The sequence below is a fragment of the Lampris incognitus genome, chromosome 9 (assembly GCF_029633865.1).
Source record: "Lampris incognitus isolate fLamInc1 chromosome 9, fLamInc1.hap2, whole genome shotgun sequence".
Classification (NCBI taxonomy): domain Eukaryota; kingdom Metazoa; phylum Chordata; class Actinopteri; order Lampriformes; family Lampridae; genus Lampris; species Lampris incognitus.
The window spans coordinates 4,893,609-5,037,787 of record NC_079219.1 but is presented as its reverse complement, the minus strand read 5'-3'; the positions used below and the strand labels follow the sequence as shown (position 1 = coordinate 5,037,787).

At 46.1% G+C, this 144,179-nt stretch overlaps 2 protein-coding genes across 6 annotated transcripts in view; both read left to right on the top strand.

Annotated features, from left to right (window-relative positions):
* Positions 1-11,002, top strand: part of si:ch211-1i11.3 (mitogen-activated protein kinase kinase kinase 5) — a 45,965-nt gene extending 34,963 nt beyond the window's left edge. For both annotated transcript variants that reach the window (XM_056285917.1, XM_056285916.1), the window contains exons 21-28: positions 1,606-1,771; positions 4,311-4,496; positions 4,703-4,808; positions 6,134-6,380; positions 7,234-7,346; positions 8,941-9,038; positions 9,830-9,906; positions 10,003-11,002. In XM_056285917.1, the coding sequence (XP_056141892.1) occupies positions 1,606-1,771; positions 4,311-4,496; positions 4,703-4,808; positions 6,134-6,380; positions 7,234-7,346; positions 8,941-9,038; positions 9,830-9,906; positions 10,003-10,093 (1,084 nt within the window). In that variant the 3' untranslated portion in view covers positions 10,094-11,002. The remainder of the gene's footprint in view (positions 1-1,605; positions 1,772-4,310; positions 4,497-4,702; positions 4,809-6,133; positions 6,381-7,233; positions 7,347-8,940; positions 9,039-9,829; positions 9,907-10,002) is intronic.
* A 30,364-nt stretch (positions 11,003-41,366) lies between these two features.
* On the top strand, positions 41,367-137,022 carry map7d1a (MAP7 domain containing 1a). Of its 4 annotated transcripts, XM_056286065.1 has the most exons (19): positions 41,367-41,731; positions 74,279-74,479; positions 86,293-86,361; positions 86,958-86,978; positions 93,277-93,440; positions 97,804-97,915; positions 100,045-100,149; positions 103,975-104,097; positions 104,445-104,587; positions 106,454-106,584; positions 110,249-110,493; positions 116,827-117,109; positions 120,878-121,058; positions 123,085-123,189; positions 126,891-126,941; positions 127,031-127,091; positions 130,146-130,185; positions 131,658-131,881; positions 135,905-137,022. In XM_056286065.1, the coding sequence occupies exons 1-19, from the start codon at positions 41,662-41,664 to the stop codon at positions 135,913-135,915; spliced, it is 2,340 nt and encodes a 779-aa protein (XP_056142040.1). In that variant the 5' UTR covers positions 41,367-41,661; the 3' UTR covers positions 135,916-137,022. The 4 variants fall into 4 exon arrangements, with proteins under 4 accessions (XP_056142040.1, XP_056142041.1, XP_056142042.1 ...); XM_056286066.1 differs by lacking the exon at positions 86,958-86,978; XM_056286067.1 differs by lacking the exon at positions 100,045-100,149.
* The last annotated feature ends 7,157 nt before the right edge of the window (positions 137,023-144,179 follow it).

Here is a 144,179-nt window from a genome sequence, read left to right as displayed (position 1 = left end):
TGCACTCATTCCGTTCTACCCCCACTTGATATTTTATGCCAGTAAGATCAGATAAGATACTTTATTGTCATTGTGCGCACACAACGAAATTTCGTTTGGTGACTCTCAGACCAGCAACACTAGACAAGGTTAATGATTAAAAACACGATAAAAACAAGGACAAACAACATTTAGTATAACAAGCGAGGTAGTAAAAATTATGGTGAGACAATGAAAGATACCAGCGGCTTTTAAAGTTCAAACTAGCGCATGAGATTATTGCACGTAGTTGTCCGTATTGCAGCAGCTCTAGTACCAGTGAGTCCTCAGCAGCTATAGGCAGATGTGTGTGCGTGTGTGTGTGTGTGTGTGTGTGTGTGTGTGTGGGGGGGGGGGTGATGGAGGCTACAGCTCTGGGGAAGAAGCTGTTCCTCAGGCCGTTAGTCCGGGTTTTGATGGTGCGGTATATTTTCCCCGATGGCAAGGGAGCAAGCAGACGGTGACCTGGGTGGGTTGTGTCTTTGCTGATGTTGCTGGCTTTCCTCTGTAGGCAGCCAGCATACACAGCACCCAGGTCCAGGAGCAAAGCTCCCACAATCCTCTGTGCTGTCTTTACCACCCGGGCCAAGTCCTTCCTGTTCTCTGCTGTGCAGCTGGCATACCCCACTGTGACACACCGACAGAGGATGCTTTCTATTGTGCTTCTGTTATAGTATGGCGATAATGTGTCTGTTGTACTGATGTGTCAATGTCAATCTACTCTGATTCTCCTATTCACCACGTTTTGATGACCTAAGGTGCACTTACAATTTACACTTACGACGAAATACAGTCGTCATGACTCTCAATTTATCAGTCAGTCTTCCTTCCAACCCTCACCTATGGTCATGAGCTGTGGGTAGTGACCGAAAAGGTGAGATCGCGGATACAAGCAGCTGAAATAAGTTTCCTCGGTAGAGTGGCCGGGCTCAGCCTTAGAGATAGGGTGAGGAGCTCGGACATCCGGGGGGAGCTCGGAGTAGAGCTGCTGCTCCTTCGCATCGGAAGGAGCCAGTTGAGCTGGTTCAGGCATCTGATTAGGATGCCTCCTGGACGCCTTCCTTTGGAGGTTTACTAGGCACGGCCAACTGGGAGGAGACCCCGGGGTAGACCCAGAACTCACTGGAGGGACTACATGTCCAGTCTGGCCTGGGAACACCTTGGGATCCCCCAGGAGGAGCTGGGGAGCGTTGCTGGGGAGAGGGGCGTCTGGAGTGCCCTACTTAGCTTGCTGCCACTGCGACCCGACCCCGGAGAAGTGGCTGAAGATGAACGAATGAATGAATGACATGCACTCTTGATTCCGATATGATTATGGTGTAGCAAATGTACTATTACTACTTCATAAAGTACTACTATGATATAATTACTGTGTAGCAAATGTACTTCTACTACTACTGCTACTTCATATAGTACTACTATGATATGGTATGATTGCTGTCTTGCGCATTGTAATGCCAGCGGCTAAGCCTTAAATTTATCTGCTAATTGATGACTGATTGCTGTAAATGTAAAATAAAACACCTCGTGTGTTGTTTTCCCTCCATACTCATTAAGCTAATGTTTGTCTTTTCCCCTGCGGGTTAGAATCCCAGATTACGCTCAGCTGGACATGAGCAGCCCAGCCACAACGGGGGAGAACATGGGTCTTTTTTTACTGAGGAAGGACAGCGAGAGGAGAGCCACACTGCACCGAGTACTCACCGAGTACATCAACCAAGTGGTATCTAACATACAGGACACTTTGCCACAGGTAGGTAAAGAAGTATCGCAGCCACAGTTCTGGATATGGTATTGAAAGACATCTTGAAGACATTTTGAGGCTTTGTTTATCTATTATGGCGGCACAGTGGTGCAGTGGTTAGCGCGGTCGCCTCACAGCAAGAAGGTCTTGGGTTCGAGCCCCGGGGTAGTCCAACCTTGGGGGTGGGGGTGTCTCGTCCCGGGTCGTCCTCTGTGTGGAGTTTGCATGTTCTCCCCGTGTCTGCGTGGGGTTCCTCCGGGTGCTCCGGTTTCCTGCCACAGTCCAAAGACATGTAGGTCAGGTGACTCGGCCGTACTAAATTGTCCCTAGGTGTGAATCTGTGTGTGGGTGTGTGTGTGTGTGTGTGTGTGTGTGTGTGTGTGTGTGTGTCGGCCCTGTGTGATGGCCTGGCGGCCTGTCCAGGGTGTCTCCCCGCCTGCCACCCAATGACTGCTGGGATAGGCTCCAGCATCCCCGCGACCCTGAGAGCAGGATAAGCAGTTCAGATGATGGATGGATGGATGGATGAATGTTTATCTATTAATGAAGCCATTTAGGACCTCTTCTAACTACATACAAATTATGAACCAACAGCAAACATGTTCTCCATGATGCATTGAACCCCACCCCAGCTTACTCTGTGACCATTCAAACAGGACAAACAGGAGTTATAACCTGTCCCCCTTCCAGTGGTTTTTTTTATCCAAGGCAAAATGCATCATTCACATAAATTCTTAATCCACTCACAGGGGACAAGAATGTTCAGCTTGCAGAAATGCTTGAACCGACCACATGTCTTCATTCTTTATTCATTCAATCATCTTCAGCCACTTTTCCGGGGTCGGGTCACGGTGGCAGCAAGCTAAGTAGGGCACTCCAGACTTCCCTCTCCCCAGCAACACTCCTCCCAAGGTGTTCCCAGGCCAGATTGGACATGTAGTCCCTCTAGCGAGTTCTGGGTCTACCCCGGGGTCTCCTCCCAGTTGGCCGTGCCCGGTAAACCTCCAAAGGAAGGCGCCCAGGAGGCATCCTAATCAGATGCCCGAACCACCTCAACTGGCTCCTTTCGATGCGAAGGAGCAGCGGCTCTACTCCGAGTTCCCTCCGGATGTCGAGCTCCTCAGCCTATCTCTAAGGCTGAGCCCAGACACCCTACGGAGGAAACTCATTTCAGCCACTTGTATCCACGATCTCACCCTTTCGGTCACTACCCAAAGCTCATGACCATAGGTGAGGGTTGGAACGAAGACTGACTGGTAAATTGAGAGCTTTGCCTTCCGGCTCAGCTCCCTCTTCACCACAACGGTCCGGTACAACGTCCACATTACTGCTGATGCTGCACCAATCCACCTGTCAATCTCCTGCTCCATCCTACCCTCACTCATGAACAAGACCCCGAGATTTTGTTTTGCACATTTCATTTCGGAGCTCGTACCTTTTTTTTTTCTCATTTCACTGCACTCGGGACTTGTACCTGTGTGTATGTGACAAATAAAACTCTTGAATCTTGAATCTTGAACTCCTTCACTTGAGGCAACAACTCATCCCCAACCCGTAAGGAGAAATCCACCATTTTCTGGTAGAGAACCATGGCCTCAGACTTGGAGGTGCTGACTCTCTTCATTCTTTATGCTTGTTCATATTTGAGAGGAATGGGACAGTGCTTCACTTTGGTGTCCAGTGGGAAACGCTGTGACAGAACGCTGTGGTCCAGTTTTCTTGTGTACAATGAAAGGTTCCCCCCTGAAATAACTGAACAAAGCTTCTTTCATCTTGTTGATATTCAGATCATGGCAGTGATATGCACAAAAAAAACCCTCAATGTAAATTAACAGAACCTAGAAATGGGCAGAGCTTAACGATAATGTCAGTGGAATGTGCCAGAAGCATTACGGAAATGAGCATTAAGGTCATCTTTGGCAGCCTTGCTGTATATCACAACTTATTTATGAAAACATGTCAATTGAGAAAATTCTGTACATACAGAGGATGTTTAATTACCTTACATGCCCAGATAGTAAAATTGCCGTGGCCCGGACCCGTCCCACACCCGACACTTCATCTGGCCCACATATCGCGTGGAATGATGGCACTTGGGCGGTCCGCTCCTCTGTGCCAGATGTGGGCCAGAACCAAGCCATAGCAATGCCGCATGTGCCACATATTTGCCAAAGGTGGCCCATATTTGTTCTGTGATATTTGGGCCATATTCACCATTTACCACACAGGCCACTTCAGGGTCACATCCAGATCACATGTTGCCCAGAGCACCACATCTTTGCCAGAAAAAGGCCCACATTTGATTTGGCATATTTGGGCCATATTTGCTGTTATACATGTGGGCCACTTCAGGCTCACATCCATTTTGTCAGGGCCAGAAGAAGATCATCAGTGCCACATCACTGCCTGAAGTGGCCCACATCCAGATGCTAGCTGGGTGGTAACTAACCAAGTCCAAAGCCCTTCTTCGACTATACAAAGCAGTGCTTAAGGGTCTGCATTATAGTTTTGGAGTTGTCATGTTGTCCTCTCTCACTTTCTTATAAAGCCAGGTGAAGGAGCGTCGCTGACTACAGATCACATCTCAGAGTTAATCGGCTGCTTGCGAGAGAACATCCGCTCCCCGGACAGAAAGCAGCTGACCAGCAGCCTCCTGGAGCTTCGCGCCACGCTGCTTGCGGCCGTCGTTCCTCTGAATTGCCTGCAGGCGGTGCTGTTCAGCTTCCAGGATGCGGTAAGCAACTCGAGTTTCCTGAAAATCTCATGCTGAAGCTTGGTTCTTTGTCCTGCTGCAAAGTTTTACAAATACAGATGCAAGGATGGAGTCGCCCACATAATAATATACTTTCGTTTTGAAATTTTCTGAAGTACATCTTCCTACACAACTTCCTATACCTCGTCCACTGGTTTCATTTTACGCTCAATGTCATCCATATGTAGGTGAAAAAGGTGTTGAGACAACAGCAAGTGAAACCTCATTGGATGTTCGCCCTGGATAACTTGCTGAGACAAGCAGTACAGGACGCCATAACAGTCCTTCTACCAGGTAGTCTACTACTACTACTACTACTACTACTACTACTACTACTACTACTACTACTACTACTACTTTTGGCTGCTCCTGCTGGGGGGCGCCACAGCAGATCATCCGTTTCCATCTCTTCCTGTCCTCTGCATCTTCCTCTGTCACACCAGCCACCTGCATGTCCTCCCTCACCGCATCCATTAACCTCCTCTTTGGCCTTCCTCTTCTCCTCTTCCCTGGCAGCTCCATATTCAGCATCCTTCTCCCAGTATACCCAGCACCTCTCCTCCACACATGTCCAAACCGTCTCAATCTGGCCTCTCTTGCTTTGTCTCCAAACCGTCCAACCTGAGCTGTCCCTCTAATATACTCGTCCCTAATCCTGTCCTTCTTCATCACTCCCAATGAAAATCTTGGCATCTTCATCTCTGCCACCTCCAGCTCCACCTCCTGTCTTTTCATCAGTGCCACTGTCTCCAGACCATATACAAGATGGCTGGTCTCACTACCATCTTGTAAACCTTCCCTTTAACTCTTGCTGGTACCCTTCTGTCACAACTCACTCCTGACACTCTTCTCCACCCACTCCACCCTGCCTGCTCTCTCTTCTTCGCCTCTCTTCTGCACTCCCCGTTACTTTGGACAGTTGACCCCAAGTATTTAAACTCATCCACCTTCGTCACCTCCACTCCTTGCATCCTCACCATTCCACTGTCCTCCCTCTCATTCACGCATAGGTATTCCGTCTTGCTGCTACTGACTTTCATTCTCTCCAGTGCATACCTCCACCTCTCCAGGCTCTCCTCCACCTGCACCCTACTCTCACAATGGATCACAGTGTCATCCGCAAATTGCAAGCTGATACTGTTTAGTGCAGATGTGACAGTATGCACAATTACTTTTTAGCGGATATGAATAAGGATTTATTGTGAAAGTCACTGTCATTTTGACAAAATCCAGTTTAATGTATGCATGTATTTATACTGCAAAAGTAGGATAAACGTGTGCAACACTTGAATGGCAGCACAATACATTTGCAGTGCAACTCCAATGCAATGCTGCAACATAACAGACTCTCATTTGCAATGAAAGAACGTAGAGTGTAATGCCTTTAACGTGTTAAGGGCGCTAACATCATAAGATATATTTTATGCTAAATGAAATACTGGCCATGACCTCCTGTTTTTCCTTATTTATTCAGGGATATGTTTTTCATGAGTTCAGATTTTTGGATACACAGTGTGGCAAATTTTTCATTTTAGAATTTGTGTTTTTCTGTTTTAGTCTTACATGATCCATGTTTCCTCCATTCTTTCATCTCCCCCACCAACCTGTCTGTCTTTCAGAGCTCAAACTCCAGCTGCAGTCCTCGTTTGAGGTTGAGGACAGTGCTCATGATGGAGAGCAGCCCTGTGAACCTGAGCCTCTTGAAGTTCCCTTCTCTGACCATGCAGGGGCGTCAGAAGACTTGCAACTAACTCCTACAAATGAGAACGTAGTTACAGCCGGCCCTGGCTCCCCTCCTCACCTTCCATCTATCAACAGCGCCCCCCTTAGACAAGAACTGACAGACCTTCGGCTGGAAACTAGAAGGTATCATTTATGTTCAGCTGTCTACAATTCTTTCCTGTCAAATGTGAATTTTCATATAATGCCATGCATCATCAGTATTATTATTATTATTATTATTAGTAGTAGTAGTAGTAATAGTAGTAATAATGGTAGTTGTAGTGGAAATAGTACTAATATTGACCCTGATTCATGAAATTATCATTATTGTTAAGAGTAGTAGTAGTAGAAAAGTAGTAGTTGTGGTATTATTGTTATTATTATGTGTACAGCACTTTTCTATCTTTAACTTTGATTAATTTGAAACAAGCGGCATGGTGACACAGTGGTTAGCGTGGTCACCCCACAGCAAGAAGGTCCTGGGTTTGAGCCCCGGGGTAGTCCAACCTTGGGGGTCGTCCTCTGTGTGGAGTTTGCATGTTCTCCCCGTGTCTGCGTGGGTTTCCTCCGGGGGCTCCGGTTTCCTCCCACAGTCCAAAGACATGTAAGTCAGGTGAATCGGCCGTACTAAATTGGCCCTAGGTGTGAGGAAACCCACGCAGACACGGGGAGAACATGCAAACTCCACACAGAGGATGAACCCGGGACGACCCCCCAAGGTTGGACTACCCTGGGGCTCGAACCCAGGACCTTCTTGCTGTGAGGCAACCACGCTAACCACTGCGCCACCGTGCCGCCCTGCCTGTGAAATTTTGAAAAAAAAACCAGTATATGGATATATACAGTATATGGATATATAGAATTTAAAATAATAACTGCACCATGAGAACCACTAACTTGCTGTACTGTAATGAGTGGATGGTGATCACTGATCCTGAGGGGAGTATGAATTGTGCTGCGTGGTGTGAGGGGATGCTGACAGTTTGTACTGTGTCAGACTGCTGTGCCAGCTGAGCGAGAAGGAGAGAGAATACCAGGAGCTGCTGAGAAACTCTCTCCAGAGAAAACAGCAGCAAATCGACACCCTGAGGAAAGCACCCGTCACCGCAGGTAATGCTTTCACCCCTGGTTCTGCCCCTATGGAGACAGCCTCACTGGCGAAAATGTCGCTTTGTCACGATGCCAGGATTTCTTGCATCCGAGCTACGGGAGCGCCACCGCAAGGTTTACTTTGAATTCTCGCTCCCGTGGACCAGCACTAAATCTTTATTGATGTGTATTTATACTTATCCTCTCGATAATGTTTCCACCCTGCAATTTATGGAGCCATCTGTCGTTCTGCAGTTTCACAACAGCTTAAGTGTTACCCGGATCTGAGTCAAATTAGCTCACCTTCCCATTTATTTCAACACCTTCCCGAGCACAGGATGGGTGGGGTTAGCATCAGTACCATTCACGAAGGGACGGACAAGTTAGTAATCACAGCATTAATCACACATTGAAAACCGGTGACTCTCAGTCATCCTGGACGTGCCGGCACTCATCCGTTCCTCCGGTCTGAGCGCTAACCAGGCCCGACCCTGCTTAGCTCCCGAGATCGGGCGTTATTAGGGTGGTTTGGCCGTAAGCCACTCATCCGTTCCCATGCCATTCTTCATCCTCTCTGTTCTTCTGCTTGCAGCCGGTGGCTTATGGTGCCGAGGTGCAGAACAAAGTGGTACAGAAGCAGCTTCGTACCTGCAGCTATTTCACTGTTGAACGAAAGATAATGTCCCAATGGGCACCCTGCCTGCCGATCCAGGGAGGGCTGCAGACTACCACATGCCTCCTCCAGTACATGGGGAGTCACCAGCCGCTTCTTTTGACAGTGAGGAGTTTCACCAGGGGGACGTAGCGCGTGGGAGGATCACGCTATTCCCCCCAGTTCCCCCTCCCCCCCGAACAGGCGCCCCGACCGACCAGAGGAGGCGCTAGTGCAGCGACCAGGACACACACCCACATCCGGCTTCCCACCCGCAGACAGGGCCAGTTGTGTCTGTAGGGACGCCCGACCAAGCCGGAGGTAGAATTATGTTTTAAAATGAAAGCGGAGTAAATAATCCTAATAATTATACATTTTACTCTGGCACACAGTTGTATTTGGCAAAGCACCTCTTACTTCCAAAATAGGGATTGCCCTCATCTAACAGTACGGTGAAGCTAAGCCCATAGTCTGGTGATCAACCCCGCGGTTTCCAGCAGGTCTGCTCACGAAACACGAGACCAAACCCCTGAGAGGGAGATCCGGGTTTTCAACAGACTGTGATTCACATCACTGTTTGCTAAGAGTTGTCCATTCCAAACACCGCCACACCTCCGCCCCTGGGCTCCACCCCGGGCTCCATCCCGGGTCCGGATTTCTGCCTGACTGGTTTCTGTCAGAGCTGTGTGCCCAAACCTGATCTCTCACTTAGGATAATGATTAGAGCCTGTATGTTGAAACACACTAACTTTGTGTGTGTGTGTGTGTGTGTGTGTGTGTGTGTGTGTGTGTGTGTGTGTGTGTGTGTGTGTGTGTGTGTGTAAGAACTGAAACCAGAACTTATTCCAGTTTTGTTCAGCGTGTTTACACACCTGAATCCTTGTAAAATGTTGCATGTTGAAACCAAGTGGCACCAGAACAGTTTTTCAACCTTGAGATGACAGTAATGTCTCTGCACTGCAGAGGATGGGGTGTTTCCAGACAGGAGCGCTACTCCACAGGCCCAGGCCCTGGCAGACTGGCTCAAGGCTGTCCCCGTAGATCAAGACACTATTGACAAGGTAACGATCTGAAATTACTCTCTGGGAGCACACACCCCATGGCCCTCTTACTTATCTTAAACGTCGTTCTTTTTTTTGGGGGGGTGGGGCCCCCTTTTTTCTCCCCAAGTGTATCCAGCCAATTACCCCACTCTTCCAAACTGTCTCGATCTCTGCTCCACCCCCCTCTGCTGATCCGGGGAGGGCTGCAGACTACCACACGCCTCCTCCCATACATGTGGAGTCACCAGCCGCTTCTTTTCACCTGACAGTGAGGAGTTTCACCAGGGGGACGTAGCGCGTGGGAGGATCACGCTATTCCCCCCAGTTCCCCCCCCCTCTGAACAGGCGCCCTGACCAACCAGAAGAGGCGCTAGTGCAGCGACCGGGACACATACCCACATCCGTCTGTCCAGCTGCACACAGCCAATTGTGTCTGTAGGGACGCCCGACCAAGATGAAGGTAACACGGGGATTCGAACCGCCGATCCCCGTGTTGGCTGGTAACAGAATAGACTGCTGCACTAGCGCCTCCTCTGGTCAGTTGGGTCAGTAGTCTGCAGCCCTCCCCGGATCGGCAGAGGGGGTGGAGCAGCGACCGGGACGGCTCAGAAGAGTGGGGTAATTGGTCGGGTACAACTGGGGAGAAAATGGGGGGGAAAATCCTGCCCCCCCAAAAAAATTGCCGTCCTTACATTTAATAAGATCAGCTGTTTAGATCCCCAGTCACTCTTGTGTCGTTGCGTGGGTGTGTGTCGTTATTACTACCGATGAATTGTGACCTTTCACGCTGACGTTATCCTGCTCCCTAGCTTGTCTCTCATGAGTTCACCTTGGACTGTCTCCTCCACATGGCCTGCAGGGATGACTTGATGTACTGCAGCATAAGGTGATTCAATATGTGTGTAACATCTAGTTCTGCAAAAGTAAAACTGACCCCGGTATCTGCATATAGTACGGTAACTGTCCCCGTCTGACCTTTCAGAGGTGGCATGCTGTGTCGTATCTGGACTGCCATCAAGGCTCAGAGGAAGACGCAACCCAGCATCAACCCTGAAGAGTACACCAACACTTGATGGCTGTGGACATTTACTCTGATTGCCGCTATGCAGAGAATTAACAAGCAGGTTGGAGTTCGGATGCCTCATCGAACACATGAACGTTGTCAGGAAGCTATTTTAAGAGGGACAAGTATTTCCCCCTGTAAATATTTGTAAGCTAAATTAACTAACGCCCCTTTCCCGCTACACGGTACCGACTCGACTCGAGTCGCTTCTGCATCGTTTTCCGTTACCGTAACAGTACCCCCTCAGTGTAGCTGGTCGTCATAGCGACGCCTGGTTTTCAGTTTCAAAGTGCGCTTCGATGTTTACCCGATCCAGTTCTTCTAGAACCTCGACAAAGGCGGCACCAGAAAAGTGGTAACAGTTACCAAAATAATGGAAAACGAAAAAGGGCGAGTGGAGTCGGGTTGAGCCGGTACCATGTGGTGGAAAGGGGGCACAAGAGATATAGGTGCATCAGTTAGAATTTCTGTTGTTTTTAGGGGGTCGATGGCTGATACTTCGTGTTATGGTTAGGTCTCGCCATCGGTGTTTGTATTTTCTCAGGGGTTTGGCATGTGAATGTCGCTACAGCTATGACCTTTTCTTGTCCAAATGATGCTACGTGCACAGTTTTTCTTTGCAAGCGAGGGAGGTGACTACTTCCATTTATCAGTGGCACTGTTTCAGAGTCGATTTTGATCTGACGAGAACTTAGCAGGATCTAAGTTGTAAAAGGGAAGTTCTGGGAGGTTTCTACAATGAACAAAGGATCATTCTTGTACAGTGGCGGCTGGCCAGTACAGGGCGCTGGGGCGCCGCCCCCTTCAAATATACAAGAGATGAAAATCTACTTAAACGTGTTAAATATAGTTTAGTTGTATAATGCAAATAATTATGAAATAAAAGTGTTTTTCAGTCTGTCAGCAGCATTAAATATTGGTTCAAATGGTATTTGGTTGGTTTCTATCTGAATCCATATACTTCCTGGGTGAGGGGCGCCGGCCAAACCATACCTCATGTAAGCCCTCAAACCTGTGGCGAGCAGGTGACCTGAGGCTGCCGTCTGATTGGTTTCTTCAGATTTTCCAGGGGGCGCTGTTCTGTGCTGCCCCAGACACTCCCACTTTTATTGGCAGTGAATTGGTGTTGTTTTAATGTGTTTTGATCTAAAGTGATTGGACAGTTCTCGTGGCTGTCAATCATGTTCACACCCACCACCACGCCTCGTCTCTGCTGTCAATCATCCACCGTCTACCAACCCTGATAAAATCAATAGGCTACATTGTCCCTCTTAATAACTCTGTGACTGTGTGGACTTTAAAGCAGCTGTCAGGTGTGCTGCACCAGGGTACATTGCGCCCCCCTGCAAAATTTATAGCATCATCCACCAGTGTTAACGGTTAAAACACGTTCAGATAACAGGAAAATCAAATCTTTCATGTTGTCTTATCTTTGTATGAGCTCTGCACATGTGCAAACAGCCGTTTATGGGCTTGTTTTTTTGGGGTTTTTTTGGTCCGGGTGAGGGGGTGATGTAATCTGGAAGAAGTGATGCGGTAGCAACTGGTCTTAAAATTCCACACATCCTTTCCCATCTGTTTTCACACTGTTGACATCACCTTGGAGACAATAATTTGGATGTGTGTGTGTGTGTGTGTATCATAAGGTGTAACACACATAAGGGATATGACTTCATTGGGGGAATGCGCTTGACTTCTACTGGGCGTGAATATATCAGTTTTATCAGTAACGTCTGCCTGTACAGATTAACATGGTGGAAAAATATGAAGGGTGTTTGTTTTTTCATTCATTTTGATTTTGTAATCCAGTGTTCCCATTTAAAGTAGACCACATGCATTGTGCAGACCAACAAAGAGAAGCGTTCCCGAGATGTCGCCAGATTTTATGACGTCATTGAAATCCCAAATTTTGCGTTGTGGATTTCAGGTTAACGTTTACTTACCAATTTGAATAAATGGCCTCCACTTTGTTACTTGTTAAAATACAAAGCCCTTAATATTTTGGAAATGGAAAGTTTTAGTTGGATTAGTCACCTCGTGTTTCCCCAGCATGATAACATCAGTGATCGTATGACGTGACGTGTTTCATTTCCAAGTCAACGTGCAGGCACATGTTGGTTTTTGGATAAACTCACCTCCACCTCATAATTAAAGCTGAAATCTGTGATTTCTCCGGTCTGTCCTTCTGTCTGGAAAATCTGTGATTTCCCCGGCCTGTCCTTCTATCTGGCAATTCCGCGATTTCCCCGGTCTGCCTGTCTGTCTGGCAAATCCACGATTTCCCCCGTCTGTCCTGTTTGGCAAATCCACGATTTCCCCCGTCTGTCCTGTTTGGCAAATCCACGATTTCCCCCAGTCTGTCCTTCTGTCTGGCAAATCCGTGATTTCCCCAGTCTGCCCTTCTGTCTGGCAAATCCACAATTTCCCCGGTCTGTCCTTATGTCTGGCAAATCCACGATTTCCCCGGTCTGTCCTTATGTCTGGCAAATCCACGATTTCCCCGGTCTGCCCTTCTGTCTGGCAAATCCACGATTTCCCCCTGTCTGCCCATCTGTCTGGCAAATCCGTGATTTCCCCGGTCTGTCCTTCTGTCTGGCAAATCCGTGATTTCCCCGGTCTGTCTTTCTGTCTGGCAAATCCGTGATTTCCCCGGTCTGTCCTTCTGTCTGGCAAATCCACAATTTCCCCGGTCTGTCCTTCTGTCTGGCAAATCCACAATTTCCCCGGTCTGTCCTTATGTCTGGCAAATCCACGATTTCCCCAGTCTGCCCTTCTGTCTGGCAAATCCACGATTTCCCCCTGTCTGCCCATCTGTCTGGCAAATCCGTGATTTCCCCGGTCTGTCCTTCTGTCTGGCAAATCCGTGATTTCCCCGGTCTGTCTTTCTGTCTGGCAAATCCGTGATTTCCCCGGTCTGTCCTTCTGTCTGGCAAATCCACAATTTCCCCGGTCTGTCCTTCTGTCTGGCAAATCCACAATTTCCCCGGTCTGTCCTTATGTCTGGCAAATCCATGATTTCCCCAGTCTGCCCTTCTGTCTGGCAAATCCACGATTTCCCCGGTCTGTCCTTCTGTCTGGCAAATCCATGATTTCCCCGGTCTGTCCTTATGTCTGGCAAATCCACAATTTCCCCGGTCTGTCCTTATGTCTGGCAAATCCATGATTTCCCCAGTCTGCCCTTATGTCTGGCAAATCCATGATTTCCCCGGTTTGTCCTTATGTCTGGCAAATCCACAATTTCCCCGGTCTGTCCTTATGTCTGGCAAATCCATGATTTCCCCGGTCTGCCCTTCTGTCTGGCAAATCCGCGATTTTCCTGGTCTGCCTGTCTGCCTGGCAAATCCACGATTTCCCCGGTCTGTCCTGTTTGGCAAATCCATGATTTCCCCGGTCTGCCCTTCTGTCATGTCTACCCCGCCCCCCGACCCACTCAGCAGTGGTTGAGTCCAGAACAGCGGGGTGTCCTATCCTTATGGGTGCTGGTGAGGAGGAGGAGGGTGGGTGCTGGCGAGGAGGAGGAGGAGGAGGGTGTGCTCAGTAATCCCTCTAGGTGCAGGGCCTCCCAGAGCGGCGCCCTCAATCCCCCACAGACCCTCTGCCCAAATCCCACCCTGACACCCATTATTCAGCCATAACGGCTTGGCTCCACCTCCACACTAAGCAGTGAGAGGGGGATTTAGACTAGGGGAGGAAGAAGAGAGGGGGAAAAATGGAGGATGAAGAGAAGAATGCCAGACACCGTCATGATGATATGGGTATTGTCCTTGTGTACACTTTGCATTTAAAGCATGAGATTGGTAGTTTATGAATGGTCGTTGTACTTTACAGCAGAAAACCATGTTTTTCAGAGTAACAGACCGAATCAGTTGTTTTTTTTAGTCACATTTCATGTCACAGCAATACTGTAACCTTGATTTCTTTTTCTTTACTCTGTCCATTTTAATCATACCCCAGTCCTAAAATACAAATAAGACAGGAACTCTCATCAGATCGCTTCACGGAGGACCCGGAGTGCTGCGAGCAGGGAACAGATCTGATCAAAGTTAGCAGGAGTTTGCATCCTATTAGGCGGACAATCCTGTTATAATTGCTGCACAAAGCTCATTGGAGTGAGGGACACTTCAGGGTATTGCATTCACTTTACATTCAGCTAGCTGCAGGAAGAGATGAGTGACAGCTGCAGCCTGTGCCATGGCCACGAGGCTTCAGACTCACAGCCATGATGTGATGGCGCAGTCAGTGCCTTTACATGCACAGGGAAGTGGAGCTACGGTCACAGCTCGGTTAGGCCATGTAATTGGACGGCTGCCGTTGTCCCAGTATACAAGATTTCTTGACGGAAGTATGTCCGACCCGGTACGGTAGGTGGCCATATGCCCCCTTTCAGGTGGTTGCTATTGGACCTTCTTCCGGTTAACCTATTGCGTCACATACCACACAAGCGACAAACAAGTTAGCGAGCCATGTACTGTAGGCCACTCGAGTCCTTTAGCTGACACAACATAAAGTTCGTGTCCTCGTCTGTCCAGAAATACGTGGTTCTCGCCCTACCACTCGCCACGTTGATACTGTTGATACTGCGCTGTTCGCCATCCGGGCGAAAGACCTATGGATCATGTGCAGAACACCTAGGCCAGTTCAGGGCCGACTGACCCGTATACATGCCGGAGTAAATCCACCCCCAACCACATCATCCAGGTGTGTTAGTCCGACTAGGAGAAGCTCGATTGGACCAACACGTTTACGTGTATTTTAAAATAAATCCACGTTTTCTGACATCGTGTAAACGTAGTGAGTGATGGACGGGACTAACGTGACAGGAGGGCACCACGCATGCACTCGTATGAGGAAACGTTTGAAAACTTAATCACTCGCCAGAGGAAGGTGTGGCTGCATTGAACAGCCCTGGGTGTGCTTTGATGAAGAGCATGGACACAGAAAGACGACGAGGAAGTAGGGCAGAGGAATAAGGGGGCACGATCGGAGACCACGGGAAAGCCCACCTCCCTTGATGCATTGTGGCTCTGGTGCGTTTGATTCCGTTGATTCGCGCAGGGTTTTATTTTTTAGCAGCAGCCAAAGTAAAGGGAAGCCTGTGATCCACACAGAGGGAGGCCTATTCAGGTTTTGGATTAAGGAGGTGGAGAGGTGGGGTTTAAATGTGTAATCTTACATGGATGAAGGGCAAAAAGGATGAAGTACATTTGTTTTAGAGCCATGAACACAGACGATGGGAGATATGTGGACGATGTGTGGAAGTTGACCGTCCGCTTGTGGGAATAAGGGAGTGATTTTTTTTTGAAAGCATTTATTAAAAAGACATAAAAATCCAAACGGTATTAAATATGAAGTCTTCGCCTGCCGCAGAACATGTTGCGTCATCACAGCACCGCTTTGGGATAAAATCCCCCACGATGTTACTCGTTCCTTTAAAGAATCTAGGATCAAGCCGGACTCTGGCTTTCACCAGTGAGATGAAAACAGGAAGTGCTTCCTGCCCTGTCCTGTCCTGTCCCCCACTCTGTTCTTCCTGCTACTGTAGATGGACAGTTCAGACTTAGTAGTTGCCGCTTGGAGGCGTCAAATTTTTTGTAGCCAACTCCCAAAACGAAGACCGTCTTAGACCACCTCCCACCAAACCGTCTAAAGACATTCTTCAGTGCATTGAAAAGGTTGCATAATAAGGGAATACGAGAGGGGGGGGACGAGAGAAGGAGGGAGAGAGAGAGAGGTGAAACCTTAAAATTCAACAGTAAAGAATAAATGCCTCTGAGCTGCAGGGCAGAAACTCCACCATGCATGAATAAAAGACTGGGGGGGGGGGGGAAACATACGAAAAGCAGGGTATCTCCTGACAGCCATCGCTGTTATTTGTTCACCCTGTCGATACCTTATCCAGATCACCCTGGAGAAGTGTGGGAAACGAGGCCTTACAGTGTTGCTCTCTTCTCCCATTTAAAGAATGGAATCGCCGAGTGTGGTCCAACGGGGAACGGCGTCCCACTTTCCCAAGTCTGAGTCGTGGTGCAGTGCAGATTTAGACTCTAAAGCGTTGTCGTCATTTTGGGGCTCTCCGACCGCATCGAGAGCCATTTCTTTTTCACCTACAGCCAGCATTTGCCCATCAGTCTGCTTTTGATGTTGAGTGACACACATAGAACTGACATATGAGAAGGGTATTAGCAGATTTTAGTAAGAGCACATAATGAAGTAGACAATCGGGGGCAAATACAGCTTATGCTAACGACTAATGGCAATTTCATAATGCGGCTTCGCAACCGATGAAAATCCACCTCAACCAATCGGGAAATGCATGAAAGAGCAGTGCCCAGACGTGTAAGGATATAAACACTGGACACAGTTAAAAGTGATGGATTTTACACCCCCACGTATTTTTACGTTGGTCTGCAAACAGGCCTTGTATTTATGTCATGCTTTAGGGAGCTCCAGATAGAGCATTTCCACAGAAGCCCAGTTTTGACAGTAAGGTCACCCATGTTCTGACCCGGTGTCAGTGGTTACCATTAAGACAATACGATCTGTATTGTCAGGGAAGTATCGGTCCATCTCCAAAGAATCGGCGTGTTACAGCGTTGCGTGTCAGTGCAGGCATGTCCCTGTGGATATCAAGTGGTCATCAAAGACCCAAAACACCCGAAGAAGAATTAACTTTCTAAATCAGCCTTAAGCGGACGTAAAACATAAATACCAGCATTAAAGCCGAAGCTAGGTGGGCACGGTGGCCCAGTGGTTAGCACTGTCACCTCACAGCAAGAAGGTCCTGGGTTCGAACCCCGGGGTCCTCCAACCTTGGGGGTCGTCCCAGGTCGTCCTCTGTGTGGAGTTAAATACCAGCATTAAAGCCGAAGCCAGGTGGGCACGGTGGCCCAGTGGTTAGCACTGTCACCTCACAGCAAGAAGGTCCTGGGTTCGAACCCCGGGGTCCTCCAACCTTGGGGGTCGTCCCAGGTCGTCCTCTGTGTGGAGTTAAATACCAGCATTAAAGCCGAAGCTAGGTGGGCACGGTGGCCCAGTGGTTAGCACTGTCACCTCACAGCAAGAAGGTCCTGGGTTCGAACCCCGGGGTCCTCCAACCTTGGGGGTCGTCCCAGGTCGTCCTCTGTGTGGAGTTAAATACCAGCATTAAAGCCGAAGCCAGGTGGGCACGGTGGCCCAGTGGTTAGCACTGTCACCTCACAGCAAGAAGGTCCTGGGTTCGAACCCCGGGGTCGTCCAACCTTGGGGGTCGTCCCAGGTCGTCCTCTGTGTGGAGTTAAATACCAGCATTAAAGCCGAAGCTAGGTGGGCACGGTGGCCCAGTGGTTAGCAGTGTCACCTCACAGCAAGTAGGTCCTGGGTTCGAACCCCGGGGTTGTCCAACCTTGGGGGTCGTCCCAGGTCGTCCTCTGTGTGGAGTTAAATACCAGCATTAAAGCCGAAGCTAGGTGGGCACGGTGGCCCAGTGGTTAGCACTGTCACCTCACAGCAAGAAGGTCCTGGGTTCGAACCCCGGGGTTGTCCAACCTTGGGGGTCGTCCCAGGTCGTCCTCTGTGTGGAGTTAAATACCAGCATTAAAGCCGAAGCTAGGTGGGCACGGTGACCCAGTGGTTAGCACTGTCACCTCACAGCAAGGAGGTCCTGGGTTCGAACCCCGGGGTCCTCCAACCTTGGGGGTCGTCCCAGGTCGTCCTCTGTGTGGAGTTAAATACCAGCATTAAAGCCGAAGCCAGGTGGGCATGGTGGCCCAGTGGTTAGCACTGTCACCTCACAGCAAGAAGGTCCTGGGTTCGAACCCCGGGGTCGTCCAACCTTGGGGGTCGTCCCAGGTCGTCCTCTGTGTGGAGTTAAATACCAGCATTAAAGCCGAAGCTAGGTGGGCACGGTGGCCCAGTGGTTAGCAGTGTCACCTCACAGCAAGTAGGTCCTGGGTTCGAACCCCGGGGTTGTCCAACCTTGGGGGTCGTCCCAGGTCGTCCTCTGTGTGGAGTTAAATACCAGCATTAAAGCCGAAGCTAGGTGGGCACGGTGGCCCAGTGGTTAGCACTGTCACCTAACAGCAAGAAGGTCCTGGGTTCGAACCCCGGGGTTGTCCAACCTTGGGGGTCGTCCCAGGTCGTCCTCTGTGTGGAGTTAAATACCAGCATTAAAGCCAAAGCTAGGTGGGCACAGTGGCCCAGTGGTTAGCAGTGTCACCTCACAGCAAGAAGGTCCTGGGTTCGAACCCCAGGGTTGTTCAACCTTGGGGGTCATCCCAGGTCGTCCTCTGTGTGGAGTTAAATACCAGCATTAAAGCCGAAGCTAGGTGGGCACGGTGGCCCAGTGGTTAGCACTGTCACTTCACAGCAAGAAGGTCCTGGGTTCGAATCCCGGGGTCATCCAACCTTGGGGGTCGTCCCAGGTCGTCCTCTGTGTGGCGTTAAATACCAGCATTAAAGCCGAAGCTAGGTGGGCACGGTGGCCCAGTGGTTAGCAGTGTCACCTCACAGCAAGTAGGTCCTGGGTTTCGAACCCCGGGGTCGTCCAACCTTGGGGGTCGTCCCAGGTCGTCCTCTGTGTGGAGTTAAATACCAGCATTAAAGCCGAAGCTAGGTGGGCACGGTGGCCCAGTGGTTAGCACTGTCACCTCACAGCAAGAAGGTCCTGGGTTCGAACCCCAGGGTTGTCCAACCTTGGGGGTCGTCCCAGGTCATCCTCTGTGTGGAGTTAAATACCAGCATTAAAGCCGAAGCTAGGTGGGCACGGTGGCCCAGTGGTTAGCACTGTCACCTCACAGCAAGAAGGTCCTGGGTTCAAACCCCGGGGTCGTCCAACCTTGGGGGTCGTCCCAGGTCGTCCTCTGTGTGGAGTTAAATACCAGCATTAAAGCCGAAGCTAGGTGGGCACGGTGGCCCAGTGGTTAGCAGTGTCACCTCACAGCAAGTAGGTCCTGGGTTCGAACCCCGGGGTTGTCCAACCTTGGGGGTCGTCCTCTGTGTGGAGTTAAATACCAGCATTAAAGCCGAAGCTAGGTGGGCACGGTGGCCCAGTGGTTAGCACTGTCACCTCACAGCAAGAAGGTCCTGGGTTCGAACCCCGGGGTTGTCCAACCTTGGGGGTCATCCCAGGTCGTCCTCTGTGTGGAGTTAAATACCAGCATTAAAGCCGAAGCTAGGTGGGCACGGTGGCCCAGTGGTTAGCAGTGTTACCTCACAGCAAGTAGGTCCTGGGTTCGAACCCCGGGGTCGTCCAACCTTGGGGGTCGTCCCAGGTCGTCCTCTGTGTGGAGTTAAATACCAGCATTAAAGCCGAAGCTAGGTGGGCACGGTGGCCCAGTGGTTAGCACTGTCACCTCACAGCAAGAAGGTCCTGGGTTCGAACCCCAGGGTTGTCCAACCTTGGGGGTCGTCCCAGGTCGTCCTCTGTGTGGAGTTAAATACCAGCATTAAAGCCGAAGCTAGGTGGGCACGGTGGCCCAGTGGTTAGCACTGTCACCTCACAGCAAGAAGGTCCTGGGTTCGAACCCCAGGGTTGTCCAACCTTGGGGGTCGTCCCAGGTCGTCCTCTGTGTGGAGTTAAATACCAGCATTAAAGCCGAAGCTAGGTGGGCACGGTGGCCCAGTGGTTAGCACTGTCACCTCACAGCAAGAAGGTCCTGGGTTCGAACCCCGGGGTCGTCCAACCTTGGGGGTCGTCCCAGGTCGTCCTCTGTGTGGAGTTAAATACCAGCATTAAACCCGAAGCTAGGTGGGCACGGTGGCCCAGTGGTTAGCACTGTCACCTCACAGCAAGAAGGTCCTGGGTTCGAACCCTGGGGTCGTCCAACCTTGGGGGTCGTCCCAGGTCGTCCTCTGTGTGGAGTTAAATACCAGCATTAAAGCCGTAGCTAGGTGGGCACGGTGGCCCAGTGGTTAGCACTGTCACCTCACAGCAAGAAGGTCCTGGGTTCGAACCCCGGGGTTGTCCAACCTTGGGGGTCGTCCCAGGTCGTCCTCTGTGTGGAGTTAAATACCAGCATTAAAGCCGAAGCTAGGTGGGCACGGTGGCCCAGTGGTTAGCACTGTCACCTCACAGCAAGAAGGTCCTGGGTTCGAACCCCGGGGTTGTCCCAGGTCGTCCTCTGTGTGGAGTTTGCATGTTCTCCCCGTGTCTGTGGTGGGTTTCCTCCGGGTGCTCGGGTCTCCCCCACCATCATAAAGACGTGAATGTTAGGGTTAATAGTCCTGTCTGTGCCCCTGACCGAGGCCATGGCCAGTTGGTCCCCGGGCGCTGCACGGTGGCTGCCCACTGCTCCTAGCTACACAGGTTAAATACAGAGCAGAATTTCCCCATGGGGATTAATATAGTCTATCAAAAAAGTGATTTTTCTTTTATTGTATCTGTTTGGACCATGGAATCAGGTTTTTATAATGCGAATGTAATACTTATTTACATAATACTGACTTTACCGTTGTTGGTGAGGTTCTCCATATCCTGTTGAAATGTTTGACCAGGTATGACGAACACCGGTGCAACGGCAAACGTGCCCCTACTCATACAGGAGAAAGGCTTGGAGCTTGGTGGCGATGTGGCAATACATCTGTCGGTCGGCTAAACTCCCAACTGTACAGTCAGTGTTACAGTAGAACAGCGTCTACTGTAACACTGAGGTCAGTTGAGGTCTTGGTCGACTGTCAGATTCGGAGTTTTCAGGAAGGGGCCCAGGTGTCGTGAAATTTAGCTGTTTGCTTCTTGTTAGATGCAGTGATTTTTTTTCCCCCATTGAGAGACGCTCTGTTAGCAAATGGAGCCGCTGTGATTTTGTTATTTTGTGTCTGTATTTCCAGTTGGTCAAGGTGATGAGTATGGCACTGTGGTATCTGCGTGGGTGACCGATGGGCGTGAGGCCTCCTAAGAGGCAGAGGGAAGGGGGGAATTGGTATGATGTGACCCAACCAAATATTTGAAATTTTGGGTTGGCGTGCGAAGCCATATTGAGCGAAAGTAGTTGTCTGTGGTGTGCATTGGGGTGTCTGTGAATCCCATTAAGTGCATGTTGTGTTGAGTTACGTGTGTTCTGTGTATGGTCTTACATGGAATGAGCTGTAATCTGGGGTTGCTGGTCATCGAGAAGACGTTATTGCACATTTGTTTCCGGGGGGGTTGCATCAACATTAATCGATAAATCTTTTCCCCAGGCTGTGGTTGGCACGGCTGTGGTGGAGTCTGGTTGATGAGATAAGTCTGTATGATTCTGACAGTGGTTTGTTTCATGGCTGTTGATATTGTAAATAGGTGTTTTACTAATGGTGGTGGTTGCAAGTTATGTGTGATATCAATCCCCCCCCCCCCCCCGAGTACATTCTTGAGTTGTGGATATTGTAGACAATGTTCTTGAGTGAAATCAAACTTCTGGATGAATTCATGGAGCGTTCATATGGTATTGCTCTCGAACAGGAGTTCTAAGTGAGTGATTCCTTTGATTTTCCATGAATCAAAAGAGAAGGTGCACTTGGTGGTTACAAAGTCCGGGTTGTTCCATATTGGGGTGAAGTTACGTGATGGGGGTGTGTGAGTGGTGATCTTACTGATTTTCCACCAATCTCCCAGAGCTGTGGCAATGACCGTCCCCGTAGCAGTTATTTTTTTGGTAACACTTTAGTATGGGGAACATAAAAAAACTTAATTACTAGTGAATTAGTAATGATCAAGATGTCACTTTAGTATGGGGAACATATTCTAAGTAACAAAAACTTAATTTACAGTAATGTAACACGATGAACACTTGTAGTTTTGTGTGTTGTTATGTAAGAACAGAGCATATTCATTAAGTGTTAGTAAGGGAGAATAACTCTTCTTGTGGTACTACCACCTTATAAAGTCCATACTAAGCAAAGCATATTGAGATGGTACTACTAATAAGCAATACTTCTGAGGTTATAGAGGGAAAACTCATAGTTAATGGCTTAGTGGTTGTACAATAAGGCCACGCAGAATAAGGCATTAATGAGTACATAATAATGACCAATTAAGAGCCAATATGTTGCTAATTTGCATGCTAATAAGCACCTAATTAATGGTGACTACGTTCCCCATACTAAAGTGTTACCATTTTTTTATTGTTGTTGAGAGAAATAGTAGATCTTTGATGGACTGTTCGTTGCATTCTGGTGGTTCAGTTTCTAACCATAGGGTCTTGGCGAACTTTCGGAGTGAATCCATTTCATGATGTGTTGTAACTGATTAGCTAAGTAATGGTGGAGGAAATTTGGGGCATTTAAACATCCAAGCTGTGAGTGGTAAATTATTTCAGTGATTTAACTGATCTTCGATAGATTTAAGGATGGGGGTAAAGTTGAGGTTGAACAACGTTGAAAGATTGGCGGAAATATCATTGCCCAGGTATCGAATGTTGCTAGTTGAGCTGTTGAAGGGTAGTTTTGGGGTTGCAGCCTTCCACTGGTGTTGATTTAGTGGGAGGGTGGTGGTTCTGGACCAATTAATGGAATAATCAGGAGAACAGAGGAGAATATTTCTATGACTTCAAATACTGCAGGTAATGATTTTGGTGGTTTTTATATATATAATAATAAATTGCCGGCATATAAACTGACCTCATGGGTTGTGTTGTTGGTGGTGATTCCAGTAATTTGTGTGTCTTGGCGAATTCAAGATTCAAGATCCAAGATCTTGAATCTTGAATAGAATATAGCGGTTGCTATAGGTTCTATACGTTGTGCCAATAACAATGGAGAGAGTGGACATCCTGCCTAGTGCCTCGGATTAGTGTGAAACGTTGTGCGGTTATTCCACTGGTGATTACTGACGCTGTGGGTGAGTTGTAAAAATGTTGATCCATTTAAAAAATGACTCTCCAAAACCAAACCCATCTGGTGTTGCAAATAAAAAAAAGTCCAGTTTACACGATCAAATGCTTTCTCTGCATCTCATAATATGATGGGTGTGTTTGTCTTTTGATTTTTGGATGTATTTATTAGGTTGAATAAAAAAAACAACCTGGCACATATTATTTCAAGAGTGTCTGCCATTGATGAAACCGGTTTGGTCCAGATGAATTAAAATATGAACGACTTTTTCTAATCTCCTAGATAGTGTTTTACTAATAGTTGTGGTGTCTGTGTCAATGATTGATAAGGGGGCAATAGCTGGAGCGGTGAATAGGAGCCTTGTTACGTGTGAAGTGAACTGAAAACAAGAAACCGACTCTCCCCTGGGTGAGAAATAATGTTCAAAAATGAATGAAGGAGCAGGACAACGCTCTAAAAATAGCCACAAAATACAAGATGCCCCGTGATAGGCGTACATTTGCAATGCTAAGAAACGGGTAAGAAGAGAACTGGGAAAAGCAAAGGTGGACTCCCTCATCACAGCCATTGAAAATATGGAGCCAGATTAAAAAATTAACCGGTCAAAACAATATCGTAACAAAGCCAATTGAATTAAAGGTCAATGACAGTCCTCCAGAGTACGGCTGATGTGGCTCAGGCCCTCAATCAATACTTTGTTGAGTCAGTGGCGACCATAGCCCAAAGTTCCACAGTTCAACAAAGCGGTGCATGTACCAGTGTGCCGGCACTAGCATTAAGACCAGTATCTGAGACAGAGGCCACAAAAGTAGTCGTGTCTCCCAAGTCTTCGAGGGCTGAGGACGTCTCTGTTATGGACACACTCGTGCTGAAAGAGAAAATTGCTGAAGAGACATGTATTTCCTCTGGTTGTGCGTGTTCTTATCTAAAGGTGTGTTTGTGTGAGTATGTGGTTGGCACTCGGCTTGTACATAATGATGTTGTGTGTGTGTGTGTGTGTGTGTGTGTGGTGTTGATAAAGCTTCACTAGGGCTTGACATCCCGATCTTTGTTAGCCTTTGTTTATCTCTGCTGTGTGTGTGTCACTCTTGACATTCGTCCAACCGCGTGACATTGAATCAGTATCACAGATGGCTGACCTGTGTGCCCGCTAGTATTATCCAGACCTCACCACAGGTGACAAAGGAGTGCATGCACCCATCTATCTATCTATCTATCTATCTATCTATCTATCTATCTATCTATCTATCTATCTATCTATCTATCTATCTATCTGTCTGTCTGTCTGTCTGTCTGTCTGTCTGTCTGTCTGTCTGTCTGTCTGTCTGTCTGTCTGTCTGTCTGTCTGTCTGTCTGTCTGTCTGTCTGTCTGTCTGTCTGTCTGTCTATCTATCTATCTATCTATCTATCTATCTGTCTGTCTGTCTGTCTGTCTGTCTGTCTGTCTGTCTGTCTGTCTGTCTGTCTGTCTGTCTGTCTGTCTGTCTGTCTGTCTGTCTGTCTGTCTGTCTGTCTGTCTGTCTGTCTGTCTGTCTGTCTATATCTATCTATCTATCTATCTATCTATCTATCTATCTATCTATCTATCTATCTATCTATCTATCTATCTATCTATCTATCTATCTATCTATCTATCTATCTATCTATCTATCTATCTATCTATCTATCTATCTATCTATCTATCTATCTATCTATCTATCTATCTATCTATCTATCTATCTATCTGTCTGTCTGTCTGTCTGTCTGTCTGTCTGTCTGTCTGTCTGTCTGTCTGTCTGTCTGTCTAGTGATCTTGCAAGCTGACTGCATCCACTGCATATTGAACAATAACCTTCCTTTAGGAAGATGAAATGCAGTTTGATTTGAAACACGTTCCAAGGAGAAACCCGTGCAGCATGATATCAAATACAATACCAAAATGAGCGTGTATAAGCGGGTTCTTAAACCCGGGTAAACACGCTAAAAATAGGCAATTGACTCCTTTCACAGTGCCAGCAGACCCGGGTCTGACTGCCAGCAGACGGGTTTGCCTTTCTTTTTCTCCCTCTTCTTCTCTAGCGTCATCTTTGACGTCATGATGTTCGTGATGTCACGAATGTGCCGGAAAGAAAGGGGGTAAACGGTAGAAAACAGCATGGAAGCCAGAGAGACGGTGGTTAACGTTACTTTTTTATGTCTTGTGCTTCAGTCTCTCTTTCAAACCATACAAACTCAACGCAGACTGGACGATGTTCGAGCGCTGCTTGAAGGAAGACAGATAACTAAAGGTTTTCCCCCAGTTACCGGCGCCATTTGTTGTCATGATCTGCAGGACCAAAGACGTCAATTATCTAAAATTTCCCGGTTTTAAATCATCTGATTATTATCTTGGGGTCTGTAATAAGGTGAAATATCTTGGACATTATATTACTGAACAAATGAGAGATGATGATGATATTTATAGGCAATGCTGCGTGATGTGTACATAAGCACACACTGTCACACAAATTTGATATGTGTTCAGTTAGTGTGGAGATGTCTCCGTTCAGAGCATGTTGTACACCACTTTATACTGCACACCAGTGGTCACACTACATATTGTACACCACTTTATACTGCACACCTGTGGTCACACTACATATTGTACACCACTTTATACTGCACACCTGTGGTCACACTACATATTGTACACCACTTTATACTGCACACCTGTGGTCACACTACATATTGTACACCACTTTATACTGCACACCTGTGGTCACACTACATATTGTACACCACTTTATACTGCACACCTGTGGTCACACTACATATTGTACACCACTTTATACTGCACACCTGTGGTCACACTACATACTGTACACCACTTTATACTGCACACCTGTGGTTAAACTACATATTGTACGCCACTTTATACTGCACACCTGTGGTCACACTACATATTGTACACCACTTTATACTGCACACCAGTGGTCACACTACATATTGTACACCACTTTATACTGCACACCTGTGGTCACACTACATATTGTACACTACTTTATACTGCACACCTGTGGTCACACTACATATTGTACACTTTATACTGCACACCTGTGGTTACACTACATATTGTACACCACTTTATACTGCACACCTGTGGTCACACTACATATTGTGCACCACTTTATACTGCACACCTGTGGTCACACTTCATATTGTACACCACTTTATACTGCACACTGTGGTCACACTACATATTGTACACCACTTTATACTGCACACCTGTGGTCACACTACATATTGTGCACCACTTTATACTGCACACCTGTGGTTAAACTACATATTGTACACCACTTTATACTGCACACCAGTGGTCACAGTACATATTCTACACCACTTTATACTGCACACCTATAGTCACACTACATATTGTATGCCACTTTATACTGCACACCTGTGGTTAAACTACATATTGTGCACCACTTTATACTGCACACCTGGGGTTAAACTACATATTGTACGCCACTTTATACTGCACACCTGTGGTCAAACTACATATTGTGCACCACTTTATACTGCACACCTGTGGTCAAACTACATATTGTACACCACTTTATACTGCACACCTGTGGTCACACTACATATTGTACACCACTTTAATTCGCACACCTGTGGTCATAATACATATTGTACACCACTTTATACTGCACACCAGTGGTTAAACTACATATTGTGTACCACTTTATACTGCACACCTGTGGTCACAGTACATATTGTACACCACTTTATACTGCACACCTGTGGTCACACTACATATTGTACACCACTTTATACTGCACACCTGTGGTCAAACTACAAAAAAGCAAGCTTACAGAGGCTTCGAGTAGCTTATAATGATGCTATGAGAATACTGCTAAAAAGGCCTAGATGGTGTAGTGAAAGTGAAATGTTCGTGGCTGCAGGAGTCAACGCCTTTCAGGCTCTTCTAAGAAATCTCATGTGTAAATTTATTTGCCGGCTCAATGACTCTGATAATCTAATTATCAAGGGTTTAACTAACGTAAGATTCAGTGCCACATGCTACCAATCCCGGCAGTGGGACCACCGGTATAGCTGCCTTCTTATAAGACACTGATTTGTTCCCTTTATAGTATTTTATTGTGTTTATTCTGTGTATTGTCTTGGGTTTGTGCATCCATCCATTATCCAAACCGCTTATCCTGCTCTCAGGGTCACGGGGATGCAACCCTGAGAGCAGTCATTGGGCAGCAGGCGGGGAGACAACCTGGACAGGCCACCAGGCCATCACACACGGCTGACACACACACATACACACACACACACACACACACACACACACACACACACACACACACACTCATACCTAGGGGCAGTTTAGTACAGCCGATTCACCTGACCTACATGTCTTTGGACTGTAGGAGGAAACCGGAGCCCCCGGAGGAAACCCACACAGACACGGTCAAACTCCACACAGAGGATGACCTGGGATGACCCCCGAGGGTGGACTACCCCGGGGCTCGAACCCAGAACCTTCTTGCTGTGGGGCGACCCCGCTAACCACTGCGCCACCGTGCCGCCCCAATTTGTCTTTGTCTGTTATGGACCCCGAGTCTGCAGTAAAGTGTTGAGGAAAAAGAAATTGAATCCCCCTAAACAAATAATCATGATACGCTGGTCTAACAGCCTCTCTTCTCAACTCTCCTCCATCTCTGGAGTGTAGCTACGCCCTTTATCTTCATAAAAAGGCTGTTGTCGTCTCTAGTGCCTCCGTCTCGACTGGCCAGTTTAACCTCACTGAATCTCTCCTGTCCTTAAGAGTATAAGGGGTTTCCCTCCTTTCTAAATGGCTCTGAGGTCAAGGGAAGGCGCTCCCTCCCTCCCTCCCCTCTTCCCGCCCTCTCATTCAGTGTTTTCTTTTTCCTCCTCTGTCTTTTTTCATCCTCTCCTCTCTTCTCCTCTCAGTATGGTTTGTCATGGAAATGAAAGCACCGGAGGAGGCTCCTATTATTGAAAGCACCGAGGATGAAGAGGGGGGCGCGGGGGTGGGGGAGGGGAGGGGGGGTATAGCAAAATGATGTAATGCATGCACACACATAAACAGGGAGTGCAATGGAGCAGAAGGGAGCCGTGTGTGTGTGTGTGTGTGTGTGTGTGGTGGGGGTTGTTGGGGTAGAGGAAACGGAGAAAGGCGCGGGGCCCCTGCAGGCCTCCGAGAGAGAAGCCAAGTCCTGGTGTTTTTCTGGTCCCCTGCTGCTGACGCGGACAGCGCGATTTTAAGCTGTTGCGTCGTCGCGTGTTTGTGACGTCTTGCTGCGGCGTCACGTTGCGTCGTGACCGGCGGCCCAATGAGCGCCTCGTCTCACCGCCTGTCGCGCTAAGGTCAGCGAGAGCGTCTCGGCGTTTACATGACGCTAGAAGAAGTGGATTTGTTGTGTTAGTCCGACTCAAACTGGACCTTTAAAATACACGTCAGAGTGTTAGCCCGACGGAAATCGTACTAAATAGAATTTCCGGAAGTCGGACCAACACACCGAGATAACGCGGTTCAATCGGCCCCCCAGCTGGCCCAGGCGTTCTGCGCATGCTCCATAGCGCTCGCGGCGGCCTTTCACCCGGAAGTCGAACAGCGTAGGATCAACATGGCGAGCGCTAGAGCGAGAACCACGCGTTTCCGGGCAGACGAGGAGACAACCTTTATGTTGTGTCAGCTAAAGGAGGTGAGTACCCCACAGTACATGGCTTGTTAACTTGTTTGGTATGTGACGCAATAGGTCAACCGGAAGAAGGTCGGGGGTCGGACATACTTCCGTCAATAAATCGATTATCCACCCGGTCCTTGGACAACGACAGTAGTCCAATTACGTGGCCTAATCGAGCTATAACCGCAGCTCCACTTCACTGCATGTAAACGCAGTCGGTGATGCGTTTCGCCAGGGGGACGTTGGGGGGGGGGGTAGCGTGATACCCGCCCCCCCCCCAACAGGCGCCATGATAGACCAGAGGAGGCGCTAGTGCAGCGACCAGGACGCATACCCACATCCGGCTTCCCACCCGCAGACACGGACAACTGTGTCCGCAGGGACGCCCGCCCAAGCCGGGGGTAATAGGTGGGTTCGAACCGGCGACCCCCGTGTTGGTAGGCAACGGAATAGGCCGCTACGCTACCCGGACGCTGAGTCGCGTGTTGTTAGCGCCCACTTCTTCCTTTTTTGTCCAAGGTGAGTTTTTGTGTAACTGATCTTGACACGTGGCTGATTTGTATACGACGCTTTGTGTTTTCCCTCTATGACGTAATGACGTTGACGTTCGGGAACTACGCCGAACACAGTCGGGATCTCGTGAGTTCGAGCGAAGGGTGAGAGTGAGACACAACACGAGACGAGTCGGACATAAACAGCGCTCCCTGGCTCCGTCCTCAGCACCCCAGAGAGAGAGAGACAAAAAGAGAGAGAACTCTCCCACACTCCTTCTCCTGCCAGCTCTTTGGCTCTGCCCACACACTCAGTTCTCCAGCGTGACGTGTGACGCAGCGTCTGATTAAATCACACGACAGTCAACAATAGACAACATGGCTGTAAATCTGATGATTCTGCAGACACCCCCCCCCCCCCGACCTCAGACAAAAATGACCTTTAGTCTTCCTTTGGTAGGACATGATTTACTACTGTCCTGGGCCGCTGCAAAAGAAAAAAGACAAGCTCAGCAATGTGTTTTATCCAACAAGTGCTCAGGGTTCCTATGCAAAGCTGCAGCATCTGGAGATGAGAAAATCCAATCCTAAAGCTTCAAAATTGCAGAAAAGTTAATGATGGAAAATGGAAATGGAAAATGATGGAACTATATCGTTGGGCAGTATCAATACACTATACGTTCACGTCACATTTTTGCATGGTTTCGGACCTGGAGTCATCTCGAACATCGCAATGTTTCTTATGAAGAGTAATTATCTCTATAGAGTCACACAACATATTTACAGGTGCGTCTCAAAAAAAAAATAGAATACTGTGGAAAAGTTCATTATTTTCCGTAATTTCATTCAAAAAGTGAAACTTTCGTATATTCTAGATTCATTACACATAAAGTGAAATATGTCAAGCCTTTTTCGTTTTGATCTCAATGATTACGGCTTACAGCTCATGAAAAGCAAAAATCCAGCATATTTCACTTTATGTGTAATGAATCTAGAATATATGAAAGTTTCACTTTTTGAATTCAATTACAGAAAATAATGAACTTTTCTACAGTATTCTAATTTTTTGAGATGCACCTGTACTGTGGTAGTAAGTTGATAGTCAACATATTTGACTGTCAACATAAATAATACTGAACACCAACCAGAACCCTCAAATCTGGTGAGGAGGTTTAAGATCTGGGAGAGGTATTGAATTTTCAAATACAGAATATATCTGAGCTGCTGAAATAGGGCCCTGTGATGGATTGGCGGCCTGTCCAGGGTGTCACCCCGCTTGCCGCCCAATGACTGCTGGGATAGGTGACCCTGATTGGAACAAGTGGCTTGGATAATGAGTGAATGAATGGAAGTCCGACAACCCAGACGACCACATAGGTCGTTTGTCCTCTAATACGACCCACAGGAGCGGTTCCTAAATTAGCGCCCCCTACCGGCGGCAGGAGATATGCCACAGATACTTTTTGCCTCTGTGCATTGTGGGTTTTTAAAACAGTGTGAGAACAATAGAATATGTAGTCAGTGTGTTTTTGTGTTGTTTCTCCATCTAGTATAGTAAGTAAGATTGCTATTGGCAGTGTGTTTACTATGAATAACGTTATAAGAGCTAACTTAACGTTAGCCACAAGTTAGCAAGTCAGCTAGCGTGGACATTATAACCACTATGTGACATTACACTTTGCTTTTATTAATATTCCTTCTCATGACAGCTTATGGAAGGAGATGCTTATTGTTACAGGGAAAGTAACGTGTTATAATTACGGAGGACCGCCAGGAAGTAGCTTAAAACCTCACTATAGGTAGTAATAAGCTGCTTGTACAAACCACCTATGGGGTGTTTTTTGTTAAGTCTCATGACGCTCATTTCAAGATCCATCCATTATCCAAACCACTTATCCTGCTCTCAGGGTTGCGGGGATGCTGGAGCCTATCCCAGCAGTCATTGGGCAGCAGGCGGGGAGACACCCTGGACAGGCCGCCAGTCCATCACAGGGCCCACACACACACACACACACACACCTAGGGGCAATTTAGTATGGCCGTTTCACCTGACCTACATGTCTTTGGGCGGCATGGTGACCCAGTGGTTAGCGTGGTCGCTTCACAGTAAGAAGGTTCTGGGTTCGAGCCCCAGGGTAGTCCAACCTTGAGGGTCGTCCTCTGTGTGGAGTTTGCATGTTCTCCCCGTGTCTGCGTGGGTTTCCTCCCACAGTCCAAAGACATGTGGGTCATTTCAAGATATTGGTGGTAAAATCTCATCTGACTGGCAGATGTTTCGTGTTTTAAGACGGTTTACTCTTCGAGAGAAACGTCGTCTTAAATCAAGTTTCTTGTTTTAAGATTTCTTCCTCTCTCGTGAAAATTCCTTATAACAAGTCTTACATTTACCAAAACACGTACACTTTCTTGAAACAAGCAGTAATACTTGCCCATGAGGTGGGGAAATTTTCCTTGCAATATCTTGAAATAAACATTTCTAGACTTAAAATGAGATAAAATACCTTGATAAACATGGCTCTTTTTTTTTGCGGTGCAATCTCAACTAATATAATCAAATTAACTCCAGTGACAAGGTCATTGAATTTAAAAGTAGGGTACAATTTTGACTTAAATGTAAATCTTAAGTGTAAATTTGTAAATGGGTCAATGTTCACAGCAAAGAAATCTTATCTTATACATGAATAGTTTTTTTTTTCAAAATTAAGTGATTCCTAGCTAGGACTGCTGCAAATCATTACACAAGTGCAAATAACCATATTGCATCATCACATTCATTATACATAATTAGCTAACACCCATCTCATCACCACCCCACCCCCACTGTATAAATCAGCTACCATTTTCAAAATAGATTGAGCATTTTGCAGTCTATAACAGAGGTGGGATGCATGTTGTTCAGGGACATTCAGGACATTCCTGCTATTGTTACTTCATTCCGATGCCGCGGGTGACCCCGGCCATTCACACAAGCTGACCTCCAGACTCACTGTGGAGGTGGCGTGGAGCCTTGAAACAGAAACAGTGAAAAGCTAGGAGCCAGTGCCTGTTGGTAAAGGAGTAGTTCACGCAACTTTTTGCAGCGTTTTCTGCACACTCGTTGATGTTTTTTTTCCTCTCCCATCGTTGGCCTGCATCTTCTTCCTGTGAGGAGCAATAGGGGAAACAGCTGTGGATCGTGTACAAAGACTCTCAACACTCAAAGAGAGTCAAATAAAGGACAGGAGATTTCAGAGAGCTATCTGTCCCTTGATAAGCTGTTGTCAGTGGTGCTCCCTTTTTTCTGATGCTCTAAAAACCAAAGACCAAGTCCAAAATCTTGGCGTTTTAATAGACTCAGATCTCACGTTCACCAGCCATGTCAAAGCAATCACTAAAACAGCCTTCTGTCATCTTAGAAATATAGCCAGAATCGAGGGTCTGGTACCCCAAAACGACCGAGAAGCTCATCCATGCTTTTATTTCCAGTAGAATTGATTACTGTAGCAATCTCTTAACTGGTCTTCCCATAAAGACCATTAAACAGCTGCAGAATGCTGCTGCTGGAGTTTTAAGCAGGACCAAGAGAACAGAGCACACTACTCCAGTCCTGAAGTCTTTACACTGGCTTCCAGGTAGTTACAGAGTAGGTTTTAGTAAAGTGCTGCTACTCGTCTATAAATCACTGAATGGTGTAGACCCAGAACACATCACTGACACGCTCAAAGAGTATAAACCGGGTAGGGCTCTAAGATCCATGGACCCAGGCCAGTTAGTTCAGCCCAGAGCCCAAACCAAACCTGGTGAAGCAGCATTTAGCTGTGATACTGCATGCAACTGGAACAAACTACCAGAAGAACTTAGCTGTGCCCCAAATATAGGAATTTTTAAATCTAGGTGAGGATTAGAACTTGCACCTCATTCCTACTGCACTTTAATTCTGGAAGTAGACCTCTAGTCACTCCTGGTGGGGAAGTGACTTATGTTTTTATTCTATTTTTTTTGTACTTTGCATTTTCTTTTTATAGTACATGTCTTTTAATTATATTACTCTTTTTAATTACTAATTCAAAGTACATTTTATGTACTTTGTACTCTTTTAATTATAGGTTATATATGATTGTTCCTAAACCCCTAAACCCCCCCCATAGGAAAACTTTTGCAGGAGAAAATGGGAGAAAGGGATTTTACAACAATTAAAGTCACGAGTTATGGAATAAGTCTCCATTGCTATGCTGATGATACTCAGCTGTATGTGCCTATCAGGGCTGGTGATCATACTCGGGTGTCTACTTTAGAGGCCCGCTTGGCTGCTGTGAAAAATTGGATGTCACTTAACTTTCTGTTTTTAAATTCAGATAAAACCGAGATGACACTACAGTCACTCCGCCCTGTGATGGCCTGGCGGCCTGTCCAGGGTGTCCCCCCCCCCCCCCGCCTGCCGCCCAATGCCTGCTGGGATAGGCTCCAGCATCCCCGCCACCCTGAGAGCAGGATAAGCCGTTTGGATAATGCATAGATGAAATGGATGTTCCTATTTGTTTTTATTTACTCATGTTTAATCATATTTCATATTGTTGTTCCTAGTCTGTTTTGATTTGTGTAACTGGATTGCCCTGTGTACGAAATGTGCTGTGTAAATAACCTTGCCTGCTTCTGTAGTATCGCTCGTCTTGTTGACTATCTGCGGCTGGGCTGCCTGTCTTTCACGTCTCTCTCCCTTCCTCTTCCTCCAAACATGTTTCATTACCTTTGCGTCGCTGTGTTTGGTGCCCCTGCTTTTGTTGTGTGTTTACTGATGCAATCACATCTTCTGAGTAGTGGCAGCGACCGGTAGTTGGCTCCCGGGCATGCAAACAGTAGCAACTAAATGAGTTGTGTGTCTGTGTGTGTGTGTGTGTGTGTGTGTGTGTGTGTGTGTGTGTGTGTGTGTGTGTGTGTGAGAGTCTCTCTCTGTGTCCCTCTATGTGTTTGTGTTTGATGGTGAGTGCAGCTGCAACTCCAAAATCAAGTCCTCTCTTGAGCTGCCGAGGAGTGAAAGAAAAGAGGGTGGCCTTCCTCGTGCTGTCTGTGCCGGGGGGTCGTTATACTCGATGTAAGTGGCTGGTGGAGATAGGTCCACATGTGTCCTTCATCAACGTGGAACAACAACCAGAGCGTCTGGAGACACAGAATGCAATTTATTTAGTGTTTTATTTGTTGATGTTTTGGTCTGCAGATCTCTCGCGTGCGACACAGATCTGAGATAGGGCCGGCAGAGACCCGGCGCGCTATTTCCTCCTATTTGTCTCCACTTTGCATTGAATGACTCATTAGTCCAGCATGGTACAGTAACTTTCAGTAAGTGAACAGTCTCCTGACTGTGAGGTATGCCTTCATCCTGAGCCCTTTCATTTCCCTATCAGACTGCTGGCACAGCCTTGTAAAGAGGCTACGGCACAGCAGATGTGGTGTAACCGTACTGTGGCAAATGTCCACTATCATATGTCATATAGACTTTTTATTGGTTTTCAGTTTGCACATCAGAACGTTGTACAGTGAATAACATTTCCACCCTGTTCTCCCTCCCCTCGCCCCATCCTTGTCAACCCTACTCCCTCACAGCTTGCTGCTGCTGGAGCAGGTTACCACCATGAACATCATGGCTTCAGCAGTACACAAAAGGTCTCTGGATATCATCAACAACACTTTGCTTACATCCAACAATATATGTTGTATCTTTTCCATTGACGTGTTTGACGCCATTTCTTTAATCCACATCCCAATTCTTGGCCCATCAACATTTTTCCAATTAAGAGCAATTATACGTTTAGCTTGTGATATACACACGTCTACAAAACTCAACTCTTCGCTTTGTAAGTGTGGGTTGGTTGGTCAGATATAGAGCCAGAATAATAAGCTTGTGATCTAGTGGTCATTTCTTTGATAAAATGTGATTAATATTAATAATATCCTGCCAAAATGATTTCGTATCAGGAATGTTGTCGTTAAACTTTTGCAGTTTAAGAGCAGTTGTGTGTGTACGCGTCAGCCGTTTATACTGTGTAAGTTTCAGGCTGCTGTTGACTGTGTGCCTCTCAGCCTTCTTCATGTGGGCTTTTTAACTCAGAATTGGTGTTTATAGTTATGCATGGCTGGGAATTCATGCTCTTTTGCAGCTGGTCAGTTCAGGCTGGCAGAGAGCCAGCTGTGTCGTTGCTGCAGTTCTAGTCTAAAGCTGAGTAGGATGACTTAAAAAGGAATTTTGCATGAGAGCTGGTGAACTCTTTGTGGCTGCTTGGTCGAATAGTGTTTCATACCATGTAGTTGCTTAATTACTGTGTCATATTTCATTAAGACTAAGGCAACAGTATCATGTACACAACTTCCTCTGGAGAAAAATGAATCTTGTTTTTCTTAAATCTTTGTTACATTTTGCCCCTGAGCATAAGTTGCATTATCATAAAATCTTTTTACTACTTACTTTTTTTTTGTTGCTGTATTAATCCCCATGGGGCAATTCTTCCTCTGCATTTAACCCATCCTAGCTGTGTAGCTAGGAGCAGTGGGCAGCCGCCGTGCAGCGCCCGGGGACCAACTCCAGTTCGTCTTGCCATGCCTTGGTCAGGGGCACAGACAGGAGTATTAACCCTAACATGCATGTCTTTCTGATGGTGGGGGAAACCGGAGCACCCGGAGGAAACCCACCGCAGACAAGGGGAGAACATGCAAACTCCACACAGAGGACAACTTAGGATGACCCCCAAGGTTGGACAACCCCGGGGTTCGAACCCAGGATCTTCTTCTGTGAGGCAACTGTGCTAACCACTTGGCCACCGTGCCGCCCTTTTGTCTCATATATATCTTGCTGGTGGTGCCCTAGTGAAAAGAGATGTTGCCTGTGTCTGATTAGGAACTGGTGATTCGCAAAAAGATGTTGCAGAATGAGGCCTTATCAACAGCTGTACGATAACAGATGCATGGTTGTTGCATTTTCTCTGCAGAACCTGCGTCAACAAACTGTGGGTGTGCATTAAGAGTGTGTGAGCATGTATTTGTGTGTGTATGCATGTGTACATAGGTGTGGGGTGGTTGGAGAGGGGTACAGCTAAAGGAAGAAATCCCACTGGACCACAGGAGAATAATTAAAGGAGATGTAAAAGGAGCCATCCATCCATTATCCAAACCACTTATCCTGCTCTCAGGGTCGTGGGGATGCTGGAACCTATCCCAGCAGTCATTGGGCGGCAGGCGGGGAGACACCCTGGACAGGGCGCCAGGCCATCACGGGGCTGTGTGTATACATATATTGTATACCTTTCATCCAAATGACCTTGGTGCCATGTCACCTTGAAAACTAAATAAGATATTAACAACAAGCTTTGTGCAACTTTCGATAAGCTTGGTCCAGTGATGATCCACAGAAAATTTGGACAACTTTTGAGCCGTTTTGGACATGAAAACGGCATTTTCATTTTCCAGCTTTGCTGGATTAGGCATGGCCTTAACCCAGCACCGGTTCCAGGATTCAAACCAATGACCTCCTTTCATACTCTTGCTTTTCAGCCACAAGGCTCTTGGATGTGGTTTAAACTTGGCAGATACAGATAACCAAAACTGCTGGTAAAAGCTGGACAGGGACTGGCAAGAAGCTATGCTCTCATCTCCTGCAAAAATGCAAGTGTGTGAACATGAGGCAGGGTAACCCTGAAAAGCTGGAGCTCTCAGCAAACCCCTTTTCTGGATGGAAAAATAAAAGCTGCTATTGTGCATTTTCCTGTGCACAGCAGGAGAGGTCAATCTATTCTTACTAAGAAACAGTGAAATATTCTTACTAAGTAAGAATAGATGTAAAAGGATGAAGCAACGTGTAATAACGCTTACTTTTAAGTGAAAGTGTGTATATGGACATACTGAAATGATCCAACTGAATTGTGAACATTACTTACGATTATTTTCTGCTGACTTGAATTCTTTCTCTGACCTAATAGTAGAGGAATGAGGAAATAGAAGCACACGGTAGACCTGATGCATTGCTTTCCATAAGGAAATCTATTTTATACCTTTTGTGTATGTTGCAACAGTTAAAAGGCCTACCGAGCACACACCATGGATGCAGTATAGTAGAACTGGATACCGGATCTAAAAGTGGCGCCTGTTCGTTCCTATGAGAATTGCTCGCCTGGCGCATACGCCGGAAAAGGTTCTGGCTTCCGGGTTACTTCCAGGTTACTTCCGGGTACATGGGGCCCAATGAATATGCGCAGTAGTGTTACTCCCATCCCGCCTCTAGTCTAGGCCAGTGTTTCTCAACCCAGTCCTCAAGGACCCCCTATCCTGCATATTTTATTTGCAACCCTGAATAGGTACCTGTTTGTAGTTATTCAACCAATCAGCAATGAATTTTGTCAGATGTTGCACACCTTGCATAATTAAGTGCTGCGAGATGATTGGTCGAGTAAGTACAAGCAAGGCTACCGATGCAGGGTTACAATGAAAATCTGCAGGATGGGGGGTCCTTGAGGACTGGGTTGAGAAACACTGGTCTAGGCTATGAGAACGGCTCGTACACGGCCACGTCGTCATGCAGGGAGAAAAAAAATGATGGGCTTTGGGAAATTTTTAAAAAGATTAAAACCCCATGGCTTAAAAACATACAATACAAAGTGTAGTAATTGACCATGATTACAGCTGCAGGTGTCCTGTCAACAGTTTTACAGTGGTGGTCTATGGGGAAAATGCTTTTTGGGCCGCAGTTCTACTATAGCACACGCATGCACGCACACACGCACACACACATTTACGCTGACATACACCACAGCGTCCCCCAACCCACATCTCCTTAACTCCCCGTCCCCTTGTCCCTTTCCAGTTGCAGTGACAGGTGGCTCTTTGGGGGGTTTATGCTAACACAACTCAACAGCTGCACAAAGGAGCCCCATCGGGGTCTTTTTAGGGGGACTGGATGTCCCCTCTCAAGCGTGCCGTTCGCCCCCCCAACCCAACCCCCTCCTCAGCAGATGCTCCGGAGAGCCACAGGTGGTAGATGGCCTGCCTCAAAGACTGCAGCGGACTCACTACGGAGAAGTGAAAATGTTACGGTTCACGAGGGAGGCTTAAACAAATACTAATTATCAGTGAGTTTGGTATTTAAGGACCTTCGTATATCTCTGAACAATAATGGGCATTTGTGCTTGCTGTGGTTTGCAGTAATATCTCAGGAGTTGGCCTCCTCAGACCTTTTAAAAAAAAAGAGAAAATTCTAATGTGTGAGCATGTGTCCTTACAGGTCAAAGGTCAAAAGGTTCAGAGTTTTATTTTTCTTCTTATGTTCAGTCAAGGCAGACATGCTGGGATGGACATGGATTGATATTCAGAAATGTGATGTCATATATCTTTGTTATCGGTATTCTTCTTTCCCCCAAATGTATTCTCCTACAAAAGCCAAGAATAACGCTAACGTTGAGAAATCTGGAATTAGTCTTTTATCATATCGTTCTGTCCATCTGCGTGGACATTTTTGAAACAGGCAACTTCACAGTGATCATTTTTTTCCCTTTATTGGCTAACTGACAACAAGTTGTGCACGTCACATTTTTACAACAGCAATGACTACAGTGCAAACCAACATGCCAGGGGGGTAGGCCAAATAAAAAAATAAATAATAATGAAAAGGAAAAGAAAAGAAAAGCGTTTAAGACACAGCGGCTAAGATCACAATTCACTTACATACATATTTCACAGCCAACACGTGCCATTAGTTTTTATTGGCACTAGAATTAATACTTATGTACTGTTCAAAACCTTTACAAAAACAATAAAAAGGGGGCATTTGGTTTGTAAACTTGCACTTATGTGTATGGAATTTAGCTAGACTAATCAATAGATTTATGATATATGATCTTTCCTCAAATTTATAGTCATAGGCTAAGAATCTGAAAATAAGATACTCATAAAACAATGCAGAATCTGTGCATAAGGCGTCACTGATACATTTTGAGACCTAGAATATTGACACTGCCAAAACAGATGGGGCACCGTTTCTGGATGAGCTGAGCAAAAAGAAGAATGTATATTCATTACATCAGCCTTAAACTTCACAGTGATAATCACAAACTTCGTTTATATTTTTCATGCATGAGATGCAGCTCAAATTGCCTCACGTAAAACCAAACAGACTGATTAAAACAGTTTGCAAGTGTGAACGGTGAGGCGCTGTGCTTTTTAAAACCGACAACGACATGAACGAATGAAATGGGGGGGCGGGGTCAAAATCTTCTCACGTGGTGTGAGTATTTCCGCTTCCGGTGTGGGAAGACGGCCGCGCGAATTCGCGTTAGCGGCGGCCTCGCCCAGTGCCTGTGTAGGAAGATGGCGGCGCGAATTCACATTTGCGGCGGCCTCGCCTAGTACCGTCCGTGCGGTGTCTGTCCCGTTTTGTCTCGGTTTGATGGCTGGAAGAGCGGGGCGGGCTAAGCTAACTGTTAGCCCATGCAGACCGGCGGTTCCGATAACACCGAGGCCTCACCTGGCGTGACTGTGGTGTTTTTGGCGTCGTCGTGAGGAGTGCGGGGAGGTGTGTCGAGGGAGTCTGGCTGGGACAGCTGGGTCCGCTTCGTCCGGTGGGCCCGGGGACCACGGCCCCTGCCTGGAGCTGCGCTCGAGGAGGAAACGCCGAGGGCGGTCTGACAGGACGCGGAAGCGGGGCGGGCTAAGCTAACCGCTAGCCCATGCAGACCGGCGGTTCCGACAGTCATCCTGGCTGACGTTCGTTCCCTTGGACAGTGATTTTTGTTTAGTTTGGGTATGTGTGTTAGTTTGGGTGTGTGTGTTAGTTGGGTATGTGTGTTAGTTGGGGTATATGTGTTAGTTTGGGTATATGTGTTAGTTGGGTATGTGTTAGTTGGGGTATATGTGTTAGTTGGGGTATATGTGTTAGTTGGGGTATGTGTGTTAGTTGGGGTATATGTGTTAGTGGGGTATGTGTGTTAGTTGGGTATATGTGTTAGTTGGGGTATATGTGTTAGTTTGGGTATGTGTGTTAGTTTGGGTATATGTGTTAGTTGGGGTATATGTGTTAGTTGGGGTATGTGTGTTAGTTGGGGTATGTGTGTTAGTTGGGGTATATGTGTTAGTTGGGTATATGTGTTAGTTGGGGTATATGTGTTAGTTGGGTATGTGTGTTAGTTGGGGTATATGTGTTAGTTGGGGTATGTGTGTTAGTTGGGGTATATGTGTTAGTTGGGGTATATGTGTTAGTTGGGTATGTGTGTTAGTTGGGGTATGTGTGTTAGTTGGGGTGTGTGTGTTAGTTGGGTATGTGTGTTAGTTGGGGTATGTGTGTTAGTTGTGTATATGTGTTAGTTGGGGTGTGTGTGTTGTGTATATGTGTTAGTGGGGTATATGTGTTAGTTTGGGTATATGTGTTAGTTGGGGTATATGTGTTAGTTGTGTATGTGTGTTAGTTGGGGTATATGTGTTAGTTGGGGTATATGTGTTAGTTGGGTATGTGTGTTAGTTGTGTATATGTGTTAGTTGGGGTATGTGTGTTAGTTGGGGTATATGTGTTAGTTGGGGTATATGTGTTAGTTGGGTATGTGTGTTAGTTGAGGTATGTGTGTTAGTTGGGTATGTGTGTTAGTTGGGGTATGTGTGTTAGTTGTGTATATGTGTTAGTTGGGGTGTGTGTGTTGTGTATATGTGTTAGTGGGGTATATGTGTTAGTTTGGGTATATGTGTTAGTGGGGTATATGTGTTAGTTTGGGTATATGTGTTAGTTGGGGTATGTGTGTTAGTTGGGGTATGTGTGTTAGTTGGGGTGTGTGTGTTAGTTGTGTATGTGTGTTAGTTGGGGTGTGTGTGTTAGTTGTGTATATGTGTTAGTTGGGGTATATGTGTTAGTTGGGGTGTGTGTGTTGTGTATATGTGTTAGTGGGGTATATGTGTTAGTTTGGGTATATGTGTTAGTGGGGTTTGTGTGTTCTTGTAGGTTTTGGATGTGTTGTTGTCTTTGCGTTGTGCTGCTGTGGGCTGGCTGGGGAACCGGCATGTCGTTTCATTTCGTGTACCGCAAGCGCCCGAAGTGAATCAACATGTAAAACGGTCCTGATCCCGGATGACGCTACTTTGTATCGTTTTGTCGCGTGTGATGGAATTTCATTACGAGTTCAGTCGCACGTAAAGCGTCGTCCTATCAGTTCCCCGCAAACACCCAAACGAGGCACCGTCCCATAAACGAGAGACGACCCTCAACAACCACCGCACCGCACCGCTCCCCCCCCCCTCAGTACTGACAGTGGTACAGTCCGCTCCGGGGAGGCCAGCAAGGGACCGTCCCTCACAATGCGCACCGCGTCAGCTGCGGTGTGTCGGAGTGAATAACTTGGCCTCGCTCCCCCGAAACTCCGAAAACCACAGTCTGCTTTATTCAGCGCTCACCGGCGCTGCTTTTTTTTATTGGTCAACGGGTCCTTTTACTGTGACTCTACTTTGTGGCCCCCATCGTTATTGTGACATTTGAACTTCCACCGCGTTCAAACGGGGAAACTGGGTGCGCTCAGCCTACAGTCGGTGTGAGCAAGCCGGGGTGACTCGACCAAGTTTTCCTTGCCTCTGCCCGAGGAATGAGAGGGCTGCCGGAGGGGAGAAACCCAAAACCGCATGTCTGAATGAACAATATGGACATTTCCAAGGATATTGACGCCGATCTGGAGGAGAATGGCCCCCGAGGAGCAACATGTAAGTCTGCTGTCGTTCTAATAGCGACATATAGCTGCTTATATCCTATTCTAATGTGTTCGCCTGTATGACGTTGGTCCAGGTGGTCCGCGTCCTCTGCAGCTTTGCAGCGAGTGGTCTGAACTAAATCAATGCAAATAGCAAACGTTTGCTATTGTAGCTGGCTTAAACGACCTAACAATCTGAAACAATTCGAGCTCCTTTGGGGGGGGGGTAAAATTAGTATGTCATAGAGGCAATAGCCATTGATTTGTGCAAGGCATATAGGCAATAGCGTTGACTTTACATTGCAGTGGTCAAAATGCTGATAAGCTCGAAGACCACGTTTGAAGTCAACAGGAGAAGACTTATTGATTTATACATCTTTTTTGGGGGAGGCGGGGGGGGCGTATCAAGGGATGACTGACTGCTGACAGTGGCCTCCTAAATATTATTTGCCGTCGTTTTTGTTTTTGTTTTTTTTACGTCTTGAGATGTTTGATTTCACTTAGTAGACCACCAGGGAGACAATAATAAGGCAAGTAAAGGATGGATGAGGTAATCTGGCTGGTCCCATCCCCCCCCCCCCTCCTTGTGCTCAGCCTACTCCCCAACGCTATGCAGTCACCGGCGCTCCGGTGTTTGGCCAAATTGTGCATCCCCTGTGAAACGTGTATGCCCTGTATTCAGTTAGAGCAGACCGCAGTTGTTACGTTTCCTTTTCAGGGGAGGAGATGAAAACTGCCAACACGCTGATTTTTTCATGAATTGTTTTTTACTATATTTGGATCATCAGCACGGTTTTTCAAAAACAGCGTATCAAAAGCAGTCGAGTTGGAACTTGAAAAAACGCTTCTGGCTCCTCTGCATCTCTTTCAGTTAACAAATTATTTTTCCTCTATATAGGGCAAATTAATTGTGCTCCATATGTCAGCATATGGAGCACAATACATTTTTATATTCTTTGCACAAAGGCACAGTGTGCTGTAACATTTATTTGGGAGCAAATCCCATTATGACAGGCCTGTTGCAGTAGTGCAGTGCCCGTTCGGTTGTAATTCCCACTCTGACCACAATGTGGGTCGCAATAGAGTGGCGCTGTTCGTCCGGCCGGTCGTTCGGTTGTAATTCCCCCTCTGACCACAATGAGGGTTGCAATAGCAGAGTGGCGCTGTTTGTCCGGTCGCCACGGGAAGAACGTCTCTGTCTGTATACGTCTGTCCTTTGATTTTCTCGACAGCCACTCATCCAAACGACTTCACACTCGACTCTGCAAGTCCCTGGGTCCTCGGTAATGCACCTGCTAAGTGTAAAGTTGATCAGATGAATGGTTGCTGAGAAAATCGAAGGATGGTGTCCAGGTAGCATAGCGGTCTGTTCCGTTGCCTACCAACACAGGGATCGCCAGTTCGAATCCCCATGTTACCTCCGGCTTGATTGGGCGTCCCTACAGACACAATTGGCCGTGTCTGCGGGTGGGGGTGGGAAGCCGGATGTGGGTATGTGTCCTGGTTGCTGCACTAGCGCCTCCTCTGGTCGGTTGGGGCGCCCGTTCTGAGGGGGGGGGACTGGGGGTAATAGCGTGATCCTCCCACACGCTACGTCCTCCTGGTGAAACTCCTCACTGTCAGGTGAAAAGAAGCAGCTGGCGACTCCACATCTATCAGAGGAGGCATGTGGTAGTCTGCAGCCCTCCCCGGATCGGCAGAGGGGGTGGAGCAACAATTGGAAAGGCTCAGAAGAATGGGGTAATTGGCTGGATGCAATTGGGGAGAAAACGTGTGTGTGTGGGGGGGGGGGCTCGAAGGACAGACAGACATATTTACAATAGATACAATACATACATAGATACATACATACGTATTTACAGACAGACAGAGATTCCTTTCATTTTAGGTAGATTGAACTGAGAATGTCTACTCCAAAGCAAAAGCACTTCTCATATTGAAAGCGAGGCGGCCATGTATCTGGGATACATATTCTACAGGGAAAAGAACATGTGGCAGCAGCAGTATTTGTTCTCCGTAATGTTGCTGCTCAGGCCAGACTATGAAAAACAGTCACCTGGGAAATGAACCTTTGTCGTGTCCGTGAAAATTCAGGGTGTAGTTGTTTGGATTGTTTGTTGTTGTTTTTTTGCGGGGGTTTTTTTGTTTTGTTTTTTGGTAACACTTTAGTTTGGGGAACATAAAAAAACTTAATTACTAGTGAATTAGTAATGATCAAGATGTCACTTTAGTATGGGGAACATATTCTAAGTAACAAAAACTTAATTTACAGTAATTTAACACTATGAACACTTGTAGTTTTGTGTGTTGTTATGTAAGAACAGACCATATTCATTAAGTGTTAGTAAGGGAGAATAACTCTTCTTGTGGTACTACCACCTTATAAAGTCCATACTAAGCAAAGCATATTGAGATGGTACTACTAATAAGCAATACTTCTGAGGTTATAGAGGGAAAACTCATAGTTAATGGCTTACTGGTTGTATAATAAGGCCATGCAGAATAAGGCATTAGTGAGTACGTAATAATAACCAATTAAGAGCCAATATGTTGCTAATTTGCATGCTAATAAGCACCTAATTAATGGTGACTACGTTCCCCATACTAAAGTGTTACCCTTTTACCTACAGGTGCTTTCACTCTTCTTCAACGTGTGTGGATAGATGACAGATTTCTTGAAATTAGGGTTAAAAGAGAAGTTCAGCTCATGGGACACAGCCCTATCATTTGGTCAGACCGAGTACTGAAAAAGTACTAACGTTCACGTGCAATTACGAGCTGCCAGATCCCTGTCATTCAATAATATCTTCCGGCCTGTTCAATCAACCCACAGAGAAGATGATTATCTTTCGTTACAGGCAGATTTAATCATGTGGATAGTTTACATCTGCATACGTAAAGGGGAAATTATGTTTAAAACTCCAAGCTTTAGTATAAGATTTGACTAAATAGACCATTGTGTATCAATATGCTGCCTGTCTTTGTAAATTGAAGGGGACACAATGTGATCTCCTCCTAGGGACAACAGACAACTTCCTTCCTGCTGACAGGGGTCTTAGCCGTGGGAGGCATGCCCTGTTTTGGCTCTGAGTCGGAGAGTCCGAGAACAGAACTCCACCCTGGTCGTGGGAATCTTGCCCAGTGGACTGAAGCCTATGCTACAGAAGCTAGGCTATGTGCAGGACAATCTGCAGGCTACATATTCATTAGACCCAGAGGACACTGTCATATGGGATATGAGGCAATATAGAAGCACTGACATCACGCGTCTTGTTTCCACTGATGCATGTCCACCTCACTATTATGCTCCCCACCCATGTTGAAAATCAACACAGGCTGTTTCTGAAGAGTACAGTGACTCATGTTGGCCAAAGCTAAATGTGAAAAAAGAGATTAAAAGATAAGTCTTCCATGAGTATGAGATCTTGTCAAAGGTGTCTTTTGCCTAACCTGAGAATGAAGGGTTTGTCAGACCTGTTTCTCGGTAGGACGGGCCCTTGGAGTTTACAAAAGCTAGCTACTTTGCTTCTGTTGAGCACAGGCATTAAAGATGCTTTGTTGAATCAGCCGTTGTGAACCACTGGCTCCCGGATTGAAGTTGAAGAAAGTCTAGCTGGGCTTTGTGAACTTCGGCTCTGTCAGGAATTTGAAGAACATCTTCTAATCCTTCTTTTCTTTAGATTTGTATTCAGGCATTCTCCTCTCTGAGCTCCCCATTCTGCCGCACATCACATGCCCTTGGAGTCGGCAGCGTTTGGTCTTCCTCTTTAATCTCCCCTCTGTTCACCTGAAAACCCAAGACTGGCCAACTGAGATGCACAAATGACTTCTTTTTTTTTTGCCCTGTAAGGATTGCCATTTCGAGCACACTCTTCAGTTATTTCAGAGGACTGTAGAGGAGCATCTGTCCCGAATAGTTACTGTGTACACTGAACTAGCAGGGGGTATTTGGATGCCTGTGAAATGAAGGGAAACTCATGCAGTGACCTTCTGATCCCTAGCCAGGGTGCCTAGCAGGACCAATATGAGTGGAGGCTGATGTGACAGGTTAATGCAAGGCAAACAGCATTTGAATACAGATGGATTTGGTCATGGCATACTAATTTAAATGTCAGCTGGATAGTTCTTTCCTTGTCATTTTAAATAAACTTTTGAATAGAATTAGGGATGCACCTCTGCCAATACTGGTGTTGTATATTGGATCCATACCAGGCTAAAATGGAGTGTTGGAGTCTTGAGGTTTTAAAACTGAAATCTGATACCAAAAGCAATGAATAATATTTAATGAATAAAGGCAAAATGGTTTGATTGACTGCATTTTTGGCACATGGAAACCAGTATTCTTCCACGGCAAAAAAAAAAACCCGATTCTATCTCAATTAGCCTATTTTACCCATTGAACCCAAAATAATGCTCTAAGGATGCACTGTTCAGCAAAAGTAGTTGATCAGATTGGCAATGAAAAAGTGACATTGGTGCATTCCTAATTAGAACAATCAATTTGCAGCATCACTTTCACAATGATACCTGGGTTATCGTATTTGTTTGATCAATACAATCAATATGCACCAATGAGTACAAAATGAAACTTAAAAAAACGTCATATGAGGAAACATAAGCTGCAGCAGTCATACATTAACCCAAATGTGCTGGCTCAGCATTCATTAGGTAGCCATCGTTAGCTGTTTTATGACATTTTGTTTTAATCAGGGGCTGCACGGTGGCGCAGTGGTTAGCACGGTCGCCTCACAGGAAGAAGATCCTGGGTTCGAGCCCCGGGGTAGTCCAACCTTGGGGGTTGTCCCGGGTCGTCCTCTGTGTGGAGTTTGCATGTCTCCCCGTGTCTGCTTGGGTTTCCTCCGGGGGCTCCGGTTTCCTCCCACAGTCCAAAGGCATGTAGGTCAGGTGATTCGGCCGTACTAAATTGCCCCTAGATATGACCGTGTGTGTGTGTGTGTGGGCCCTGTGTGATGGCCTGGCGGCCTGTCCAGGGTGTCCCCCCGCCCGCTGCCCAATGACTGCTGGGATAGGCTCCAGCATCCCCTCAACCCTGAGAGCAGGATAAGCGGTTGGGATAATGGATGGATGGGTGTTTTGAGCGGCCACAGCAAGCTGCCTCGCTCTGGTTTGTGCAGGCACTACCACACTGACAATAAGAGCCTTACCAGACTGACAGGGAGAGAATCATAGTGTAGTGCTCCTCTACTGTGTGGAGGAGCTCACCAGCCGTGCCTGTCAAGTATGTAGTGAACAGGATCAGGCAGCTTGCACATCTTCAGAAATGAGAAAATGTGCGCCCAGTGTGTCCCATTTTTGGAGAGGAACTTCATTAGTGTCTTTGTAAATTAGCAATGGGCAGGAGCCCAAGGGCCAAGGCCCTCCTGGATCTGCTGTGTAATGGGGGCACGGTCGACTGATCGCAGAGGAAAACATTGTTTTTATGCAGGTTTTTTAATTGTGAGTGTTCAGCTCAGCTGCTGTGTCTCTGTTGTACTGAGAGGCTTCTACGGCCGCGGAGACTCGACAGGGAGTTTTTGGGGGTTTGTTTTCGTGAGGCCTCATTTCAAAAACTTTAAAATGAGGCCTCACGAAAACAAACCCTTGCGTCCAGGTGGTGTGGCATTCTATCCCGGGGATCGCCGGTTCGAATCCCCGTGTTACCTCCGGCTTTGAGGGGGGGGATGCCCCCCCCCCCCAAAAAGAAACAAGGCATCAACCTCACCTTCTTCATTACTATGAAATACAACAAAACATTTGGAATCAGAGCACAGGGCAGTACACCCATCTGTGAATTTGGGGGACATCGTTCATGGTGGGTATTTTATGTGTAACTTGTGCAGAATATGCAAGAGGCTGATGTATTTGGGTAGTCCCTGGTTTTGAGTTCGAAGCTCTGTGCATGTTGAGCATGTAGATCGAGTGATTAGAGCTGCAAGTCATCGGCATAGTGACGTTAATATCACAATATCCCCTTTCTGTACTGAAGAGAGATGATAATAGCAAGACATGATCTGGGTTTTGGACTGAGACCAATAGTAGATGCAGTACTTATAAATCCTTTCCATGGTGTTTAGCGCTTGAAAAAAGAAGCCTGTGCTTTATTTAGCAGCATGTAATTGGTAAACACCAATAAAAGATCTTTTATTGTGCAAGAGAAACAAACTGGTTAGTAATCGCTACTCGGCTAAACTACCACCACAATACTTTCTCTTTGCATATAGAATGATCTGCATCAGGGCATCTGGGTAGCATGGCGGTCTAGTCCATTGCCAACCAACACGGGGATCACTGGTTCGAATCCCTGTGTTACCTGAAACAACATATTGTGTCAGCCTGTGTGTGTGTGTGTGTGTGTGTGTGTGTGTGTGTGTGTGTGTGTGTGTGTGTGTGTGTGTGTGTGTGTGTGTGTGTGTGTGTGTGTGTGTGTGTGTGTGTGCCCTTTGATCGGCGCATTAGCAAATCAGTTCCAACAACAGAGGCATGCTGGAAGGGCCCAAGGGAACTGCTGTTGTTAGAGATATCTGAAGGGGGGGGTGGGTGGGTAGTGTAGCGGTCTATTCCGTTGCCCACCAACACAGGAATCGCCGGTTCGAACCCCCGTGTTACCTCTGGCTTGGTCGGGTGTCCCGACAGACACAATTTGCCGTGTCTGCAGGTTGGAAGCCGGATGTGGGTATGTGGCCCGGTTGCTGCACTAGCGCCTCCTCTGGTCGGTCGGTCGGGGCGCCTGTTCATGGGGTAGGGGGAACTGGGGGGAACAGCGTGATCCTCTCATGTGCTACGCCCCCCTGGTGAAACTCCTCACTGTCAGGTGAAAAGAGAAGCTGCTGGCGGCTCCACATGTGTCGGAGGAGGCATGTGGTAGTCTGCAGCCCTCCCCGGAGCGGCAGAGGAGGTGGAGCAGCAGCCGGGATGGCTCGGAAGGGTGGGGCAATTGGCCAAGTACAACTGGAGAGAAAAGGAGGGGGGAGCAAAAAAAAAAAGACTGCTCTGCATCATGACCACAGATGCACTATGAAATAAATACAGCTGTTTAATGTCATTTATATATCACCGTGTAGACAGTAGACTCATCCATCCACAGGTGGGCTCTGTTCTTATCCATTTAGTTTTGGTGTGTGTGGCAGAAAATCAAGAAGAATCTCTCAATCAAATGCTTCTCTAGCATCTAAATCCATTTTACCATTTCTTAAGGAAGAAAAAAAGTGTATACACGGCCTGGGATTAGTCAAATCCCAAATTCTTCAGAATATTGTACATAATCACCAGAATAAAGTGCCAACTATGGTTCACAATACTCTGGTACCCTTGTGTACAAGATGCTGCTTTTCTGTTGGTATGCAAACAAATTGGTGATTTGTCTTAATCCAAAACAGTCTCGGTGTACCTAAACTGGCCAGTTTGTGCCATGTGAGTGTTGTGAGTCAACGGGGGCTTCCCAGTTCCTGCATGTTGGGATATATTCGAAGCCCTCATTCAGCACATTGTTAGTGACACTTGGTGCTGGATGCAGAGACGGAAAGGGAGGTGGAATGATCCGAGTCAGACGCAGACATGACGGAGGTCATGCCAGCTTTGTTGTGTTTGAAGTCTATTCTTGGAATGACGTGCAAATATGCTGTTGGAGCAGCTGATGGTGCACTATCTAACGCGTGGGAGGTATTTCTCTGTCTGGTGTTGCATGGTGGCCCCTACACTGTGTGTTCTGTGTATGCTTGTGTGCGTTTCATGCATATGTGCGTGGCTACTATAGATGTTAGGCCTCTTTTTTTGGGGGGGGGGGGGATTTTTCCTCTTTTTCTCCCCAATTGTATTCAGCCAATTACCCCAGTCTTCCGAGCTGTCCCAGTCGCTGCTCCATCCCATCTGCCGATCCGGGGAGGGCTGCAGACTACCACAGGCCTCCTCCGATACATGTGGAGTCGCCAGCCACTTCTTTTCACCTGACAGTGAGGAGTTTCGCCAGGGGGACGTAGCACATGAGAGGATCACGCTATTACCTCCTGTCCCCCGAACAGGCGCCCCGACCGACCAGAGGAGGCGCTAGTTTAGCGACCAGGACACATACCCACATCCGGCTTCCCACCCCCACCCGCAGACACGGCCAATTGTGTCTGTAGGGACGCCCGACCAAGCCGGAGGTAACACAGGGATTTGATCTGATGATTCCCGTGTTAGTAGGCAACAGAATAGCCCACCATGCCACCTGGACGCCCGATATTAGGCCTCTTTTAAACTGTGTTCCTATTTACCATTTAGACGATGGGATTACAAGTTGAAGATGTCAGGGCATTTGGGTGGCGTGGTGGTCTATTCCGGTGCCTACCAGCACGGGGATCAGTGGTTCAAATCCCCGTGTTGCCTCCGGCTTGGTCGGGCGTCCCTACGGATGCAATTGGCCATTTCTGCAGGTGGGAAGCCAGATGTGGGTATGTTTCCTGGTCACTGCACTAGCGCCTCCTCTGGTTGGTCGGGCGCCTGTTCGGGGGAGGGGGAATAGCGTGATCCTGCCATGCACTATATCCCCCTGGAGAAACTCCTCACTGTCAGGTGAAAAGAAGCGGCTGGCGACTCCACATGTATCTTTGGGTGTCAAGATAAAGTGCTATATAAATGTAATCTATCAATAATATTAATGATAATATTATTATTATTATTATCGGAGGAAGTATGTGGTAGCCTGCAGCCCTCCCTGGATCGGCAGAGGGAGTGGGGGGGGGGGTAAGTTGAATATGTCAGAGATTCCAGTGATACAGGAGAGTGAAGGTAGTAAAGAAAGTGGTACACATCTGGCTGTAACATTTGCCTCGAACCCGGGTTGTGCTGAGATGGGATTCAGCTGGATTACGTTAACACTTAACATTGGATCTGCATTCCTCAGATATACACACACGGCCGCTAGTCGCACATATCTCTTCCTCTTAAAATACGTACCTCCCTTTAAGTTTTACGATAAACACCTTCTCTGGCTCGTTCCCCATATTTCAGTACAACATTTGTTTGCACAATTTGTTCTTTGAATATCTTTTACAAATTTACTATCCAACCTGCCTTCCACTAGTTTGATATGCATGTTGGATCCCAGGTTTAAGTTTATTTCTGCAGGAAGATTTACGTGGACAGGAGACACGTATTTCCACTTTGTTTATTTTGTGGCAAAATAAATCTATTTCCATTTCAAGGCAGCCGTTTCGGTGTGCAGCTCTTTTAATGTGGCGTGGAAACATTTAATCTTGGATTAGTGAAATTTCACTCATTCTGACAATGCTTGGATCATCTGAGACTCAAGTCAATGCCAGATGTAAAGGAAAGAGGAGGGTGGCCATAAAGATGTGGAGAGGAAGATAAAATCTCGAGAGGGGTGAGAGGCTAATTGAGATGTCCTCTTCAGGGTTAGACACACCACACAGAGATTACATTTCTCCACCTTGCAACATCCAACTGGTATAAATTATCACTGACTTCTCAGGAGGACAAGTCTCAGCACTGGGATGGAAAGGGTGCAGTACTGTAATTCTCCGTCTCAGCTTCTTTGGAAAAACACCAGCACTCAAACTATGAACGTTCAGCCTCAGTCATACTTTCCATGTTTAAAGATACAGACGGCGGTGCTCGGTCCGTCAATGTAGGCACAGTTCATTTTCAATTTCGAAACTTCTGTGACCTTCTCCAAAACTGGCACCACTGAATTGAGCTGATAAGCTTGTTGTGTTTTCATGTTGGACCTCGTGCCCTGAAATGAGGAGAGTAGTAGCCAAATCATAATGCCGAAGTGATTACAAAGCCATAAAAATAAAAAAAATAGTATCAAATATCTATTTGAACTTAACTAGAAGTCAGAACTAGACAAAGGCATACCAAAATTGTAGTTATCGGAGAAGTGGCTGAAGATGAATGAAGACGTTATAGTGGAATCTGAACCAACTATTCATCTTCAGCCACTTCTCCGGGGTCGGGTCGCGGTGGCAGCAAGCTAAGTAGGACACTGCAGACGTCCCTCTCCCCAGCAACACCCTCCAGCTCCTCTTGGGGGATCCCAAGGCGTTCCTGGGCCACATTGGGCATGTAGTCCCTCCAGTGAGTTCGGGGTCTACCTCGGGGTCTCCCCCCAGTTGGCCATACCTGGTAAACCTCCAAAGGAAGGTGCCCAGGAGGCATCCTAATCAGATGCCCGAACCACCTCAACTGGCTCCTTTCGATGTGAAGGAGCAGCGGCTCTACTCCGAGCTCCCTCTTGGTTCAGATTCCACCATAACTTCTTATGCTGCTAATCATAAGTCCTATCAGCAACCAATCAAAATGAGCTGCCTATGAAAGACAGCTTTTTTACAAGAATCTAAAACACATGGGCATGCAGTGATGATTGGCATGATAATTCACTCACCTTCCATAGCCCCATTACTTGTATTATTAGTCACACTTTTTAAAATGTCTCGGCGCTTGGCCAGTGTTCTGACAGATAAGCCTTTAAAAGGGACCCAGATGCCTCCCTTAAGGCGGTCTTTATACTTTATCTTACAAACGAGGCTTTGACTCTGAGAGAATTTTGCTTTTGAAGAATGGCCTTTTCCACACAGCCTGGAGTCTCTTGATATGATATCTTTCATCGCTGAGTGAGACCTAAGATTCCTCAGGCATCCTCTGTTATTAATTCTGTCTCAGGGACAATGACTAAAGACTTGCAGCAGAGCTAACCCAGATAGCAAAATTGCTGCAGCCCGGACCCGTCCCACACCCGACACTTCATCCGGCCCACATACAGCGTGGAATGATGGCACTTGGGCGGTCCGCTCCTGTTTGCCAGATCTGGGCCAGAACCAAGCCATAGCAATGCCACATGTGCCACATATTTGCCAAAGGTGGCCCATATTTGTTTCGTGATATTTGGGCCATATTCTCCATTTACCACACGGGCCACTTCAGGGTCACATCCAGATTACATGTTGCCGAGAGCACCGCATCGTCGCCAAAAAAGGCCCACATTTGATTTGGCATATTTGGGCCATATTTGCTATTATACATGTGGGCCACTTCAGGCTCACATCCATTTTGTCAGGGCCAGAAGAAGGCCATCAGTGCCGCATCACTGCCTGAAGTGGCCCACATCCAGATGCTGTCTGGGAAAGCTCAAGGTTTGCAGGTTTATATGAGGATTCTGGGTAATTCTTGGACCAAGGCAGGAGGATCCGTGGACAGGATGCTGTACAGGAATTGAAACCACGTGCTGAAGCCACGTGCTGTCTCAAAGCTGACCTTCCACTTTAAAAACACAAGAAGCCTTTAAAACATTCCCACTGGCTCTTTGGAAAGCACTCCTGTTTTCAGGTCAGCCTCCTCGCTGCCTTTTTGAACACGATGCCATAGCAAGAACACAGGAGGGAGGTCTCGCTCTTGAGTTGGTAGATGCTTCCAACTATACCACCTCCACAAAGTCTGAAAATAACCCAGACACTGTACTCTCTGGTTCTCTAAAAAGCCCAGTCACCAGACCTGTTGACTAATATTAGACCAGACTGTGTGAAGCTGAAGGGCATTGTCTATGCTTCACATGCACGCCTTGGTCATCCTGCACTCTGCTTGTTTGGCAGTCCATCTATCAAAACCATACCTGCTTCTTGGAAATGTCTTATTTCATGAACTCAGTGAGCCGTTACCTGGAACGTATTGTTTGGACTTGGGCTGTTCATTGACTCATTAAAATTTCATTCTAATTAAAGCTGAAATCTGATTCCCCTGATCGCTTTCTGTCTCTCTCTGGTCTCTCTGTCTCTCTCTCTCTCCATGTGGTAGCAATGGTGGCGCAGCCGTTGTTGCTTGAGTGCCATCAGGTCAGCGGCAGACAGGTCCCAGCAAATCCAAAACCTGAGACTAATGAGGACGGTTTTACTTAACTGCATGATGAGTGGTCATAAAACCAGCGCTGAGGCCTAACGTTGGTGTTAGTTAAGTAATGGTTAAGAAAATGACTATGTTGGAACAAAATCACAAACGTCATCTTGGCGAGCTACTTCGGTGAGACCAAACACTGTCTCAGACACCCTCAACTCTTTCAAAATGTCAAGAAAAACATCCATCCATCCATCCATCCATCCATCCATCCATCCATCCATCCATCCATCCATCCATCCATCCATCCATCCATCCATCCATCCATCCATCCATCCATCCACTATCCAAACCGCTTATCCTGCTCTCAGGGTCGCAGGGATGCTGGAGCCTATCCCAGCTGTCATTGGGTGGCAGGCGGGGAGACACCCAGGACAGGCCGCCAGGCCATCACAGGGTGATAATATAACAATAAAATAAATAAATAGAATAATATGATAATAAAAAAATTAGTGTTTATTGAATTGTTACTAGTAAAAGATAATAGTGACGAGTCATAATTACTAACTAGTGCTTATTCTACTAGAGCTACTAGAGTCTAAAACATGTTGATGAAAAATGCCTCTGATGACGATGCTTGTTTAAATTGTTTTAGGGTCTCAGCGACAGTTTCGAAGTAGAGCGATTTCTTTCAGACTTGTTTTCAGTCAAAGAGATTGTAGCAACCCAACCCCCCCCCACAACCACCATTTTCTCCCCAAATGTACCCCGCTCTTCCAAGCCATCCTGGTCACTGCTCAACCCCCTCTGCCGATCCGGGGAGGGTTGCAGACTACCACATGCCTCCTCCGATACATGTGGTGTTGCCGGCTACTTATTTTCACCTGACAGTGAGGAGTTTCACCAGGGGGACGTAGCATGTGGAGGATCACGCTATTCCCTCCAGTCCCCCCCCCCCCCCCCCAGATAGCAAAATTGCTGTGGCCCGGACCTGTCCCACACCCGACTTTCATCTTTCTTTCATCCGGCCCACGTACTGTGTGGAATGATGGCACTTGGGTGGTCCGCTCCTGTTTGCCAGATCTGGGCCAGAACCAAGCCATAGCAATACTGCATGTGTCACATATTTGCCAAAGGTGGCCCATATTTGTTTTGTGATATTTGGGCCATATTCACCATTTACCACACGGGCCACTTCAGGGTCACATCCAGATTACATGTTGCCCAGAGCACCGCATCTTTGCCCAAAAAAGGCCCACATTTGATTTGGCGTATTTGGGCCATATTTGCTATTATATACATGTGGGCCACTTCAGGCTCACATCCATTTTGTCAGGGCCAGAAGAAGGCCATCAGTGCTGCATCATTGCCTGAAGTGGCCCACATCTGGATGCTATCTAGGGCCCACCCCCTGAACAGGCGCCCCGACCGACCAGAGGAGGCACTAGTGCAGCGACCAAGACACATACCCACATCCGGCTTCCCACCCGCAGACACGGCCAATTGTGTCTGTAGGGACACCTGACCAAGCTGGAGGTAACCCACGTGACTCATGTTATTCATTTCAGTTCAGTCCTTCTCTTTTGACCCCATGAAGTAGCTCATTTTGAAGTTGTTGGGTTTTTTTTTTGTTTTTTCATCAAACAGACAGAGAGAAACGACTTGCTGGAATGGGAGACATCCCACGTGTATTTTGTCGACAAACAGTCAGGCACGGATGTGTTTGATGCTGGACAACCGACCAACTGGAGGTCAATATTAATTGCATGTCCAACCTACTCGCAGTGCAGCGGTGTGGCGATAAATCCTGTTCATGTCGGTCTGAAGGTGTGCGACGTATTGACTCTCCAATCAAGCGGTGAACCAGTGCAATCCACTCTGTCTTAAAGATAGGAGGTAGGAGGGGTCTCAAGGGTAGCGTGGCGGTCTATTCCGTTGCCTACCAACACGGGGATCGCCGGTTCGAATCCCCGTGTTACTTCTGGCTTGCTCCGGCGTCCCTACAGACACAATTTTTCTTTTGGAAAAATTCAAAAGAAAAGGTAGGGATCATAGGGAAGTGAAGTGCAAAATGTCACACTGTCCTTGTCCCTTTTCTTTTTTTGAACAAATACTGAACCTGCACCATGCAGTTTCTTCGTTGAGATCAGTGTGGATGAGACCGCGTTGTCACCCCCTCACCCCAAGGGGAATTGGATCAGGTTGCCATGGGTGACGCGTCAGTATTTCAGTAGTGCTTTCCATAATATGAATGGCGGCCTGTGCGGCCCAAAAATGTCCAGGTCCCTGCTGCACTGATGTCACTGAGAATGGCATGTGTGTTTCAGACCCGTTACTGTCCATAACCCCTGGTTAGAGTATCCCGCTTCATGTGTCCAGGGTGTCTCATCGCCTGCCGCCCAGTGACTGCTGGGATAGGCTCCAGCATCCCCGCGAGCCTGAGAGCGGGATAAGCGGTTCGGATAATGGATGGGTGGGTGGATGGAAAAAAGAGTTGCATCATTTCACCAGCTTTTGAATGTCAACGCTCCGTTTGAGGCACATTCATCATTCTCGCAGTGATAAGGGTGAATGTAGAGAGGAAGTAAGGCCGTAGTCCAAGAAGTCGTTAAGTTCAACTACATTTCATTATTTGTCACATGTGCTGGAATGTAGAATACTTTTCTTTAACTGTCATCATAAAAAAGTGGATTCTTGGTGGGTTTCATTTTCTGTCGAGCATTAACTTTTTAGCCTAACGTGACTCATAAACCCAATTTGCCGTATAGTTTATCATGTTGCAGTGACTGTTGCATTTGTGCGTATTGCAAAATCGATCCTGAAACAATATATTGTGTCAGCCTGTGTGTGAGTGTGTGTGTGTGTGTGTGTGTGTGTGTGTTTGCCCTTTGAGCGGTGCATTAGCAAATCAGTTCCAACAGCAGAGGCATGCTGGGAGGGCCCCAGGGAAGTGCTGCTGTTAGAGGTCTCTGAAGAGCTTCTTCATCACCGCGGCGGGTTTGGTTGTGTGACAGTGGAGCAGAGACCGGGACGGCTCAGAAGGGTGGGCAAATTGGATGGGTACAATTGGGGAGAAAAGGGGGGGGGGGAATTATCCATCCATTATCCGAGCCGCTTATCCCAACCGGGGTCGCGGGATGCTGGAGCCTATCCCAGCAGGCAGGGAGACACCCTGGACAGGCCGCCAGGCCATCACAGGACCCACACACACACACACACATTCACACCTAGGGGCAATTTATTATGGCCGAGTCACCTGACCTACATGTCTTTGGACTGAGGGGGGAAACCCACGCAGACACGGGGAGAACACGCAAACTCCACACAGAGGACGACCCCAAAGGTCGGACTACCCCGGGGCTCGAACCCAGGACCTTCTTGCTGTGAGGCGACCGCGCTAACCACTGCACCGCCGTGCCGCCGGGGGAAGACAAAAACCTCTGAGCTGTGCTCCTGATACGAAATAAAAAAGTAGTCACACGTGACGACCTTAAGAGCAGGATGTGAGTAACGCGTTTCCTCGTCTCGTTTGGTCGCCCAGCTCCTGTGAAATACTTCTGGGCTGTGCATGTGTGTGCCTGTTTGAACCTTTGGATAGCTGTTGGCCCAGTACATTTGTGTGTCACTTGGTCTTGTTTTCTCTGTTGTGACACGGTCGAGGACGAGCCGTCACACCGGCCGCGGTTGAAAAGTCACCACCCGGGTTTCCTCGCGGGTCTTCAGATGCCGTGTGCCTGATGCGAGGATGGCGCCTCTCCGTTTGCCCGGTGAAGCTATTAGTGCTCATTTGCAAGGACTGGCAAAAGCTGTTCATGAAAACTCTGGTACCCCTTTGAGCGCACACACACACGCACACACACACACACGCACGCACACACACACACACACACACACGCCCGCCCGCCCGCTGGTGTGGAATCAGCGGTGGCTGTTTACACTGTGCTTCCAGTTTGTCAGGGCCCCTTGTCCTCTTACATCACCCCATCTCGGGCCGAGAGGGACGCGGGGTAAAAGAGTGAGGGGGTTGGTGGGGGGGGGAGGTGGGGTGATGATGAGGTAATTCATTAGTTTCCTGGCACAACCCAAATGAGATTCAGACCCCACCACCCCCCGAGTTCCCATTTTTATTTTGTGTGGCTGCCAAAGTTTTCCCTTTCTAGTCTTTTTGAGTTCATACCGTGCGCTCGATGCTGCTTCCCTGCCTCCGTTTTTGCCCCGTTTCCATTCGACCGAGAGAACACGCCGCACCGTCACCCTGTTAATAAAGTACTAGGTTGTATTTTGAGACGGACGTGTCACCAGTCAGGTGAGTCCTGTGCCCGGTCGGTGTCCCCTGTTTCACCTGCCCCCAGTTATTCTGAGCCCGTGTGTTTATCTGCCTTGTTCGGCAGGAGGAAGAGGCGGCTTCGCTCGAGAGTGCAGTTCTTGGCCTCATAAATATTCCACGCGGTGTCCTATATTTTCATCCCGCCGAGTATCTCGGCAGAGCTTTTAGCGCTCTGGAAGTGACGGACCAGCTGTGAGTCGTACCGGGTGTGACCGGTCGCTGTCGTGTGTCACAAGGTACATTTTAAAGCAGACTAGTTCTGTAGGGTGGTGCAGTGGTTAGCGCGGTCGCCTCACAGCAAAAAGGTCCTGGGTTCGAGCCCCGGGGTAGTCCAACCTTTGGGGTTGTCCCGTGTGGAGTTTGCATGTTCTCCCCGTGTCTGCGAGGGTTTCCTCCGGGTGCTCCGGTTTCCTCCCACAGTCCAAAGACATGTAGGTCAGGGGACTCGGCCATACTAAATTGTCCCTAGGTATGAATGTGTGTGTGGGGGGGGGGCTGTGTCCAGGGTGTCTCCCCGCCTGCCGCCCAATGGCTGCTGGGATAGGCTCCAGCATCCCCGCGACCCTGAGAGCAGGGTAAGTGGTTGGGGTAATGGGTGGATGGATGGTTCTGTACGTTTGCTGTGTACAGTGCCCTGTGGTCTTTGGAATTGGGCCCCTTTCGCTCTCCTGTTGCTTTCCGAAGCAGCTATACAACGTGACTGTCTTTCCCTAAGCTGTGGTTGAGCCAGCGCTGCAATAAGGGTGTTTTCTTAGTCTTTGCTGACTTCATGGTTCATGTTTGTGGCTGACGCAGCAGCGTGTTATGCCCCTTTTTCCACTGCATGGTACCGACTCAACTTTACTCTACTCGCTTTTTTTGGTTTTCCACTGGGCAGAAGTTAGGGAAAGTACCTGGTACCAGGTACTTTTTTTTGGTACCACCTCCGTCGAGGTTCCAACTGAGCTGAGTCGATACTAAAAGGTGACATGAAAATACCACTATAAATAAATAAATTAAATAAAATTATAAATAAATGTAAATATATTTATTTAAATATAAATAAAATCCTATAAAATAAATACGTAAATAAATAAATAAGTAACATTGAAATATAAATAAAAATAAATACATAAGATATGAACAAAAATATAAATAAAGTTTCTTCATATTTATTTAAATATAAATAAAATCTGACCACCAATTGGTCAGAGAGAAATTGAACAGCTCTGTTTATAACCAGGACATGCCAAAGTGAGTCTTATGAAACTTGTGTTATAGTTGATAATCTATCCATGTAAAAATTATTTGTTGTCAGTGAATCTCTTAGTTACACTAATATTGTTCATGTGAAGCACACATTTAGAGTTGTCTTGTTGATTTTTTTTTAAAATACAACACTTGTGTGGGGTGCTGGTAGGGGCAGAATAGGGGCATTAGATGCCTGGTTTCTCGAGCCTCCATGATAACACATGATGAGCGACTGCTGGAGAGCAAAGGTGTGGCCGTGGTGTGCCGAGGCACTGCTGCAGCAGCAATACCAACCATATCCTTCAAGGCCTTGCTTTAGCTACTCCTCTATTTGAGCTGTATTAGAAATAATTGATTACGTTCTAGTTTCAGGGCACGCCGCTTGGATGACAAAATATCTTCCTCTCTCAGACTTTTGATGACTGCAGCTTATTGTCCGGGAGTGTTTGTACTCCCTGAACTTTTTAACTTAAGGGACTTGGAATACTTCCCAGTTTTTGCAAAATTTCTCACGGAACGGTGACCGGCCTCAAGACTGCACTCTGCTATTGAAATTAATTAATCGTGGTTAGAGCCCTTGTTTTTCACTGAATTGCGGCGGTGCCCTCTCCAAACCCCTGGAAGTAATTCTTGGCAGTAAATCATGAAGAAGTACAATTCCTGTGGCTGCCTGATATGACAGAGTTACTCTAGCAAAGCAATACGCCGGGAAATCGGATTCCTGCTAAATCACATTTTCTGTTGCAGTATCACACGTTGACTCGGTTTAAACTGAACTGTGCACTCACACCGTCATCAGCAGAGCAGTAACGGATTAAATTCCATTCATGCATTGGAAGCTCGGAGTGGTTTGGATATAGAAAGCGTTCCACTGCCCATGGCTGCATTTTCCATGCAAGCATCCATGAGTGAACTAAAGGCCTTTTGAGTTGCACAAATGTCGACCAACATGACGTACAGTCCTTTCCTTCTGACAGGGAAATGATGTCGGGTCTGTACGGACCACCTGCTGATTCCCAACCTGTCGCTCCGTCGCCACGCTGTGCTCATGCAGGCATGCGTGCATTTCCCTCCATAGGGATCACTTCACAGGGTTAACCATGCACAGTTGTGTAGGTAGCCAATATCTTTGTTTCTTTTTTGTCCGCAGATGGGTGAGTGATGAGTCTCTCAGATTTTGTGCAAAGTCTGTAGCTTGTTAATGGTAAAGGGCAAAACGGGGAGAGGAGAATTGACGGGTGGACGGACTGCAGTAAATACAGAGTACTGTACAGGCACAGCATACCTTAGATTCCTCAAACTTCTCTGACCCACTTTCTAAGGTTCTCATGGCTTTTCCATTTGGTGCTAAACGAGTGAGGCAAAAAAAAAAAACCCAACAAATAAACCAGGCATGTCACTCTTCCTAAAAACGGGTAAAGAAGACGGTGGTGAGAACACAAAGCACACGTTATGGATGGTCTGATTGGAAAATGAACACTATCCGTGTTAGTGTTCGTTTCCCAATTCCATCTGTTGGTATTTCAAATGCTGGTCCATTAAAGTCGAACTAAAATCAGTAATCAAATTTAACTTTACATGTCTGAAAACCTTGAACAAAGCATGATATAATGTTAAAAACATGTTTTTATTTGCAAATGACTAATATTGTGTGTTTTTATACCTTCATAATTGTTTATAATTGTTTATTTTCGTCTCAAGAGCTACGAGGGAGTGGCCCAGTCCTCATTAATATTCATGAGTTGAACTTTGATTGACAAATGGAACAAGGCTTGGCAGTAAGGGTGGGTGGGGCTTCATATATGGATGGTTTGATCGGATTGGTTGTATGTAAATGAGTGTGACTGATGACATCACGAGTATCAGAAAACAAGATCAGATGAGAAAAGCATAACAAGGGATAACTTTTAAGGGAAAAATAGAAAAGCTTAATTCTACCTTTCTTTACTTACTTTTTTTTTCTAGAAAGGAGTACAAAATGCTTTATGATTAGAATAATACCCTGAGTAATGCTAAAAAAGCAGTGTTTGATTGTCAGTCTGAACTTAAAGGAGTAAGAGCTGATCCTTGTGACATTTCATGTGGTTGTAAGAAACACAATAATTCTTCTTCTTATTCTTATCATTATTATATCTTAGACAATGTTCCAAGATGATATTTGCTCAAAACTTTGCTCAAAACTGATTTTTTTTTTTTTGTCAATAATGGGAATTACGTACCAATTGTTGGTCTGGAGTAATAGCTCCCTCAATGCCAAAAACCCTGAGCCAAAGTAGTATTCTGTAGTCAGGGTGGAGAGAGATGTATCTCAATTGATTGAAGGGGAAATGTAGATTGATTTATGCGTATGAATAATGTAAACGGTATCTGTCATAGCTTCGGCTGGCAGTCTAATGGCTTTTAACCGGATGCATCCTTTCAGGGAAAATTGATTTTGACAAAGGTGGAACAAGCAGGGACTCCTCAATCGAGCTTGGTGGAGGGGATGGAAGATAAGAAGTGGTTTTGTTGATGTCAGTCAAGTCCTCTGTCATGAAAGTTGTGAAATTATGGGGTGATTTCACACATGAATGCACCACTTGGGATCACTCCATTCCGTTGCATTTAAAATGAGCTAATTCAATTAGCTTCATGCTTCTTAGTTCACATCTTTGCCCTTGAGAATGTAGGCTGATGAGGCCAGCCAGAGTGTCTGTACTCATCCATGCTGAGCAGATGTTAAATATTATTTAGTAGGGCTGTGAAAACGTTACATCAGCATTTTGTGTCTGTGTCACAGTCTTGTTTGCAATAAGGGGTCCAGAGATTGCTCCATTCGTGGCATAGTGGTGAATATAATAGTAGTGCCAGCAGCCATACCAACATGTGCCCTGGCTCTGCCCAATGACAGAGGCTAAGCAGGTATGGCCTTGGCAAGTGCTTGGATGGGGGACCTCATGGGAAAACTGAGCTACTACTGGAAGCGGTGTTGCTGGGCCAGTTGGGGGCAACTTTCCCTCTGGTCCTAAGAGAAAAAAAAAAAAACAGCAAAAAAATAAATAAAAAAAACATCCCAATGCTCCAGTGCAGTGAGGGGGACACTACTGTAGGAAATGCTGTCCTTTGGATGGGACGTTAAACTGAGGTCCTGGCTCACTCTGGTCATTAAAGATCCCATGGCGCTTATCACATAGAGTAGGGGGTACCCCAGTGTTCTGGCAAATTTCCCAACCTGGCTCTCTCCATCTGGCCACCTAATCATCTCCCCATCTAATTGGCTCAATGATTCCTCCCTCTCCACCTCAAGCTGATGTGTGGTGAGCGTTCTGGTACAAAATGGCTGCCGTGCATCAGCCAAGTGGGTGATGCACATTGGTGGTGGTTCAGGTGAGTTACCCCCTTCAATGTGAAGCGCTTTGTGTGTCTAGATAAAATGCTATTATATTTGTGTAATCCATTCATTAGTAGATGTCAGTATAGGTGACTGTCCATAAACTTAAGTGCAGCACTTTGGATGAAATGTTGGCCATGTTCCACATCTTGATGACCATGTTAAAGGTGACTTGTTGAGAATTCAAGATTGGAATTCATCTAGTGTGAGCTCATTTATGTCCTGGAGTAGGGTTGAATGATAAATCACCTCAGAATCGATATCGCACATGTAATAGTCACATTGTAAAGGACGCAATGTGAGGCACATTTGGCCCATCAGTCACGCTGGGCTGGTACTAATACTGCTTGATAGAACTAGATGTAGCAAGGTCTGCTTTTTTATCTGGAAGAACATTTGAGCAATTTGAGCTTTGAAAGTTAAAAGCTATATATATCTGATAAAATGATGTAGTTCATTATTATTCTTTATTGCACTACATGTCACATAAAGAAAAATGTTGCAATGTCGATTTTTTCTTCTTTTTTTTTTATCTCCGATATCATTCAACTCTCTTCTGTGGCATTTCCCATTAGCTCATTATCAACAATCCTTAACTGTGTTCTTCCTCTTTTCTCATGGCAGAGACAGGGTTGGACAGCATACTTTGAAATAGTATCTAGAGCCTGAATACTGACTACGGCTACTACTACTACTGCTACTTTTGGCTGCTCCCGTTAGGGGGCGCCACAGTGGATCATCCGTTTCCATCTCTTCCTGTCCTCTGCATCTTCCTCTGTCACACCAGCCACCTGCTTGCCCTCCCTCACCACATCCATAAACCTCCTCAGTCTTGTCTCTCTTGCTTTGTCTCCAAACCGTCCAACCTGAGCTGTCCCTCTAATATACTCGTTCCTAATCCTGTCCTTCTTCATCACTCCCGAAGAACATCTTAGCATCTTCAACTCTGCCACCTCCAGCTCCACCTCCTGTCTTTTCATCAGTGCCGCCGTCTCCAAACCATATAATGCCCCTTTTCCACTACATGATACCGGCTCGACTCATCTCGACTCGACTCGCAGAGTGTCATTTTCCACTACCGTAACAGAACCCCCTCAGTGTAGCTGGTCTGCATTGATTTTGGTACCCACTCCAGTTTTTTTGGAACCTCGACAAAGGTGGTGCCAGAAAAGTGACAACAAAATGCCGGTACTTTCCAGTAATGGAAAACAAAAAAGTAGAGTCGAGTTGAGCCAGTACCAGCTAGTGGAAAAGGGGCGTAACATAGCTGGTCTCACTACCATCTGGTAAACCTTCCCTTTAACTCTTGCTGATACTCTTCTGTCGCAAAGCACTCCTGACACTCTTCTCTACCCACTCCACCCTGCCTGCACTCTCTTCTTCACCTCTCTTCTGCACTCCCCGTTACTTTGGACAGTCGACCCCAAGTATTTAAACTCATCCACATTCGTCCCCTCTACTTCTTGCACCATCACCATTCCACTGTCCTCCCTCTCATTCATGCATATGTCTCGCTCCTTCTGACTTTCACTCCTCTTCTGTCCAGTGCATACCTCCACCTCTCCGGGCTCTCCTCCACCTGTACCCTGCTCTCACTACAGAATACTGCTGAACACACTGTCCTAGATATAATCAGTAGCTTAATATAATCAGTTTAAATACTCAGAAAGAGTAACTTATTCAGATGACATTTTGAGTACATCTCCAAAAGGCATCTGTGAAACGGTTGTCCTGTGTCATGAATCTATTTCATGTCACATTCCTGCTTATTCCCTGGCGTTACTGGTATCTTCATGTCTTTATCTCAACATGTGTTGACCATCTGCCGGTTACTGCAGAGCTCTACTGATGTGTGGTTCACACAGAAAGAAATGTGCGTTTGAAAAATAGTTAATTCTTTTATTAGGATTGTGTCATTAATTTTAATTAGCAGCAGGCTCGGTGCCAGGGCATTCAGTTTTCACCATGCCGGGCTGTTTCAGTTGACCTCACCTCGCCATGACTATTACTGTTATCATGAATGCCCTAAGCTAGTCCGCCGTAGCCAGTCCTCCTCTCAGACATCTTGCTATTAGGGTGGGGGTGGGGGGGTAGTATCAAAGTGTTCACCTCATGATTTATAAAGTAACTAATCTGAATGCCGGTGTTTCGAAATGTAAAGTAACATGGCTGGATACACACATTTCATTTCTGTATTCTGGATATGTAACAGTGGCGGCTGGCCAGTACAGGGTGCTGGGGCGCCGCCCCCTTCAAATATCAAGAGATGAAAATCTACTTAAACATGTTAAATATAATTTAGTTGTGTAATGCAAATAATGATGAACTAAAAGTGTTTTTCAGTCTGTGTGCGCCTGTCAGCAGCATTAAATATTGGTTCAAATGGTATTTAGTTGATTTCTGTCTGAATACATATACTTCCTGTCTGAATACATATACTTCCTGGGTGAGGGGCACCGGCAAAACCATACCTTATGTAAGCCCCCAAACTTGTGGCGAGCAGGTGATCTGAGGCTGCTGTCTGATTGGCTTCTTCAGATTTTCCAGGGGGCGCAGTTCTGTGCTGCCCCAGACACTCCCACTTTTATTGGCAGTGAATTGGTATTGTTTTAATGTTTTTTGATCTAATGTGATTGGACAGTTCTCGTGGCTGTCAATCATGTTCACACCCACCACCACACCTCGTCTCACCTGTCAATCATCCACCGTCTATGAACCCTGATAAAATCTATAGGCTACATTGTCCTTCTTAATAACTCTGTGACTGTGTGGACATTAAAGTAGCTGTCAGGTGTGCTGCACCAGGGTAAATTGCCCCCCCCCTCCCAAAAAAAACATCGTTAGCATCAGCCACCACTGATATGTAATGCCATTACTTGTATTCCATTCCCTCCCAAACCAGGGCAGAGACAACCAGAGCACTGCGTCAGTCACAGCCCTCGTCTGTCTGTTGCAATGCAGCAACACCTCCTCTCTCCTCTTACACTCTTCTCCTCTCCTCTCCTTTCCTTTCCTCTCATCTCATCTCACCTCATCTCATCTCCTTTTTCAATCTTCTCTGAGCAACTGTGTCCCCGTCCTCACCGGGTGTTTCAGATTTCATTGGTATTCAGTCACCGTGCCGTCTGCAGACCAAAGGGATTTTGCATTCTCATCCTCTGCGTTATTGACAGTTTACTGGAGATCACACTGACTGTCTGAGCAGTTGGCCCTCATCCCGCCATCCAGCCCTGTACTTTTTATGACTCCTTTCCTCCAGGTGCGCGGGATAGGAGGCGACACAACACCCGTCTGTCAGAGCTGCACTCAACTCACCCCTCTCGTGTTTAGCACCCTGCTTGCCGTATCTTTCCCCCGAGGGTTTGGTGCAGTTTGTGTAGAAACGGCATAATGTGATGAAGAGGAACGGGGATTGTGTGATGCAGACTCCCATACGGCCCCTGACAGTCACGATGAGTGTGACGCCTGGGATTTTATGGCCGTTTTGTGTGTGTGAGAGAGTGAAGCGAAGGGTGGAGGAATTAGGATATTCATTACACAATTCTGAAAATGATCCCTCCTGCACAACAATACCGCGCAAGAGCTGGAGGAGGTGTAAGCCAGTTATAGTTTCGGTCGTGATGGATCACATTTAGTAGATTTTCATTCTTCTGCTTTTCAAAATTTCGCACAACTGAGACACAAAACCTCTTTTTCTATTCCACCACACAAAGTGATACAGGCTCACACTTCCTTTCTAATGTTTGCGTGTTTTCTTCGATGATAGAACCCAATAGTAGCAAATTTCGGTACTCATGCGTCGTTACCCTCCTTTTCACTCGCCACCATCCCCCCTTTCTCCTCTCTCCGTCATTGCAGTGTTTTGGCCGTAGGCCCGTTGCCATGCAGAGACCACTACAATGGCTCCTCTCTCCGGGAGCACATCCATGCAGGAGGAATGCTTATTTAACTGCGGTGTGCTTTGACAAGAGGACCACAGTGTCTTGTCCCTCGGCTGAGCTCCCTGTTAGACTGACCTCAGCCTGGGTTTCTGTTTCATCTGTCCCTGCCCGTCTGTCTCAGCTCACCTTTTCCACTTCCCTGCTGATGGCACTACATCCAACCAGGGATCATTATAGTGCTCACTGCCTCCGTTCCCCAGACTGCTGACGTAGCTTTAACAATTTCTGAGAGAAGTGAAGAGTACCAGACGTCAGTATTGATGATACAACCGGGCGATATATCAATATGGTGTCACAGGGCTGGGCGTTACTGACAAAATCACATATCGCAATATTCTTGACTGAATACCTCTATCGATAATGTGACAGTATTTTGGGGATGACTGTGCTTTCCCAAGATAAGAAGAAATGATTGAGAAACGATCGTTAGTAATGATGAGATGGCCCAGCAGGTAGAGGCATTCATTTTCATTTCTTTCGGCGAAAACCTTCTAATAGGTTCAGATCATTACTAATGACAGTTTCTCAATATTATCTTGTATGTAAATATGTTTGTTGGACTGATTGAATTTTTCATGTCTAAAAACCTTGAACAAAACATTCACCGATTTAAAAAAAAAAAAATCTGTAAATGACTAACATTGTGTTTTTATACCTCAGTCCCTAACTGCTCTCAATTGTCTCAAGAATGGAGGGAGTGGTCTAATCTCATTAATATTCATGAGCTGACCTTAGAGTGACAAGTACAAGCAGAGATTGGCTGTAGGGTGGGCGGGGTTTCATATTTTGATGATTTGATCTCATTGTCTGTATGTAAATCAGCGTGTCTGTTGGCAGGTATTGGGGGAAAAACCAGCTGAGAGTAGCTGAACGGGGGGCGCTCTGTTAACATAATAGACCAATGGAATTCTACCTTTTTAATACTTGTGCTTTATCAATAGAAAGGGACAGTACAAAAATTCATGTTGATAAAGTAATAAACTATGTTAACTAGAAGAGTGCTGTCAGTAGAGACCCCCGCCAGGCGTATCGCCCCTTCTCTGGTGCTCGGACCGTTGTGGTGTAACCCCGTCTTTATTTTCCATACTATAATGAAGCTGGGGTAAACCATCTACGCTCGCGCATGCGTTTCAGATCTACAGCTGACTCAGATCGGGCAGCGACATGAATGTAAACCACTTCCTGTTTTGACTGCAACCTAGAGGAAGTTGCTCCTGTATAACTTAAGCATTTTTTGGATCATCAAAATTCTTTTAATAACCGTTAATTATGTTGCTGCCCGATCTGAGTTAACCGTAGATGTGAGTCGCGCTTGCGCGTGGTTGACTCAGATCGGGCAGCGACAGAGAGCAGCGTTGGTCGAGCGAGCTAGAGAGTGAATGAGTTGAAGTGAAGGAAGTGAAGTGAATGAATGTTATTCATTACTGGAGAAGATTTGTTCCGAGTATCCGCTGGGAAAGAGTTTGGACCTTGTCTTCAAGTTGCTTGATCACAAACAAAACCCGAGATGTCTGTTTCAAAGTTCTCCATCGGTGCTATCCAGCAAAACATTTGCAAAAAATGACATTGACGTCAACTGCCCTTTCTGTGGTCTTGTCAGTGAAACGACCATACACTTGTTTGGAGACTGACTTTTTGGAAAGATTCAGCTCAATGTATTCGTTGTAATATTTCTGTCCAATTTTCATTACTCTACAAGGACGTGCTGTTTGGTCTCTATGATGTATATGCGATTCAGAACAAAAACAATATTATTTTATAAATCTTGTCATTGTTTTAGCAAAATTTTACATTCACAAAAGTTAATTTTCTAACAGAAAACCTTTATTCAAAATGGTTTTTTTTAATATAAATGAAGTGCAAGAATACATACAAGCTATTCTGCACTCTGCAAACCCCAAAGCCTTAACAACTCTTGACGTGTGTAAACTATATAATTGTCTGAACTGCTGAAGCTCTCAATTTTATTTGTGTTTTGTTCTTTTTTAATTTCTTTTTCTTTCATTTTATATTTTATTTACCTCATAACCCCCTGGCATATATGTTTAAATTTGTGTTCATTGATTGATGTTGTTTATTCTTGCGATTTATTGATAAAATTTGTCAAAGAAAAATAGAGAGTGAGTGAAGAGAGGGAGCACCGGTAGCGAGAACAAACGTTTTTCGAAGGTTTTTAATCACCACAGCCGTACGAGGCTCTTCATCGTACACTCATAACTGTGCAAAAGTATATTTTTAGGCTGATAGGTCCAGCAGTTGGCGAGATTAGCTGTGGGGGAAACACACACACACACACACACACACACACACACACACACACACACACACACACACACACACACACACACACACACACACACACACACACACACGACCAAACGCATAAATATTAGTGTTGCAGTTGTGGTCACACTTAAAGAAAGGACTGATCTCCAAAATAGCGTCACATATCAAGGTATTCAGTCAAAGATATGGTGATATCTTTAATTTTGTCAGCATTTCCCAGCTTTTATTAAAATAGTTGGAAATTGGTTCGGCTGAACTTTATCAGGCTGTTGCTGCTCGAGCAGATCTTTGTGTATTTGCGCAAGTGTATTTGTGGCCAAAAGGTGAAGCCAACCTGTTTCGGGCTTAGCAGATATGTGAGTGAGCCACGTGAGGGCAGTTACTCTGTCAATCAATTAATCAATTCAGTTTTATTGAACATCCATCCATCCAACCATCCATCCATCCATCCGTCCATCCATCCATCCATCTCTCCATCCAACCATCCATCCGTCCATCCATCCATCCATCCATTATCCGAACTGCTTATCCTGCTCAGGGTCGCGGGGATGCTGGAAACCATCCCGGCAGTCGTTGGGCGGCAGGCGGGGAGACACCCTGGACATGCTAAAGAAAACATATAAGCAATAAAAACAAATCAATAAATGGACAAAATCATCGGCAACATATCAGCGACAAATAAACAACTCAAATAGTACATGTTCAAACTGTTATGGGCAAGTTTTGTAATTTAGGGGTGCAACGATTAATCGACGTAGTCGACAAAAGTCGATGACAAAATTAGTGGCCAGTGAATTTAATTGTGGTTACGTCATCGCGCATGTATGAACTAAACAGTAGCGTGGCGGTCTATTCCGTTGCCTAGCAACACAGGAATCACCGGATCGAATCCCCGTGTTACCTCCGGCTTGGTCGGGCATCCCTACAGACACAATTGGCCGTGCCTGCGGGTGGGAAGCCGAATATGGGAATGTGTCCTGTTGGCTGCCCTGGCGCCTCCTCTGGTCGGTCAGGGCGCCTGTTCAGGCAGGAGGGGGAACTGGGGGGGCATAGCGTGATCCTCCCACGTGCTACGCCCCGCTGGTGAAACTCCTCACTGTCAGGTGAAAAAGAAGCGGCTGGCGACTCCCCATGTATCGGAGGAGACGTGGTTGTCTGCAGCCCTCCCCGGATCAGAAGAGGGGGTGGAGCAGCAACCGTTGCGGCCCAGAGAGCAGGGCGATTGGCCAGGTACAATTGGGGAGAAAGGGGGGGGGGTCCAAAAAAAAAGATGATGCGGACGATCCTCTGTAAGGTAGTTAGCTTGTTAGCTAGCTAGCCAGCTATGTATAGACGGAGTTGTCTTGGCTTTTGATATTAACATAAAGCCAATACAACTCCGTCTATACCCGCGTGCAGGATTCTAAGAGTTTAAAAGAGTAATGTTACCCTTTTGCCTGACAAAAAGTCTTTTTTAATTAAATTTGTGCAGTCCGACTCCGCAGAAGAGTGAAGGTACCATGGATGGCCTTATGCAGAAGAAGCAGACGTGAGCACCGCAGCATGCGACTGCCCTCACCGAGTCAATGCTACACATGGTGGTCAATGACATGGGCTTTTTGTTCTGTGATTCATTATGACTAGTCGGTTAGTCGTTTCAATAATTGATGACTTGTCAACTATCACTATGACTAGTCGTTAGTCATAGTGCTATTTGGTATAAAGAATCGTTAAGTGGTCTTCACTGCATTGTGCCTTGACAAATTCTTGACCTGTAAAAGAAGCACAGCACCAATTTCTTTCTCCACCGATGCTCCACCCCACAATCTGACTAAGACTGTTAAATGGCACCGCCCTCGTGTAGAAAATCCCCCCATCCACACACTGAGACAACTCCCTGCTGCCTGTGTGGTTTTGTACCAGGTCTGAATAATTTAAAGTGCGTTGCCCCAGTGTTTACGCTGGGGGGCGGGGGGGAAAAGACTTTGCCCTAACACGTTTGCACAGGGAATGCGGGGGGGGGCTGGGGGTTATGTGTGTGCACCGCTCCCTCCACCGACCCCTCACCCTCCTGATGGTCTTTGTTGGGCCGCCAAATCTCGAGCAAAGTTATGTTTGAGCTGAAGGTTCAAGTTCAGCAGCCTGCCAAATGTGAGTCATTGAGTGAATCGGCTGTCCTGACAGCCCGTCCTAACTCTCCTTTTATCAAGTGTCTTTGAACTTTTCCGGGGGGTCCAAATGACCCCCAAAGTGGACTTTTTAATAGGAATTTACTAAATACACTCATCGTTTTCATCAATGTGAGGTTTAAATATTACTGGAGAGATGATCTTTAGGACAGTAGGCTTTCTTTTTCTCCCTTGTTCTTGCTGAATCAATTCGTTCCTCCTTGGATGAATCATCAAGATGCCGAGAAGCAATTATGGTGTTTTGTTCTGCCAGGGAGTCCAGCTATTCTCTCTGGCCTGCCTGTCAATAAATCAGCCACCGCTGTGTAGAAGTGGTTTTAGGGTTTGATTCGGAGGAGAGGACTTCAGATCCATTATCTAGTGCCACAAAACAAAGTGTGTAATCTCATTTAATCCAGTGGATAACATGGTTGATGAGTGGAAGAGAAATGTACAGGGAACAAAAACTTAGATTAATAGTCAAAGCACCCCATGAGCCTGACATTTAGTCTCATGTTTACTGTGTGAATGGGGGGGGGGTGTTGAGACCCCTCTACAAATGTTAGTGACAGTATTGTAAGTTGTCACAAGGTTTGTGGGGTTTTTTTTTGTTTTGGTGATTAGCATTATAATTCTCATCGATAAGAATGATGGCAAATTGTTTCTGCACCCCCACCACTATTCTCTCTCAGCCTCTCCCTCATATTCTGTCACTTGGTATTGCCCATTCAGTTTCATTTGAGGTAGGAGTTCACAGAAACTCCATCGTCACAGATGCAAGTAAGACATGCTTGATCATATGCTCAAACAATTGGGCATCCGGGTAGCATGGCGGTCTTTTCCGTTGCCTACCAGCACGGGGATCGCCAGTTCGAATCCCCATGTTACCTCCAGCTTGGTCGGGCGTCCCTACAGACACAATTGGCCGTGTCTGCAGGTGGGGAGCCAGATGTCGGTATGTGTCCTGGTCGCTGCACTAGCGCCTCCTCTAGTCGGTTGGGGTGTCTGTTCAGCAGGAAGGGGGAACTGGGGGGAATAGCGTGATCCTCTCCGCGCTACGTCTCCCTGGTGAAACTCCTCACTGTCAGGTGATAAGAAGCAGCTGGTGACTCCACATGTATGGGAGGAGGCATGTGGTAGTCTGCAGCCCTCCCTGGATCAGCAGAGAGGGTGCAGCAGAGACCAGGATGGCTCAGAAGAGTGGTGTAATTGGCCAAGTACAATTGGGGAGAAAAAAGGGGGGGGGCTCCCCCCCAAAAAAAATCAGAATCATGTTTATTGGCTATGTAGGTTTGCACATACATGGAATTTGACTCCGGTTTTGTGGCTCTCTCAGTGTACTTAACAGAATAACAACACTACAACACAACGATCTTCAGATATGTACACAAGGATTGACTTATACAGCTGATATAAGAGGCGATACGTTGCAATGGTGTAGAGAATATATCAGAGATGCTGAAATAGATGTTAGCAGGTTACTTACATACCTGCCTGAGGTAGATGGACATGACGGAGTGTACCAATATAGAGGGTGTGCAGGTGATGGCACAGATGGGGAACTCACAGCGGTAACACGGCACTGAGTGGCAAAAAGACTGAGTGGCAGCGTTAACGTCCAGCTTGAATACAGCGAAAACACATCTAAAATGGGAAAGAGCTGTTGTGCGATAGACTGCACTAATAGATGTCACAAGAAATCGGAGTTATCTTTTTACAGACTACCGGAAGATAGGGTAAAGACAAACAAATGGATCGCCACAATTCGCAGAAACAACTGGAATCCAGGCACCGAATTGTGGCTTTGCGGTTCCCATTTTGTGTCAGATAGGCTAACGTTAGGCTGTGTTGGATTTCTGGGTAACGTTAAAAGGTAAAATCACAGAGTCATATACTGTATTGACCACTCATCAATTAAATATTAAGCATCCTTCATAAGTTTTTGTTAGCATATTTTTTTTTTTTACCAAAAACGTCCTTGTGTTGTGTTCTAGAAACAAAGGGGAGAATGGTTGGCTTAACGTTACAGCTTTCACAGGTGTAACTTCATAAAATAAAATAAATATCTGTACAAACCTGTCCACATACAACCAGAATGTCCATCGGTGTCCTTGTCACTTTAATTTTGTCAACAAATCCCGCCTTGAAGTACGACCGAGCGTTTTGTATATCTCCAGGCTTTGCTTTGTGTATTTCCCTGGCGTAGAAATCAGGTACATATTAATATCAGGAAACTGGATTTGTGGCCAAATGTTAATGTCCATGGACCACTGGTTATTTGGTAAGCTGTACGGCAGTGGTTCTCAACCTTTTTGGGGTCCTGGACCCCCTGCGTATTTTTGATCTACCCTGAGGACCCCTCCACCTGATCTTGGGGGAGGGGAGTTGCAATTTGATAGAAACAGTAGAAACTGCATTTTAAATTGCATTATAGCATTTATTCACTCTTTGGGGCAAAAATAAGAGCTTTCAGTTGTAACTTAGATATAGTTAACAAAACAGAATATGTATTCAGTAACTTTCAGATATATGTAACAAAACAGAATATGTATTCAGTAACTTTCAGATATATGTAACAAAACAGAATATGTATTCAGTAACTTTCAGATATATGTAACAAAACAGAATATGTATTCAGTAACTTTTAACAATGCAAACGGGAGCGAGATCTCTTATTAATATACAATAAATTACACTTGTGAAACAGATGTAATTAGAGAAAAAAGTCCTGTTACCCTTTATAGTTTAGGTGGATAAAGGTCTCAGTCACATTTGAGTAAAATAATCCTATTTCTATAAATGTCATAGGATCTTTTTTTTAAAGATAGTTTATTTTCACGGACCCCTTGCAATTACACCACGGACCCCCGGTTGAGAAACACTGCTGTACGGGGTCAATGTCAAGTCCAACTTCCTTTAATTTAAGCAGATGATCTTGCATTATAATCCCGGTTTCACTGTTTCCCCTACTAGAAGCAGCCATGGTGCGAGATGTTTTGCCACTCACTGCGACGGGGGGGGGGGGGGGGGGGCGTGTTCCAGTGGGAAAGTGATGTCAATGCATACCCTCTATACGTACAATGTACAGTACAGTATATACAAAATTTTTGGATTTATTGACAGTGTTAAGCTGAATGACAGCCAGTGAAAAGAAACTTTATATCTGGTTATATGACATTATATAAATGGTGCAAACTGTCACATTCCCCGTGGAGAAGATAGAGTTGCTTTGATGGTCGCGGACTCCACCCTTCCCTTCTGACACATGAAACTGTGAAGTATGTGTCACCCAGGCTTAATCGCATCAGACAAACAGCCAAAGGAATGAAGACAAACTGGTTGAGTTCCATTTGTGTCTAAAACTACCTCTTACCTCATCATTTTCTCACTTGTTTTCTTTCTCTCTCTCTCTCTTATCTCTCTCTCTGAAAAGCTCCCCATCCAGCGCTGAACACGACCCCTGCACGGCCCGACCCGGAGGGGGAGAGCAGTCCCCTAAAAACTGAAACAATGGAGAGAATGGAGTCTCCCACGAGGAAGAACGCCGACCGGAAAGTGGCTACTCCCACCAAACCTGACTACATCGCCCAATCGCCCGCTTCACCAGTGTCGCCTCTGGCTCGATCAAAAAGAGGTAAAAGCTTAATTAGTTCCTGTACCACTTTACAATCAGGCATTCCTTATAAAGTATTTAGTAGTCAATGTTAATAATTAATTTACCAATGTGTTATAAATTAGTAATGAGATTTTGTAACACATTAACAGGAAGACTTTTTGGGTTGCCAGTTGGGAGCCCGTCTTTTAACGATGCTAGAGTCTCCATAGTTAGTGTCTCAAAACCCATGTGACTGGTGAGGACTGGCGAGTCACGCTCTCAGTGAACGGCATACAGATAACTTGAAAATGTTGTGCGGGGCCTACACAAAAATCCATTTTCTCCCAGTAGCGACAGTAACTGCTGTTACGGTGGTTAAGTTCAGGGTTAAGGTTAGGTAGGGGTTAGTGGTTCGGCTTGTTTTGGTCTAATCACGTGGTTTCTGAGAGGATATCTATTGAGAAACTCTCTGTGTCAGCTCCCAACCTGACAGCCCAGAGTCTTTCAGTCTTTTTATTAATCCATTATATCATCTGAGATATAACTCAGTAATACATTATTCCTATTAATACAGTAATTAGTAACAATTTATAAATCCTTTATAAATTATAAGTTACTGTCAGGTCAAGTCTGCTTTATTTGTACAGTCCATTATCACCAATTACAAATTTGCCTCAGGGGGCTTTACAACAACACAAAATCCTGTCTTTAGGGGGCATCCGGGTAGCATAGCGGTCTATTCTGTTGCATACCAACACGAAGATCACTGGTTCAGATCCCTGTGTTACCTCCGGCTTGGTTGGGCGTCCCTACAGACACAATTGGCCGTGTCTGCGGGTGGGAAACCAGATGTGGGTATGTGTCCTGGTCGCTGCACTAGCGCCTCCTCTGGTCAGTCAGGCTCCTGTTCGGGGGGAAGGGGAACTGGGGGGACTGGTGTGATCCCCCCATGCGCTACGTCCCCCTGGTGAAACTCCTCACTGTCAGGTGAAAAGAAGCGGCTGACGACTCCACATGTATCGGAGGAGGCATGTGGTAGTCGACAGCCCTCCCCGGATCGGCAGAGGGGGTGGAGCAGTGACCAGGACAGCTCGGAAGAGTGGGGTAATTGACCGGGTACAATTGGGGAGAAAAAGGGGGGGAAATCCCCCCCCCCCCAAAAAAAAAAGAGAGAGAGAGAAGACATGTGAGAGAAAAGAACAGTTTGCAGTAGTCAGTCTTGCCGGCAGAACAGTAAATTCATTTATAAATTCATTGAGACAGAAACCGACCCGCTGTGCAGCACAGTATTGTAAAGTGCGACCTTACTTCCTGTTGATAATAGTTGTTGATGCTCTGCTGTAATGGATTAATCTTATTTGTATAGATTTTTGCAGCTTCGAGGCTAAACACATAATGGACCTAACTAGAGGATGTTAGTCGAGGCTTCCTATAACGGGACCATTAGGTCTACACTCGAGTGGACTTGGGTCAGGTCTGTACAGAGGAAGGAGAAGGCATCAGTGCCAGAGTAATAGTGACCACATGCTTTTAGTAAAGAGGCTGAATCTAATAGTCACTGGAGTTAATCTCTTTTCGCATGCATTTGGCCTGGAATACAATCTGCCGAGTGAGAACGGGGGTTTCAAAGGTCTCGGAAACAATTGTTCATGTGGAAATAATAAAACTTGCCGGTGAAATGGGAACAGATGATCTCTCTTAGCGAGTGGGTACCTAACGCTATTAACTACCTGGCTCTTGCAGGAAAGTTTGCTAATCGCCTTCGGTCTCCACTGAAAAAGGAAGGCAAAAGGGAAGTGAATGGGCACATGGCACCCTGTTTCAGGGAGTAATGCCAAGAGGGTATTTAGCATGACCTTGCATGGCTGCTCCTACAATGCCTCCTTTTGTCATGTCCACAGTCACTGGGTAATGGCAAATACTGAGGAACGTGTTTGGATTTTTTTTTTGTGTGTGTTATGCAGACCCACACACCCTTTACTCTTCATCCATTAATCCACTTCACCATAGTGATGAGGATAAATTCAAACTACCTCTAAAATCACAGGGAATATTGGTATTGTACACATTTGGCCATGACTGTGACCAATCCACGTCAAACATTGTGGGCGAATTCTGATCTATTTTTTGGGACCCCCCCCCCCTTTCTCCCCAATTGTATCTGGCCCATTGCCCCACTCTTCCGAGCTGTCCTGGTCGCCGCTCCACCCCCTCTGCCGAGCCGGGAATGGCTGCAGACTACCACATGCCTCCTCCCATACATGTGGATTCGCCAGCTACTTCTTTTCACCTGACATTGAGGAGTTTCACCAGGGGGACGTAGTGCGTGGGAGGATCATGCTATCCCCCCCCAGCCCCGAACAGGTGCCCTGACCGACCGACCAGAGGAGGCGCTAGTGCAGCAACCAGGACACATACCCACATCTGGCTTCCCACCCGCAGACACGGCCAGTTGTGTCTGTAGGAACGCCCGACCAAGCCGGGGATTCGAACTGGCGATGCCCGTGTTTTTAGGCAACGGAATAGACCGCCACGCCACCCGGACACCCCCTAATTCTGGTCTAATTTTACAATGAAGTTTATTCCTGACTGTACTTGTTGTAAAAATGGCCGTCACTTCCATTTTGTGCTCCCGTTTTGTGTTTCTCCAAGCTCATCTCGAGTGAGTGAGTACTTGCACAAGTCGGGGGAGGGTGGGGTAGTAATGAAGAGGATGGGCAATACTCCGCAGCTCTTAATTAGCAAAATGAAAGCGTTTGGCTTGTAGCTCAGCTTGAAAAGCGCTGCTTCCAGTGGTTGTCCGCTCTGGTAGGCTTCGGCACGTCTCAACTCGTCCTGTATGACAGCGTAGATGGCGCTTAGCCACTGTTCCTTCACCCCCTACCCTGAGAGATGTCCGTAAGAGTTGTTCTGTGCTGTCACCATCAACGGGTAGGGGGTCCCATCGCTCCACTTCACCTTTGTTTGGACATAATCTGTTGTTACAGATTGTCTGTCGAAGACGCAGGATGCCCCATCAGATTTTGCACGAAACAAAAGGGAAGAGACGGAGGAGAAGGAAAACGCATTTGCATCCACATGGGGATTCTTTCTACTCATTGTGTGTCTATAGGATTTGCCCAGTGGGGCTTGTTTTGGCCAGTGCCTCACCCTATACATCCAATAGTGCTCCTTTCTGGCCCATTTGGGGGCGTAGATAATCAGATGACAAGTTTGGGAAGGCACCAGATTGTGTGCTCCTGCTTCTGGAGGCCCAGATGCCTGGACCCAGAAGCCTTGTCTCCCTCCGTCAGTCTTTTCTCTTTCCTCGACGCTTGTTCGAGCGACTCGGCGATCGATGTGGTGGGGAAACGCTCACAGCAGCGTGTCAGACCTGACGGCGCTGCACGTTGAAGCTTTCCGCGGACCTATAAATATCAAAGTGGGTCACGTTTGGTGCGTGGCAGATTGTGTTATGATTAACGCCTCAGCCCATTACACTCAGCTGAAGGACGGTTCCCTCGCTCTCTGATGTTAAACATATGGTGTGTGTGGATGGAGGGGAATGATGCTGCAAGAAGGCGAGATGCTTGAGATCGAGATCCAAAATCGCGGCAGCGGTTGTTGAGACACAAACTGAGCATCCGACGACATGTTTTATCATCGTCCAGTGTTGAGAGTTATGTTGGAGTTTTTCTGTTTATTGTATGTATTATTACACTATTACACTACTACACTGGCCAGTTACCCCACTCTTCCGAGCCGTCCCGGTCGCTGCTCCACCCCTCTGCCGATCCGGGAGGGCTGCAGACTACCACATGTCTCCTCCCATACATGTGGAGTCACCAGCCGCTTCTTTTCACCTGACAGTGAGGAGTTTCACCAGGGGGACGTAGCACATGGGAGGATCACGCTCTTCCCCCCAGTTCCCCCTCCCCCCTAAACAGGCGCCCCGACTGGCCAGAGGAGGCGCTAGTGCAGCGACCAGGACACTTACCCACATCCAGCTCCCCACCCACAGACACGGTCAATTGTGTCTGTGGGGACGCCCGACCAAGCAAGAGGTAACACGGGGATTCAAACCGGCGATCCCCGTGTTGGTGTGGTCATTTTTTCAAAGGAAGAGTTAGTTGAAAATTCTGTCTTTTTTTTACAACCTGGAACTACTACTACTACTACTTTTGGCTGCTCCCATTAGGGGGCGCCACAGCGGATCATCTGTTTCCATCTCTTCCTGTCTTCTGCATCTTCCTCTGTCACACCAGCCACCTGCCTGTCTTCCCTCACCACATCCATAAACCTCCTCTTTGGACTTCCTCTTCTCCTCTTCCCTGGCAGCTCCATATTCAGCATCCTTCTCCCAGTATACCCAGCATCTCTCCTCCACACATGTCCAAACCATCTCCATCTTGTCTCTCTTGCTTTGTCCCCAAACCGTCCAACCTGAGCTGTCCCTCTAATATACTCGTTCCTAATCCTGTCCTTCTTCGTCACTCCCAATGAAAATCTTAGCGTCTTTTTTAGAAATTGGTTTGTTGTTTTTACAACCTGGGACTAATTTTCGAAATGTGTGCGATTGCGCATATTGGTTGTAATATCGTTTAACTCACAGGCTTCATGGTAGAAGTTTTGGAAATTGGACCATCTTCACACACAGCTTTACAGCGGTGTTTGTGGAGCAACTGAAATTGAGCCTTAAACCTTTCCTTTCAAAATACAAATAGAAATAACCAGTGCCTCCGAGCACATGATTTCCCGTTGTCTACGACTTCTCAGTTGTACCGGCTGGATAGTTTGTCGATGGGTACTACCTAATGTAAGTACAGGCTGGTCATTCCTGCAAGTAGTAGCTCAGTAATGTGATAATATTGGACATTTTGGTTAATTAATTTTAGCTTGCACTCTCCTTTTCAATTCTGAATATATGATTTAGATAATTAAGTTAATTTGGACTCGGTGAAACATGTCTGACCCTCATGTTCAGGTACCCCATAAGATGCCGTTGTAAATCTCCACGATGAAGCCGGTGAGTGAAAATTATATAACCAATATCCACACAGGCAGAAACCTCAAAAATAAGACCCAGGTTGTAAAAAAACAAACAAACCCGGAATCGTCCTTTAATGTGTCTATCACAAACTGAATATAGGCCCTGGATGATTCATCAGAGGTGATGTACAGGCCATCTGTGCTTGACTCACGAGTCAGTGTGGTTCAAGGGCAATGTTTTTCTCAGGAAGTCGCACCAGTGATCACAGAAAGGATGTAGCTGGGATTCCTGAGAGGGTTGGTGTGTGTTTGCACGGGCCACTCTCTCCGTAGGGCTGCATTTAACGGAGTTGGAAGGACTGGAATGTGTGACCAGACACCAGGGATGTCACACATATGTAAACACTTCCCTCTAGTAAATAACACATACACACAACACATGCATGCACACACACGAGTGTGTATATATATATATGAAAATTTGTTAAAAGAAACAATGATAGGAAAAGTGCTCAACAAACATATATATATATATATATATATATGTGTGTGTGTGTGTGTGTGCGTGCGTGCGTGCGTGTGTGTATGTATATACATGTGTGTATGTACGTATATATAGTATATATATATGTATGTATGTGTGTGTATATATATATGTGTGTGTGTGTGTATGGGTGTATGTATATATAGTATGTATATATATATGTGTGTGTGTGTATAGTATATATATATATATATGTGTGTGTGTGTGTGTGTATAGTATGTATATATATATATATGTGTGTGTGTGTATATACACTACCGTTCAAAAGTTTGGGATCACCCAAACAATTTTGTGTTTTCCATGAAAAGTCACACTTATTCACCACCATATGTTGTGAAATGAATAGAAAATAGAGTCAAGACATTGACAAGGTTAGAAATAATGATTTGTATTGAAATAAGATTTTTTTTATATCAAACTTTGCTTTCGTCAAAGAATCCTCCATTTGCAGCAATTACAGCATTGCAGACCTTTGGCATTCTAGCTGTTAATTTGTTGAGGTAATCTGGAGAAATTGCACCCCACGCTTCCAGAAGCAGCTCCCACAAGTTGGATTGGTTGGATGGGCACTTCTTTGAGCAGATTGAGTTTCTGGAGCATCACATTTGTGGGGTCAATTAAACGCTCAAAATGGCCAGAAAAAGAGAACTTTCATCTGAAACTCGACAATCTATTCTTGTTCTTAGAAATGAAGGCTATTCCATGCGAGAAATTGCTAAGAAATTGAAGATTTCCTACACCGGTGTGTACTACTCCCTTCAGAGGACAGCACAAACAGGCTCTAACCAGAGTAGAAAAAGAAGTGGGAGGCCGCGTTGCACAACTGAGCAAGAAGATAAGTACATTAGAGTCTCTAGTTTGAGAAACAGACGCCTCACAGGTCCCCAACTGGCATCTTCATTAAATAGTACCTGTTAGAGCCTGTTTGTGCTGTCCTCTGAAGGGAGTAGTACACACCGGTGTAGGAAATCTTCAATTTCTTAGCAATTTCTCGCATGGAATAGCCTTCATTTCTAAGAACAAGAATAGATTGTCGAGTTTCAGATGAAAGTTCTCTTTTTCTGGCCATTTTGAGCGTTTAATTGACCCCACAAATGTGATGCTCCAGAAACTCAATCTGCTCAAAGAAGTGCCCATCCAACCAATCCAACTTGTGGGAGCTGCTTCTGGAAGCGTGGGGTGCAATTTCTCCAGATTACCTCAACAAATTAACAGCTAGAATGCCAAAGGTCTGCAATGCTGTAATTGCTGCAAATGGAGGATTCTTTGACGAAAGCAAAGTTTGATGTAAAAAAAATCTTATTTCAAATACAAATCATTATTTCTAACCTTGTCAATGTCTTGACTCTATTTTCTATTCATTTCACAACATATGGTGGTGAATAAGTGTGACTTTTCATGGAAAACACAAAATTGTTTGGGTGATCCCAAACTTTTGAACGGTAGTGTATATATATGTATGTATGTATATATCAATATTGATATTCCACTCCTCATTTGTTGAGCACTTTTGTCAACACCATTGACGGTTTGCGGAAGAAGAAAAAAACGCTACATAGATAGATGTAGGGAAAAAAAATAAGCCCTGTGTGATGGCCTGGTGGCCTGTCCAATAGGGCTGTCAATCTTCCTATATAATCATATTTGAATTTAAAACACAAAGGAACAACTTTGTCATCTTTTAAAACACAAAGGAAAAACTTTGTCATCTTTTAAAACACAAAGGAAAAACTTCGTCATCCCGGGTCGTCCTCTGTGTGGAGTTTGCATGTCCTCCCCGTGTCTGTGTGGGTTTCCTCTGGGGGCTCCGGTTTCCTCCCACAGTCCAAAGACATGTAGGTCAGGTGAATCAGCCATACTAAATTGTCCCTAGGTGTGAATGTGTGTGTGTGTGTGTGTTTGTATATTTATATATATATATATATATATATATATATATATATATACACTATCTGGCCACTTTATTAGGTACACCTTGCTAGCACCGGGTTGGACCCCCTTTTGCCTTCAGAACTGCCTTAATCCGTCGTGGCATTGATTCAACAAGGTACTGGAAACATTCCTCAGAGAGTTTGGTCCATATTGACATGATAGCATCACGCAGTTGCTGCAGATTTGTCGGCTGCACATCCATGATGCAAATCTCCCGGTCCACCACATCCCAAAGGTGCTCTATTGGATTGAGATCTGGTGACTGTGGAGGCCATTTGAGTACAGTGAACTCATTGTCATGTTCAAGAAACCAGTCTGAGATGATTCGAGCTTTATGACATGGCGCGTTATCTTGCTGGAAGTAGCCATCAGAAGACGGGAACACTGTGGTCATAAAGGGATGGACATGGTCAGCAACAATACTCAGGTAGGCTGTGGCGTTGACACGATGCTCAATTGGTACTAAGGGGCCCAAAGTGTGCCAAGAAAATATCCCCCACACCATTACACCACCACCAGAAGCCTGAACCGTTGATACAAGGCAGGATGGATCCATGCTTTCATGTTGTTGATGCCAAATTCTGACCCTACCATCCGAATGTCGCAGCAGAAATCGAGACTCATCACACCAGGCAACGTTTTTCCAATCTTCTATTGTCCAATTTTGGTGAGCCTGTGCGAATTGTAGCCTCAGTTTCCTGTTCTTAGCTGACAGGAGTGGCACCCGGTGTGGTCTTCTGCTGCTGTAGCCCATCTGCCTCAAGGTTCGACGTGTTGTGCGTTCAGAGATGCTCTTCTGCATACCTCGGTTGTAATGAGTGGTTATTTGAGTTACTGTTGCCTTTCTATCAGCTCGAACCAGTCTGGCCATTCTCCTCTGACCTCTGGCATCAACAAGGCATTTTTGCCCACAGAACTGCCGCTCACTGGATATTTTCTCTTTTTTGGACCATTCTCTGTAAACCCTAGAGATGGTTGTGCGTGAAAATCCCACTAGATCAGCAGTTTCTGAAATACTCAGACCAGCCCGTCTGGCACCAACAACCATGCCACGTTCAAAGTCACTTAAATCACCTTTCTTCCCCATTCTGATGCTCGGTTTGAACTGCAGCAGGTCGTCTTGACCATGTCTACATGCCTAAATGCATTGAGTTGCTGCCATGTGATTGGCTGATTAGAAATTTGCGTTAACGAGCAGTTGGACAGGTGTGCCTAATAAAGTGGCCGGTGAGTGTATATATATATACATACACACACACACACATATATGTATATATATATGTGTGTGTGTGTGTGTGTATATATATATATATTTGTATATATATATGTGTGTATATATATGTGTGTATATATATATATATGTGTGTGTGTATATATATTTGTATATATATGTATATATATATATATATATATATTTATGTGTGTGTATATATATATATTTATGTATATATATATATATACATATACATACATACACACACATATATATATATATGTATGTATGTGTGTGTGTATATATATACGCACACACATAGACACACATCTCAAGATTTTAGTAGGCCGACATACTGTAGCTGGGCCAGTCTTCTTCAGATAAGAACTTTCTAAGGATTTCTGTTGAGAAGGTTTGATCTTCTGTCTCCCTTACAGACAGCCGGAATAAAGAGTACACACACTACACTCAGGCGTCTGCCACTTGTACAGAGTGTGTGTTGACGTGTGCAGCTTCCCTTCATTGTTTGCTGGCGTGTATTTCCTCAGGGTGTTTCGGTAGGTAAAAGCCGTGGCCACGTTGACTCTGGCGAGGCTGAAGCAAGTCTTCGCCCAAACAAGATATTCTATAGAGAAAGAAAGTGCAAGACTGCTGTCTCCTCAGAAAAACTAAAAGGTTTCTGTCCCCAAAATGAGATTTTTGAAACACCTTTTTTTAAGACTCACTGGAAAAGAAAGGGCAAAAAAAAAGAGATATACTTCATAAATTCATTTTGGTTGAAATATATATAGAGTGAGTGGAACCACGTAGCTCATAGGACTGCATGTTGGCAAAAAATTTGGTGGCGCAATTCATATCATGATACACGATTCAACACACTGTGATATGATATGATATGAAATGATAATACAAACACTTTTCCGTATAAAATCAAACAAGGTCTTACCAGTTTTTGTACGTATATCTTGTGAGTCACCACTGATGGAAAAAGGTACCTGGCATTGGATCCTTTTTTGATAAAACACGTTCTGTAGGGCAGCGCAGCGGTTAGCGCGGTCGCCTCACAGCAAGAAGGTCCTGGGTTCGAGCCCCGGGGTAGTCCAACCTTGGGGGTCGTCCCGGGTCGTCCTCTGTGTGGAGTTTGCGTGTTCTCCCCGTGTCTGCGTGGGTTTCCTCCGGGGGCTCTGGTTTCCTCCCACAGTCCAAAGACATGTAGGTCAGGTGATTTGGCCGTACTAAAACGTCGCTAGGTGTGAATGTGTGTGTGTGTAGTGTATGTGTGTGTGTGTGTGTGTGTGTGTGGGCCCTGTGATGGCCTGGCGGCCTGTCCAGGGTGTCTCCCCGCCTGCCGCCCAATGACTGCCGGGATAGGCTCCAGCATCCCCGCGACCCTGAGAGCAGGATAAGCGGTTGGGATAATGGATGGCTATGTGATACATAGTATTTACATAATATGTAATATTATGTTCCGTATTTACCATGGCAACAGGCATGGGCACAAGTCCATGAATCCTGGGATGGCATCCAGCGCTTGACCTGTTCCCCTGTCCGTAGGGTTAGTGGTTGTGTCAGGAAGGGCATCCGACGTAGAATTTTGCCAAATTATTATATGGATTCCCAAAACCATACCGGATCGGTCAAGGCCCGGGTTAACAGCGACCGCCCTCGGTGCTGTGCCCTCACAGGGTACCGATAGGGGCCATCAATTCCGCTGCGGCGACCCCTGGGAAACAGAATAAGCCGAAAGAAGGTGATGATCCATATTTACCATGATAATTTGAGATATAAGGTCCATGACAGATTGACTGTTTAAATATTTTAACTCAGAATTAGTCGCAGGTTCTGTCCTGACAGGTCCGCTCTTCTTCACCTGGTTTCTGTCTCTGGCTGCAGATGTACCCGAATGGCTCCGACCCAAGTCGTGTGCACAATGACCTCTCATTCACAGTCTCTCTCTCTCTCTCGCTCTGTCTCTCTGACTTTATTCAATTCAATTCAATATGTGCTCTCTCTCTGTCTTTGTCTCTCCCTCTCTCTGTGTTTATCTCTCCCTCTCTGTCTTTATCTCTCTCTCTCTCCCTGTCTTGATCTCTCCCTCTCTCTGTGTTTATCTCAATTCAATTCAATATGTGCTCTCTCTCTGTCTTTGTCTCTCCCTCTCTCTGTGTTTATCTCTCTCTCCCTCTCTGTCTCTCTCTCTGTCTTTATCTCTCCCTCTCTCTGTGTTTATCTCCCTCTCTCTCTCCCTCTCTGTCTTTATCTCTCCCTCTCTCTGTGTTTATCTCTCTCCCTCTCTGTCTCTCTCTCTGTCTTTATCTCTCCCTCTCTCTGTGTTTATCTCCCTCTCTCTCTCCCTCTCTGTCTTTATCTCTCCCTCTCTCTGTGTTTATCTCTCTCTCCCTCTCTCTGTGTTTATCTCTCTCTCCCTCTCTGTCTCTCTCTCTGTCTTTATCTCTCTCTTTCTCTCTCTCTCCCTCTCTGTCTTTATCTCTCCCTCTCTCTGTGTTTATCTCTCTCTCTCCCTCTCTGTCTCTCTCTCTGTCTCTATCTCTCTCTTTCTCTCTCTGTCTTTATCTCTCTCTCTCTGTGTTTATCTCTCTCTTTCTCTTTCTCTGTCTTTATCTCTCCCTCTCTGTCTTTATCTCTCTCTCTCTGTGTTTATCTCTCTTTCTCTTTCTCTGTCTTTATCTCTCCCTCTCTGTGTTTATCTCTCTCTCTCCCTCTCTGTCTCTCTCTCTGTCTTTATCTCTCTCTTTCTCTCTCTGTCTTTATCTCTCTCTCTCTGTGTTTATCTCTCTCTTTCTCTTTCTCTGTCTTTATCTCTCCCTCTCTGTCTTTATCTCTCTCTCTCCCTCTCTGTCTCTCTCTCTGTCTTTATCTCTCTCTTTCTCTCTCTGTGTTTATCTCTCTCTCTCTGTGTTTATCTCTCTCTTTCTCTTTCTCTGTCTTTATCTCTCCCTCTCTGTCTTTATCTCTCTTTCTCTCTCTTTTGACCCTTTGAGAGTATGTGACTTGGACCACTGTTCAAAAAAAAAAAAAAAGACTTTTAGACGGCTTAATGTGAAGGAGTTGCTTGTGTAGATGTTGTGAAATGGATGTGTCTTTGTTGATTTTTTTTGTTTTATGTACAATGAAGAGTTTTTTAAAAATTCTTTCTCTCTCTCTGTCTTTATCTCTCTCTCTCCCCCATCCCAGACCTCGTCAAGTCACAGGAAAGGCAAAGGCTTGCCAAGGAACGGAGGGAGGAGAAGGCCAAATATTTGGGTAAGTGAACATGAGGGGTGGGAGGAGAAGCCGTTTTCATAGGAAGAGAGCTCCCCCTAGTGTTGGGGGTGATAAAAGTCACTGTCTTTTGGGTTGCAGCTTAGTCATCACTGGCTTCGTTCTCAGCCGCAGATGGTGTGCACATTTAACATGGAAACGTTGGAAAAAGATTAGAGAGTGATTCTGGCTCGTGTGCCGTGGTGGCTGAAATTGGGGGAACACAAAGCCAACTTTTTATTCATTTATTCCTTTATATATTTATTTACCCAAGACTTTTATTGGGCTTTCATTTTCTCCTTGCATGTCAGGATATTCTTGCAGTTTCAGAACATTAACTTATTTGCTGTTCGTCTCACGCTCACCTCACCGCAGCGCTAAAACTCACTATAACCCACCTTCAATTGACGTGAATGGATCGATTGATGTGACGTGTCCCGATGTCTCGGCTCGCATTTCCCCTTTGCATCGGCCCCCATGCGACGGCTCCTCGCCGCTCGGGCGTCGGTTTGTGTAACACACGGCTGTCACGCTGGGAGTGCACTGCTTTGCATGATTGACATGTGCCTTTGTCTTTTCTCTCACCCCTCCCTTTGCAGAAGAGCTCAGCCAGTTGCAAGGTAAGCCACTCGCAGAATGTGTCCGTGGTGGTGGTGGTGATGGTGGTGGAGATGATGAAGAGTTTTCAATCACTACGTTTTGTTTCTACGTCGATATTAATATGCTTTCGTACTAATACATTTACTCATGACATCATGTCTGATTTATTAGTTTCATCGTGACCCCCCCCCCAATCATGTTTCCATCTTTCCACGTATTCTAGTGAGTGATTATCAGTTTTTTTGGATGCTCTCTGAATTTCAGCCTTGACGTCTTCTTTGTTTTTTTGTTGTTTTTTTTGGCTTGTTTGTCGTTGTACTCTTCAGTTTTTGTGTCTCAACTTTTAGGGATGCATCGATACCGATACTGGTATCAGAAATCAATACAGACGCATCCGGGTGGCGTGGTGGTCTATTCTGTTGCCTACCAACACGGGGATCGGCAGTTCGAATCCCCGTGTCACCCGGCTTAGTACAGACACAGTTGCGTGATCCTCCCACACGCTACGTCCCCCTGGTGAAACTCCTCTCTGCCAGGTGAAAAGAAGTGGCTGGCGACTCCACATGTATCGGAGGAGGTGTGTAGTAGTCTGCAGCCCTCCCCGGATCAGCAGAAGGGGTGGAGCAGTGACCGGGACAGCTGGGAAGAGTGGGATAATTGGCTGTATTCAATTGGGGAGAAAAAGGGGAGGGGGGGAATCCAGAAAAAGAAATCAATACAGATATTCAGTACAGATTACAATCCAATTGATATCCAATATATCCAGTCTAATGGACAATACCATTTCTGTAATCATGAAAACAAAAAACAGATTCTATTTCAGTCCCCCCCCCCCCTTTTCTTCCCAATTGTACTTGACCAATTACCCCACTCTTCCCAGCTGTCCCGGTCACTGCTCCACCCCTTCTGCTGATCCGGGGAGGGCTGCAGACTACCACATGCCTCCTCCCATACACGTGGTGTCGCCAGCTGCTTCTTTTCACCTGACGGTGAGGAGTTTCACCAGGGGGACGTAGCGCATGGGAGGCTCACGCTATTCCCCCCAGTGTCCCCTTCCCCTGAACAGGCTCCCCAACCGACCAGAGGAGGCGCTAGTGCAGCAATCAGGACACATACCCACATCTGGCTTCCCACCCACAGACACGGCCAATTGAGGCAACATGGGGATTCGAACCGCTGATCCCTGTGTTGTAGGCAACAGGATAGATCGCCATGCCACCTGGACACCCCTGTTTCAGTTATTTCACCTGTTGAACCCAAACTGGTGGTCAAAAGCCGGATTGTTCAGCAGAAATAATGAATTGGTTGGGTGCTCAGTATTGGCTGACACTTAAAGATCCGCTCTTGAAATCGGATCTGGCAGTGAAAAAGTGGTATCGGTGCATCCCCGCCAACTTTCAAATCAAATGCTTGGCATTGACTTTTTATGTTTGGTACTGAAGTTATTTTTATTTGACAAACAAAAAAAAAAATCCCTTACGTTCACATCATATGGACGTCCATATTGTGTGCCCTGAAAGTGAACTTGTCCCATATGCAGAGACCACAGCGTTTTACTGTTCCTCAGTAGATAACATGTTAAACACCCCAAAACCACCCAGATTATAACCTTACCAGAGAAATTAGAGGGTTGCACACACTTGCAGCCACTTTTAGCCAGGCTGTGAGTTACCTCAACAGCTCTGCCTTCTCAAATGAAGCTGTTTTCATTTTGTTTTTGTTTTTTAGCGACAACAGTTTTAAGAAATGCAGAGAGCTGGAGGTTTGCGTTTCTTCTCTCAGAGGTGAAGTGGAGAGAGAGACACACTTTTCTGTGTTTCTGAGCTTCTCTGTGATTTTGGCTGTTTTGTGTATGATATGTCACATTACCGGGCTGGACATTTTTCCAGGACTCGCACAATATAAACACTTATTTCTTCTAAAAACTCGAGCGGTGTCGAAAGAAAAGTCTCTCCAATTTCTCTGGAAATTATTCTTTACTCTGTTGTCGAGCCACAGAAGCCGACTTTTATGAAAATTTAGATTTTGGGTGCAGCGGCGTCGTAGTGGGGGGGGGGGGACCTACAAGGACCCAGAAGGGGGTGGGGGTGGGGGGCTCTCTGGAACTAAACGTTTGTTTTGGTTTGCAAATTTCTATTTCTGTAAATAAATTAAAGTGATTTGTGTGTAAATAGACTGCATTTATGCAGCGCTGTTCTGGTCTACCCGCCACTCAAAGCGCTTTACAATGTGTGTCTCACATCTACACACTGATGGCAGGCCTGCCATCACAAGGTGGCAAGCTGCTCATCAGGAGCAGTTGGGGGTTCAGTGTCTTGCTCAAGGACACTTCGACATGCTCTCTGAAGGAGCCGGGGATTGAACCAGGAACCTTCCGATTCCCGGACGGCCCGCTCTACCTCCTGAGCCCTGCCGCCCCACTGCCCAAGTGTTTCAGTTTCTAACTAGTTAGTGTCATAACTTCAGTTAAAACTGGCTCAATACATCGGTTGAGGAACTTTAGGAAAATAGTGGAGGCTCTCTGAGGCCCCTCCCACCCCTCTCTGAGGCCCCTCCCACCCCTTACAAAAGGTGCAAAATGGTTTAGTCCGCCCCTCGCGAGCATCTCTCAGTGCAGCTCATCTAGTCCTGTCGTGAGTGACTGCTGGTACAAGGTTAAGTCAGGTTAAAATAGATTAATGTGCGGTGATAGTAAATAATATACAGTATGCTGGAACTCAAAGTGATGCGTGAGAGACAAAAGAGGAAAGGGGCCCACAGAGACTGCTGATGTATAGGGCCCAGAGTTCTGTGCTACACCCCTGTTTGGGTGTCACATCATGGCTTCTGTTTCATTGTAGTCCAGTCCAGACTGAACGCTGATGGCTATGCTATACTACTGTACAGGTTAGAGCTGAACAATTATCAAGCCAAAATAATAAAAGCCGAGAATTCGCCTAATGCTGTGGGTCATCCCCTGGACACGTCTACTCTAAAACTACATAAAAATGACTCATATTTTCCCTAATGCCCCTGGTGTCAATGCCCACTGTGAATCCGAAGGCAGTAGGGCAGCATTCATTATATACTATGGATTACACTGACTGGTAGACCAGTGGGGCAGGCCAGATGGTATGGCCCAGTTCTAATTCACTAATTCAAACTGGGATAAGAGATGAGAGTTAAGATCCACCCAAAGCTTGTGTGTACAATCTCATCTTGAAAGAGATCTCTGCTTGTAAGCCTTAGCTTATGACGCATCACTAGTCGCATTACAAGGACCAGTGTAGTAAATAGTGGCAGTAGTGGTGATAGTGGTTGAAGTGTTAGTGATATGTAATGCTGGTAAAATATTCGTAGATTCTGGTGGGTTCAAATCACGCCATCGGATATATGCAATATTCACTTTCCTTTGAGGGAACTGAATCTAGTACGTGGAAGCTCCTCCTTTGTCTAGTCTTGTCTGGATGGGAACAATATAAATACCTTATGTAAATGTATATAAATATAAGTAACTTCGTTAAAAGAAGCACTCAATGGTAGGAAAAGGACTCAACAAATACGGAGCAAAATAATCCACTGATTCAAATAAACTCTTTATGGGACAGTCTTCTGGCATGTTTTAATTGGATGTTTTTCATCAATTCGAGCATACCATCTTCAAAGGGTTTCAATTCGGGGATGGACGGTGGTGATTTGGTAGCTCTGAATCCATAATTCTGTTTGTCAATTGGTTTATCGTCCGGATTTAGAAAGAAGAAAGCTCTCCATCTTAACCGTTCTGATGAACTTCTTGGTTTTTGAAATAAGGAACCTCAGGTGGTGCTGGTATGTTCTTTGTTGAGTAGCCAAAATTTACTCATTCCATGTCGGTAGTTATTTTGCTCCTTATTTGTTGAGCACTTTTCCCACTGTCGAGCATTTCTTTTAATGAAGTTATTTTTGCTCCTCATCTTGTTGAGCACTTTTGAAACCAACATGGAACAAGTAAATTTTGGCAACTCGACAAAGAACATACCAGCACCGACGCAGAGAGGCTACCTGAGGTGCCGTATTTCAAAAACCGAGAAGCACATCAGAGCAGTTAAGATGGAGAGCTTTCTTCTTTCTACATCTAGTCGATAAACCAACTGACAAGCAGAATTATGGATTCGGATCTACCAGATCACCGCCGTCCATCCCCGAATTGAAACCCTCTGAAGATGGTATGCTCAAAATGATTGAAAACATCCAATCACCCAATTTAAACCACCAATTAAAACATTCCAGAAAACTGTCCCATAAAGAATTTATTTGAATCACTGGATTATAAATATAAGTGTGTGTATACGTATATATAAATGTGGCCAGGTGGCTGCAGCACTCTGAATCACTATATAATCACTTTACTATGGTATGATGTTGAGTGTCCGCGCTGAGAACTGTCAAGAGGAGATTTGAGAAACTTACTGAAGCAATAGCGTCTCAAGGAAGCTCGTCATCTCGATCCCTCGAATCCCCGGGATAGAAGCAGGCGTTCGGCTCTACCGTGAAGATGATGACTGCTGGTGAACAATATTCTGAGAATATTGGACGCCGTAAAAACGTTAACGAATAACCTGCAAACTAGCCAGCGATGTCCCAAACAGATGCGTAGCCGGCAGAGTCCACAGCAGATTTCAAATAACTTCTCCTCGTGTGACGTGGTGTGCCACGTCTGGATGACCGTGACTATTGCGTTGCCCCATGCATAATGTCATACTCGGTGTGTGACCCTACAGAGGCTTTTGAGGCTGTGAGGTAGATTAGAAATATAGAGGCGTCCGGGTGGTGTGGCGGTCTATTCCGTTGCCTACCAACACAGGGATCGCTGGTTCGAATCCCCGTGTTACCTCCGGCTTGGTCGGGCGTCCCTACAGACACAATTGGCCGTGTCTGAGGGTGGGAAGCCGGATGTGGGTATGTGTCCTGGTCGCTGCACTAGCGCCTCCTGTGATCGGTCGAGGCGCCTGTTCAGGGGGGAGGAGAAACTGGGGGGAGTAGCGTGATCCTCCCACACGCTACGTCCCCCTGGTGAAACTCCTCACTGTCAGGTGAAAAGAAGCAGCTGGCGACTCCATGTGTATGGGAGGAGGCATGTGGTAGGGGGTGGAGCAGCGACCGGGACGGCTCGGAAGAGTGGGGTAGTTGGCAAGTACAATTAGGAGGGAAAAGGGGGCAAACATTTTAAAAAAAGAAAAGAAATATATAAAATTGCATAATTTCTCATCTAACCAGCCTTCAGTGTTGTGTTTACTGACACGTGCGGCCTGTTCTTCCTCTCCTCCTCTTTAAAGCGCAGCAAATCCCGAGACGGGGTCAAATTGTCACGCGACTCCCACCACCGGCCTCTGTACATCCCTTAAAGCTTTGTGCTTGCCTTGACTTAACGATGAGGCATCTTGCAAATCAAAGCGCCATTATTAAAAGCCGCCTAGCTGAGCGAGGGCTGAGACACAGGGGCGTGTTTCTTTGCTGTGAGGTTCCCCGAGCTTCGCTGTGCCGCCGTATAACTCCTCTTTTTTTGTCTCCCTCGGATAAAAGCTCAGCTGTGCTCCTCACAATAAATCTCAGCGCCATAGCCCCCCCCCCCCAACGCCACCACAGCGTCCGCTCGCCATAATCTGATAGAGGCGAGGAAAACAGCTGGTTTTTTATCGCACTGAGCGTCTTGAGGAGCTAAGCTTCGCTGCCTCACAGAGGATGATTCTTCATGGAGGTTTTTAAAGAAAAATACTGGTTTATGTACACAGGCAGGCAACAGCAGCAGGCTCTGTAATACGTTCCCTGCACCCTCTTTCGCGTGGCGGCGGGGATCAGGGAGATGATTACCATATCAAAGCGAGGGGTTTATTGGAGCCAACGTGAAGGCTTGATGCGATTAAGCCTGCTAAAGTGTCAGTCCTGAAATATCTTCCTTAGCATAATGCGGTATACACTGGAAAAGTCGGGTAATTGAATTTACTTTTGAGGAAATGGGTAAAAGGCAGAACAATTCTTTAAAAAAAAAAAGCATTAGATGTGACAGAAATGTATGAAAACAACCTGACTTTATGAAGAAATTCCCAAGGTTGCACGGTTGCTGAAAGGCCTTTCACCTTTATGGGTTCTACGTGACCCGTCGACGTAGTCAAAAGAACCCTTAATGGAGCCAACAATGCTTAACCACATGTGGCACAAAGATCGAAACAGACCGTGACTTCCTTTCAAAGAACGGCCCGTTAAAGAACGGGGCGTGCGTAGCGCAGTGTTGCCATCCAGAGTTGGTACCCCCCCCCCCCACTCCGTGTCTGACTCTCCTGACCTTTTCTCTGTCCGCAGCCTCCAAAAAGAGCCAGTGGCTGGAGAAGGAGGAGAAGGCCAAGCAGCTGAGGGAGCAGCAGCTGGAGGAGCGCCGCAGGAAGCTGGAGGGGCAGCGGCTCAAAGCGGAGAAACGCCGCGCCGCCCTGGAGGAGAGGCAGAAACAGAAGCTAGCAAAGAACAAGGTATGAAGAGGATTTAGCAACGGTGGTGTAGAGAGGATGCATTTAGTAAAGGATGCTGAAGGGAAACAGTCACTATCCCCCCTCGCCCCCTTTTCTCCCCAGTTTTATCCGGCCAATTACCCCACTCTTCCCGAGCCTTCCCTGTCGCTGCTCCACCCCCTCTGCTGATCCGGGGAGGGCTGCAGACTACCACATGCTTCCTCCAATACATGTGGAGCCACCACCGCTTCTTTTAACCTGACAGTGAGGAGTTTCACCCGGAGGACGTAGCGCGTGGGAGGATCACGCTATTCCCCCCCAGTCCCCCGAACAGGCGCTAGCTAGTGCAGTGACCAGGACACGTATCCACATCCGGCTCCCCACCTGAAGACACGGCCAATTGTGTCTGTAGGGACGCCCAACCAAGCCGGAGGCAACATGGGGATTTGAACCGGGATTCCCGTGTTGGTAGGCAACAGAATAGAACACTACACTACCCGGATGCTCCAGTCAATAGTTTCAACATTGTCTCAGGGTGTCAGGGTAGCGTGGTTGTCTCTGTCTGTGGGAAGCCGGATGTGGGTATGTGTCCCAGTCGCCGAACTGGCGCCTCCTCTGGTTGGTCGGGGCGCCTGTTTGGGGGGGAGGGGGAACTGGGGGGAGTAGCATGATCCTCCCACACGCTATGTCCCCCAGGTAAAACTTCACTGTCAGGGGAAAAGAAGTGGCTGGCGACTCCACATGTATGGGAGGAGGCATGTGGTAGTCTGCAACCCTCCCTGGATCAGCAGAGGGGGTGGAGCAGAGACCGGGACAGCTCGGACGAGTGGAGTAATTGGCCAGATGCAGTTGGTGAGAGAAGGGGGGGGGGGATCCAAAAAAAAAAACATTGTCTCTCTCTCTCTCTCTCTCTCTCTCTCTCTCTCTCTCTCTCTTTCTGTTGTGGGTATTAAATTCCATAATCATCCATAATGCCGAGCAGTCTTCTGTGGGCCTCTGAAAAATTGTGAGAAGTGTCCGCCAGTGACGTCACCGGCAAACAATCGGTGAAATGTGAAAACTACAACCCCTTAATTCCTGGTTTCCCGCTACCTTTGGTGATCTACATTTAGATAGTGCTCTACAGTGTACACGACAGTGACAGCAACGGCGCCGCATACAGCTGCTGTAATGAAGGCCGCAGAAATGCCACCAGATGCCATATAAAGACGGTGATTCACACATTGCTTTCCAATGACGTAGCTGGCAGACACTTAGACACAGTTTCGGCGGCGTTTCGGAGACAGACAGCACACTGCTCAGTATTATTGCTGCTAAAGAGGTGTTATCCCTACAAATAACTTCGTTAAATGAAACACTCAACGGTAGGGGAAGTGCTCAACAAATGAGCAAAATAGTCCAGTGATTCAAGTGAATTTACAAGCCTGTTTCATGCCATAAGCAATCATCAGCTGTCAGCTGATGATTGCTTATGGCATGAAACAGGCTTGTACTGTCCATCAGTGGCGGCTGGTGCTAAAAATCTTTTGGGGGGGGCGCAATTTACCTTGGCGCAGCACACCTGACAGGTGCTTTATGTCCACACAGTCACTGAGTTATTAAGAAGGACAGTGTAGGGGCGTCTGGGTAGTGTAGCGGTCTATTCCATTGCCTACCAACCTGGGGATCGCTGGTTCGAATACCCGTGTTACCTCCGGCCCACAGACACAGTTGGCTGTGTCTGTGGGTGGGAGCTGGGTGTGGGCGTGTGTCCTGGTCACTGAACTAGCGCCTCCTCTGGTCGGTCGGGGCACCGGTTCAGGGGGGGGGGTAGCGTGATCCTCCCACACGCTACATCCCCCTGGCGAAACTCCTCACTGTCAGGTGAAAAGAAGAGGCTGGCGACTCCACATGTATTGGAGGAGGCAAATGGTGGTCTGCAGCCCTCCCGGATTGGCAGAGGGGGTGGAGCAACAACTGGGGCAGCTCGGAAGAGTGGGGTAATTGGCTGGGTACAACTGGGGAGAAAAAGGGGGGGAAGGGCAATGTAGCCTATAGATTTCATCAGGGTTGGTAGACGGTGGATGATTGACGGTCGAGACGAGGCGTGGTGGTGGGTGTGAACATGATTGACAGCCACGAGAGTTGTCTAATCACATCAGATTAAAAGACTTTCAAACAATACCAATTCACTGCCAATAAAAGTGGGAGTGTCTTGGGCACACAGAACTGCACCAAAAATCTGAAGAAACCAATCAGACGGCAGCCTCAGGTCACCTGCTCGCCACAAGTCTGAGGGCTTACATGAGGTATGGTTTGGCCGGCGCCCCTCACCCAGGAAGTATATGTATTCAGACAGAAATCAACCAAACACCATTTGAACCAATATTTAATGCTGCTGACAGACTGAAAACACTTTTATTTCATAATTGTTTGCATTATACAACTAAATTATATTTAACATGTTGAAGTAGATTTTCATCTCTTGATGTTTGAAGGGGACGGCGCCTCAGCGCCCTGTACTGGCCAGCCGCCACTGCTGTCCATTAAAGAATTTACTTGAATGACTGGATTACAAATATATATAGAGCTCATGGGAAAATTGTCATTTTTTCCTCTTAAAGTTCTTTTGATTGGGTTGAATTAAAGCTCTGAAAATCACACTTTCTACTTTACAAGTTCTGTCAAATACTGATTTCTAAATCAGTCCTGGCTTTGCTTGTTGGAGAGAGCATACCCTGACTCATTCCATTTGACCCAGAAAAAACAAAGTTCCTGCTGTTTTTTTTATTTATTGATTCTTTTTTTAATTTGAATATTTTCAGCAATATTTTGACGTATGAGTGTTATTGTGCACATTTACCACTTTGATTTGTAGACGGAATCTTTTCACCACCAAAATAACGTCATTTGTAATGACTTGGTGCAACTGGACTCTGATACCCTGCAAGCTGCACTGTTGGATGTGCAGTTCTAATGAGACAATGCAAGTGAGACATTCTGCTGTAGTGTTGTCTAAATATTTAAAATGCATCCAAGTGCATGCTGAGGGTGTCCGGGTAGCATAGCGGTCCTACCGCGCTGCCTGCCAACATGGGGATCTCCGGTTCGAATCCCCGTGTTACCTCCGGCTTGGTCGGGCGTCCCTGCAGACACAATTGGACGTGTCTGCAGGTGGGAAGCCGGGTGTGGGTATGTGTCCTGGTCGCTGCACTAGCGCCCTGTCTGGTCGGTCGGGGCACCTGCTCGGGGGTAGGGGGAACTGGAGGGAATAGCATTATCCTCCCATGTGCTACGTCCCCCTGTGAAACTTCTCACTGTCAGGTGAAAAGAAGCGGCTGGTGACTCCACATGTATCAGAGGAGGCATGTGGTAGTCTGCAGCCCTCCCCAGATCGGCAGAGGGGGTGGAGCAGCGACCAGGACAGTTTGGAAGCGTGGGTAATTGGCCAAGTACAACTGGGGAGAAAAAGGGGGAAAAAAATGCATCCAAGTGCAACTTCATTTGCCTGTGACACTCATCTGTGTATTTTATCCGCCACCGTCGCAGCGTGTTTGGCTCTCATTTTGCCTCATTTAGTATGCAGATTTGTACTCATTTGATGCACAACTCAGCTCAAGCGAAAATCTAATCAATCGATTTTATTGATCGGTTTATTCATTCATTAGGAAATAGTTTTTGCATCATACAGTTTTTAAATGAAAGTGAAAAAAATGACATAAGCTGAACATAAGACAACTCCCAGACAGCATCCGGATGTGGGCCACTTCAGGCAATGATGCGGCACTGATGGTCTTCTTCTGGCCCTGACAAAATGGATGTGAGCCTGAAGTGGCCCACATGTATAACAGCAAATATGCCAAATCACATGTGGGCCTTTTTTGGCAAAGATGCGGTGCTCTGGGCAACATGTGATCTGATGTGACCCTGAAGTGCCCCGTGTGGTAAATGGTGAATATGGCCCAAATATCACAAAACAAATACGGGCCACCTTTGGCACATATGTGGCACATGCGGCATTGTTATGGCTTGGTTCTGGCCCACATCTGGCAAACAGGAGCGGACCGCCCAAGTGCCATTATTCCACACGGTATGTCGGCTAGATGAAAGTGTTGGGTGTGGGACGGGTCCGGGCCACAGCAATTTTGCTGTCTGGGCTCAACACACACCATTACAGTCTATAGGGAGTCACAAGGTGGTATGGAAAATTGAACAAGAGTAAGCATAGGGAATTGATATATGCTTCTATGTACAAAAATACCATTCATGAAAATCCCGCTGAGCTTTATCACATTGAACTGTTTGGTAGTGTTAACGTGCAATGTTAAACCAAAAGTAGTTTTCAATTTTACGATACACATGGCTCTATTAATGACAGTTATCCCACTTTTCATTGGCCTTCTAGGAGCGCTATGAGGCAGCTATCCAAAGGTCCACTAAGAAGACTTGGGCAGAGATCCGTCAGCAGCGGTGGTCCTGGGCCGGCGGACTCACCCAGAACTCAAGCCAGAAAGAAAGTGAGTGTATCCGTCCGACTTTAACCGATTACGATCCCAAACAAAACCATAAGAAACAGCTTTTTTCTTTCCTTGTGAAGCAATGAAATGTAGAATTGATCCTAATTTAGTGGCCCACGGGGGCCGTAGAGCTCACTTTAATTTGACCATCTGTGAAAGGAGATGGAACAAGCAGTTCAGAGCAAAGAAGCGGCACAACTAGTCAACGCAACACAACGATGGGAAGCACTGAAGTCTGCAAGGGCCAGCATCCCTGCTGAACGCCTTCAGCACCGTGTTGTCTCCATGTCTTGGCAACCTTAGGGCAGAAGGAGGTGAAAGGTTTTTGACACAGACTCTTGAATTTTGATTTTATTCATCTGTCAAGTCCATGGAAGTAAATAATTTTGGCATGGTGATACAACCCCTATCTCAAACAGACAACACTCCACCGCACTTTTTGGGGGGGGGGGGGTTCCCCGTTTTTCTCCTCAACTGTACTTGGCCAATTACCCCACTCTTTCGAGCCGTCCTGGTCCCTGTACACCCCCTCTGCTGATCCGGGGAGGGCTGCAGGCTACCACATGCCTCCTCCAATACATGTGGAGTCACCAGCTGCTTCTTGTCACCTGACAGTGAGGAGTTTCACCAGGGGGACGTAGCACGTGGGAGGATCACGCTATTCCCCCCAGTTCCCCCTGAACAGGTGCCCCGACCGACCAGAGGAGGTGCTAGTGCAGCGACCAGGACACATACCCACATCCAGCTTCCCACCCGCAGACACGGCCAAGGACGCCCGACCAAGCCGTTGGTAACACGGGGATTCGAACCAGCGACCTCCGTGTTGGTAGGCAGCGGAATAGACCGCCACGCTATCTGGACGCCCCTCATTATGCAAAGTTTGGGTGTTCGCAGATGAATGAAAAAGATGCAAAGGCCAAACATGTTGTCTGAAAAGACTTTTGAGTTGATAGTTTTATCTTTCTTTCTCTTCTACAGTTAGCTTTCTTTCTCTTCTACAGTTAGCTTTCTTTCTTTCTGTTCTGCAGTTGCTGTCTAACTCCTCCTCCACTGTAGCAGACCTCTTTTTCGGTTTGATGTTTGCCGCCGTGTTGCCAGCTGGGTGATTGCTTCTTTATTATCACCTTGGGGTCATTAGCCCTTGGACGGGACCGGACTCCATCGATCCGGTAGTGAACATCCATTCGCTTGCTTGATTGCTGCCGTGTCAGTAGGCGGGGCGCCATCGACCAGCAACAAGCAGAATATGTGGTTTGTTAATGTTTAGTCGTCATTGATGAATGTGCTGACCCGGCCTTGTCGACCAGCTCACGAGTCTGCAGCGTCTGCAGCATCTTCAAGGCTTCTTTTGATAGTATACTGTTTGTTGACTTGAGACTCCTCTCCAGTGTTGTGTATTTTCCAATGCTGTTTTATTCGGTGTTCTTCTGGGGAACAAAGAAAGTCGTAATGTACTCCGAAATGTGAAACACAGAGAAAACGTTAATTGTTTAGACTGATGAGCCATTTTACAACATGAGCTGTTGCCGCTCAAAGGCCACCTGAAATCAAAAGCTGGTTTACTCTGTGTGTGTGTGTATGTGTGTGTCTGTGTGTGTCTGTAAATAGTAAGCGGATTGCATTTTTAAAGCACTTTTCTAGTCTACCGACCACTCAAAGTGCTTTACAGTGTACGACTCACATTCACCCATTCACACACTGATGGTGGAGGCTGCCATGCAAGGCGCCAGGCTGCTCATCGGGAGCAGTTAAGGGTTCGGTGTCTTGCTCAAGGGCACTTTGACACGCTCTTCGCAGGAGCCGGGGATTGAACCAGCGACCTCCCGCTCTGCCTCCTGAGCCGTGCCGCCCCATCTGTTGTATACAGTATGTATACAGTCAGCCACCACACAGGCCTGTGTGTAGGCCTGTGTTTAAGTGGGAGCGTGACAGTTCCAGTATGTTATTACTACACGTCTCTGCACAGTGTTCAGGTATATGTTTGGTTTGTAGGGGTGTCCTTTAACAATAACACACCACAGGAAGTTTCCCCCTCTCTGCGAACCACGTGATCCGTGTGAACATCTGTGCATGTGTGTGTGTTTGTGTGTTTGTGTGTATGCATGTGTGGCGCTCTCTTGGCTTCTTAGGCAGATGCTCTGTGTCGGCGGTCAACCTGCCCAAACACGTGGACTCGGTTATAAACAAGCGACTCTCCAAGTCTTCCGCCACCCTCTGGAACTCCCCCAGCAGAAGTAAGGCAACGTCTGGAAATGACCCCCCCAACACCCACCACCGCCACCAAACCCCTTCCTTGGTCAAGTCTACCACCGCCAATACCTTCCGAACCCTTCCATCATTATATTTTTGAATGATGTCATTGCCCCCCCCTTACTTGGTGTCTTGTTTGTTGGTTCCATCTTCCAAATCAACTGAGTTGTTGTTGTTTTTTTCTCTTTCTCCCAATCTCATGTTCAGATTTTCAAATGAATATGGGATCACACAATCCTTTTTATACTTGGTGCTTGTTCCTTTGCACTGTCCTTGGGTGGTTCATCATGTGGTGGCGGCCATTTCATCCCTGATTTTTTTTTTTGCTGTCGAATGACCTTTTCTTTTGTTTTTCCTGTCATTTACATCACGCCTTGCTGATTAAGTACAATCTTAATCAGTGTCTTAAATGTTGTGATGACTGAAGAAATGGAGGTGAGTGTGATTTTGTTGATTTTAGCAGTAATCAAAGACCTGAGGAGCTGTTGTGGGTGCTTTGGAGAAGTGTCCTTTCTAGAACTGTTAACTAGGCCACAGTGTACTCATGCAACAAAAAAAAAAAGAGAAACGTCCGAGTTGAAATAGTAATGTCGGGTGAGTCAGCCCCCCTTTTTTTTTTTTCACACAAGATAATATATTCTCAAATCTATTTTGGGGCACTGACTGTGCCCTTGTGCTACTGGAAAATACATAAATGTGACTATCTCTTTGAATTTATGCATCATTGCCTCTCGCTCTTTTCACTTGATCATTTACTCTTTATCATTCTCTTTCTCTTACCGTCTCCCTTCGAAGTTCTCTTACCCTATATTCCCTCGCTCTCCTGTCTCTGCTACCAAGCCTTTTCAGTATTCAGTGCAGGGCATCAGCGTTGCAGTTTGCCCTCCTCAATATTTTTTTCTTACAGGCATAAAGCCAAAGAAACAAGTTGTTACCCCAAAGAAACATTAATGGCACTCTGTTGAACCATTACTTCTCTGTCTGTATGCTCCAGGCGATGCTAAATCACTGACTCACTGTCTAGACAACTGTTTTAAATCATTCTCTTTGGTTTTACCGGTACAGCTCAAGGCTAGAAGCAGACACATTATTATTATTTCATTATTTCATACCTTATTATTTCATTTGGTGACAATAATGTGTTTTATTGAGGGATGGTGTGGATCATGCTTTTGTGTTTTGTTTTGTTTTTTTAGTAATGGGGCTTAGGAGGTGGTTGGAGTGTCTACGGCCTGTAGCCATTAACTGTAGGCCTCTGTGTGCCCCCATGCTTAAAACTTATGGACTTTGTCATTGCTCATCTGGTTGTGAGTTAGTTACATGTTTAAGACACTGACAATACAAACTGTCTTTCTATTGTCTGGGTGATTGGGGGAGGCTCCTCTGCAAATTATGGGTTCGAATGTTTGATTTGTGCATGCAAGTTTCTCTCAGATGGATGCAGGTGATGGTAGTTTGCCAGGGTAACCCTTTAAGTTACAAGCCACTCATACAGAAATAACCAATAAATATACAAGTGAAATAGATGTAGCTCAGCTATGATGAGGGGTAAATATGAATAGTAATCATGTAATATATAAGTAAAATAAGGACTTTTCTATATCTCTATTTTTCGTCTCTTTCATTATAATGTGGTGTTACATATAGGAAACGTTTACACGACAACGGTCTTGCTAAAAACGGAAAAGTTTTTCCCTTTGCGTTCAAAGAAAAAAGTTCCGCGTTCAGAAGACATCGTTTTGAATACGATCCGCATGCACACGGATCCGCAAAAAACTGAAACGCTGTAGTGTGCATGCCAGGCCAGTAGTGGGCGGTAAAACTTTTTAGTAGAGAGCTTTTCTGGTGGACCCCCCCCCGCTAACACCATGCGCCTGCACACAAACACTTTCTTGTCAGAGCGGTGAGTAAACAAAAAAAAGCTCGGTTAATCCGCCATTGTTAATGTTGTCTTCTTACTCGCGCATGGCTATTTGACTGAAAACGCAGTACGCATGTGCGAAGTGGAGCCGTGACGTCACCATTTTCACAGGAACCAATCACATCTACTTCCGTGCCTATATGGTTGGTTATTGGTCAGGTTTAGGGGTTAGAGTTTAAACTCTTTGAATTTCCGTTGTTAGCAAGCGTTAACGTTAGCTGTCGTTACAGTAAAAATCTGGAAATGTTAAGGTCAGACGTAAGCTAGCTAGCTAAAGGTTTCAGTGCGCGTCGAGGTTCCGCGCTGTCTATTGGCCGACGCGACAGCCAATCACGGCTACTTCCGTGCCTACACCCCGTTGGATCTAGCGTCGACCTTTTCAAAAGACTTCACTCCGGGACCCGGTTTCAAAAGTTTTCAGACCCCCGAAACGCCGCTGTCGTGGGAACCAACGGCCAAAACGCAACAACACGTTACCGTTTCGTGATGAAAACGTCGCCGTGTGGTTTAGTTTATCTTAGTTTATTGTTTATGTAAACTACTAATAAGACACGTTAGCCCCTAGCCAACGGTTCTGACCCTTTAGCCGAGCGGAAGTGACGTCGCCTTGTGGTGCAGTACACGCCGTATCGAATCCCGCACCGGGCAAGAAAATAACCGGTTACATTGGTGGCAGCGGTGGGATCCGGAAGTGACGTCGCCTTGTGGCGCAGTATACCCCGTATCGAATCCCGCACCGGGCAAGAAAGTAACCGGTTACACAAACAACAATTAATACAGAAGTAAAAACATAACAATACACAAAAAAAAACTATTGGACGGGCAGACAAAGAACAAGCAAGACAAAATAAAAACAGGACTACATCAGAAAACCAATCTCAAATGTTCTGATCTATTTAAAACAGTGGATATAAATAGCAATCTGGCCTATATGACAACAACATAATAAATATGGATTTCATCTATTCAGCAACAGTAAATATAAATAGTAATCTGACCTGAAACGTCAATAAATAACAATCTGACCTTAACTATGACAACAGCTATAAAAATCAATCTGGCCCAATTAATGGCAAGAAATATAAATTACACACAAGTCTACGGTCAGGTTTGCACCTGGGCTGGTCCCATCCGGAACCCTAGGCTGCTCCTGACTAAGAAACATATAGTGACTACTCTGAATAAAAAGTAAAACAAAAACCCTGAGTGACATCTAAAGTATGTGCAAAATATTAAAGCAAGGACATTTATTTGTGATTACACGTTTGTGCTGATTTTAACCAAAGCTTAAGACGCCTTTTAAACACCGTAAAGCTGGCTGACTCTCTAAACGGCCCCATGTACATCAAACACATAAATTCACAAATCACGTTGTGCCAAAAACAAGTATTTTGAAGCTTTTGTGTTGCAGGGATGAACAGTAATTAGCTGTCGGCTTGACTGTAAGGTGAAAGTTGAATGTCCTGAGCAGCGTAACCATAGCAAAGATGCCACACCTCTTATTCTAGTTTAACAGCTAATTACTATTTATTCCTGCAACACAAAGCATTCATCATGTCTGATGAAGATTATATTTAACTGTTACAGTATGACAAACAGGCAAACTAGACATAGAAAAGCCCTATTTTACTCAAATATTACTCGGTAATTAATGCTCATCATAGTTAAATTACATCTATTTTACTCATAAGGTATTAAATTACATGTATTTTACTCATAAGGTATTAAATTACATGTATTTTACTCATAAGGTATTTGTGTAATGAATGGCCTGTAATTTAAAGGGTTACTTATGCCGTTTATCCTGAGCCAGCATAACAAATGTTGGCCAACATGAAAAAAAAAATGCAGTATCAGATATTTGTGTGGTTTTTACCCCCTCCTGCAGCCCGTACCTTGACACTGAGTCCATGGGAGAGCAGCATTGTGGATCGTCTGATGACACCCACCCTGTCCTTCCTGGCCCGCAGCCGCAGCGCAGCCAGTGTACTTAGCAACGGCAAAGATTCCCGTAAGTGCTAATGCAGTAAATAATGGCTCCAAATACCGTGTTGCCGCTGAACGTGTGTGTGACTTGTTAATGCATTATTATCGCCACTTTAGTTTTGTTATTCTTATTTATTCATATTTATTCTTATTTATTCTTATTATTTATCTTATTATTATTATTATTATTATTATTTATTTTATTGTTATTTATTTATTTATTTATTTTCACTTTAGTATTATTATTATTATTTATTATTATCGCTTTGAGCGGCTGTTGCAGCTAGAATAGTGCTATAAAAAATGCAACTTGATTGATTGATTGATTGATTGATTGACTGACTTTACAAGGTACTTGTCTCTCCTTCACAGAATCCCCTCTCTGCCCCCGCTCGGCCTCTGCCAGCCCCCTGACATTTTGTGGCCATCGGCCCCACCGCTGCTCCGACCGCTGGAGGGTGACATCCAGCACGCCGGATATCACCCAGCGGCAGCACAGACGGAGCTCCACACCTGTACGTCCGCCATTTTATAGATATGTTGGTACCCTGGTACCCAGAGTCAAGCATAGTCACACTCCTGAGAAACTTATAGTGAAAACATGCAATGCCAAAAAGGTTGGAAAAGAGATCTTTATATTATCAAGGGAAGTTTAAGTTTATTCTTCAGCCCTTGTCCCTTTGTAGCTGAAATCTGTGATTTGTCCCTCCCTCTGGCCAATAAACAAGGTGTAGCAGCCATTGTCACTTGTGTGCCATCAGCTCAGCAGTAAATAGTTCCCACCCTTGTAGAAATGGCATCCACACAGACAATCTAATGTTCTATAAACAACATCAAACTATATTGGAACCCTCTTGTCCTGTAATATTGATTACAGAATTGGTAGATTAGCTGTCCAAGAGAAGCATCAGCATGTCGTCGTTATGTTTCAACCCTTTTTTCATGTTTGAGTAGGAACATGTTTGCCGCTGCACCAGTGTTCATCCTACCTGGTCAAAAATTCCAAAAGTGGTATATGGAGAGTGTTTTCAGCCATAGTAAAGATGCCAGTCAGTATTATGGAACCTGACTGCATGATCCGAATGGACAAAATAACAATTTATTAATGGAGAAAACTCGTGGATCTCACCTTAAAGGGACAGTTCACCTCAAAATCAAAAATACATGTTTTTCCTTGACCTTGTTGTGAGCAGTTTCATATAGGTGTAATTTGATCTAAGAAAATGCTTCCTACATGAAGCTGTTCACAACAAGGTCTGTGGATTATATTGAGTCTCCAAATCTCAGCAACTCACACCACAACGATCTAGATGGATAAATAGCACTTCTGATCTAGATGGATAACTAGCAATACAGGTAAGAGAAAAAACATGTATTTTTGATTTGGGGGTGAACTCTCCCTTAAAGAGTAACTAAATCTCAGCCTATTTCAAGATGTTTTCTATCATCTACAGTTTAAAAAATTTCTAAAGGTTAAAAACAAGCCAGGCTGCTCTTGGTACACTGTGATGTTAACAGTGGAGGCTGGCCAGTACAGGGTGCTGGGGTGCCGCCCCCTTCAAACATCAAGAGATGAAAATCCACTTAAACATGTTAAATATAATTTGGTTGTGTAATGCAAATAATTATGAAATAAAAGTGTTTTCAGTCTGTGAGCGCCTGTCAGCAGCATTAAATATTGGTTCAAATGGTATTTGGTTGATTTCTGTCTGAATACATATACTTCCTGGGTGAGGGGCACCAGCCAAACGATACCTTATGTAAACCCTCAAACTTGTGGTGAGCAGGTGACCTGAGGCTGCTGTCTGATTGGTTTCTTCAGATTTTCCATGAGGTCTAGTTCTGTGCACCCCAGACACTCCCACTTCTATTGGCATTGAATTGGTATTGTTTTAATGTTTTTTGATCTAATGTGATTGGACAGTTCTCGTGGCTGTCAATCATGTTCACACCCACCACGACGCCCCGTCTCGACTGTCAATCATCCACCGTCTACGAACCCTGATAAAATCTATAGGCTACATTGTCCTTCTTAATAACTCTGTGACTGTATGGACATTAAAGCAGCTGTCAGGTGATGCTGCGCCAAGCTAAATTGCCCCCCCCCCAAATATTTTTAGCACCAGCCGCCACTGACGTAGATTGCTCCTTCACTAACAATTGCTAAATAGTTTGTAGCTGGCTCTGTATTTGTAGTTAGCGTTGTGTTTTGTTTTGTGTGTGTGTGTGTGTGGGGGGGGTGTATCACATTGTAGGATTTTAGAAACAAGGAAGCATACAAAATGTTAAGATAGAATGAATAGTTTTTTGTTTTTTTTTTTACATCGTCCTTGCATATTTGAATGGGCATTTTAGCTTGTGTTATCATGTGTACCTTACAGATGGATAAACATATTAAAGAAAAAAAAGACAAGGAGCGAGAAAATGAGAAGGAGAAGAATGCGCTCGCCAAAGAGAAGGTGCTAAAGAAGAGACAGTCCCTTCCGAGCATGAGACACAGACCTGATCCAAGGTGAGACACCGACACGTCTTCACATGGTACAACTGGAGTCGAACCACTACTAATCTTATGAGAAAAACAATTTTATTTACGCTCCAAAAGTGGAAAATTTTTTTCCCTCATCTCTTTCTGCAATCTCTGAAAAAAGCTTTAAATGATGGCTCTTAGTTTTGTATTTTACATCTATTGGTCTTGCTCCTGTGTGCAACCGTTTCCCTGTTATCCGAAGCCAAGATTCAAAGGAGCATCAGGGACAGGCCAAATGCAGTATTAAGATAAAAAGAGCGCGGGTGTCCGGGTGGCGTGGCGGTCTATTCCATTGCCTGCCAACATGGGGATGGCGGTTCGAATTCCCGTGTTACCAACGGCTTGGTCGGGCATCCCTACAGACACAATGTGTCCTGGTCGCTGCACTAGCGCCTTCTCTGGTCGGCCGGGGCGCTTGTTCGGGGGGGAGGGGGGGAATAGCATGATCCTCCCATGTGCTATGTCCCCCCGGTGAAACTCCTCACTGTCAGGTGAAAAGAAGTGGCTGGTGACTCCACATGTATCAGAGGAGGCATGTGGTAGTCTGCAGCCCTCCCCGGATCGGCAGAGGGGGTGGAGCAGTGACCGGGTCAGCCCAGAACGAAGAAGTAATTGGCCAAGTACAATTGGGGAGAAAAAAAAAAGGGGGGGGGGTCCCAAAAAAAGATAAAAAGAGTACTTCACGTATCAAATGTGTGCTGAGTAAATGTGCAAACACATGAAAACTACATAGAGTATTTATGTACAGGTAACACTTTGTAGTAAATATCAGCAACAGTTTATATTAAAAATAGCTGTAAATAGTGATACATAAATGAGCAATAGGCCACTTATAAGCTCTTACAACACACTTGTGAAAATTATCAGGGGGCTTGAAAATATTAATAACATTAGTATTAGTATGGCTTGTTTCTCGACCGTTTCCTAATAGCACTTACAGACTAGCCTGTCCAAACCAACAGATTGTCCTACCCTGAACCCTTTAGAAATATGTGTCTAAGCTTAAACTTTCGGTTCAGAAATGTCAGGTCTAAATTTTAACTTCCCTTTTCCTTTTTTTTCAAAATTTCTTGTGTTTTTCTTGTGATTTTATTAATCAATAATTATTCAAAAATTATAAAAAAGGTTATTAATATTTTTAAGCAACAGATGTGTTGTTAGAGTCAACAACTGACCTGCAACTCATTTATTATTTGCTCATTATAAAGTGTGATCTAAACATCACAGTACCCTTCATGTCTTTAGTGCATTGTTAAATGTTACATGGCTGTTTTTTTTTGTAATTATGATGCTCCATTGAAATGCTTTGTTGTAATTACAGCATTAGTATTGGAGTACAGGCTTGCATTAGGGGTGTAAAAAAATATCGATACTCTTGAGTATTGCGATATATTTTGTGATACTGTATCAATTCTCAAAAAATATCGATTTTTTATTGTTTACATGTAAAGGTTTGTGACAAACATGTTGTGTTGTGTGTAACCCCACGACGGCTAGATAACAGTGTTGTAATCTATCTTCAGCCATTTGACTCTTCCACTCCAACCCAACAATGTAAACTGAGACATAAGCACAAAGAACACAGGCCTATGAAATCACAATATATCGCCTATCTTACAGTATCGCAATATATCACGATATATTGAATCATAACCCCTGTATCATGATACGTATCATATCACCAGATTCTCACCAATATACAGCCCTAGTGTACATACAGACGCGGTCACCGAAATCGCCAAAGGAAAAGAGCACCATCACACGATAATTTCCCCTTTTTAAGACCTTTGTACCCAATGTTTACAAGTGCGTTATCTTTGGTGTGATCTACAATTTATCCATGGCAAACTGCTTGGTCAGGGGTTGCAGTGGGAGAATAAAAAAAGATGAGCCTCTGACTCGACAGAAAAGGCTTGGCAGAGCTGGCGGTACCAGAGGCTGATGAAGAGGAGAGGCTTCGTCTCTGTTTTAATGTGTTTTTTCCATCAGAGCGATGCATTACCCACCTCACTGCCAGGAAACTGAGCCATAATGTACTGCTGATGGATGATGCGACTGTTTGAGGGCTTTGACTGTTTTGAACCTGCTTCGTGAGGTCACATTTTATCAAGGCTGTCCAAAAGCAAGACGGCGCCTTAGTGATGAACAATAAAGATGATGAACGAAGATGTGAAATTGGTGTTATATTTTTGTCACGGCAGTGTGGGCGAGAGTGTGTCTCTACCAAAGTTTTCGAGACTTGTCAAACTATAACAAGCATTGTTACAAACCCGAACCAGTCATCCAAGTAATATGCTTAAATTTGTTTAAAGGGACATAGCGAGGGCGTCCGGGTAGCGTAGCGGTCTATTCCATTGCCTACCAACACAGGGATCGCCAGTTCGAATCCCTGTGTTACCTCCAACTTGGTTGGGCATCCCTACAGATACAATCTGCTGTGTCTGTGGGTGGGGAGCCAGATGTGGGTATGTGTCCTGGTCACTGCACTAGCGCCTCCTGTGGTCGGTTGGGGTGCCTGTTCGGGGTTGATTGGGAACTGGGGGGAATAGCGGGATCCTCTCACACGCTACGTCCCCCTGGCTAAACTCCTCACTGTCAGGTGAAAAGAAGCGGCTGGCGACTCCGCATGTATGGGAGGAGTCATGTGGTAGTCTGCAGCCCTCCCCGGATCAGCAGAGGGGGTGGAGCAGCGGCTGGGACGGCTCAGAAGAGTGGGGTAATTGGCCAAAGTAAATTGGGGAGTAATAGGGGGGAAAGAATTTTTTTTTAAAGGGACATAACAGTGTTTTAGGATGTTTTAGCCCATTTACTACAGGTCTCATATTATTTACATTATTGCAACAATTGTGCAAAGCATACCGAAGTGTTTTAGATGCATTTTTCTGACCTTCGCAGCAGTCATTGGTTTCTGTTCATTTGGGTGCAGTAAGAAAATCAAATCGCAGAGTTGAAACTTGCTTAAGATAGGTCATTCCATCACGGTTGTCAAAGTTACATCATCACTGTGGGATAATACAGTTGAAAGCGCCAGTTAAATTGAGTTGCTCAGTCGGACAACACACTTGAAGACACACTGACAACTCCACCAGAAAAAAAAAAAGTTGCTGTAAAAAATTCAAACATCCATGATTTCTTCATGGTGACAGGACTTTTAGTTGAAGTAAAGAATTTTAACATGGGTTTATCACCTGAATGTTTGAATTAGAGAAAATACGGAAATACGGTAATTATTCAGAAATCTGAAGAGTTACAGTGTGCTTTAGAAACTTGTCAGAAGTAATGTAAAGTAGACTTCGTGTGTGGTAAATGGACCAAAACGTGCAAAACACCGGTATGTCCCTTTAAGTGGAGCAAATAATGAGTATATATCGTAGTCTCAATGTCAAAGGCGTCAAAATGTATCTCTGACTTACTTTTACCATAGCTGCAGCAAACTTCCAGGGGTTATAAGACTCGCCCCAACTGTGACCATTTTTAAAACTGGGATAAAAATGTTGTCCTCCATTACCTTGTCTCAGCCTATTGAGAGTTGCACTTTGACCCTCATTTACTTTGCACATTGATCTTTTTTTTATGCTATTTGATTCTTCTATCTTTTTATTTTTTAATTTGTCTATTTTTCTCCCAAATGGTTTTTCAATCTCTTCAGCCCCAGTCCTTTATCAAGACAAAGACCATCGTCCCCGGCCACCCCGAAGAGCAGAACGGCCTCTCCAAGCCCCGCTGCCTCGCCCAGTCCCAGGCCTCCATCTTCCCATGGTAGCCCCTCCACCCCTAAGGCCCGACCCAAGAGAGCCAGGACCCCCGCCAGGATAGGCCACCGCAACTCCTCTCCGGTCCCCCTGGAGAGAGCCAAGGAGATCCGCAGGCCTGCCACCCCCGAGGAGAGGAAGGGTAAGTTCACAAGAGAGGAGAAACAGTTAGTTTATGGCAAATTTGGTGGTCTGTTCTGTTGGGAAAGTTACTCAAGGAATCTAAGCAATTACTGTTTACTTATTACTCATTTAAAAAGTTATCGCATTACTACTAGTTACTGCATGTGAGCAGAAATTAGTTCAGTTACTCATTAAATTATTTTTAGTTCTGTTTTGTTTAGTTAACCTTGACCTAGACACCTGACACAGAGGTCCTCACTCGCTCAAGACTGCCGAGTATACACACCATCCTCATGTAATCACAGCTTCGTTGGGTGGGCCACGTAGTTCGCATGCCAGACCACCGGCTCCTAAAGAAACTGTTATATGGCAAACTCAAACAAGGCAAGCGCTCCCAAGGTGGTCCAAAAAAAGCACTTCAAAGACACCTTGAAGGTTTCAACACATGGGAACAGAAAGCTCTGAACAAAGGAGAGTGGCATGCAGCTGTCCGAAATGGTGCAAACACATGTGAGGCCGCCAGGATTGCTGCAGCAGAGACCTGCAGGCAGGCCAGGAAAGACCGTGCCAGCAACCCTCCAGCTACTCCCACTAACCCATGCCCACACTGCCAAAGAACATTCAGGGCGCCGATCGGACCAGCCAGCCATCTTCGTACCCACAGAAATCGACCCCTACAGGATGACTAGATGGTCCTCGTCGCTGCGACGGACAAACAACAGTTAACCTAGATATAAAAAGTATGAGCTTAGAATGCATTAATTAATCACTTATTTAGTCCACAATTTTAAACATGGCTCTGAGACCAAGCTCTAACAGCTACATTAAATCATGAAGAACACAATCCTGTGGAGCAATGGAAAATGCAATAATAACTCCAAAACCAATGTAGTCCGTTAATACCATTAGGCCCACATGCCATATAGCACACATACCCCCCCCCACACACACACACACCTTTTAAGTAATGCTATAGCACACTATAATCAAATTTTAATTTTGATGTTCATAGTTTCAGGTGTGCCTAAAAAGAGAAAATGAACCCTATGGTCATGCCAAGTTTTCTTTAAGTTATAGCATTAATATTTTATCTCAGGGGTTTGTGGCACAACAGTCCTCATTCATCAGCAGTTTATGATGCTTAAGATTCCTCCCTCAGAAAAATTCAACTCGGGCATTTGTTGTGCCCGTATAGTAGGTTTGGATCACTGTGCAGTATGAAGCAGTATCAGCAATGCTGACTGCTATTCTTTCAGTTTTAATTCAGCCCTTTAACCATTGTTTTAGATTAGGTTTTAACCTGTTACAATGTCCCTTTATTTGAGCCCAGTGTCAAAGTTGTAGCTCTTGAATACTTTTGACTATATGATGCACAATTATGGTCTCTCCAGAAAGGTAACCCTTCATAGTTTGCTCCTTGCCATGTGATATTCAAACTAAATTTTGTTTAAATGGAGTTGCATAAGCTCAAAACACAGTGCAAATGTTTCACCTAAAACAGAGATCATTATTTGAATGAAAATAAAATAACCCTTTGGTTTTGTCTTTTGAGCCTATGGTTCAGTGGCGCTATTGCCATAAGGTTTGTCATTTACCTCCCAAAACTGCTCATCTTACTACTTTTCAATAATTAACAATAGCAAAGGCAATCCCAGAACCCTATTCTCCACCATCAACCACCTTCTCAACCCCACCAACTCAGGTCATCCAGCTGCCTCTCCAGAACTGTGCAGCCGTTTTTCTGTTTTCTTTAAGACCAAGGTCATAGATATTAGAGCCAACATTGTAGCCTTCAGAGCAGCTGCGACCCCACCCACCTGTCCTCCCCTCTTCAATGGCTCCACCCTGTGTAGCCTCAAAGAAGTTACACCATCTGCACTTTTGGCCATCATAACCAAACCCAAACCCACTAGGTGTTCCCTTGACCCCATACCCTCTTCCCTGTTGAAAGCCTTCTCACCAACCCTGGTTCAGTTCCTCACCACACTCATCAACAAATCACTTCAGAGTGGAGAGGTAGCCATCCATTTTAAAACCGTGGCTGTCAACCCACTCTCAAAGAAACCAAATCTGGACTAAGAACTCCTGTCCAACAACAGACCACCTCCCTTTCCTCGCCAAAGTTCTAAAGAAAGTCGTGGTCTCACAGCTCCAGTTACATCTTTCAGATAATCAATTTTATAAAGCCCTCCAATCTGGTTTCCAGCCTACACACAGCATGGAAGCGGCCCTGATAAAGGTCGTCAATGACCTGTTGATGGCAGCCGAATTCGGGTCACCCAGCATCCTAGTCCTACTCGATCTGGGTGTGGCATTTGACACTGTAGACCACAACATCCTCCTTCACCGCCTTGAGACTGACACTATGGTCACAGACACAGCCCTGAAGTGGTTCCCCTCCTACCTCACCAACCAGAGATATCACGTGTCACTCAGGGGTTTTTAGGTCTGATGACACTGCAGTGACAGGCAGTGTCCCACAGGGGTCAGTGCTTGGGCCCATCCTGTTTTTAATCTACTTACTCGACGTAACATCAGACAACACAACACCAACTTCCACTGCTATGCTGATGACGCTCAGGTCCACATTAAAATGCGACCCAATCCAACCAACACGATGTCTACCCTCAACACCTGCCTGTAGGACATCCGCTCTTGGATAAATAACAGCTTCCTCCAGCTCAACAGCAGCAACATGGAGGCAATCCTGATCAGCACCACCAATCAACTCACCAATGCTGGCAGCATTGGTCACTCCATCGATGGCCAACACATTCCCCTCTCCTCTGTTGTCACCAATCTTGGTGTTAAGTTCGACTCCACACTCACGTTCCATATCAGACACATCTGCAAGATTTCCTTTTTTCACCTTAAAAATATAGCCAGACGGAAGCCATCTCTTTAAAAAGATGACACCAAAAAACTGGTTCGTGCACTAATCTTCTCCTGAATTGATTATGGCAATGCCCTTTTCTCCGGTCTTCCGGTCAAATCTATCAATCCTCTACAACTCATTCAGAACAGTGCATCCAGAGTCCTCACCGGCTCAAAAAAGTCAGTCCACATAACCCCCATACTCGCCCAACTCCACTGGCTTCCAGTCCACTACAGGATCCATTTCAAAGTCCTCCTCCTGGCCTACGAAGCCTTAAATGGCCTAAGCTCCAGTTACCTCAGTGACCTCATCACCACCAATAAACCCTCACGCTCCCCCCATTCTAGCCATTCCCCACAGCTAGATATCCCCCCCCCCCTACACGTCTCCGGACAATGGGAGACCAAGCCTTATGCTCTTTTTCCCCACAACTCTGGAACTCCCTCCTGGACTATCGCAGAGCTGCCTCTTCCATCGAGGTTTTTAAAATGGGGCTTAAAACCCTTCTTTAGCGGCAGGCCTTCTTTTAAGCCTTTTATAGTGGCTCACCCTTGTTTTAATCCTCTTTTTACTTCATTTTATTCTATTCTTATTTTATTTGTATTTTTTATAGTGGCCCACCCTGGTTTTATTCACCCGCTTTATCTTTGTAATTGTTATTTTATTTTATTATATATTTTCTTTTTCTTTCTTTTTTTTACTTTGACCTGTGAAGCACTTTGAGATCTGTCTCCACAGATGAGAAGTGTTATACCAACTCATTTTATTATTGTTATTATAGCACCAAAATATGAGTATTTTACTTTTTTTTTTACCCATGGATATGCATAGGGTTAGGTTGGAGTGTGCAAGACTCCATATTTTTGTACCTTTCAACATATGTACATGTTAGAAGGTTAATTTTTCATTTTATTTCTCATAAAAGACATTACACTTTCTTTTCCTTCTACGGCTGAGTCATACAAGATTATTATAATCTTTTCTTTTTTTTTCGTACACTGGGAACTCTTATGGCTTTGGCTTGACCTCTTCTCATGACAGGGGAAGAATGGATCTGACCCATCCAGATGGAAAAAGTGAATACGCTTCTGGAAACTCTTTTAAGATGCAGTAGCAGCTGCATCAGGCAAATATTACCATCAGATTTAAGTAGGGAAATGAAGACAGGTCATTGAGCAAACCCCTCACAGCTCCCCGGTCTGTGTCTTCTCAGACAGCACTAACAGGCTGGGATAATCAGCCCTAATGATGTAATTACAAGGTCTGAAGTCCTCTTGTTGAAGCGATGGTTGCTCTTCATAGTTTCCAACTGAAGAGAATGTTTAACAATGGATGCATGGGAAAAAGTGTGGTTGAGATTGTCATGTTGCTGCCATTTCAGATAACTTCTTACGCACCTCTTTGAAAGGGGATATTTTAAAGCAAGGTAAAAATACAATTAGGTTGACAGATTATAATATAAACTAACTATTCGTGAAAATGATGGAAAATAAAGAGCTCATGCAGCTAAGATATCCAGCTCTGAAAGTCAGTTGTTAAGCAGACTTCCCTCATCATGGACGATTTCATGAATGCCACCAAAACTACTGAACTATTGAAACACTTTGAATCGATCAGGAAATCCCCTGGATGGCTCGTGTAAATGCTCTGCCATCACGTCAGCCCAGCACACAGCAAGTAAGAACTGAAGCACCGGGGTGGCACCTCATTATCATCCATCCATCCATTATCTGAACTGCTTGTCCTGCTCTCAGGGTCGTGGGGATGCTGGAGTGTATTCCAGCAGTCATTGGGCGGCAGGCAGGGAGACACCCTGGACAGGCCACCAGACCATCACACACACACACCCCCCACACAAACACACACACACATTCACACCTAAGAACAATTTAGTACAGCTGATTCACCTGACCTACATGTCTTTGGACTGTGGGAGGAAACCGGAGCACCCGGAGGAAACCCATGCAGACACGGGGAGAACATGCAAACTCCACACGGGGCGATTCGGGACGACCCCCAAGGTTGGACTACCCCAGGGCTCGAACCACCCAGGACCTTCTTGCTGTGAGGCGACCATGCTGACCACTGTGCCACCCATGTAAAACAATGATGTCTGCATTTTTTTTGGTAATACCCCCACCCCCATCTTCTCTGGTTCACGTTGCTCTCACGGCAAACCGTTTTCCTGCACTTGAAGACACTGTAAGTCTAATTCATACTCACCAGTCATATTCAGTACGGAAGTTGATTTGGGATTATGCGTTTCATCTCTTCTGTATTGAAAAGTGACACCTGTGGAGTTTCTCATCATCGAGTCTATGTGACGGCATGCTATGGCTTACGTCTTTTCAAAACAATAACGTGTGGGGGGGGGGTGCTGGTGGGTGTGTGCGCGTGTGGCACTGCATGCAGTAGCATTAAATTTTAGCCTATGTATATAATATCAATCTGAATAATGTCATATATCTGGATTGCAGTCCAAGACCAACGTTAATGGATCATTGCAGCTAAATGTTAGCGACCCGAAACAGCTGTGTGTTTGCAGTCTTGAACACAGCCCTGCACATTCGCGTTCACATTCGCTCACAATTGAATGAGAGCTCAACTGAACTGACTGAGAAGTTAATAATTCTTTTCAGGAAATGATTCAGTTCAGTTTGTTCACTCAAAAGATTCGTTCTTTTGAACCAGTCGTTCGCGAATGACAAAACACTACTTTCTGTGTGCCAGTAAAGCTTTTGTGGGACAGCATGAGACGTGCTCAGCAGTTGACAAATGGACAAGTCGTAATATCCGTGCAACAATTTTGATTTCTGATTTTTTTATCGGGGCTTGGGGAAAATTGTCAACAGTGATAGCAATTAAAAAGTGACATTTATCATAAAATATTCCCTCAGGCAGCATTAAAAAGGGGGCATATTTTAAAAGAGTTCAGATGTAATTAGTTGCATTGAATGATGTTTGGAGGATGCTTTTTTTTTGCGGCTGAAATGAGTTTCCTCCGTAGGGTGTCTGGGCTCAGCCTTAGAGATAGGGTGAGGAGCTCGGAGTAGGGCCGCTGCTCCTTCGCGTCAAAAGGAGCCAGTTGAGGTGGTTCGGGCATCTGATCAGGATGCCTCCTGGGCTCCTTTCTTTGGAGGTTTTCTGGGCACGGCCAACTGGGAGGAGACCCTGGGGTAGACCCAGAAATCGCTGGAGGGACTACATGTCCAGTCTGGCCTGGGAACGCCTTGGGATCACCCAGGAGGAGCTGGAGGGTGCTGCTGGAGGGAGAGGGACGTCTTGAGTGCCCTGCTTAGCTTGCTGCTACCGCGACCCGACCCCAGAGAAGCAGCTGATGATGAATGAATGAATGAATGGCTGGATGGATGCTTTTGTTGTCTTTTTGGAGGCTGTGACATCCTAGCCCCTGTAGATCAATACACTGTTTTTAGTGTAACTCTTCCCCTCTCTTTTTGCTTTTTCCTCCAATCCTAGGATCTCCTGTAGCTCCTGCCATCATGGTGTCCTCAGCCTCTGTCTCCACACATTCGCGAAGTACGCAGCCTGCTAGGACAGTTGCTTCCTCATCCCCCGAGCCAGGCCAGTTGGCTACCACCACCCCTGCACCGTCACACGGGACCTCCCCATTGGCCAAGCCCATGGCGGGCACCAACGACCCCGAGGAGGCGGGTCGCATACTGGCCGAGAAACGGCGGCAGGCTCGTGAGCAGAGGGAGAGGGATGAGCAGGAACGGCTTGAACAAGAGGAAAAGGAGAGGTCAGATGAGTTTGCCATATTCCCAACACACACACATACACACATTGTTGTACACAAACACACACACTGTTGCACACAAACACACACTCATCCAAACAAGGATCAGCAAAATGTTGACCTTGCTCAGAGAGCTGTCATGTCTCAGACTAGAAGAAAGATGGAAAGGAGTGAAAGGAATTTTAAACAGTACAGTGTGATGGCCCAATGTCAGTAATTCCCACAGCGGTTGTTTTACCACCAACCCTCGTCTGTTTACTGAATTCCTTGCCGAAGCAAGAACTTGTTCTTTCCATCGGGTATCAGTCAGCTGAACGTGATTTTCAAGATAACTTGGGACCGTGTGAACGATCATTAAAACGTACTTTAGAGGGATCTTGAGACGATAAGAGAAATGTGCTTCAAGGTCCCCTGAACTGAAAAAAATTTTTTTCATTCTTTTTACCTCTCTTGTCTGTACTTCATTTAGTACATCGATTTAGCACTATGTCCAAGGAGGAAAAAAAATCCTATTTTGTTTTTCTCTCCATGACAAATACAATATATATATATATATATATATTTTACTACTTTTATTAATTCCCCATTGGACAATTCTTTTTCTGCATTTAACCCATCCTTGCTGTGTAGCGAGAAGCAGTGGGCAGCCGCTGTGCGGCACCTGGGGACCAACTCCAGTTCGTCTCGCCATGCCTCGGTCAGGGGCACAGACAGCAGTATTAACCCTAACATGCATGACTTTCTGATGGTGGGGGAAACTGGAGCACCCGGAGAAAACCCACCGCAGACACGGGGAGAACATGTAAACTCCACACAAAGGATGACCTCCAAGTTTGGACAATCCCGGGGTTCGAACCCAGGACCTTCTTGCTCTCAGGCAATAGTGCTAACCACTGGGCCACCATATGCTTACAAAAGTGTCAATGAATGGAATCGAGCTTAAGAGGACATGAGTGATCTTCTACCACCAAACTGAAATTAGCCAAAGCATATCGATGTCCACATTCTTCTAAATGCCCGGCCGTTATCGGCTGTCAGTCAAGTCAAACTCGCTCCCGTCACAAGATCTCAGTCAACCAATGTGTTTCATTTAAATATACAGCAATTTGTTGAAGTTTGCGGTGCTCTAAATGCCATTTCATGGGACCTTTTAAGTGATGACACTAGTATGCCAGATCTTATCTTAATATGGCTTCTTACATATATTTGAGGTGACTGTTGTAGACAGCTTCATGGTTGGACATATAAATGCTATCGTCTAATCTGGAATATGAGAAAGTGTCCCATAAGCTGCATGCAGGCAGACATGTATTTTAATGAGACCTCATTCAACACCAGTGTTCATTTGCATGTTTGTCTCTCCCCCCCCGGTTTGGAGCTGTTGATATTTGCGCAGTTTAGATTTCCCTCTTCGCTCAGATTGACGAGCTTTGTAAGACCTGCCATGGAGCGTGGGGAATGTGCCGGCCTTATTGTGCCTAACGCCGCTAACCCCAGAGCTATTTCTAGCACAGCAGCTGATGGGGGCTCCGCCACTTTTCATCTACCCGTCCGTCAAATACTTCCAACTCTTTCCATTTCCTTAAATAATTTCATTTCCTGTCTGTCACGCTTTTGAAATGTCAAGTCAGCACAGGTACTTTGTCGAGGAATGTTTCATCTGTGTGTTGGCCAAGATAAATGAAAGCATTTCCAGCCACAACAGGTTGAATTAATTTGAAAATGGCAAATTATTTTTTTCTTTTCTTTTCTCTTTTGATTTTCCCCTTTTTCTCCCCAATTGTACTTGGCCAATTACCAATCACTCTTCCAAGCCGTCCCAGTCGCTGCTGCACCCCCCCTGTCAATCCGGGGAGGGCTGCAGACTACCACATTCCTCCTCTGATACATGTGGAGTCGCCAGCTGCTTCTTTTCACCTGACAGTGAGGAGTTTTGCCAGGGGGACATAGTGCATGGGAGGATCACGCTATTCCCCCCAGTCCACCCCCCCCGAACAGGCGCCCTGACCTACCACAGGAGGCGCTAGTGCAGTGACCAGAACATAGACCCACATCTGGCTTCCCACCCGTAGACACAGCCAATTGTGTCTGTAGGGACGCCCGACCAAGCCGGAGGTAACAAGGAGTCGAACCAGTGATCCCTGTGTTGGTAGCAAATTATTTTCTTAGTTGAATATACCGGCATCATCGTTCTTCTAGGGCTGTGCAAAAGACTAATATTATCATTTATTATGTCTCAGTGGTATAGTATCATGCTGAAATCTGGTTACTATCATATTGTGATGTTCCATTTTTTGTATAAATTAATGATAATGATAATAGATTACCTAAACTTTCTCAGAGGTCAGAAATATTTGAAACCTAATTTTGGTTTAATATTATACCTCAAATTTCCAAACAGCTTAATGTGATGAGCTCCTACTGGATCCTTAATTATGGTATTTTGTGCTATGTAAGTAGATATTGTGATTTCGCGACAGACATGGGCACAAGTCCATGAATACTGGGATGGCATCCAGCGTTTTACCTGTGCCCCCATCCATAGGTTTAGTGGTTGTGACAGGAAGGGCATCAAGACATACAATTTTGCCAAATCATTATGCGGATTGACAAGACCATACCACATCAGTCAAGGCCTGGGTTAACAATGGCAGCCATTGGTCCTGTGCCCCAACAGGGTGCCGATGAAAACTATCAAATCTGCTGTGGCGACCCTTGAGAAACAGGGAACAAGCCAAAAGAAGAAGACATTTTCATATTATGTAGATATTGTGATGTGTATGTATCAAGCTTCTTCTTTTGGCTGCTCCCATTAGGGGTCACCACATCATTTCCATCTCATCCTGTCCTCTGCGTCTTCCGCTGTCATGCCACATCCATAAACCTCCTCTTTGGCCTTCCTCTCTTCCTCTTGCCCATTGAAGTCCGCTCCATTTGCCACTCTCTCCTCTTTAGGTGCACTCTCCACCACTTCATCCAACTCACTCCAAAATTCTTTTTTCTCTTCCATCTCGCATCCAACTTGCAACGCATATGTGCTGACAACATTCATCATCAAACTTTCAATTTCCAGCTTTATACTCATCACTCTGTCAGTCTCTTCACCTCCAACGCACTCTTGACATACTCTTCCTCAGAATTACCCCTCCCCCATTTCTCCTCCCAATCGCACCTTGGTAGAACGGTTTGAACCCACCTCCGATGCTCCTGGCCTTACTCCCCTTCCACCTGGTCTCTTGCACACAGTATACCTACTTTTCTTCTCTCCATCATATCAGCCAGCTCTTTTTTTAAGCCAGCTCTCTCCCTTTACCAGTCATAGTGCCAACATTCAGAGTTCCGATTCTCACCTCCACACTCTTACCCTTCCTCCTCTCCTGCTGCCTCTGGACATGCCTTCCCCCTCTCCTTCCCCTTCGCCCAACATTAGCATAGTCTCCACTGGCACCCTGCTGGCCAACAGTACTGGTGGCGGTCATTGGGGACCCAGGCCTAGACCAATCCATTATAGAAATCTGATTTATGATCCGCATATTTGATTTGGCAAAGATTTTATGTCGGATGCCCTTCCTGACGCAACCCTCCCCATTTATCCCGCAACCCTCCCCCAGCACTAAGAATGCACTGGCTTGTGCAGCTCCAGTGGCCGGGATATGTATAAATCAATATTGTGTAAAATTCTCCATAATTATCACAATAATGATATTTGCCGTATCTCCCAATACTATGGTCAGCCAATATTCCTAATGCCCCTTTCTGTTATCCTCCTAGGGTCCTGAGAGAAGAGCGGATTATAAAGGAGGCAGAGGAGCGGAAACGCAGGGAGGAGGAGGCGTGTGCTATGGCCGAGGAACAGCGGAGGAGGGACGAGGCCCAGCGTCTGCAGGACGAAAAGGAGGCCCAGGAGAGAGCCAAGGCCGAACTAGAGGAGAACCAACGCCTCCAGAAACAGGTAAATCGGCTCTCATCATTCAGAGATTGCGCTGATGCGCCCCAAAACAGTTCAGTACAGTACAACTTAATTTATCCCTAAAAGGAAAAAGGACATGACAGCTTGCAACATAACACAAGACAACATGCATAACATCAACGAAACAGGAAAACCTACAACACCAACAACATACTATCCACATCGATCACAGACAAACACCGTAATGAAAAAACTGTTTGACCTAACAGTAGGCCTATTTAACGATAGAAAAGACCATAGCACTGAGAAGACAGATGGGATAAATGACTTGAAGTAACAATTACTTTTAATCTACTACTACTACTTTTGGCTGCTCCCGTTAGGGGTTGCCACACCGGGTCATCCGTTTCCATCTCTTCCTAACCTGCTGCACATCCTTCCCACCTCAGTTTCTCTGTCTAGCCAATTGGTACAATTCTTTTTCTCCTTCCTTAGTGTCGAACCTCTCATACAACAATTACTTTTAATAGGCAAGCTAAATCTCCACCATTATAGTTCTTAGTCAGCTATTCGGGCCATCATGACAATATAAAACTTCATTCTGAACCCGATCCTTAGGCTGGTCCAGGGTTTCAGTTACTCGGATAAGGTCAAATGGAATCGCAAGCTGTTTGCTCAAGGCATTAACATGGACATTTGGGCACCTCTGTGACAGCTGTTACTGCCTGAGCTGTTACTGCCTGTCAAGTCAAGGACAAGATAGACACACACACACGCACACACACACACGCTATCCCCAGTCAGTTTACCTGTCACACCATTACTGTCACACCATTAAACTGCCCTCTTATCTTCTTAACTTCAGCACAACCTATTTGTGTGCCCCAGAGGTCGTTCTGCCGCTCTCTTTGTTTGACATCACACTATTTACCAGGCTACCCAGATAGCCAAATTGCTGTGGCCCATCCCCATCCCACACCGACACTTTCATCCGGCTCACATACCGCGTGGAATGATGGCACTTGGGCGGTCCACTCCTGTTTGCCAGATCTGGGCCAGAACCAAGCCATAGCAATGCCACATGTGCCACATATTTGCCGAAAGTGGCCCATATTTGTTTTGTGATATTTGGGCCATATTCACCGTTTACCACACGGGCCACTTCAGGGTCACATCCAGATTACTTGTTGCTGAGAGCTCCGCATCGTTGCCAAAAAGAACCACATTTGATTTGGCATATTTGGGCCATATTTGCTATTATACATGTGGGCCACTTCAGGCTCACATCCATTTTGTCAGGTCCAGAAGAAGGCCATCAGTGCCGCATCATTGCCTGAAGTGGCCCACATTCGGATGCTGTCTGGGTAACACAGCTGGCTTTCACTTGGTGACCTCATTTGATGATGCTCTTCTCCAGAGCTGTGTCCACCGTTACGCCGTGTCACTGTGTTTTCTTGTCCTTGGTGGTAAATATCAATCTACACTGTTGATCCCACAGCTACAGTCCTTTCTCTTTTTTTCTTTTTTTTTAAGTTTATGAGATAAACCGTAATGTGAATTCACGCTTGATACTTTCCTGCCATTGTGGACTTTGCTGACGAGCAGATCAGGCAAATTATTGACAGTTAGCACCACCAGATTTGCATTTCACCAGAAAGACCCATCAATTCATTGAAGAGTGTATCCTGTCAACCTATGCTCTTATGAAAGCAGTGACTGTTAGCCTTATCCGCCACACGCTTTCTGTCGCCCCCTTGTGGTCCCTCAAAGAAATGGCAGTTGTGGTTGAATTTGGTTTGAAATTGTTACGGAGAGCACCAACTATTGTGTTTTTTGTCTTGAGTGGCCCTCGTGGGCCTAGTAAATGATGAAAATAGACACGCTTGGCTGAGTGGTCCGAGAAAATTACACTTTTGTGATCGTAAAGGATAATTGCAGAGAAAAAACACACCCATATTATATAAGAGCCCTGTTTATTTTGCCCAGTTTCCCCCTACCCACCTCCCAGCCGCCTCCACTCTGCAGACGTTGAAAATTATTGCTGGATTCTTGCCTTTGTGTGTTTCAGAAAGAACAGGCTGAGGCTAAGGCCCGGGAGGAGGCGGAAAAACAGCGGCTGGAGAGGGAGAAACACTTCCAGAAGGAGGAGCAGGAGAGACTGGAGAGGAAAAGGGTAGGGATAATTCATCTCTTCCTCTCCTCCGTCATTCTTCCACCAGTCAGATTTGTGGTCAATCAGTGTTCCAGCTCCCCACGCTCAAATGTGAATCGGGTTTGGTATGATGATGGTAGACACTTTGCTCCTAGTCCTGTCTTCATAGATTGGATATGAGAAAACCATTGTGTCAGAATCCTTGCAGGTTTTGAATGTAGTAGAAAATCCACCAAAGAAATTGATGTGTTTAATTGTGAATAGGCTCTATCCTCAACTCTCAACTGCTGCTGACCTTTTTTAGACATTGCACAGAACTATGTGCCTGCATTGCTGGAGATATATTTTTGCATACATTTACATGGTGGCTTTTTTAGTTCGCCTTATCCAGAAGCACTCTAAAAAGTCAGGGCCAAAGAGAATGATGATTGTGGCTTATCCTGAGTAGGCTGTTTGCATGCCATAAATTTACTCTGTGTGTACTGTAGCCTGGAGTCGGGGGTGGGATCAGACTATATATAAATGCTATTGTTGGAAGTCTTACTGGGCAGGTCATCTATGTGTTGAAGTGTTAGCGGAGGTGTGTGTGTGCGTGTGTGTGTTAATGCATGCATATGTGCATGTGTGCAGATATGTATGTGCACAGGCGTGTATGTGACCGTTACCACGTAGTCGCAGCATGCCACCCACAGTTTGCTCAAGCTGCCACTGATACCAGCTCAGCCTTTCTTTCCCTCTCATCATCGCCGCATGTGCAAGACTCTTATCAAGGCCTTCCAGCCCTGGCTCGGCTTGTAAAGTGTGGCTCTGCGCTGGAATTAGCCCACAAGAACACCATGTTCTCTAAAACCCAAACTCCCTGGACAGAACCAATGCCTGCTGTGCTCAGCCTACTTTAATTAATTCCCCCATCTCCCCCATGTCATTGCATCTACAGGTTTAATCGATTGAATAGATATATCTTATCAATTTGCACTTGCAAATATTTACATAACAGGATGTAATAGAAAACAGATAAATCCACATACACAGGTTGTTTTGCTGCACTTGGAGAGGGCTGTGCAGAGACCCCACTAAGACATGACATAAAATTAGCAGCCAAACTAAATACCAAAACCATGAGCATGTACATGAATAACCATGGGTCCTTTAAATGCTATAATTTTATCACTGGCAGCTGCAATTGACTCGCTCTTATTTTGTGCTACAGTGATCTTATACTTGCTCCGTGTCCTCACAAGGAGGTCGCATATTCTATCAATCTTTGCTATTTTCCATGCATACAAATCAGTGTGCCAAGAGCTCCTCGCTCAGATTTGTCAGTTTGGAGAAATGACTCGGACTCATTTTTATTCCCACAAAGAATACAGTGCAAGCTCGGCTTCGATCTCTCTTGGCCTCCTCTCCCCTTTTCCTGAAGATTGTTTGTTCATCCCTCGTGACAATACGAGTTGCAAGGCTTTTCAACTTTTGTCAAACTTTGGACCATCCTAACGCCTCGTTCACACAGTAAGCACAATTACCACTCAACCATTACCCCCCCCCCCGCCTTTTTCTCCCCAATTACTCCGGCTAAGTACCTCACTCTTCCGGGCCGTCCCGGTCGCTGCTCCACCCCCTCTGCCGATCCGGGGAGGGCTGCAGACTACCACATGCCTCCGATACATGTGGAGTCGCCAGCCGCTTCTTTTCATCTGACGGTGAGGAATTTCACCAAGGGGGACGTAGCGCGTGGGAGGATCACGCTATTCCCCCCACCACCACCACCACCAAACAGGCGCCCCGACGACCAGAGGAGGTGCTAGTGCAGCGACCACGACACATACCCACATCCGGCTTCCCATCCGCAGACACGGCCAATTGTGTCTGTAGGGACGCCTGACAAAGCCGGAGGTAACACGGGGACTCGAACCGGCGATCTCCATGTTGGTAGGCAACGGAATAGACCGCCACGCTACCCGAACGCCGCCTCCTCATTCTCCATTTTAAAGGGAAACAATCTCGATTTTGGACATTATCTCTACATGTTGGATAATAGTACTATATAGTAGTAAGGATAACACTCCATTAGCAGCCATAATACTGTATAGTCTTCTGTGTGTCTCGGAAACTCTGCTGAGGTTGTGTGGAAAAGTGTCAATCCGTGAGTGTGGAAAGTACAACCCTTACTTCCTGGTTTGCTGCTGCCTTCAGGGGGCCACATCGAAAAGGGCTACAATGTATAAGAAAATGCAAGTAACAACGCTACATACAGCACAATTTGGCCGCATTTCAGAGACACAAAGAAAACTGCGCAGCATTATGGTTGTTAATGGCATGTGTTATCCTCATTATTATATACACACCACCACTTCCTCAAGCTCAGGTCCTCTACCGGAGGCCGGGAGTTTCAGGATTCTGCGCAGTATCTTCACTGTTCCTAGGACTGCACTCTTCTGGACAAGAGACCTCAGATGTTGCTCCTGGAACCTGCTGTAGCCACTTTCCCAGTTTGGGGGTCATATCCCCTAGTGCTTCTATTACCACAGGGACCCCTTTGGACTTCACCTTACAAATCCATTCCAGTTCTTCCTTCGGCCCTCAGTTCCTCTCTTTATCTTTTCATGCTCCTTTTTTATGATGTTGCGGTCAGCTGGGATTGCCTCATCTATCGCTACTGCTGTTTTCTGCCCCTTGTCAACCATCACTCTGTCTTGTTGGTTGCCCAGCACCTGTTTGTTCGTCTGGAACTTGGAAGTCCCACAGGACCTTAGCTCTGCTGTTCTCAACCACCTTTGGTGGTGTTTCCCATTTGGACGTGGAGACTTCCAGTCCGTATTGGGCACAGATGTTCCTGAACACTATCTCAGCCACTTGGTTATGCCTCTCAGTGTATGCTGTGCCAGCCTGCATCTTATACCCTGCTACTATGTGCTGGACTGTCTAAGGGACATCTTTGCACAGCCTGCAACTTGGATCCTCTCTGCTGTTGTAGACTCCTGGCTCTATGGATCTGGTCCTGAGTGCCTGCTCTTGTGCTGCCATGATCAGAGCCTCTGTGCTGTCCTTCAGACCAACCTTTTCTAGCCAGTGGTAAGATTTATTGATGTCAACCACTCCCTCTATCTGCCAATGGTACATCCCATGAAGGGGCTCGATCTTCCATGATGTCTTCTCTTCTTCTTCCTCATCACCCTCTGTCCCCTGCTGCCTGAGGGTTTCACTGAGCAGTTTGTCCTCGGGGGCCATCTTCCTGATGTGGTCTTGAATGCTCTTTTGTTTCATCCTGGATCGTGGCTCTGATGCTTGGCAACCCCCCCCCCCCCCCACCGCTTGTAGTCTCAGGGTGCTGGACATCGGGTGGAATCCCGTGTGCATTGAGGGAAGTTTTCGTGCCCTGACATCTGTGGCCTCCATTTCCTCTTGCAGCTGGCTTGTTATCCCAGCTGGGTATCTGATGACTGGTAGGGCGTACATGTTGTTTGTCTTTGTGTGTTTGTGTGTGTGTGTGTGTGTGTGTGTGTGAGAGAGAGAGAGATTGTAATAATCATGATTGTTTACCTTTAAGGACATGTACCACCCCCATGATCCCTTGCACGCGAGGGCAGAACAGTTGAGATAATTAATTTCTGGCTGTTTATAAGCATAATAATCGGTTTGTTGTATTCAGTAATACCTCAAAACAAGGCCTATTAATTCTCAGAGGCATTCTTCCTAAACTTATACCTTCCTTTTTTCCTTAGCGTCTGGAAGAGATCATGAAGAGGACACGCAAGACAGATGGGGGGGACAAGGTAATTTTCTCGCCTGGTTTCAAAGGAAAAGCTCACAAGACAACTTAACGTCCTGTTGAAACTAACAGGAACCCTCTCCCACTTAACAGAAGGAGATAAAGTCCTCACCACCGAGCCAAGTCAACGGCAAAGAGGCAGAGTGCAGCAAAGGTGAGAGGAAAATCAATCTGGGCCGCCCAAATCTTGTACGACACATCCAGAAGTGCTACCGGAAGGTCATTAGACTTCACAACTGGTCAACGTCACCCCATTGTTTGCAGTAAATTTTCTTTGTTGGATTAGTATTTCCCAGGTGTATCTGGAAGGAGATGGGTGATATCTGGGAAGGGGTCCAAAGGGATGGGTGTGGTTTGCTACCGGTTGTTTCCAACGGGCAGTTCTTTGCTACATTTGGGATTAATACTTAACAGAGGCTGTCTCAGTTAGCCAGTCCCCAGAATGTGATGTGTTCTGAACGCCGTCGGACAGGATCGTTCTGTCTGTCTGTCTGTATGTATGTATGTCTGTCTGTCTGTCTGTCTGTACATGCACACAAACAAACATACACTCAATATATATATACATCCATCTATACATGTATACACACATGCATACATACATCTGTCTTGTCTGTCTGTCTATCTATCCATCCATCATCCATCGATCGATCTATCTATCTATCTAGCTATCTAGCTATCTATCTTATCTATATCTGTCTATCTATCTATCTATCTATCTATCTATCTATCTATCTATCTATCTATCTATCTATCTATCTATCTATCTATATCTGTCTATCTATCTATGTCTGTCTGTCTGTCTGTCTATCTACCTGTCTGTCTTATCTATCTATCTATCTATCTATCTCTATACAACACAGCAGGTGTGCACTTTGGGTTTTGGTCCCATCTGAGTTGGATTTGCTTTTCAGCGTTTTATATGAAAGGGTCATTAGATTATATCGCCGCCTCATATCCTGTACAGCTGCAGTTTAAGTACTCCTCTGTGCAATAGGACCCATGTGTGCTCGCTGCTTGTCCAAGCCCTGGGACAGGGGGATTGAACAAGGAAGAGGGCCCACGCCAATACCAATGTTTTCGCCTGCAGGCTATCCCACAAATACCAAGCACAAATCTGTGTGTGACACTAGTGAAACTATAAATATTCCCAAAATCATATTGCTCTCACCCCCCCCCCCCATTTACACCACATGACTTACAATTATACAACAATTATACGTACCCAAACGGACAAGGAAGCACACAGCTTCCACGCCCTCGCAGCATGAGGCTGCGCATCATGAAAAGGAGGAAGACGAGGGTTGAGAGTCACATGGATCTGCGCGGTCTGGGAGATGCACCGCCATTTGTGGAAAGATCTCCCGACATGGTGGAAGTCATTAGCCAACCACTGATGTGGTCGGAGGTCCAGGGGGTGGCTGGCAGGCATCCCTTCATTTCGCTCAGGGATGTGGACATCTGTCTGAACCACAGCCCATCCCCGGCAGTCGGTGGGAGCTGAAGGGGAGGGATGCGGACCGCAGGAGTTTAGAAACCTCGTTCTACGTTACCCATCCACCCCGACACAGCTTCAAGGTGGTCATTTCCAAAACCTGGTCAGGTTTGGTGGGCGATCGGGCAGGGTGCATTTGTGTTTACATTCAATCATTTGGCAAAGATGCTTTTATCCAAAGCGACTTGCAAGACAGTTGGCCTCCCCCTCAATCTTAAAATGTCCGGTAACACTTTCTATGAAAATTGCATCTATAACGCCCTATAAGCATCTATAATGCCCATACTTTCCTATAATGTGTATTACAATGACTACCGGCTATGGCTGAAGACTGTGAAATAGCACTGAAGTCTCATTATGCATCTCTACAAAACTTCAGCGAAACAAGTTGGCTATGATGCATTATGACATTTGACAGATGAACAGGCTAATGATGACATATTTATAATGCATAAATCCGTTTTAAATTGACATAATGTATCATAAAGGTGGTTGTGAGGGCATATACATGTTATAATGAATCTTACAATGACTTATAGCTACACTTATAGGGCGTCATAGATGCTTATAGGGCGTTATAGACGCAAGCTCCATAGAAAGTGTCACCAAATGTCCTCATCAGTCAATGTCTTTTAATTGTCCTCATCAGTCAGTGTCCTTTAATTGCGGCATTCTTATTTTAATTTTCTTGTTGATCCTGATTTATGTATCATCTATTGCTTTTATTCAGTCTTTTCTCCCAATTGTACTTTTTTCTCCCAATCACACTTGGCCAATTACCCCACTCTTCCGAGCCGTCCCGGTCTCTGCTCCACCCCCTCTGCCGATCCGGGGACGGCTGCAGACTACCACATGTCTCCTCCGATACATGTGGAGTCACCAGCCGCTTCTTTTCACCTGACAGTGAGGAGTTTCACCAGGGGGACGTAGCGCGTGGGAGGATCACGCTATTCCCCCCAGTTCCCCCTCCCCACTAAACAGGCGCCCTGACCGACCAGAGGAGGCGCTAGTGCAGTGACCAGGCAACATACCCACATCTGGCTTCCCACCCGCAGACACGGCCCATTGTGTCTGTAGGGATGCCCGGCTAAGCTGGAGGTAACACGGGGATTCGAACCGGTGATCTCCGTGTTGGTAGGCAATGGAATAGACTGCTACACTACCCGGACGCCCATAATCTTTTATTTTTCTGTAAATTGTATTGTCTATTTTGTGTATTTTCTTTTTTTCCTTTTCTGTAAAGCACTTTGTAAACTCTGTTTTTGAAATGTTATTTTGAAATGTATTGTTATTACTATTATTATCATTATTACTATTATTATTACTATTATTATTTTGTTGTTGTTGTTAGTAGATAATTTCTAGTTTGACCAGTTGGCATCACAGATTTACATGGTAATATATCGAGGTAGCGCTATATAACTTAGTCATAGTAGTACTACATGAAGTACTAGTAGTAGTACATCTGCTAAACAGCAGTCATATCGTGGCCAGGCGTGCATGTCAGATGGGGTGCGTTTGGTTTCGGTGCTCATGCAGTGGGGTTGAGTGGGAAAGTTACAGGACCAGGTGGATTAACAAAAGTGTAAAATGGGCAGATTATGCCGTGAGCATGAAACGGAGAGCACAATTAGGGTTGTGTTTACGTGTGAGTCTGTTCACGTGGATGGTTCACACACCAATTTAATTTTCCTTTCGCTTTGTTTCCTCCAGCATCTGCGGACTATCAGCCAAGGTCAGAGGTCAGAGGAAGGTAAGAGCAAAGCTCATCAGATTTCCATTTCTTTCTGATGGCGGTTTTCTTCCTGCTTCTTGTTGATGCACGACCACCGTGAGCGGTATAAAACTCATATGCCAGGAACACGGGCCTACTAATCAGGACTGCCGGAGAGCTGCAGTCAAGCCTCAAAGGAAACAAAGGAAGACGCGAGGCCCCGGGCCCACAGTAAACACTTTATTTCTTTTTTTGGAGGATGTTTAACTTTCGGAATTTAAACATGCTTCTCAGGCTGAATTTTGAAAGCATGAATACAGGCTCCCATAACTGGATCATACCGGTATCCCACGTTTTATATGAGGGGGTTTGTCCTTTTTAAACCACAGTCAGACTCCTCTCTGTGAAGGTACTCGACCTTCGCTCTCTGCGTGAAGTCAGGGAGTCGAGGGGGACTGAGGTTTTTGCTTCAGACTACCCCTAAAGGCAGGTGGAGGGTCCTGTATAGGCCTGCTGTTGAGAAACGGATGGCAGACCTCCAGAGCTCACCTGGATCCGAGCACTGGGGGGGACTGTCCTCCCTGCACACAGAGGGCGACGTTAGAGCATTTAGTGTCTCTTGTCCTGGACTTGCGGGCTTATCTAGGGTACTGCAGGAATGGGTGGAAGCTTTGGGGGAGGATTTCTCTGTCCCCTTGTTTGTTTTTGGACCCAAAAAGAAAAGAGAGGCTGCTTCTGGTCCTAGTGAACTTTCTGTTTGGAACTGCTAAGCTAGTGGTCTGGAACAGTTTCCCAACCCAGTCCTCAAGGAACCCCCTATCCTGCAGATTTCCTTTGCAACCCTGAATAGGTACCTGTTTGTCGTTATTCAACCAATCAGCAATGAATTATGTCAGCTGTTGCACACTTTACATAATTAAGTGCTGTGAGATGATTGGTTGAGTAAGTACCAGCAGGGCTACCTATGCAGGGTTACAATGAAAATCTGCAGGATAGGTTTTCCTTGAGGACTGGGTTGGGAAACGCCGATCTGGAAGACCAGGGAGAGTCAGATGCCAGGTCAGGGCTGGACTGATGTGGTGCAGGGTATGAAGGGCTTGGTGGCGGCTTGTCTGAGGATGGAGCACGCTTTCTACACCCTGACCAGTGATCTGGACTCTTTCAGGGCTTTGCGGGGGTTAAGAAAGGTTAGATGGGTCCCTTGTTCTCAATTTTTAATTCATCATGGTCGTGTGTGTGTGTGTGTGTGTGTTTGTGTGTGTGTGTGTGTGTGTGTGTGTGTGTGTGTGTGTTTTGATTGAGCCACAGTGATGATGCTTAAGATTTTGTTTTTGTTTTTTAGTTTACCGGTTTAATGTTGACATGATGGGAATGGAGGATTTTTATACTGTGATGTAAATAAAAGTTATTTTAAAAGTCTCCCTCTCCTTCTGTATCTCTCTCCCTCTCTTTCTCTCTCCCTCTCTCTCCATCTCCCTCTCCCTCTCCCTCTGTCTCTTTCTCTCCTTAAGCTCCACGGCCCACGTGGTCAATGGTGTCCAGCCAGCCAGACATGAAAACGGTCTGTCTGCTAAGGGGGATACGGCTCATTTTGAAGAGATCATCCAGTTGAACAGCACCAACGGAGGGCGGGACAAATCCAAGAGTGACATGCCCGCCGAGCCAATCCTCGCTTTCGAGAGCGAGGAGCCTTTCATGAAGAAAGCAGGTCCCATGAAGCCTCAGCATGTCGCGGGTATGCTCGAATGTGAATTTAAACACTGGGCAGGGGTTCAGTGTGTTTCTGTGTGCTCCCCGTCTGTTCCCTGCTTATTTCTTTTCTCTTTTTTTTCCAAGGAAAACAAATCGAACTGAACAGTGACAGCTGAAAGACTCTATGATATTTTTTAACATTTGAACATCCCCAGATCCCATTTACCCACATCCTGCTCCCCGTTATCTACTCCTACCCCGTCCCGCAGGCCCCTTCTCAGAAGAGAATGAAACCACATCACAGTGGGTTAAATATAAACACGAAAAAGGAAACAAAAGAAATAAAAAAAGGTAGATAAGTAAAAATAAATAAAATAGAATAAAGAAGTGAGTAGATAAATAAAAGAATGAATACCTTACTAGCATCTGAGCCATTTTAATGGTCTTTTGGGGCTTTATGAGGTTGGGGACTGCTGGCTGTGTTTCTCTCTTAAAGGGCAAATTCACAGATTTTCAGCCTGATCCCTGTCTGTCTGCGGCGGGGCGGCGCATGAAAAACTCCTGCAGTCGTTTCTGCGTCTCTGCAGCAGCCGTGAAACCAAGTTTTTCCTTTTTTATGTGTGGGAAAACTACGCTAAGCGGGGTTTCTGATACTCTAACAAATGTTTCAAAAAACACATCCTCATTCTCCCGGCTAATGTTTTTATTGACAAACATTCAAATATACAGGCATTACAGACATGTGCTCAACAAGATTATGAGAACGGGTAAGAGCTTCACAAAAGGATAAAATAAAAGATAAAGAAGACACAAAAATTAACATCGGGGTAATGAACTACATTATCATAAAACGATGAGAAAGAACTCGTATCATAAACTATCACATTATTCCTCTTTAAATAATTCATCATACATTTTCACTGTGTTATTGCTTTTTTATCATTCATAAGTTCCAGAGTCTTAACCTACTCTTTAAATTCACCTACAAATCCAGAAAAAATTGGGGGTGACTTCTGTTATTCTGCGTTTGTGTGTGTGAAATTTACCATGTAGGATGAACAAAATTACAATAAATTCAGTGTTATTAATGTTTCCAGTGGTGGAAGCGACGTCCCACAACACTAGCAAAGAGGGTCAGCGGGTGAAGATACAGACGCTTGGGCGCAATGCATTCTGGTACATGTAGGCACTGTGGGAAAGACTCTGTGACCAGGGGCCTCATGTATCAACCGTTACTATGGGAACATTTGTTCTTACACACCCATGGGATTTTTTAGCCCTCCAGATTGTCTGACAGGCAGTAAGTAGCAAAGCATGATGGTTATTTGTAATTCCTTCCTCCTAACATCTATTGTCTACCTCTTGCAGCGAGCAGTCACCCAGGCCTGCAGAGACTTCAGTGTGAGCCAACCGGTGTCTAGATTCAGGGGTTACCCAGGTTCTACACTGGCCTCTGAGACAAACCTCAGGGCTAAAAAATCCCATGGGTGTGTAAGAACAAGTTTGTCCATAGTAACGACTGATACAGGAGGCCCCTGGAGAGCCCCGATTTCTCCATCAGTACACAATGAGGACCTTATTGCTTCAGTCGACTACATTACTCATCAGTACCGATCGCACATACACAGGAATTTCTCTTTAACAGTTTTTAAACTGATGTCAGATCTTTCTAGATTACTTTTTAAAACTAAGATTTACTCAGTTTCTTCACTGTCCATGATGGAAAACCAGTAGCAATTGTAATTTTATTCAGTTTACAGAACATTGCAAGTACATTCTTCACAACAATGAGATCCGCTGTCAACAAAATTCCCATGATTTTGGAAGCAGCTTTTTTTGTTTCAGGGTGTTTTGGGCCCTGAATAAGGCGTTTCGAGGATGCCGTCTAATCCATGTTTAGATGTTACAACATTCCCAAGATACTGTACACAAATTTTACAACATGTAAAATATATTGTATGATATTTATTTATTATATCATCATATATCTTCCAATATAATACAATATTAATAAAATATAATTATCGTATTATTTTATTTTATATGAAAATGTACTGTATATTTACATATTTACAAGATATTTCGTATAATGTGCTGAAAAGACCTGTCAGGGACATAAGTTACCTTAACTGCTCAGCAGCGTAATACCTTATCATCTTACCTACGGATCCATGTTTCTTCATTTTCTCTCTTAGCAGCGACTGGGGCTCCAGTTTATGTACTTGAGATGATAATGCGCCCATCTGCTTTTAGCATTTGACTCCTCACGTCAACGACGGAGCCTAGCAGCATGCCGTTAATACTGCAACATGAGGCGCCATTGGTCAATGCCGTTGTCCTTGGTGCGGAAAGACGGATAAGCTGAGCTCTCGGGGGGGGGGGGGGGGGTTGGGTGCTCAACACTACTCGGGTGCGGGTCAATCCCCGGCTGAATGTGAGGACCTTGGTGGGGGGCAGATTGGCAAAGGCACCCATAACCCACCCTCCAGAATTCCCATGGGGGCTGTGGTTTGTGGAAGGGATCGTCCATGGGAAAGGGGGGATGGAGGTGGTATCGGTGTACCGATGACAGCTTTTATCCAACAGCCCCACTGATTTGGGCCTGCGGGGAATTCCCTGAATGTTGGAAGCGGTCCACAGGTGCTGCGCTGCCAGGGAGGAGAAACAGGACACCGCTGCGGTTACGAATCCCCAGCACCACCTCCTCGTCCCCCGTCCCCCCTCCCGACGATGACGTCAGCAGTGCCGCTCACCACCCCACCCCATGCCACCCCGCCCCTCTCCTCCTGATTCTTGGCCAAGGCTTAGCCTACACCTGCTAGCCTGCAGACAGGCCGCGGGTCATAAATAATATCCAAAGCAAACTGAAGGAGCTCTGCCCCGCGAGCTCTCCGTTTCACCACTGCCACTGAAATTTTCCCTCAAATTACCGTTTCATTTGCTTCATCTCACCCTACAACATACCTAAAGCGGTTTCCTAAAGGTTGTTCGAGATGTGAACATTACAACGGTCTGTCTGTCCCAGGAGAGGGGCGTATCTGGCCATCGACTATTCATGATTTATGACGAGGCCTGTTGTGTATCCAGAAGATTAATGTAATTGCGACTAACTGCTAAGATGTAACTCCATATAGACTGGGGGGGAATTTACTTCAAAGCATACCGCCGGGTCTAATTTGAATGTTGATATTTGCCATGACTGTGGTTGTACTCACCCTCCTCACAGGCGCCATTGTCAGTCAGATGGCTGGCCGACAGTAATCGCCGACTGATTCGCCGTATTAATTGCATTTTCTCACTGCGGTGACCGAATGGCCTACTGAAATTAGGGTGACTCCCAGGGTTGTTGTTTAATCCGCCCACCTTTTTTAGCTGCGCACATTAACAAGCTAACAGAGTCTCATGGTTTCAAGGTCCCTGGAAACCTGCTCCGATGACCTTTTGCATTTTATCTCGCCATCAGGTCAGGGTTTTACTGAGCCCGTGTCATTACTCAGATCAATGTAAGTGGCTCTCGCTACAGCTCAGCATAAAATTTGGCCTCCATGGGGCATGGCGGTCTATTCCGTTGCCTACCAATGAAGGGGTCGCAGGTTCGAATCTCCGTGTTACCTCTGGCTTGGTCGGGCGTCCCTACAGAAACAATTAGCCGTGTCTGCGGGTGGGAAGCCGAATGTGGGTGTGTGTCTTGGTCGCTGCACTAGCGCCTCCTCTGGTCTGTTGAGGCGCCTGTTCGGGGAGAGGAGGAACAGGGGGGAATAGCGTGATCCTCCCACGCACTACGTCCCCCTGGTGAAACTCCTCACTGTCAGGTGAAAAGAAGCGGCTGGCGACTCCACATGTATGGGAGGAGGCATGTGGTAGTCTGCAGCCCTCCCTGGATCAGCAGAGGGGTGGAGCAGCGACCGGGACGGCTCGGAAGAGTGGGGTAATTGGCCGGATACGATTGGGGAGGAAAAAAAATCGGTCTCCATTTTGTCTGTTTTGTTGGTCACCCGGGGATGGTCCTTGGCGTGGATGGGCGCCCTCTGATCTCTTTACTGTGCTCTCTTTTCTCCCTCTCCAGAGGTCCTGTGAGGCGGTCCCAGGTTGAAGACAAGCCTTAGACCCCCTTCCCTTCCAACCACCCCAGCCACCCCGTCCTCAACCCAGCCAACGCTCGCATGGGGAGAAAGATAACCCTCCTAGAGAAAGCACACCGACCTGACCTGTGCCAAATTATCTGTCAGTCGCTCTCTAGGGCCGCAAAAATATATATCACAGAGAAAAAAAACGGGCTTTTAACGGAGGGTGCCGGGGCCCGAAGAGACGACTTGAAGAAACCACTCTGCAATCAGCAACAGACACAAGCAACAGACAGAAGACGGTGAAAAGACGTCGCCACGTGTCATCACATCAGTGTTAACGTTCGTATCAAGTCATCATGGCACCAAGTCAGTGCACCTTAATACTTGACAGTCTCGTCTATTGTATAGTCCAGTCCAGCTGGTGGGAGAGGCGGGAATTACACCCTGACCATTACCAGTAATTACTTCGTTACAATATAAGCTGAGAGAAAAAAGTGAATTTGATTTTTGTCATGTTTAGTTATTTAACTCGGGGAGGAGTGGAACGGCCGGGTACGGGTTCTGTGTGAATAACGGTTAGGACTTGTGCGGTTCTGAACGGCGCGGGGAGGGGGTCTGTGGAATTCATTCGAACGAAACGTTAACGCTGCCTTTTTTAGTCCGTTCAGTCAGGTTATTATGTGCGGATGACATCGCCGTTTGTGTTGTGTTGCCCTCCGCCGGACCGCCGCCGCTGCACGGAGACCCGCGTTCTTCCCTCCTCGCACACCGCCCAGTGTACGCAGAAGTGGATGTAATGACAGGCGGGCGCTGGGGTGTGAAGGGAACCTGCGGTGGAAATTCGTAACTCCAAGGTCAGATTAGAGACGGCGTCGTTGCCTCGGGTTGGAGAGAGAATGTAAACTTTACCTGCCCGTTTTAAACCATTTGTGCAGTTTTTATTTTTATTTTTATTTTTTTTCACCTGTGCAAGAATGATTGGGTTTTGCCGTTTGCATTGTGGTTCCACAGACCCAACGTAAATAAAATGCTGGCGCGTGTATATGCTATAAATATATTTTGATGTGTGTGTGTAAGGGTCAGTGGGATTAACCAAGTCTTATTAAAGACAAAACTGTCAAGGTATTCTCAGGACTCTTCGTCTTTTTGACTTGAATAAATATGGAGGGGGAGGAACGGCGGCGCAGTGGTTAGCACGGTGGCCTCACAGCAAGAAGGTCCTGGGTTCGAGCCCCGGGGTAGTCCAACCTTGGGGGTCGTCCCGGGTCGTCCTCTGTGTGGAGTTTGCATGTTCTCCCCGTGTCTGTGTGGGTTTCCTCCCACAGTCCAAAGACATGTCAGGTGTCCCTAGGTGTGACTATGTGTGTGTGTGTCGGCCCTGTGATGGCCTGGCGGCCTGTCCAGGGTGTCTCCCCGTCTGCCGCCCAGTGACTGCTGGGATAGGCTGCAGCATCCTGCGACCCGACTTCAGAGAAGTGGCTTGGATAACGGATGGATAAATATGGAGTGGTTAACTGTCGGAGTTTATGAAAAGAGAAAGGTAGGAGTTTGTGAATAGGGTCTTTATTTTGCAAACACTTTCTTGTTTTCATTTGGGCAGGACAAATGATCATTTCAAAATCCATCCATCCATTATCCCAACCGCTTATCCTGCTCTCAGGGTCGCGGGAATGCTGAGGCCTATCCCAGCAGTCACTGAGTGACAGGCGGGGAGACACCCTGGACAGGCTGCCAGGCCATCACACAGGGCCAACATACACACACACACACACACACACACAGACACACATTCATATCTAGGGACAATTTAGTGCGGTGAGTCACCTGACCTCCATGTCTTTGGACTGTGGGAGGAAACCGGAGCCCCCGGAGGAAACCCACACAGACATGGGGAGAACATGCAGACTCCACACAGAGGACGACCCGGGATGACCCCCAAGTTTGGACTACCCCGGGGCTCGAGCCCAGGACCTTCTTGCTGTGAGGCAACCGCGCTAACCACTGCGCCACCGTGCCGCCACATTTCAGAATCAACAGTACAGTAGACTTGTGCATTATTCACATTGTAAAGGATGCAGTGTGAGGCAAAATGGGCCCGTTAGACTTGTTAAACCAAAACTCCTACTGCTTGATAGGAAATAAAATCTACCAACGTCCACTTTTTATGACTTTTTATGAAGAAAAATACCCTTGGCACATGGGACCCAAAAGAAAAAAATCAGTTTAATTTGATGACTTCCTGGACAACCGCCCTGTTTCTCCTCTAAAATCTCCCTAATCACTGCTAGAGTGATAAAGTTCTTTGCAAACGAAGCTGAAATTTAAAAGCTGCATGTGCCTGATGAAATAACGCGACTCCTTTTCATTCATATTGCACCGCACGTTGCAACAAAAAACAACACAAAAATTGCGATGTTGATTTGTTTATTAACACCGATGTCACATTGCATTCCATCAACATGGCGTATAATGTCATTATATGCTTTCTGGGGAATGATCTGTGCTGCAGCTTGGACATTTCTTCAGTATTTATATGCGTGCCGGAGGCCTTTCCAGCCTGCCCGGCATATTTAGAGAAGTCGAACTGACAGTGACGACGAGGGAAAGATTGCAAACTAATCACAGGAAAATAGATTTGGAGTCGTTTCTAACGAGCTGTACTTTGTTGAGGTTCTAGACACGAGGCCTTGCTCAGCTGTCCCTTTCAGTTTCAGTATCCTTTTCCAAAAAAAAAAACCCCCCCTACGGGCGGTACATGCCACGGCGTCTGCAGCCCCAATGTTACCACTTTCTGGTTGCCGGTGGGAGGGCTGGCACTTACATGAGCCTGTTTTTCTGTTCATCCTTGTAGACAGCTGCACCGCATTACAAACAGGATTTATGTCCCGCTTCTCTCTCTCTCAAGCAAAAGCATGCTGCACAGATCATCGCACATAATTCATTTGATTAAGATCACATAGCTGTGCGTATGATATGACAAACCTGATTCATTGCTCGACTCGATGGGTTGAGCATCTGCACGACTCGCTACCTGTTAAGTGCAGAGTTGGGTTTTTTCCCCCCTTCATCCTTCCCTCGATACATTAGATGAGGTGATGATGATTTGTTCTAATATTTGTGCCGTTTCTTTGACCCCGTTTACACTTGGTTTTAAAATGTGTGTGTGTGTGTGTGGGGGGGGGGGGGGGTTGCAATCGGATCACAAGTGGGCAGCTCCAAATACAAGTGTACACGACCACCAAAACGTTTTGTGAACCGGTTACTCAAACCACTTGCCAAGGTGGTCTGGGACGCATTTGACCACATATCTTTTGTAGTATAAACGCTAATGTGTCCTGATGCGTCCCCGACAAGGACGTAACAGGAAATCTTCTTCGTCTTCTTCTTCTTCGGAGCAATGAAATCTGATCACAAGTGGTCAGCAGGTCGCAGTTGGAGACGCGTGACAGACACAGGTGTAAACGGCGACGTGTCTCGCTGTCCACTTGTGATCCGATCGCCCGAAACACATTTTAAAACCAAGTGTAAACAGGGTCTTCGTGTGAGAGTTTATATTACATTTTGTTTGTATCTCCCGTGAAAAAAATTATTTAAGCCATGCCAGAAGGCAATGATTTAGCAGATTTAAGTTTAGGCACTAATCAGCAGAATGAAACACACAGCCCATATGCATGAAATAACAGAAGAGAACTCAGAACACCATATTATCCTTTCAAAGCTCGTAAAGTGCGGGGGGAAATGACCACCTTCCAACGCTAGTAAATTTAAGCTGTTGATAGGAAGTGATATCATTTGAACTTAGATTTAGTTACATTTGTGGAAATTCATATTAAGGACTGTTTCTGTTTAGCTTGTGATGGATGGCCGACCAGAACCAGACTTTATTATCAAGTACGCTATTAGACTTTTTTTACAAAAGGAATTTGTCCTCACTTGTCAGAAATCACAATGTACTTAACACACGTAAATTCATCCAAACATACAAAAACAATAAAAACAAAGAGAGCACTGAACTGGAATCACTGTCCGTCTGTCCGTCCGTCCGTCCATCCATCCATTATCCGAACCGCTTATCCTGCTCTCAGGAGCTTATTTCAAGCAGTCATTGGGCATCAGGTGGGGAGACACCCTGGACAGGCCGCCAGGCCATCACACAGGGCTGACCCACACACACACACATACACACACACACACACATTCATACCTAGGTGCAATGTAGTACGGCCGATTCACCTGACCTACAGGTCTTTGGACTGTGGGAGGAAACCCACACAGACACAGGGAGAACATGCAAACTCCACACAGAGGACGACCCGGGATGACTCCCAAGGTTGGACTACCCCGGGGCTCGAACCCAGAACCTTCTTGCTGTGAGGCGACCGTGCTAACCACTGCACCACCGTGCCAACCTGGAGTCACTATCTGTGCACTACTTTGAAACTAATGGATGGTGATATGATTGTATAGAGTTCAGGGAGACCGTCACTACCTAAAACCTGCACAATATCCAATCTGATCCCTCACATTTTTCTCGGGTACATTATCTAAAACCGGGGCGACCTTGAATTTACAAGCTTAACGTGAGTCAGTTGCACTGTATCACATTATAATATTCAAAATTCCGAGAGCTGCATCCACCCATGCCACCAGAGGACAGCACTGCAGCACTGAGGTATTGCACAGCATATCAAATTACCCTGGAGTCGATGAAAACTATTGAGTCTCTCACAGGCGGCTATCTCGCGAACAATCTAAATGCTTTTCCAAAGCATGCCGTCTTTTTTTCCAGTCCATAAATTAGCCTTGTTTATTTATTTATTTATTTATTTCACCCCTTTGGTCCTCTCCTAATGGTCCTGTTGCATGGGGTACTTCCTGGAAGGGACTCGGGGATTAGCGGACCCTATTTTTAGGAAAGAGAGAGTTAACGGGGCAGTGAGGCAGAAGCAGGCGCTTGGTAGTGCCAAATTGCTGAACCAAGATGGGAAGGAGAAGGAGAATTTGGGGAGAGACTCGTATTTCTCATATTTCCGAAAACAGAAGACGGCAAAGGTTCTGCCAAACAGAGAGTTAGGGGCTATCAATCAGACCTTCTTGAAATATTCCGACTAGCTAGGGTAGCGCAGTGCTCGCGTCCACATCACTTTGATTGATGGGTGTATTATCTCCTCGGGGACAGCCTGGAGGCGTGCTAAATGATAGGTGAGTTTGAAGTGTTGCTATCCCGGCCCTATTCTTGGCCCTCACGCCTACTTGCTGGGCGAGGACAGATAAGTCCTTCTTGTTGAGATTCATGGTAAAAAAAGACCTTGTCACCTATCCTTGTCATGTGTGAGGACTATATGGGCAGCCGTGAGCGTTAAAGGAGCCCCATGTCTTAATGCCTAATGTCCACCGTCTGTCTTCCAAGTTTTGGGGCGTAAGATTGCTGCTGTGTCAGTCGTAAATCCAGTCACCGGAGGACCCTGTGGAATCTTGCAAATGTTATGGAAAGCAAGTGTGCCGCCTCGTGCCATCGGTTTTAATGATATGGAGGGGTCAGCGTTGGGTCAGCGGCCTTGTCACACTCCAAAGAGACCACCGCTGCAAATAAGTAGATGTCCACATATCTCAACCATCAAAGCTGGTGAGGCCAACCTCTGTTTTGTGTTTATTCTCACACCTCCTGCTCCCTCCTGAACTCCTCTTTATCTGCTCAGCAACACGGTGTCCTGACAGCTGCTTTCTGACGACGACACATTAATGGCAGGCCACTGAGAGGCAAGCGCTCGGAGTAAGCCGTTTCCCCTACCCATGCCGGAGCTGTTTGTGCCTCTCAAATAATGATGCTGATCATCCTGTTTGAACCCCAGATAGCCAAATTGCTGTGGCCTGGACCCGTCCCACACCCAACACTTCATCTGGCCCACATACGCGTGGAATGATGGCACTTGGGCGGTTCACTCCTGTTTGCCAGATGTGGGCCAGAACCAAGCCACAGCAATGCCGCATGTGCCACATATTTGCCAAAGGTGGCCCATATTTGTTTTGTGATATTTGGGCCAGATTCACCATCTACCACACGGGCCACTTCAGGGTCACATCCAGATCACATGTTGCCCAGAGCACCACATCTTTGCCAAAAAAGGCCCACATTTGATTTGGCATATTTGGGCCATATTTGCTATTATACATGTGGGCCACAGCAGGCTCACATCCATTTTGTCAGGACCCGAAGCAGGCCGTCAGTGCCGTATCATTGCCTAAAGTGGCCCACATCCGGATGCTGTCTGGGAACCACATGGGTCGATTTTGCAAGTTCCTGGAAACAACACACAAGAGCGTTTTTGATGCTCGATTGCTCCCAGCGGTCCAAGAAGAAAGTAATTTGTTGTTCTGGCTAGCAAAATGTGGAACTAGAATCTCCTCCACAGTTGCTCTTTCAGAAACCATGGGATTAAACGAAGAGCGATGTCCTTGGTCGACATAACGAGGACACCCAGTTACCACAATCAAACCTTAACAATACCAACTTTACCGCTACTTAAACATAACTGCCCCCTCATAGCAAAGCCACAGTGCAGGACTTTTGCATATAGACGAATGTCTGTGACGTTTAAGTTCTTGCCAAACGAGTTCGCACAATGATGATAAAACCTGTCACCGCCAGATAAATCTCTCAGTAGTCTGCAGTATACCGGAATTTGAAATGTGGTGTCTGTGGCGACATTCCCGCACTGCATTCCCGCGCTGGTGCACCGGAAGTGATGTGTAGTGATGTATTTTACGTCACCCGGTAACGGTTGCTTTGCCAGAGCTGAGCTTCCGTGTTTACCTGTGGTGAATTCTCGTCAGAACATTCCTGTACGTCCTGGAGCAGTGTTTCTCAACCCAGTCCTCAAGGACCCCCTATCCTGCATATTGTCTTTGCAACCCTGAATAGGTACCTGTTTGTAGTTATTCAACCAATCAGCAATGAATTTTGTCAGACGTTGCACACCTTGCATAATTAAGTGCTGCGAGATGATTGGTCGAGTAAGTACAAGCAGGGCTACCTATGCAGGGTTACAATGGAAATCTGCAGGATAGGGGTTCCTTGAGGACTGGGTTGAGAAACACTGACCTAGAGAATTCCCTGTTGTCTTCGATGCTGCCCCGTCAGGTGTTAAATCTCTGCTCTCGTCTTTAGCCAGGATGTTATCATTCAAACTGCCCCACCGGAAGTACACACAGGCAATGCACATCCTTTTGTTGAGTGGAAAAACTAACAATAAGGGAAATAATCCAGAGGGGCGCAATTAGTAAACCTGCTTCTGCTTTTGTTTGGAATAATGTTTATATTACTGTAGATGTTGATATTAATATAGACTGGGGGGGGACATGAGCTATTGTGTTTCGGTAAGGTGCGAGAGGTGTCTGAAAACATTGCACAGGTGTTGTCCAGTTAATTGTGTTATTGCAAAATATAGACTAAATGTTGATCCTCGTTGTTCAACGACAACGCGTCTGTTTTGGGGGGACTGTCCCTTTAGTCGCACGTTTTGGTCGCACGACCTGCTGTTCGACACAACACGAGCTGTTCATCTCACACTCAGATCTGAATTCGTTTAGTTTGGCCTCTTTAAAGGACGAGCTGCCTGTCGGGAAAATGTAAGTCATCAGTCTCGTCTCTCTATTAGCACGGCTCCGCGCACGCGCCAGCAGCCCGCGAGTGCGCAAGAGACCGACGCAACCTCGCTGCCTTCACGTCCTCCTTAACGATCCTACCGGGCTCCGCAAAGTGCTGCACAGACTCCGGCGCTGCGCGAGCTCGGGCCTCGTGTAATGAATGTGATCTGATTTGATTTGTGATTTATTTGGTTTGGTTTGGTTTAGTTTGGATTAGGTCTGCGTTTGTTTGATTTCTGTGTCCTTTTGTGTATTATTGTTACTGCTGGGATGGGCTCCAGCATCCGCGCGAGCCCGAGAGCAGGGTGAGCGGTTTGGATGACGGATGGATGGATGGATGGATGCATGGATGCATGGACGGATGCATGGATGGATGCAGGGATGGACAGATGGATGCATGGATGGACGGATGCATGGACTGATGCATGGATGGATGCATGGATGGACGGATGGATGGATGGATGGATGGATGCATGGATGGATGGACGGATGCATGGGTGGACGGATGCATGGATGGATGCATGGATGGACGGATGGATGCATGGATGGATGGATGCATGGACGGATGCATGGATGGATGCAGGGATGGACAGATGGATGCATGGATGGACGGATGCATGGACTGAT

Bases quoted from the DNA above. Each gene is read 5' to 3' on its own strand.
- map7d1a (XM_056286065.1), top strand. From the start codon at position 41,662: ATGAACAATATGGACATTTCCAAGGATATTGACGCCGATCTGGAGGAG. The intron at 104,588-106,453 runs GTACGTCCGCCA...TGTACCTTACAG, and splicing joins ACAGACGGAGCTCCACACCT to ATGGATAAACATATTAAAGA. The intron at 117,110-120,877 runs GTCAGATGAGTT...TTATCCTCCTAG, and splicing joins GAACAAGAGGAAAAGGAGAG to GGTCCTGAGAGAAGAGCGGA.